The sequence below is a fragment of the Petromyzon marinus genome, chromosome 58 (assembly GCF_048934315.1).
Source record: "Petromyzon marinus isolate PM22_M1 ecotype Great Lakes invasive population chromosome 58, UKy_Petmar_22M1.pri1.0, whole genome shotgun sequence".
Taxonomy (NCBI): Eukaryota; Metazoa; Chordata; class Hyperoartia; order Petromyzontiformes; family Petromyzontidae; genus Petromyzon; species Petromyzon marinus.
The window spans coordinates 3579247-3723425 of record NC_133724.1 but is presented as its reverse complement, the minus strand read 5'-3'; the positions used below and the strand labels follow the sequence as shown (position 1 = coordinate 3723425).

General features: G+C 51.0%; 1 protein-coding gene and 2 long non-coding RNA genes across 4 annotated transcripts; 2 read left to right on the top strand and 1 right to left on the bottom strand.

Moving 5' to 3' along the window:
• Window positions 1–6390: 6390 nt before the first annotated feature.
• Window positions 6391–24869, bottom strand: LOC142905735 (uncharacterized). Its single transcript, XR_012929758.1, has 2 exons — window positions 24163–24869; window positions 6391–6762 (listed from the first exon to the last, which is right to left on the bottom strand). It is a non-coding gene; the product is annotated as an uncharacterized LOC142905735 (long non-coding RNA).
• LOC142905734 (uncharacterized) lies at window positions 20554–50736 on the top strand. Its single transcript, XR_012929757.1, has 3 exons — window positions 20554–20932; window positions 22866–23039; window positions 50295–50736. It is a non-coding gene; the product is annotated as an uncharacterized LOC142905734 (long non-coding RNA).
• A 1998-nt stretch (window positions 50737–52734) lies between these two features.
• Window positions 52735–136201, top strand: LOC116955187 (glutamate receptor ionotropic, NMDA 2C-like). Of its 2 annotated transcripts, none has more exons than XM_076052864.1 (12): window positions 52735–53354; window positions 54867–55468; window positions 62557–62671; window positions 89564–89769; window positions 108427–108595; window positions 116432–116585; window positions 121320–121445; window positions 127301–127506; window positions 130774–130934; window positions 131306–131493; window positions 133161–133402; window positions 134025–136201. In XM_076052864.1, exons 1-12 carry the CDS (start codon window positions 52794–52796, stop codon window positions 135816–135818), a joined length of 4524 nt encoding a protein of 1507 aa, XP_075908979.1. In that variant the 5' UTR covers window positions 52735–52793; the 3' UTR covers window positions 135819–136201. The 2 variants fall into 2 exon arrangements, with proteins under 2 accessions (XP_075908979.1, XP_075908977.1); XM_076052862.1 differs by having other exon boundaries at window positions 52736–53354; window positions 127301–127530.
• The last annotated feature ends 7978 nt before the right edge of the window (window positions 136202–144179 follow it).

The window sequence follows — 144179 nt, the reverse complement described above, 5'->3', positions numbered from 1 at the left end:
CGCTGAGTGCGAAGATGCTGTGTGCGGAGATGCTGTGTGTGGAGTCACTGAGTGCGAAGACGCTGTGTGCGGAGTCGCTGCGTGTGGAGTCGCAGAGTGCGAAGACGGCGAAGACGCTCTGTGCGGAGTCGCTGAGTGCGAAGATGCTGTGTGCGGAGATGCTGTGTGCGGAGTCACTGAGTGCGGAGACGCTGAGTGCGAAGACGCTGCGTGTGGAGTCGCAGAGTGCGAAGACGGCGAAGACGCTCTGTGCGGAGACGCTGAGTGCGAAGATGTTGTGTGCGGAGTCGCTGAGTGCGAAGACGCTGTGTGCGGAGTCGCTGTGTGCGGAGTCGCTGAGTGCGGAGTCGCTGAGTGCGAAGACGCTGTGTGCGGAGTTGCTGAGTGCGGAGTCGCTGTGTGTGGAGTCGTTGTGTGCGAAGACGCTGTGTGCGGAGTTGCTGAGTGCGAAGATGCTGTGTGCGGAGTCGCTGTGTGCGGAGTCGCTGAGTGCGAAGACGCTGTGTGCGGAGTCCCTGGGTGCGAAGACGCTGAGTGCGAAGACGCCGTGTGTGGAGTCGCTGTGTGCGAAGATGCTGTGTGCGGAGTCGCTGTGTGCGAAGACGCTGTGTGCGGAGCTGCTGTGTGCGGAGTCCCTGGGTGCGAAGACGCTGTGTGCGGAGTCGCTGAGAGCAGAGCTGCTGTGTGCAGGATAAGTGAGGTGCAGAATAGATAGGAGAGGGGAGAAGTTACATATATGTGACCATACAGACAGTTATAGGAGTGCATATAACTGGCGCAAAAACAGGTGAATATAGTGTAAGCAGGTGACTTGTTACAACGTGTCGGTGTGAGTAATTTTTGAAGACACTAGATTATGTTTAACTCCTTCTAGCACCGTACGTAGCCAACCGTGCTAATCGGAGGTGCGGGTAAATGACAGCAAACTAAACACAAAAAGCAGCTCTAAAAGAAATGAGTTTGTCAATCTAGACGATGATTTAAAAGTGCACCGCTCCAGTGGCTTCCTAATATCGGAAGCAAGAGCGTTCCAGACGGCCTCAGGAGCGCATCTGAAAGTGCCGCGCGATGCGGTTACCGTCTTTGTTTGCTGGCTTAGCCCAAAGCCGCCTCTGCCGCGAGGGTGACCTCTGCGCTAATGAGAGGTGAACTCTACGCATAGCGTGGGTGCCGTGTTGACTCTGAATATGTGCGGCCCGAGTTCGATCCCGGGTGGCGTAGCTCACCCTGGCCACACTGCCCCGCAGCTCCGGGTGGATCGCCCGCGGTGGGGAGAGGACGGGGTGCTGACCCACGCCATCATCCCTCCCTTCCTGGTCGATAAAGTACGTACCACCGTTTGTGGGGGAGGGGAGTGGCGGAAATCAAGCAGCGGTTATCCTGCCCCCGATGGACTCATTATCCGTCATATGAATGTGGCATTTCCACCATCACCGGAGGTTCAGGGCTGTGACCGCGATGTGAGCTCTCACCGTGGCAACGCTCACTGAGCAAAGGAATTGCCTCTCGCCTCGAGAAGCCACGAGTGCAGAGAAGCGGGGCTGCCTGCCTCCATTCTTCTGATCGCACGTCCCGAGCCCAGCACGACACAGCCTCCCCACCCAGCCCCGTACGGCCACAGCGGTGGCTAGGAGATGTTAACTACCTCGCCTGGGTACGCAGGAGGTGTTGGGGTCGATTCTGACCCTAATGCCTGCTGCTGTATATTTGGAGTTTGCACGTCTCTATCTCTTCCCCGTGGTCGCGTGGATTTTTCTCCGCAGTCCTCCGGTTTTTTCCCTCCCCCCTACAAATTTCGAAGCGGCATCGAACGCGTCCGGAGTTATTTGGGCTGCCGCTATAAGTGTCCACCAAACGCCGCCGACGACGATGAGCCCACGTCGTTGCGGCTATCATTTGTGAAGGCCGGGTCGATTCTGAAATAAATAAATAAATAGGTAAACAATTATTTACATGTTTTTTTTTACACGCTTTTATGAAATGTACTAGTAATGACAGAACTCCACAACTCTAGGAAGTGGCCCCGAAGCTTGCCACAACGTAAGGGGCCCGTGGTCAATTACAGCCAACGCCAGTTGAGCGTGGACAATTAGACCCAAGCCGAAACATAACATTGAAAAAAATTAACGTTTAAAAATGCATATATATTTTTTCAATATAGTATTGCCATCAGTATGACATAAGCATACCAAGTTTGCGGTCGATACCACATTGGGAAGTTGGCTAAAATTGAGTTTACAAGATTTGAGGATGCAACAACGACAACAACAACAACGACAAAAAGAACACCAGACAGAGCGAGTTAAAAGAAAGCGTGTAATAATACAAAAGAGAGAGAGCTGCTACAGCTCGGTGGGGGCCTTATCTGGTAAAATAAAATAATAAAATAGTTTTAATGGCATTGTGGGCGCGCGCGGTGGTGGGTGGGGGGCTATGCAGCGTGTACCAGCCGATGCATAAATAAGCGGCGGCGGTGCCGGCGTTTTAATATTTAACGCGTTGCTTGCCACGTCACGCGAGCGAAGGAATAATGTGCGGTAATTGTGTCTCAGGGCGATCAGTATAGCCGCGCGGGATCGTTCCCGCAGCATTCTCACGATAAATCTTTATTCCTCAATAATTTAAACAGCTCCCCTCTCTCGCTCTCTCTCTCTCGCTTTCTTTCTACCTGACAGCGCCCTCACCGTAATAAGTGAACCGGGCCATCACGGCTATAGAGAGGAGCGAGAGCGAGAGAGAGAGAGGGTCCGGCGGTTGTTAATTTAAAGCGAAACTTCGCGGCGAGTAGGTAAATTATCTTATTTTTGTCGGGGGGGGGGGGGGGGGGAGGGCGGCAATTATATAAAAAGTATAAGCGGCGGCGTTGAAGTGCTGAGCCGACTTCCTCCATGTGGCCTCAACTGGAAGACTTTTGCTGTTTTTTTTCCTGGATTTTTCTGTTTGCGCGTAGTCACTTTAAGATGTTTCTTGTTCATGTTTTTGTTTTGTTGCGGTTGCACCCGAGTCAAGAGCCGCATGGCTCACAGGGTTATTACCAAATAAATGAAACTGAAAAAACTGAAGAAACAAAACCTCGCTCGCCGTTCTCCCGCGGTCGAGCGAGCGACCGGTGGACGTGGCGATTTTGCCTCTGAGACTCTTAGAGTGTAAGAATGCAAATGGTATTGTATTATTGTTTTTGTTGTTGTTGCTGTTGTTGTTGTTGCAGCTGCTAGGTCGATTAACTTGTTGGTGTTGTTGTTGACGTGTTTATAAGGCCGCAGCAGACCCAACGGCGTGCTTCAGAGCGCCGTGTTACAGTATAATGTTGACGAAAACAAAAACCCCACACATCTCTAGTTTACCACACAGCAAATCATCTGGAGACAGTGAGATGTCTTTGATTAGAGAAACCAAGTGAACTGAGTTAAGTCCAGCTGAGGTCGTCTTAACCAGTGAATGGAAGCAGCGTCTCAGACAGAAATCGTGCCAGTTTGTAGGTGGGTGAGTTAATGGTGTACACGGTGGGATGGAGCAGTGTACCTTCTTTGTGGATTTTTGGAAGGCCATAAAATATGGATGGTCTAGCAGCAGAAGGTTTTAATAGAGAGCAGCTTGTTTAGTTCCATTAGAGAATTTTGATTTAAAGCTTTCGTGACTGCAGGGATTCATATTCTTGGTTCTTTCGGTAACGTCACGGAGAAGGGAAACAATAAAATAATAATAATAATAATAAAAATCAGCATGTCAATGTACGAGCTAAGAATGTCGCAGCATCGGTGACTTGCCTAGTATGTTTTTATGTTTTATATTTTTATTATTTTGTTGTTTCCCTTCTATGTGACTTTACCGAAAGAACCAAGAATATGAATATCCATTAGAGAAGTCAACTTGAACCGAGGAGATGGGTTCCAATTGAGCAATCGTTGGAAGGACGTGATTAACCAGGTAAAGTTTTGAGCCTGATGTGATGTTTCCATCCTTCATGGGATTTTTAGCTGACTCTCTGAGTTGCATTATTAGGTTGGATGTCTTTGTATTGACGGGCTGGATGTCCTTCTCGCTCAGCCACCGATGCTGCGACATACTAGGCAAGTCACCGATGCTGCGACATTCTTAGCTGATTTCTCACAATACAATAGCCACTTACACAACCTCAGGCAGACCATCTCTGGCCCTGCCCTCTTATCCTGAGGCTGCACCCATCTCAGGCCTACATAAGGCCTTGTTTCAGTGGCTTTCTCTCTCTCACCTGAAGACGGTTGCTTGTGTTGCGATCGAAACGTCGTGATCTATTAAGTTTTCTATCTACGTGACTTTACCGAAAGAGCCAAAGCGTATATCACAAACACGTGTTTAACTGTATAATTAGTATGCTTTAATTGGTTGGAAAAATCTGTTTTGTGTATATATGGTTCTTTTTTTGTGTTAGTGTGGTGTTCACATAAAGCCACCTTGGGTTTCCAAACTCACCTGGGCACCTTTTAAACTTTTTTTTTTATTTGGCACTGTTCGTCTTTCAACTTGTCTTTTTGTTGCGCGAATAATAAAATAAAAAATAAAATAATAAATATGTCCTGTCCACAATAGAGGTTTTTTTGTTTGGGTGAGATCACGTAAATATATAAATGTGTCGTTAAACCCACCACCACCCGATGCAGTCAATTAGTAAGGGTTGCGTCACGTTAACAAAACGTGCCAAATCGTTACTAGCAACAGCAACACCGGTTGTGTGTTGGAAAGTATACCCACTAAAATATTTACAATTATAGTGTAGTGTATAGTGTATCGTTTAGTGTCTAGTGCAGTGTATTGTGCAGTGTAATGTGTAGTGTATAGTGTAGTGTATCGTGTAGCGTATAGTGTAGTGTATAGTGCAGTGTATTGTGCAATGTATAGTGTAGTGTATAGTGTAGTGTATAGTGTAGTGTTATGTGTAGTGTTTAGTGTAGTGTATAGTGTAGTATACGAGTTGAGCGCACACGGGTTGTGTGTTGGAGAGTAAATCCACTAAAAATTTACAATTCGAGTACAGTAAATTACAATAACAATAACCAGCATCATCCGGCGACGGCCAGATTTGTACATATTGTACATTATGAGACTTTTTACACGCTTTTATTTTACTCACTCTGTTGTCGTTGTTGTTGTATCCTCAAATCTTGTAACTCAATTTTAACCCACTTTCCAATGTGGTATCGACTGGAAACTTGGTATACTAATGTCATACTGATATCAATACTATATTCTATAATTAAAAATATATTTTAAAACTTTATTTTTTTTTATTTTATTTTCGGCTTGGGTCTAATTGTCCACGCTCAACTCACGTTAGCTGTAATTGGCTATGGTCCCTTACGTCATGGCAAGCTTCGGGGCCACTTCCTGGAGTCGTGGAGTTTTTCCATTACTTGTACGGTACATTTCATTAAAGCGTGTTTAAAAAAAAGTTTTTTTTTAAATATTACTTATTCATGCCAGTATTAAAGTATGAAAAGCAAGAATATGTTTGAGACCCTTTCTGGCAATGCAACATGTGTTAAGATGTTCAAACACCACACAGATACCTTTTGGCAAGGCATCACGGACTGCAACACATTCTCCTGCGGAGGGAGCTGGTAGTATGAACGTTGGGTTGCTCGGTCAATGTCCAGGGTCAACGGCGGCACCACCACGTGGTGTATTCCGCAAATATGCCCGACTGTGAGGGCGGGCACAAGCCGGCGTGAGTAGGTTAAACGTTGAGTTTTATAAGGGCACCACGGGGTGACCAGCCCCTCCCCACCCAGCCCCACCCTCCCCACCCAGCCCCTCCCCACCCTCCCCACCCAGCTCCTCCCCACCCTCCCCACCCAGCCCCTCCCCACCCTCCCCTCTCCACCCAGCCCCACCCCTCCCATTTTTTGGAATGCACGATGGACGGACGGACACAATAATCCCCTGTCGGCTGGTGGTGTAACCAGGAGGCTCCTACCAGTATTAACCAGCACACATTCTTGTGGTGCACATGCAAACAAACATGGTCTGACAATAATTTACTTGCATTTTCTTTGAAACTGATTGGCCTACACCAGAGAAAGTGCATGTATGCATATACATATTTTTGTTCCCGGGTAGTAAGTGTTATTTTCTCATTGCTTCTGCCTCAAAAGTATGAAACATTGATATTACATTGAAATTTAGAAATGTACCGATTTTAAATTAGAATCCGGGGGATCTGCAGCTTCAAAAGAGGCAGTGGGCGTGCGCTGGCTCAAAATAACACGAACAAATATATATACACACACGTGTAAATAGAAACCACCATCGTCAGTGGGTGAGGGGGATGATGGTGCGATAGAGGGCAAAAACGGAGAGAAAGGGACGTAAAAAAAGAGCGAAAGAGTGAGAGCGAGAGAGAGATGGAGAGACTTTTGACTTTTAAACAACTTTTATTGCCGCCAGCAGCAACAGCACTGGAGGCGATTTCGATATGAAACACACAAAGTCACCAGCAACACAAATGAAAATAATCGCTACAAATCCACGCGCTGTGGCGCTAAAAAGCACCGCGCACAACACGAAATAACAGCCACGTGGTGGTGGTGGTCATCGCGCACGCCACGGTGACACGAGCGAGCGCTTCAGAAGGTGAACACGTGGTGGGTGCCGTCCACGCTGGTACAGAGAGGGGCTTGTCCGCCTCCCCAGCGTTCGAAGAAGACGCGTTGCACATCACCGACACGTGTGTGTGGTACGTGGCGTGCTCCTGCCGGAGCCGCGCCTTGAGCAGGCCCCTGAACACTGGAAGCAGCACAGAGCAGCCGTCAGTGTCACCTTGCAGCATCTTTTTTTCTTTTAGCGACATGGAGTAGAAAGAGAGGTGGTAGAGAGAGAGTGAGGGGGAGGGGGCAGAGAGGAGGGTAGAGAGAGAGAGGGAATGGGTAAGGAGAGCAGAGCGAGATATATTTTTGTTAAATCTTTCATTTAAAAGGGGGGGGGGGGGTTACATAAAAAAGATAAAACAAACGAAATGATGAACGAAGCAAAGTGTCGACTACACCGAGCATCTTCTTGTTTCCCCTGATCGTAAACAAAAAGAGGGAGGGAGGAGAGGGAGGGAAGGAGGTAGGGAAGGAGGAAGGGAAGGAGGGAGTGGAGGGGGGAGGGAGGGATGGTAGGAGGGGAGGAGGGAGGGATGTGATTTCGAAAAAAACATGAATTTGTAATAGATATCAAGCGGACCAATGGGGTTCGAGGCACACATCACCCGCTCGTCACCTCTGTACGGTTTTAAAATCACTCAGATACCCACAACAAAGGCAACGATCCCAGCCTGTAACGGACTGTTGGGGACAAGTGCTGTTAGCGAGTAGCAGCACCTGTGAAGCCCGGCACTGCACACGAGAGGGGGGGGGGGGGTAACCAGCACCTACGCACGGCCGCCTTTGTCTCCCTAGCGGCGATGTTTATGCACCGCACCAGGTACTAATTTGAAAACCGAGTCGAACTGGGGGAGGCCCAGGACCGGTTCAGATAATCGTCACCGGTACTGGGAGCCGTGTGCGGGAATCGAACTCGGTGCCGGCCGGGTTTCGTAGCGGTTGCTGCGCTAGGGCACCCCCACGGACAACGCGCACACGATTAGAAAATGACTCGAGCAACAAGAATAAAACGTGGCCGCACATCCCTGATGTGGCGAGACCCTTCGTGGGCTGTTTCGACTCGGCGAGCCCCTTCGCTGGCTGAGCACGTGGCGGCGGTGGCGGCGGGGGCGGCGTTGTTTCCGCCGCGCGACAGGCCCTTGGGAACGGGCCCCCCTCCCGCTGAAGCAAAACCCACGACGACTGTGGTGGTGGTGGTGGTGGTGAGGGGGAGCGAGTTGCCGTCGCGCGGTGCGAGCGGGCGGTCGGTGTTTGCCAGCAACCACGCCAGTCGGGGCCGCCCTTGTCTCACCAAGTGTCCAAAAAAAATAAGTAGAATAAAAAATGAAAACACACGCACGGCGAGTCCTCGCTCAACGCGTGGCGCTCACACGCGTCGTTATAACGCAGAACGAGTGCACTGCTGTGACGCGCCCCGTTACAACGCGGAACATTTGCGTCGCAATAACGCGGAACAGAAACTGTTAAAACGAGGAACGCGTACTGTGTGTGTGTGTGCATCATATCTGGAGTGGGTGGTTGGATGGGTGAGCCATTAAGTAGGTAGGTGAGCAGTTAGGTGGGCGAGCCGATAGACGGATAGGTAGGCATGTGGGTGGGTAGATGGGTATGTACCATTTTTACAACATGATCTCCGTTGGCTACGTACGCTGCAAAATAAGTTCAACGCACGAACGGCATCCCATTCATCACAACTTAACAACTTAACAATTCAGCAGCGGATAGATGCCAGAGATGACCCTGTGGGTAGCGCCCAACTCCACCACCGCCACAAAAGCAGCAACAATAAGAGCAAGAAGAGAGAGCGAGAGAGAAAAAAAGATGAAAATGAAATCCCAAATGATGAATGTGCGTGTACGACTCATAAATAAATACATGAGCAACCCCCCACCCCCTCCTCCGCCCCCCACGTCTCATACACGCACGCGCGGGCGCACTCGCCAACACACACACCCCGAGATGATGTCACTCATTACTTTGGAGCAATGCCATTACCAAATTACATGGAGATGCATTGCATAGCCCCAGCCGCAAGACCAACATTGGCCGCCAACCTTTCAGAGTAAGAGTCCCCCCCCCCCCCGAAAAACACTGCCGCTCCACGGAACTTGGAAGCCACAAAGTCAACAAACCCCATTCGACGCGTTCGCTGGCGGTTTGGCCCGGTGAACGTTGCGGCAACGTTGGGACGCGGTTTGAACCGCGGCGCCAACGTTGACCCAACGTTGAGCCGACGTTGGGGCCGGGACGTTGGCCCAACATTGAGTCGACGTTGAGCCGACGTTGGGGTCAGCGAGGTAGTTAACATCCCCTAGCCACCGTGATGATGATGAGAGACAAAGACACACACACAAACTCCAAATACCCAGCAGGCGTCAGGGTCGGGATCGACCCCACGACCTCCTATGTACCAGGCGAGGCGGTTAACATATCAGACACCGCATACAGAGGACCACAGACCTTGGGTAATTGTTGGTAGCGTCGGATCCTCGTAGTGGCATGGCTGTTGCTGCTGCTGCCTTCCCACTTCCTCGTACGTGGTTCCTCCTCCCGGCGCCTCTGAATCGCACAACCCCCTCACTGTTTCTCCCGGCTCGAGGGGCAATGATGGATCGGTGGCCGGAGGAACATTCGAAAGGGCGGCCCCATTGATGGCCGAGCGATTTCCACTACTATCAGGCCCGATGGACTTAAAACACACACAAATTCGTATGCGTACGTGGAGAGTTGGAGTTGGAGTTCCGCTGCTACAAAACTCCCTTGGCATCTTTGTCCACCCACGGTGTTCCACGGAGAGGCGCCGCGATTTCATGTGCGTACGATGTTGCTTTTTTTCTTGCGTTGCAACGGGTCTCGGATTGTATACCGAGTGCCCTTGCAAGTAACGATCTGGTAAATCCAGCATCATTTGTTTAACAAGGCTGGCTCAGCCGCTTCTGCAATCCAAAAGGTCAAAATAGGTCCGGAGTTTTGCTTTGCTTAAACGAATGCTGTGTGACGGCATTTGAGCCGTTTGCTGAATGTGCCCTTCGACTAGTATATAAACCTATGTTCACACACAGAGACCCATAGCCTGACATTGAGACTCATAGACTCATAGAGAAGCCTACAGAATTATATTGGAACCTATGGACTCGAACAAAGAGCAATAGATTCACGCATAGACCCGCATAGATTTGCACTGAAAGTATTCACCAATATCTGCCGTTAGATTCGCATAAATATCTCCTATACACAGATGGATACAAAGACAAAAATCCCCCGTATAACCTTCGCAGACTGTTGGGCCAAGTGCTGTTAGCGAGCACCTATGAAGTCCGGTACGGCATGCGATGTGGTGGGTGGCCAACACCACGCCCGGCCGCCCTTGTTTCCCCAGTGGCGATGTTTACACAGCGCACCAGGTGTCCATTCGAGGCTGAATAAAACAAGCGGTGGGCCCAGGACCGGTTCAGATAATTAATCGCCGCTGGTGTTGGCCGTGAGCAGGAATCGAACTCGGTTCTCCAGGGTTCGAAGCGCAGTAGACCCGCTAACCGTTGCGCCACCGCTCCCCAGCACCCAATACTTAACCTCACCTCACACACACACACCCTGCCGTCGACCATTCATTCCGCTGAGTGCGGTGATCTAAACAAGCTTGCGATCGACATAGGATCGGATCACCGACCTCTGGATTGCGAGTCCAATGGTTGTGCTGTGACCGTCACACCACCCAAGGCAGGCCTCCCTACGATAATCGACGAGCGTGACGTCGCTTCTCCGACTCCCCGAGGACCGAGGTATGGACGGAGATGCGAAAAAGGACCTCGCGGGTGAATAACACGTGGAAAAATGACAATGGCTGCACTGGGTGTTTTGGCGGTTGTTGTGATTGTTCTGAGCGAATAATATGACGGTCGGATACGCCATGTCCTTCATCGTCGGTTTGTGCCGCAACAAAAAAATATTTGTTATTTCCGCGATGAATGTTCCTCAGTATGTATATAATATATATGCATAGAAATAGAAATATTGAACGAACATTTGATTTCTTGACAAAAAAAAACAATATGTGAGCGAACAAAGCACGTCGAATGCAGTTTTAAATAAGTGGCGTTTACATTTCAAAATGCAACATCAAGTTGACGTATAAAATATATATATTTATTCCCAGAATAATTGATGGCATGGCGGTTAATTTGACTCCATCAATCACGTTCGTGGCCAGTTATTTAATTATTTCCCCGTGTCACTGACGGGATATGTGTCATTGTCATTACAGATTGCAGCGATGATAACAGGGCTCTACTTATTGGGCAGGGCTTACTTCGAACTGAACTGCAGCCCAAAAAAAAAATCTGCGAAGTTAATCTTCGTTCACAAGAAATGCTGAATGCAACGAAAACGTAATTGGTGGTGGTGGGGGGGGGGCAATCGTCTTGTCGTGAATTGATTTCGTGTCACGAAACAAAGCACACCAACGGTAGGCGACTAGTAATAAAGGCGTTCGTTTAAATGAACAGGGAAGCTCAGTGCAGTATAGGCCAACACTGACTAAAAAAGCCTTCACGAGAGCGTTGGGGGGCTGCAGACGACCCTGGCTTTTTTTCTCTCTTTAGACCACGCCTTCTTCCTCCTTAGGCCCCGCCCCTTCCTATTTAGACCCCGCCCCTTCCTATTTAGGCCCGCTAACTTCCTCTTTAGACCCTGCTCCTTCCTCTTTAGGCCTACCCATTAGTCGCTGGGATCCCTGCACCTTTCCTTATTTTTTTAGATCCCGCCTATGAGGCTTTAAAAGGCTCACCCTGCATTACTTGCGGGAACTAACACATTTATATATTCCATCAAGGACCTTAATTGAGATCTTCTGATCTACGACTAATCAGCACTCCCAGGTCCAGGCTGCGCATTATTTGTGATTGGGCTTTTGTTAGCATGACACCCAAACTATGGAACACCTTGCCAATTTAAATCAGGCAATCGGAGTCGGTAGATATATTCAAGTCTGCCATAAAAACCCACCTCTTTAAAGTGGCCTTGCCCTCCTTAGTTCGGTCGGTTGCCCTGGTTTTGTTTTTGTTTCCTGCTTTTCATGCATTGCGCATTAGGATGCATTCCACATTGGCCAACTCTGGCCACGTAAAAAAAAAAACTGCGCCGGCGGTGACGGCGGCGACACGGCCCACTGGTGAAGGCTTCGGTCGCCGCTGGTGCCAGAGGTTTGTGGTTTTTCGAATCCAGTGGCCACCCCGGTAAACATACTGCCGCCTGCAACGATCACACCACGGTGGACGTTGAAGTTCTCGCGTGCACCGTCCGCATCGCGTGCCGCCAGCGTCACGGGTCCAAATTTGGCGAGATTGAAAAAAAGAAATCCATCGCAAGAATTACTCATTTGGAATTCCAATATAGCAACCATCACGTCCCCCCCCCACGCCACCCCTACTGGCAGACTAATGCCCCATATCCTCTGATAGTTTAAAGTGCATACAATGTAAACGGGAGTTGGCCAAACATCCAAGTACTTTAAAAAAACGTAAATGCACCGCAAATGAACCATTTGGGATAACGCATAGCAACCATCGCCCCATACTGGCAGACTAATGCCCCATTGTTTCCTCCCATAGCTTAAGGCAGTGATTTTTTTAGCATTTACAGCAGCCTTGCACCATTTTGGACCCCAATCGATTAAAAAAAGGTATAATGTTAATAAATGCATAGGTTTCATGGAACAAAGTAAGTTGTACTTACCTGCCCGTGCTTATTTTTTTTCGATTATCTACCTTCTAAACAAATCTGGCCTTGTCTCGCTACACCCCCGCAGAAAGGGCATCTCGTACCCCCAGGGGGTGCGTGCACCCCAGGTTAAGAACCACTGCCTTAGATCACGTACAATGTTAACGGGATGTGGTCAAACATCCAAATGCTTGAACAAAAAACGAATTAACCTGCAAATTAATCAATCGGGATTGCACACGCACGGCAGCGCCAAATCATCTCTTGGCCCCGAGCGCGATAACAACAAACATAAAAAACAACGACTTGGCACGACGCTTTCTGGGGGTGAAAACAACCCTAAATATGTAAACCCACCCCCGTCCAAAAAATAAAAAAAACAACCAACCCCGCGCCGCCAACAGCTATGCACAAAAAGACGAACCGACTATGCAGAGGGTGGCACTGGCAGGCTTCAAAGGAAGCGGCGTGAACCTTAAAGCCACAGCGCAGCAACGTCGGCGGCGCATTGGGCGCCGATGCTCCTCGGCCAATTGCGCCCACCCCACCCACCTCACCCACCCCACCCACCCCACCCACCTCACACCACCAACCACACCCAGCCCACCCACCCACCTCACCCACCCCACCCACCCACCTCACCAACCCCACCCACCCCACCCACCTCAGCCACCCACCCCACCCCACCCACCCCACCCACCCCACCCACCTTACCCACCCCACCCACCCCACCCACCTCACCCACCTACCCCACCCCACCCACCTCACCCACCTCACCCACCCCACCCACCCCACCCACGTCACCCACCTCACCCACCCCACCCACCCCACCCACTCCACCCACCCACCTCACTAACCCCACCCACCCCACCCACCTCACCCACCCCACCCCACCCACCCCACCCACCCCACCCACGTCACCCACCTCACCCACCTCACCCACCCCACCCACTCCACCCACCCCACCCACCTCACCAACCCCAACACCCAACTCACCCACCCCACCCACCCACACCACCAACCCCACCCACCTCACCCACCCCACCCACCCCACCCACCCCACCCACCCCACCCACCTCACCAACCCCAACACCCAACTCACCCACCCCACCCACCTTACCCAGCTCACCCACCCCACCCACCCCATCCCACCCACCCCACCCACCTCACCAACCCCACCAGCCCCACCCACCCCACCCGCGTCACCCACCCCACCCACATCACTCACCCCACCCACCCACACCACGAACCCCACCCACCCACCCCACCCACCCCACCCACCCCACCCACCTCATGCACCCCACCCACCCACCCCACCCACCCCACCCACCCCACCCACCTCACCCACCTCACCCATCCCACCCACCCCACCCATCCCACCCACCTTACCCACCCCACCCACCTCCCCACCCCGCGTGCCAATGTTGTTCCGCTGCGTGAGCGTGCATGCTAATGTTGAGCCGTGAGAGGAACGGCTGGGCAGGCAGGGCGAGTTGGCCGCGAGGAGGCGGTGGTGATGGCGGTGGTGATGGCTGGGTGGCTGGGTGGCTACTGGGTGGCTGAGTGACTGGGTAGCTGGCTGGGTGGCTGAGTGACTGGCTGGGTGACTGGCTGGGTGGCTGGCTGGGTGGCTGGCTGCGTGGCTGGCTGGCTGGCTGGGTGGCTGAGTGACTGGCTGGGTGGCTGGATGGGTGGTTGGCTGGGTGGCTGGCTGGGAGGCTGGCTGGGTGGCTGGGTGGCTGGCTGGGTGGCTGGCTGGGTGGCTGGGTTGCTGGGTGGGTGGCTGGCTGGGTGGCTGGCTGGGTGGCTGAGTGACTGGGTGGGTAGCTGGCTGGCTGGCTGGGTGGCTGGCTGGGTGGCTGGCTGGGTGGTTGGGTGGCTGCCTGGGTGGCTGGCTGGGTGTGTGGCTGGCTGGCTGGCTGGGTGGCTGGCTGGGTGGCTGGCTGGGTGGCTGGGAGGCTGGCTGGGTGGTTGCCTGGGTGGCTGACTGGCTGGCTGGGTGGCTGGCTGGGTGGCTGGCTGGGTGGCTGGCTGGGTGGGGGAGAAGAGAGGTGGCGCTGCGCTTCGAAACGCCGGAGACCCGAGTTGGATTCCCGCTCACTGCCACCAACACCAGTGACAATTATTTGAACCGGTCCTGGGCCTCCGGCCTAGGTCAACTGAGCCTCAAATGGGTACCTGGGTGCGGTGCGTAAACAACGCCACTGGGGAGACAAAAGCGGCAGGGCGTGGTGAACATCGCCACCGGGGTGGAGACTAAGGCGGCCGTGCGTGGTCGCTGGGCCACCAAGCCCCTCGTGTGCCACCGTGCCGGCATTCACAGGTGCTGCTCGCTAACAGCACTTGCCCCAGCAGCCTGTCACAGGCTATACGGGGGATCTTTGTCTTTGGTGGTTGCGTGGTGGCGACGGTTGTGGCTGCAGGGAGAGAGAATAGCGGTGCCGCTATGGGTCACTGCTGCGCTGCGTTTTGAAACTCCGGAGACCCGAATTCGATTCCCGCTCACGGCCACCAACACCACTGGTGATTACATGAACCGGTTCTGGGCCTCGCCTAGGTCGACTCAGTCTCTGAAATGAGTAACCTGGGTGCGGTGGTGTGTAAGCATCGCCACTGGGGAGACAAAGGCGGCCGGGCGTGGTGCTGGCCATCTACCCCCTCGTGTTGTCGTGCCAGCCTTCATCGGTGCTACTCGCTATCAGCACTTGCCCCCGCCAGTTCGTTAAGGTTCTACGGGGTGGGATCTTTGTCTTTGTCTGCGGGAAAGCAGAGGGAATGGGAGTCCTGTGGTCGTAGCCATCCTCTTTATCACAGACTTCCATAGCTCTGGAAGTATGTGATAAAGCGCTTTACGGGTCATCGGATTCCTCCAGTTCAAATGAATATTTCGATTCTGATCGTCTACTTTTCAAGAGGGGCCCCTTCTCTGGTGCTCCCGATAGGGGGCGATGATTTTGCTCCACGTGTAATTCCCCCCCCTCCCTCCCCTCCCTCCCTCCCTCCCCCATTGAGTAATGTTGAAGGTGCAGTTTTGTGTTTGTTAGTTATTGGTGTTTGTTAATCACTGGGATGTTTGGGAGTGAGGGCAAATGCAGTCGCGTTGTACGCGCGTCCTTTAAACGGCGCGAGAAATTGCGTGGCATTATTCTGTGGCGGTCTGTGGTGACGGTTTGCGATGTGTTAACATCCCTGGCTGAGTAAATTCGTGGGCGACTTTCGCAAACATTGACGGTGAGTTGGGGGTGTCGTGTCCAGGGTATCCAGACGCGTTCTACATTTACTCACTTGAGGGAAAACAAGTTCACGTTCAGCCCGGGGTCTGAAAAAACGGATTCATTCACAACGATGAGCGTTGGTTGCTCGAAGGAAAACGGATAATGGCATGCAGCACAGAGGCTTTTATTTAAATAGGGGTTCACCTATCAAGATGCCTGCAAATCGCAGGCTTGATGTCTTGGGAAAAAAAAGGTATCTATTTGATGTTTGAACGCCTTAACAGAACTCTGTTTTATTCTGCAGAAAGGGGGTAAAAGCTGTTCTTATTTTCCATACTTTGATACTGGCATGAGAAAGGGTCCCATGATATCATCCGTCATCACCATCGCCATGATTGTAGCTGCTCACCGCGAGCTATGAATGCTCTGCTACGTGTGGCATTGCCCTTGTCCTGTTCGCATTGTGTTTTTTGTGTGTGTAGTTTGGTTGAGTTCGACGTCTCCCATCTTCTTGCTGCATTTGCCTCCGTGCAGTTTGGCGTTCTCTGTGCGCTATGCGCGTTGGTGTCCCTCTGTGTGTTCCCTCGCTGTGTGTTTCACCCCGTTTCCACCCGATGATGAGCGCTTGCGTTGCGTTCGAAAGGTCGTGATTCGTTTTAATCTAATTTTATTTCACTTATTTCAATTTTTATTTCATTCCCACGCACGTGACTTTACCGAAAAAAAAAGAAACCAATGAGTGGAGTTATTTGTGCAGTCACGAAAGCTTCAAATCTAGAATTGTCCTGGCACTGTTCGCCGTTTTGGCACGTTGCTCTCTCTTGTCTCTGACACCGCCGGTGGTGAGACTGGACCTTGAAGAAGTCTGCCGTCTCTTGGTGCAGGCCAAGCAGTGTCAGAGACGATGCAAGTCGATTAAGCAGAGCGCGCTTGTGTTTGCATGTTCGCCACAAAGTAACGAGGGTGTGCGGTTAACGCAGTAACTTGACTCCTTGCAAAGGGTTTCTCTTTGGCGTTTGGACATTGAACACAACTTCCCGGTTTTATTGCCAGACAGGGCCTTGAAAACGATTCGCATTTTTCGCAATACTTCGATGCCGATTCGCGCGACGCGACGGACATCGAAACGACGTGAATGGCAAGCGATGCATTTACACGGCGGTGGTGGTCGTAGTAGTAGAGGTGGTGGCTGGCTGGGTGGGTGGTGGAGCGCGAAGCCTAAGAGGCGACCGTTCACAAGAAATGACGGACGACGCTTTCAGCGACGTAAGTGTGGGGTCAAGGCGACAATAATCGGGCAGCGGTGTTGATGAAGCGACGCACGCGCGTATACGTAAGCACGTATCATCACGGGCGGCTGGAACCCGGATCCGCAAGAGCGCAGAAACGCGGTCACCGCATCTACGCCTCTCTATAGGGAACGAAAGAGGAGGACTTCTCCACAAAGCTGGCTATCGCCTGATTAAGCTGGTTGTCATTGTTGCTGGCACGAAACGCCGTACGCAGGATTGTCAATGTCGTGGCTTGGCTCTCCAACACACAACCGGTGTTGCTGTACTAGTATACTACAATATACACTAAACTATATACTACACTATATACTGCACTATACACTACACTATACACTACACTATATACTACACTATATACTACACTATATACTACACTATACTATACACTATACACTACACTATACACTAGTGTTGTACTAGTATACTACACTATATACTACACTATACACTAGTGTTGTACTAGTATACTACACTATACACTACACTATACGCTACACTATACATTACACTATATACTACACTATACACTACACTATACACTACACTATACACTACTATACACTACACTATACACTACACTATACACTAGTGCTGTACTAGTATAATACACTATACACTACACTATACACTACACTATACACTAGTGTTGTACTAGTATACTACACTATATACTACACTATATACTACACTATACACTACACTATACACTAGTGCTGTACTAGTATACTACACTATACACTACACTATACACTACACTATACACTACACTATACACTACACTATATACTACACTATACACTACACTATAGACTACACTATACACTAGTGCTGTACTAGTATACTACACTATACACTACACTATACACTAGTGCTGTACTAGTGACGAATTGGCCACGTTCTGTCTACGTGACAACCCTTGCTCGTTGGCTGTGTCGGGTGGTGGAGGGTTTTCACGACACACCTATATATTTACGCGATCTAAACCCAAGAAAATAATCCCCTCTATTATGGATGATAGTGATCGCGATAGCCCTGCTACGTGTAAACGGTGCGCGGTTGAGCATCATTGCTTGGGAACCAAAAGGGGGGGGGGGTGGGTGGGGGGCCGGACGTGAATGCTGTTCCACCCCCTCCCCCCCCACCGTGGTGCCCTCTGGGTGCGAGACATGGGGGGGGGGCGGGGGGGGTGGAGGACTTCATCCAGCAGTGGATTGACCACGGCCGCTGACGATGATCTTAACCGACTGTCGCGACACGCACTGTGAAGCGATCAGCAGCACTCTATGAAGTCCGGCACCGTGGCACACGCGAGGGGGGGGGGGTGGGTGGCCAGCACCACACCCGGCCGCCTTTGTCTCCCCATTGGCGAGGTTTACTACGCGCACAGCACCGGGTACTCACTTGAGGCTGAGTCGACCTAGGGGGAGGCCCAGGACCGGTTCAGATAATCGTCGTCCGATATATATCTACTGTATATAAACGAACGCAAACACACACGTACAATCAAATCGCCCAATACAGTACACATTATAGACTGTCCAATATATATATCAGTGTCGGGGAGCGAGCGCGCGTTCTGATGCGAGTGTGGAGCGGTGGCGCAGCAGTTAGCGCAATGCGCTACTAAGTGTGTGGGCTGCGCCCGTCCATAAATGACGTCACGCACCTCGGGGGGGGGGGGGGGTGGTCAGATATTTGTGACGATGTATGACGAGGGAGAGGGGGGGGGGGGGTTTGAGAAATGTGACGTCACATCAAAATGCGCAACTTTAAATAAATATAGGCGACACGTTCTACTTAATAAAATATACTTTTTAATAAATGTTTTCTCCTACAACATCAGAGTGCAGCGCCACATTAAATACGCGCTACAATGACAATAGTTTAAAGCGATTTGAAGCATGTTTTATATATATTTTTGGGGGGGGGGGGGGCAGAGCTTTGTGACGTCATATTTGAGGGGGGGTCTGACTTTTTGTGGCGCCGTGTGACGACGGGGGTGGGACCAGGAGGGGGGGGTCAAAAATCGCCCAAAATCGCGTGACGTCATTTATGGCCGGCCCCTTAAGGTTTGAATTCCCGCTCACGGATTGACGTCCAGCGGCCACGTGACGCGTCTCTATCCTTGAGCCTCGTCGACTCGGCCTCGAATGGGCGTTTAATAGCCGGATGCGTTTAAAAGGCATCGGCACGTGGGGAAGACAAAGGCGGCTGCCGGACGTGATATATCTGGCCACATCATTAGCCACCCATCCCTCACCCCCACCAACCACAACAGTTTGTTAAAGGCTACACGGGGGACCTTTATCTGTTGCGTTCGCCCAATTGCGCAATCCGCACGTGCTCGGTTAGCGTCTAGCGCGCTGCGTGGCCCCTACGAACCCGGCCACCTGAGTTCGATTCCCCGATCACGGCCACCAACACCGGCTACGATGATCTAAAACCGGTGATGGGCCCGCCCCCTAGGTCGACTCAGCCTCAAATCTGCCGCCTGGTGCGGTGTTTGGTGAACATCGCCACCCGGGTGGAGACTAAGGCGGCCGTGCGTGGTTGCTGGGCCACCCAGCCCCTCGTGTGCCGTGCCGGCCTTCACAGGTGCTGCTGCTCGCTAACAGCTCTTGCCCCTACAGTCTGTTATAGGCTATACGGGGGATCTTTGTCTTTAGTGCTGCGTGTGTGTGACGATTATACCGAACCGGTCCTGGGCCTCCCCTAGGTCGACTCAGCCTCAAATGAGTACCTGGCGCGACGTGTAGGAAACATCGCCACTAGGGAGACAAAGGCGGCCGTGCGTGGTTGCTGGGCCATCCAGCCCCTCGCGTGCCGTGCCGGCCTTCACAGGTGCTGCTGCTCGCTAACAGCTCTTGCCCCTACAGTCTGTTATAGGCTACACGGGGGATCTTTGTCTTTAGTGCTGCGTGTGTGTGACGATTATACCGAACCGGTCCTGGGCCTCCCCTAGGTCGACTCAGCCTCAAATGAGTACCTGGCACGAAGTGTAGGAAACATCGCCACTAGGGAGACAAAGGCGGCCGTGCGTGGTTGCTGGGCCACCCAGCCCCTCGCGTGCCGTGCCGGCCTTCACAGGTGCTGCTGCTCGCTAACAGCTCTTGCCCCTACAGTCTGTTATAGGCTATACGGGGGATCTTTGTCTTTAGTGCTGCGTGTGTGTGACGATTATACCGAACCGGTCCTGGGCCTCCCCTAGGTCGACTCAGCCTCAAATGAGTACCTGGCACGACGTTTGGGAAACATCGCCACTAGGGAGACAAAGGCGGCCGTGCGTGGTTGCTGGGCCACCCAGCTCCTCGCGTGCCGTGCCGGCCTTCACAGGTGCTGCTGCTCGCTAACAGCTCTTGCCCCTACAGTCTGTTATAGGCTATACGGGGGATCTTTGTCTTTAGTGCTGCGTGTGTGTGACGATTATACCGAACCGGTCCTGGGCCTCCCCTAGGTCGACTCAGCCTCAAATGAGTACCTGGCACGACGTGTAGGAAACATCGCCACTAGGGAGACAAAGGCGGCCGTGCGTGGTTGCTGGGCCACCCAGCCCCTCGCGTGCCGTGCCGGCCTTCACAGGTGCTGCTGCTCGCTAACAGCTCTAGCCTCAGCAGACTGTTACGGGCTACGATACAGGCGGAGTGGATCGTTGCGTCGTGTTCCTCGCGTCAATGCCTCGGACTGAGATTGTCTGGGCAAAGGGAGTGAGAGAGGCGAGAGAGGGAGGAGAGGGAGGAGAGGGAGAGGAGAGAGGAGACGGAAGGGAGAGAGAAGAGAGAGAATATTTTGTGAAATCTTTCATTAAAAAAAAGAGGGGGGGGGGTGGTTGTTACATTAAGCAAAGCATTGAAAAAAAAACGAAATGATGAACGAAGCAAAGTGCCGACTACACCGAGCATCTTCTTGTTTCCTCTGATCGATAAAAAATAGGAGAGAGAGAGCGAGGAGAGACGTGGGAAGAGAGAGGGGGGTGGGGGGCGCCTTGGTGGTTGTGGTGGTGGTGGTGGGGAGAGCGATCGAGAGACAAGGAGAGAGAAAAAGGCGCTCTGAATCAAGCCGGGAGCCTGCGAACGGAGGGAGAGAGGTAAGGAGAGGGTGGATGGATGCATGGAGAGCGGGTGGTGTGGGAGCGTATTGTGATGCTGGTCAATGATCGGTGTGTGTGTGTGTGTGCGTGCCGTGTGACTCACTTACGCTCACCCATCCCACAAGCAACACACACAACACAATCCATTCACACCGCGCAATCTCCATCGCTCCGTCATTGACGACACTCAATTTATACATCACACACACACACGTACACAGTACACATCACAGACACAGTACACGTCACACACGCACACACCGCGCGCACACAATACACACACACACAGTACACACAAATGAACACACAGTACACACGTACACACAAATGCACACGCGAATAATGCACACCACATATGAACACGCCGGATCTGTGTGCGTCTGTGTGCGTGTGGGGAGCGGTGGTGTAGTGGTCAGCGCTACGCTGTGCTACGAACCTGGTGACGCGGGTTCGATTCCCGCTCACGGCCAACGCCAGTGACGATTTTCTGAACCGGTCCTGGGCCTCCCCTAGGTCGACTCAGCCTGAAATGAGTACCTGGTGCGGTGTGTAGTAAACATCGCCACTGAGGAGACAAAGACGGTCGGGCGTGGTACTGGTCACCCACCCCCTCGTGTGCCGTTCCGGCCTTCATAGGTGCTCGCTAACAGCACTTGCCCCTACAGTCTGCTACAGGCTATACGGGGGATCTTTGTCTTTTCTTCTTCGTGTGAACAGCTCTTGCTCCGACAGCCTGTGTGGTAGGCTATACGGGGGATCTTTGTCTTTGAGTGTGAGAGTGTGTGTGTGTGTGAGACACACACGCATGTACACTCACACGTACACAACACACACGACCCGGTGTCTTAGTATGCGGGTATGAGCGAAAGTACAGCCGTTGTGAGGAGCGGTGTTGTAGCGGTTAGCGGTGAACACCGCTATCGATTTTCTGCAGCGGTCGTGGGCATCCCCTAGATCAACTCGACCTCAAAATGAGTACCTGGCGCGGTGTGCAAATATCGCCACTTGGGAGACGAAGGCGGTCGGGCGTGGTGCTGGCCACTCACCCCTTCGTGTGCCGGGCAGGCCTTCATAGGTGCTCGCTAACTGCACTTGCCGCAAAAACCTGTGAAGCCTATACGGGGGATACTTTGTCTTCATGTCTGTGTGTGAGTGAGAGAGAGAGAGACATAGCACTTGCCCGACAGCCTGTGAAGGCTATACGGGTGATCTTTGGGGGATCTTTGTCTTTGGGAGAGCGTGTGAGCCTCTGTGTGTGTGAGTGAGAGACGCACACACGCGTGCACACACACACACACGCGCGTGCACACACACACAGGCGTACGCACACGCCGTGGCTGCGAGTGTGCGCCTACGAGAGTGTGTGTGTGTGCTTGTGTGTGTGTGCGTGTGTGCTTGTGTGTGTGTGTGCGTGTGTGTGCGTGTGTGTGTGTGCTTGTGTGTGTGCGTGTGTGTGCGTGCGTGTGTGTGCGTGCGTGTGTGTGCTTGTGTGTGTATTTGCGTGTATGGGGAGCGGTAGTGTAACGGTTAACGCGCTGCGCTATGATCCCTGGCGACCCGGGTTCGATTACTGTTCCAGGCCATCACCAGTGACGATTATCTGAACCTGTCCTGGGCCTCCCCCTAGGTCGACTCAGCCTCAAATGAGTACCTGGTACGGTGTGTAGTAAACATCGTCACTGGGGAGACAAAGGCGGTCGGGCGTGGTGCTGGCCACCCACCCCCTCGTGTACCGCTCCGGCCTTCATAGGTGCTCGCTGACAGCACTTGCCCCTACAGTCTGCCAAAGCAACAACGGGGGATCTCTGTCTTTTGTGCGCGCGCGCGAGCGAACGCGCGCGCGTGCGCGCGTGATGGAGAGAACGGCACTTGCCCCGGACAGCCTGCGTAGGCTACACGGGGGATCTGTGTCTTTGTGCGCGTGCGAGAGACGCCACAGGTTGCGCCGTCGGAGCGACGGAGTCTGCTGCTGTCGTGTATGCGGAATTGTGACCACCACCGCACGAATCGTCCTTCCCAGACCTTCAACATTAAGCACCACCAGCAGCAGCAGCAGCACACGGTGTGATCTCGACACGAGCGGGCGAGCGTGCGAGCTCACAAGGTAAGAAACGTGGTCTAGTGAGCGATAGACGTCGTTATGATCATCGCCTCGATCCCATCGTCACCTCTACAAGCACACACACGCGGCACCTCATCATCATCATCAGCATCACCTCCACTCACATTCATTATCACATATAGACACACACACACGGCATCTCATCATTATCACCACCACTTCCACTCACATTCATTATCACCTATAGACACACACACACGGCATCTCTCATTATCATCACTCACATCATCACCACCTCCACTCACATTCATTATCACATATAGACACACACGGCATCTCATCATCATCATCACCTCCACTCACATTCATTATCACCTTCAGACACACACACGGCATCTCTCATCATCATCACTCACATCATCATCACCACCTCCACTCACATTCATCATCACATATAGACACACATACAATATCACTCTCATAATCATCATCATCACCTATAGACACACACAACATCACTCACATCATCATCACCTATAGACACACACGGTATATATCATCATCATCATCGCCTATAGACACACACAACATCACTCACATCATCATCATCACTTATAGACACACACACGGTATCTCGCATCATCATCAGCACCTTCACTCACATCATCAGCACCTATACACACACACGCCATCTCTCTCCTTATCATTATTATCACCACCTACACTCACATCACCACTCACGCCATCGCTCTTTCAGCATCACTCACGTCATCTCTCATCAACATCACCACTCACATCATCTCTCCATACCATCACCACCACCACCACCACAATCTCTCCTTCCTATCAACGTCGCCTCCGCTCGCATCTTCTCTCACCCAGCATCACCTATTCAACACACACGGCATGTGCAAATCGCGCATCATCATCATCATCATTTCTCGCGTCGCCTCGTGCTGCAGCAGTTGCGCCATTGTGCCACAGCCTTTAGCCCCATCCGTTGCCTGACTTTGTGCGCCCTGGGCTGTCGCATGTCGGACGTGACACGTGGCTGATGATGATGATGGAGATGGAGATTCTGACGATTGAATGGGCTTACTTGCGTTCAGGCACCGAGAGCCTCGCCCGTGGGTGCGTACGACGGCGAGCAGTGAGTAACCTTCACCTTAAATCGTCGGGGCGAATATCCACACGCAGCACCGGAGCCTGCCGCTACGATGTGCATCGTGAGGGTTCCACGCAGCTCCTGCGTTCATTGTGAGCGAGTGTGTGTGTGGTGCATGGGGAGCGGTGGTGGAGCGGTTAGCGCGCCAAGCTACGAACCCTCGGCAAAACACGGGTTCGGCTCCCGCTCACGGCCAACACCAGTGGACGATTGTCTGAACAGGGTGCTGGGTCTCCCCTAGGTCGACTCAGCCTCAAATGAGTACCTGGCGCGGTGTAGTAAACATCGCCACTAGGGAGACAAAGGCGGTCGGGCGTGGTGCTGGCCACCCACCCCCTCGTGTACCGTTCCGGCCTTCATAGGTGCTCGCTAATAGCACTTGTCCCTACAGTCTGTTAAGGCTATATGGGGGATCTTCGTCTTTGTGGTGCGTGGGGAGCGGTGGTGGAGCGGTTAGCGCGCCAAGCTACGAACCCTCGGCAAAACACGGGTTCGACTCCCGCTCACGGCCAACACCAGTGGACGATTGTCTGAACAGGGTGCTGGGTCTCCCCTAGGTCGACTCAGCCTCAAATGAGTACCTGGCGCGGTGTAGTAAACATCGCCACTAGGGAGACAAAGGCGGTCGGGCGTGGTGCTGGCCACCCACCCCCTCGTGTACCGTTCCGGCCTTCATAGGTGCTCGCTAATAGCACTTGTCCCTACAGTCTGTTAAGGCTATATGGGGGATCTTCGTCTTTGTGGTGCGTGGGGAGCGGTGGTGGAGCGGTTAGCGCGCCAAGCTACGAACCCCGGCAAAACACGGGTTCGACTCCCGCTCACGGCCAACACCAGTGGACGATTGTCTGAACAGATGCTGGGTCTCCCCTAGGTCGACTCAGCCTCAAATGAGTGTCTGGTGCGGTGTAGTAAACATCGCCACTCGATGAGACAAAGGCGATTGTCTGTGCCGGTGCTGGGTCTCCCCTAGGTCGACTCAGCCTCAAATGCCGTGTGTAAACATCGCCACTGGGGAGACAAAGGCGGCCGGGCGTGGTGGTGGCCACCCACCCCCTGGTGTGCCTTGCCGACCTTCACAGGTGTTCGCTAACAGCACTTGCCCCAACAGTCTGTTAAGGCCACACGGGGGATCTTTGTCTTCGTGTATGTTGTGTGTGGGGTGTATTTGGTATGTGTGTTGCATGTTTGCGTGTGCTGTGTGTAAGATTCATACGATGTGTATGTTGTATGCAGTGTGTCACCGATCGTGTATGTTGTGTGTATTCTATCTTGTGTATGTTGTATGGGCTATATGTGTACATGCTGTGTATATTTTATTGCCAGTATTGTGTTTGCTGTGTATCTGTGGGCGTTGTGTTATGATGTGTGCATTCTGTATGTTCTGTATATTGTGTGCCCTGTGTGTTGCGTATGCTGTGTCTTTATATTGTGTATTGTCAATGTTGTCAGTGTGTGTTGTGTATGTTGTGTGTATGTGCGCAGTGTGTGTGTGTGTTGTGTATCGTGCGTACATTGTGTATACTGTGCGTTGTGTATATTGTATACGGATCACCGCTATCAATGCTTTTCGGATGAAAACATACTAATAATTTTAAGAACAACCGTGATCTCAAATGTCGCCGTATCGTTCATGCATTCTTAAACAATTCACGCAATTTCACATCAGCATGATCTTCTATAAGTCTACCGACACCGCAAAGAACCGATGTTTAATTTAAACCACGTGCTTCGAGTAATTTTTCTTACACGGGCATTCCCTCCTTTGGCTGTCAATCCGTAGCTCGTCTCGACCACTGCCCACCACCACCATCATAAATCACAATCCATCCAAACCCAATGATGCCATTTTTTTTTAAATTATCAATTCAATTCGATGTTGTCTGCTATTACGCTCCGTGTCCTTTCTACCCCCCTCCTCTCTATTGTCCCTTTAATGTAATTCCAAGCATGCGTCTGTCTCTGTGTGTTTGTGTGTGTGTGTCTCTCTCTCTCTATCTCAGCCTCAAATGAGTACCAGGTGCCCGTGTGTATACCTCGCTACTCTGGGAAACAAAGGCTCGCCAGGGCGTGGTGCTGGCCACCCACTCCTCCCACCCCCCCCCCCCCCCCCCCTTCGTATGTGCCGTGCCGACATTCGCAGGTGCTAACAGCGCTAATCCGTGTAGCCTTAACAGTCTGTTAAGGCTACACGGGGGATATATGTGTGTGTGTGTATGTCTCTCTCTCTCACCACCCTTCGTCGGCGTGCTCTTCAACGTCATTTCGTCCGGTGTATTCGGAGCCAACGATATGAACCCACGGCCGCGCTCACGACACCATGCGTTTGCCAGGGTGTTCCACTTGGATCGGCAGGCACGATGCATGTTAGATCTGTTAAACAAGCCCGATGCAATCAAACGCGCGGTGGTTAAAATCCCGTGCGCTGCATAGTTGCAGCGCTGCATTAATTTACGCGAATAAGCCGAAACACAAAGGTCACCCGTATAGCCTCTACAGTGGATTGTGTTGGGGGATCGGGGGGAGGGATGGGCAAGTGCTGTTACTGGGCGGAGAGGCGATGTTGCTGGAGTAAAAAAACAAAAAAATGACCACGCCCGGCCGCCTTTGTCTTCCCAGTGCTGATTAGTTTTTTTTGTGTGTTTATTCGAATTTGCACTAATTTAAGGCCGAGTCGACCTAGGGGAGGCACAGCATGGGTTCTGATCTGACGTAATTCGCCACGTGATTTTAGAGCCGGAGTTGGAACTCGACGCAAGCCCCCCCCCCGGGTTTGCTAGCCGCACAGCGCTCACTGCAGCGTCACCTCTCCACCCGAATTGACTTTGAGGCAGTCCATAAATGACGTCACGCGATTTTGAACGATTTTTGACCCCCCCCCCTCGTCACGCGGCGTCACAAAAAGTCAGACCCTCCCCCTCAAATATGACGTCACAAAGCTCTGCCCCCCCCCCCAAAAAAAACCTATAAAACATGCTTCAAATCGCTTTAAACTGTTGTCATTTTTATTTTATTTTAAGCTTTCGTGACTGTAGGGATTCATATTCTTGGTTCTTGCGGTAAAGTCACCACGTAGAAGGGAAACAATAAAATAATAAAAATATAAAGCAAAACCACAACAAGAAAATGTGAAATTTTCTTGTTGTGGTTTTCACACCTGATGATGATTGCTTCTTGTGTTGCAGTCGAAACGTCGTGATAATTTTTATTGTTTTATATATATATTTTATTTTTTTATTGTTTCCCTTCTACGTGACTTTACCGATAGAACCAAGAATACTATTGTCATTCTAGTGCGTATTTAATGTGGCGCTGCACTCTGATGTTGTAGGAGAAAACATTATTTTAAAAAAGTCTTATTTAATTAAGCAGAACGTGTTGTCTGTATTTATTTAAAGTTGCGCATTTTTACGTGACGTCACATTTCTCAACCCCCCCCCTCCTCGTCACACATCGTCACAAATGTCTTACCCTCCACCTCCCCCCTCTAGGTGCGTGACGTCATTTATGGACGGCCCCCTTTGCAGATAAACCTAAATGCTGTTTTGCACTCTAGAGATGATGTCGCAATCACACGCATAGAGATGCATAATGCACGCACACGTAATGTTCACGGACAAAGATCCCCCGTTCAGCCTGTAACAGATTATTTTTTTGGGGCGAGTGCTGATAGCGAGCACCAATGAAGGCCCGGCGCTAGACACGAGGGAGTGGGTGGTCAGCACCGCGCCCGGCCGCATTTGTCTCCCGAGCGGCGACATTTACACACCCGCACCAGGTTACTCATTTGAGGCTGAGTCGACCTAGGGGATCGTCACCGGTGTTGGCCGTGAGCGGGAATCGAACTCGGGTCGCCGGGTTCGTAGTGCAGCGTAGCGCTAACCGCTACCGCTCCCCACAAAGAAGACTCACAAATCTCAAATACACACGCAGAGCGTTACCGAGAGAGGATGCAGAGACTATCCTATGGCTGTGTAACTGCGTGGGAACCCCGTAACTTACATCGGTGACAGCGTGGGATAATGATAACGATGATCATGATGATGATCTTCATATAGTCGGGCTATAATTCTTGCAGCGCAGGGCAAGCAATCATCGCGAAGGAAGGAACTGCTACTGCTGTGTGTCGCAGAAACAACCTGCGGTGGATGGACATCAGCTGGGTTGAGGTAGCGGGGGCGATGTTGCTGCTGCTGCTGCTGTGCGTGATCACAAGCGAAACAATTTAGCAGTGTACGTTTTTTTTTTTTGTGAACCAATTTGGCAAAAATTCAGACCGGTGACGCCAGAGGGACGCGCGATGGCCTGCACGCAACTCCTCTCGTTTCCTGCGAGCCAGATGGCACGTGGTAGTATTTGTTACGGCTGATTGCCACGTCACGCGCAGTATTAACCAGGGCGGCTTGCCGGAGCCGAACCGCGAAGCTCTGCAGGACTTCGAGGGTTCGAACCCGGACCCTGACGCCTGCTGTATATTTGGAGTTTGCGTGTCTCTTTCCTCGTGGTGGAGTGGATTTTTTTTTTTTTTATCCGGGTCCTCCGTTTCTTTACCTACACAGTTAGAAGCGTGCGTTTAGACTATTTCGAGTGTTTTGCCGCTATAAATGTCCAAATGATGGGCCACTTTCTTGAGCTATCATTCGTGGCCAGGTCGCTTTTGAACAATAAGTTAATACATTCGTGGGCTGTGTCTGGTCGGATGGGGATGGTTTCGTTTTGTGTGTGTGTGTGTGCGTTTGGGTGATTTGTTTAACTTTGTTGTACTGTGCACTCCTTTTATTGATTTTTGTTATTGTTGTTGTAACGTTCTTACCCCATGCCCGTGCGAGACATCTGTGAAAAGAGCTTCATAGCTCATCGGATTTCTCCTGCAGTGTATATATATATATGTTTTAAAAAATAAGATTTTGAAAAAAAAATATTCAGAAACGGTGAACTCACTGTAGTTGTGCCGCATCACCCCGCCAACCCCCATCGTGTCCACCAATGTGTTACCAGTCAGTACACCCATCGTTCACCCATGAGTCTCTACCGATCACCCCAGGCTCGTTTAATATGAACCGTCATTTACCCAATCGACCCGGTTAGTCTAGACCCAATCACTCACTGAGTCACTCACTCAGTCACTCACTGAGTCACTCACCCAGTCACTCACCCAGTCACTCACTCAGTCACTCACTCAGTCGCCAACTCAACCCGACTCACCCACCCAGTCACTCACCCAGCCATTCACCCAGGCACTCACCCAGTCACTCACTCAGTCACTCACTCATTCGCCAACTCAACCCGACTCACCCACCCAGTCACTCACCCAGCCATTCACCCAGGCACTAACTCAGCCCGACTCACTCATTCAGACACTCACCCAGTCACTCACTCAGTCACTCACTCAGTCACTCACTCAGTCGCTAACTCAACCCGACTCACTCACCCAGTCACTCACCCAGTCACTAACTCACCCAGCCATTCACCCAGTCACTCACCCAGTCACTAACTCAGTCGCTAACTCAACCCGACTCACTCACCCAGTCACTCACCCAGCCATTCGCCCAGTCACTAACTCAGCCCGACTCACTCATTCAGTCACTCTCTCAGTCACTCACTCAGTCGCTAACTCAACCCGACTCACTCACCCAGTCACTCACCCAGCCCGACTCACTCACTCACCCAGTCACTCACTCAGTCACTCACCCAGCCATTCACCCAGTCACTAACTCAGCCCGACTCACTCATTCAGTCACTCACCCAGTCACTCACTCAGTCCGACTCACCCAGTCACTCACTCAGTCACTCACTCAGCCACTCACTCAGTCACTCACTCAGTCGCTAACTCAACCCGACTCACTCACCCAGCCATTCACCCAGTCACTCACTCAGTCACTCACCCAGTCACTCACTCAGTCACTCACTCAGTCGCTAATTCAACCCGACTCACTCACCCAGCCATTCACCCAGTCACTCACCCAGTCACCAACTCAACCCGACTCACTCACATTCACCCAGTCAGTCACTCAGTCACTAATCCAGTCATTCACCAAGTCGCACGCTCATTCACTCACCCAGTCAGTCACTCAGTCACTCACCCAGTCACTAACTCAGCCCGACTCACTCACTCAGTCACTCACCCAGTCAGTCACTCAGTCACTCACTCAGTCACTAACTCAGCCCGACTCACCAAATCACCATCATTCACCCAGTCCACGTGACGGCTTTAATAACTGTACGCATGTTGAACTTTTTTCGCACCGTACGTAGCCAACCGTGCTATAATCGGAGTTACGGGGGGGGGGGGGGGGGGTTAAGAACAACAAACTAAACACACAAAAAGCAGTTCTAAAGAAATTAGGGTAATTTTTCAATCCGGATGATTATTTAAAAGTGCGTAAGCTCCCAGTGGCTTTCTAACATCGGAGGGAAGAACGTTCCAGACGGCCGCGGGATCGCATCTGAAAGCGCCGCGTGATGCCGCGACTACCCTCTTTGTCCGCCGGTCGGGTGGCGGAGGGTTGCGACGACGCAGCATTGGACGTGCGCGGCGTTTTCTCACCCGACCCCCACTCACACACACACACAAAAAACCACAAATAAAAATAAATCAATTAGCAGTCCGTAATAGCGCTCTCGCGAATAGGTTGCCGCTGCTGCCGCCGCACGTGTTAAACCGTACCCAGCCCTAGTGCGCCACGGGGGGGTGGGTGGGTGGGGTGAGGGCGGGGGGGGGCTCACGTGACCGGGCAGCAGAGAGCAGAGCAAGCTAAATTAGGGTTACGCAACCCAGCCACCCCAGCTGTACCCCCCCCCCCACAAAGACAAAGACGGCCCCTACCCCCACCCACCCCCCCCCAACCCTGCCCAGCACACACAACATGCAACACAAATACCAAATACATCCCGCACGCAACGTACACGAAGACAAAGGTCCCCCGTGTAGCGCCAACAGACTGTGTGGGGGCAAGTGCTGCTCGGAGCGCAGCAGCTATAAAGGCCGAGGCAAAGGCACGCGAGGCGGTGGGTGGCCCCGTGTGGAGTGGAACTTCTTTCCCAGCGTTACGCAGCCAACCGTGGGGTGGCCATCACCACGCCCGGCCGCCTTTGTCTCCCCAGTGGCGATGTTTACATATATATGGGGCCACACCTGGCGGGGGGGGGGGGGGGGGTCAGATTTTTGTGACCGCGTTTGACGAGGGAATGGGTTTTTTGAGAAATGTGACGTCACATCAAAATGCGCAACTTTAAATAAATATATAATTGTTATAACAACGCTAATTGTGTTATAACAAAAGCACTCCTACAACATCAGAGTGCAGCGCCACGTTAAACACGCACTACAATGACAATAGTTTAAAGCGATTTGAAGCATGTTTTATTTTCAAAATGGAAAGATGTTTTTTTTGGGGGGGGGGCAGAGCTTTGTGACGTCATATTTGAGGGGGGGTCTGACTTTTTGCGACGCCGTGTGACGAGTGGGGGGGGGGCGGGGTCAAAAATCGTCCAAAATCGCGTGACGTCATTTATGGACTGGCCCCTATGCAGCAGGTGGTCATTTGAGGCTGAGTCGACCTAGGCGGAGGCCCAGGACCGGTTCAGATGAAATCGTCACTTGGTGTTGGTTGCCGTGAGCGGTGAATCGATCTCGGGTCGCCGGGGATCGTAGCGCAGCGCCCTGACCACCACTGCACTACCGCTCCCACCACCACCACCATCACCATCCCCACCACCATCACCATCCCCACCACCACCACCATCCCCACCACCACCACCCCTCCCACCGCACCTCGCATGTCCCGCACGATGCTGAGGAGGCGGTAGGCCCTAATCCAGCAGCAGATTGACTAAAGGGCTTTACGCCAACTCTACGTGGACAAGACCCACGGCTTCTTCTCTCCAAGCCCATCCTTGCCTCCATCCCCACAGTAATTCCCGTACCCACTAAACCTCTCCGCCCCCCCCACCCCCATACACCATCCCTGTTCACCGAATCGCCATTCGCTACCCTAAATTGCACCACTTACAGCCGCTGTGAAGCGCCTTGGATAAGGGCTCTAAATAAATATAAGACGAGAAATACGAGTCGATTTTTTTTTATTCGCCAGATACGCTGAGTTTAATTTTAATAGTCATTCTAACGAGCTATTTTTGCTTTACTTCCTTACACCACGGACGGTCACATTCACCAAAGTAGCCATTTTGGTCACGACTACGAATGTATCGAGCAGCAAAAAAACACGAAGCAGGTTCGATATTCGCCTCCATTCCTCGTTTACCCAATCCGCATTTTATTGCCCGATCCGTGTCACGTATTCCAGTGCGTCCGTTATCACCCACCGCTTCAGGAACACACACACACACAATGACGACATTATTAAATAGCTAATAACACGCATCTTGAAAATTACAACGACGATTCAATGGCAAGCTTCACCGACATTCTGAACATCTGGGCTTGCAGGGTAGTGATGGGTGGTGGTTATTGGTGGTACAGACACTATGATCGTATTTTATATTTAAAGAGCACCTTAGCTCGAAGCGTTCCATATATCCGAGCTATGGATATACCGTTTGTCCCTTCACAGCAAAGCTATCGGTTAAACGCCTCGCCACAACGCAGGAAGCGATCCCCGTGTAGCCTTCAACAGACTTATCAGATTCTTTGGGTCTTTCGGTGAAGCCACGTAGATAGAAAAAGTACATTTACATATTTAAAAAAAATGATGAAAATAATAATAACACGACGGTTTGATCGCAACACGAGCAATCGTCATCAGGTGAAAAAAATACAGCTTCAACAGACTGTTGGGGCAAGTGCTGTTAGGGAGCGGCACCTATGAAGGCCAGAGCGGCACACGAGGGGGTTGGTGGCCAGCACCACGCCCGACCGCCTTTGTCTCTCCAGTGGCGATGTTCACACACCGCACCAGGCACTCATTTTAGGCTGAGCCGACCTAGGGGAGGCCCAGGACCGGTTCAGATAATCGTCACTGGTGGTGTTGGCCGTGAGCGGGTATCGAGTTCATAGCGCAGCGCGCTAATCGCTACACCACCGCTCCTCACACACACACACACAAAGACCCCCCATATAGCCTTAACAGACTATAGGGGCAAGTGCTGTTAGCGAGCACCTATGAAGGCCGGAACGGCACACGAGGGGGTGGGTGGCCAGCATCACGCCCGGCCGCCTTTGTCTCCCTAGTGGCGATGTTCACACACCGCACCAGGTCCTCATTTTAGGCTGAGCCGACCTAGGGGAGGCCCGGGACCGGTTCAGATAATCGTCACTGGTGTTGGCCGTGAGCGGGAATCGAACCCGGGTCGCCAGGTTCATAGCGCAGCGTAGCGCTAACCGCTACACTATCGCTCCCCACACAGACAGACACACACAGACACACACCTCACTCCTACCATCACCACCATCACCGCCGCTGCTAGCACGATGCCAACGTTCTCTCTGTTGTTGTATCAGGCCGCCCACCCACCCCACGCACAGACACGGGCGCGCTCGAATACAGGCACCGACAGCGAAAAGCGTGGTGCAGTGTGGTTGAGATGCGAATTGATGTTTCCCGTCGCAGATTAAAGGGACAGCGTCAAAACCCCGAGCTATCTGGTGTAGCTGATCCTTCATCGCGTGCTGCCCGCGGAGATTGAAGGGGGTCTCGGCTGGGGTGTCGGCTAGGGGGGAGATCTTCTTTGGTTCTTTCGGTAAAGTCACGTAGAATGAGAATAAAATAATAAATTGATAATTAGATCATTTATTATTTTATTCTCATTCTACGTGACTTTACCGAAAGAACCAAAGAAGATGAATCCTTGCAGTCACGAAAGCTTTAAATCGAAATTTAGGGGGGAGATGTTAACTGCTGGGGCTAGCGCGGATCGGAGCCTGGCACAGCTTGGCACAGGAGTAGGGGGCCGTCCATAAATGACGTCACGCACCTAGGGGGGGAGGGGGTCAGATATTTGTGACGATTTGTGACGAAGTGGGGGGGTTGGACAAATGTGACGTCACATCAAAATGCGCAACTTTAAATGAATATAGACACGACACGTTCTGCTTAATTAAATAGACTTTTCAATAAACGTTTTCTCCTACAACATCAGAGTGCAGCGCCACATTAAACACGCGCCGCAACGACGACAATAGTTTAAAGCGATTTGAAGCTTTAAAAAAAAATCGTCCCAAGATCGCGTGACGTCATTTAAAAAAATCGTCCAAAATCGCGTGACGTCATTTAAAAAAAGCGTCCAAAATCGCGTGACGTCATTTATGGACGAACCCCTTGGTTGGCGCGGCAGTTGGGGCAGGTTTCTCGGGTCCCGCCCTCAACCCGGCCATGCGCCCTCCTCCATCCACGCCAGCAGCGAGAACGTAGGCCACGGGATCCGAAGTCCACGATCGGCATGCGGGCTGAAGTGCGTGGCCACTCGTCGTGAGAGTTTCCCGCTCAGAAATCCATGAAATAAAGGGTAACAATGATTTACATTTGTAAAGTGGCGCATTTCGTCCGTAGAATCCCGGCAATGCGACAGCGCGCGAAGGAAAGGCAGGCAAATAGGCAGAACCTGACTGGGTGAATGACCAGAACTAGCGGGTGAAGGGCAGTTTACCCACTCACTCACTCACCTGCTCACTCACCCACTCACACACCCACTCACTCATCTACTCGCTCACCTACTCACTCACCCACTCACTCACCCACTCATCCACTCACTCACCCACTCACTCACCCACACACTCACCAACTCACTCACCCACTCACTCACTCACTCACCCACTCACTTACCCACTCACTCACCCATTCATCCACTCACTCACCTACTCACTCACCCACTCACACACCCACTCACTCACTCACCCACTCACCCGCTCACTGACCTACTCATTCACCCACTCAATCACCCACTCACTCATCTACTCACTCACCTACTCACTCATCACTCACTCACCCACTCATCCACTCACCCACTCACTCACCCACTCACTCACCCACTCACTCACTCACCCACTCACCCGCTCACTTACCTACTCACTCACCCACCCACTCACCTACTCACTCACCTACTCACTCACCCACCCATTTACTCACATACCCACTCACCTACTCACTCACTCACCTACTCACTCACTCACCCACTCACTCACTCACCCACTCACCTACTCAGTCACCCACTCACACACCCACCACTCACCCACCCACTCACCCACTCACTCACCTACTCATTCACCCACTCACTCACTCACCCGCTCACTCACCCACTCACCCACTCACTCACCTACTCATTCACCCACTCACTCACTCACCCACTCACTCACCCACCCACTCACCCACTCACTCACCGACTCATTCACCCACTCACTCACCTACTCATTCACCCACTCACTCACCCACCCATTTACTCACTCACTCACCCACTCACTCACCTACTCACTCATCCACTCACTCACTCACCCACTCACTCACTCACTCACCCACTCACTCACCCACCCATTTACTCACTCACTCACCCACTCACTCACCTACTCACTCACCCACTCACTCACCCACTCACTCACCCACCCACTCATTCACTCAGAACCTGCAGGGTAAAAGGCGAGAACTTGGGGGGAGGGGGGTGGGGAGTAAAGTCCAATTTAAAGATATTTCAAAACGTACTTAAACGGTCTTCTTCGGTTCTTTCGGTAAAGTCACGTAGAACGAGAATAAAATAATAAATTGATAAAATAAAATAACACAATAAAATTCTCACAGTACTTAAACAGCTTCTAGCGACTCCGATAGTCTCATGAGCCAGGGCAGCCGCGCATCCCCATCAGCGCACGAACCCTCGGGAGTCTTTATAGAAGAAAGCTCTCACAGCGATCCCGTTGGTTAAAGTCAACACGGATCTGTCCCGCCGCTTCCAGCACGGAAGAGTTGGCCAAAATCCTCCTCGGTGCGCGGCACTCTGCAACAGCCTGTGGTTCTTCACGATAACAGAATGTTTTTTTTCCTTTTACGGCAATGAAACGGTTGTGTTAAGATGTTTAAACGGGCAAACATAATCCTGTTTTTTTTTTCTCAAGGAATCCTGTCTGCATTAACCACACACAGTGTCTGCGGTGGACATGCAAACAACAACAAAAAGAACACGCTCTGACAAATGTACTCGCATTGTCTTTGAAACCGATTGGCCCACACCGGAGAAAGGATTGACTTCTGTTTTGGTATTTCAGCATCCGAACACGACTGTTTTATTGCCGATAAGGGTCAAAACTATTGTTATATTCAAACTTGATTTGACGCGTTCGTAACTGCAGGAATTTATTCTTTGGTTCTTTCGGTAAAGTCACGTAGAAACAGAAAATAATAAATTAAATTACATAATTTAATTCATATTTCGAAGTTCACTAGATTTGCCTCTCCCCCACCTGTACCTGACGATGATTGCTTGCCCCGCAATCGAAACGTCGCGTGATATTATGCAATTTAATCCATTATTTTCCATTTCTACGTGACTTTACCGAAAGAACCAAAGAACACTTTTTTTTTCCCTTTACGATGGAAAAACTGGACATGATTCCAGATGTACATCCAAGTAAAGTTGTTAGCCATGGGCAATGCAGCAAAATCCACTGCTGTACTATACTGCCAAATCTACGCTCTCAGCCTTCCCCACCGGCGCTGACCAGCGCTGTGAAGTATGCTAAAAGATCACACTCTCGCGATGGATTCCCATTGGGGCTGTACAAATGCGCAGTCAAGTTCAAGTTTCATGTATTAGGTATAGCCCTGTGAGCCATGCGGCTCCTTAGTCGGGTGCAACCGCAACAAACAAAATATGAATCTACATTGCAGAAAACTATTACACCACAACCAGACCACAATAAAGCTACAAAAACAATGTAACAACAGTAATCATAGGAACTGTGATGTTAAATTTAACAATAAACGATATACATAACACGTACGACAAAACCTGCAGCCATAGCTGGCAGCACGACACTCCCAGTGTATGATGTGTTAGTGAGTCAGCAGCAGCGTGAGTCAGTGTATGATGTGCGAGTCACTGTATGATGTGTGAGTCAGTGTATGATGTGTTAGCGCACGATGAGTGAATCAGTGTATGATGTGCGAGTGAGCCAGCACACGATGAGTGAACCTGTGTACGATGAGTGAATGGGTCAGTGGTTGTGCGAGTGTATGATGTGTGAGTGAGTAAGCGCATGATGATCGCAGTCCTGCTTGACAAACTAAATGTTTTTTTTAATGAATTAAATTGCATAATATCATGCGACGTTTCGTTTGCGGGGCAAGCAATCATCATCAGGTACAGGTGGGGGAGAGGCAAACCTAGTGAACTTAGAAATATAAATTAAATTATGTAATTAAATTTATTATTTTCTATTTCTACGTGACTTTACCGAAAGAACCAAAGAATATTGTTATGTTTTTAATACTGGCAGGAAAGGTTCGAGGGCGGGCGGGCGGGGCTGGCTACTTTCGCCGATGAAGACATCGTCAGTGCGAAGGGTCGCCACGCATTTGAAACCATTGCTGTTTGAAGGCAGCACTACGACATTGATGATGATGTTGGGGGTGGTGTTGTGACTCTTCGTGATTTGTCGGGGGGGTTCGCAAGTCAGAGGAGCGCTGCTCCGCGGAGTCTCCACGTCCCATCGGGAGGGGGTCTCGATGCGCGTGGCTGGGGAGGGTGCTGGTTTACCTCCCATGGTGAACATGAAAAATACAAAGATCCCACGTATAGCCTGTAACAGACTGTAGGGGAAAGTGCCGTTAGCGAGCACCTTATGAAGGCCGGCACGGCACACGAGGGGGTGGGTGTTCGACACCACTCCCGGCCGCCTTTGTCTTCCTAGTGGCGATGTTTACACATCTCACCGGGTACTCATTTGAGGCTGAGTCGACCTATGGGAGGCCCAGGACCGGTTCAGATCATTATCGTCACTGGGTGTTGGCCGTGAGCGGGGAATCGAACTCGGCTCGCCAGGTTCGTAGCGCAGCGTAGCGCTAAACGCCACGCCACCGCTCCCCACGTGATCGCACACTGTGACCAGCATCGACCAAAAGCATCCCACGGCTGATGAATGAACGCTGCTAATTGCTCAGCTGGGATTTACACAGAGCGGCAGCAGTCGCCCACCACCCTTCACCCCTCCACCCCCAACCACCGCGACAGCTGGGCAGGACCCTCCTGCAAAGGGGTTCTCGGGTGTCAGTGAGGATCTCCGGGATAAACGAGCGCAGAGCTAAAATTAAACTTCGTGGGACATTCTAGATTTGAAGTTTTCGTGACTGCAACGATCCATGCTCTTTGCTTCTTTCGGTAAATTCACGTAGGGTAAAAAAACAAACAAAATGAAGTTAATCAAATCACGACGTTTGGATGAGGAGGGGGAGGGAGGTCTGCGGGGGTGGTTGTGGAGATGGTGTGGGTGGCGTTGGATTAGGAGGGGGTGCGGAGGGGGGTAGGATGATGGGGGGGCGGCTTTGGATGAGGAGGAAGCTGTGGGGGATGATTGGGGAGGTGGAGGGGGGGGGGTTGGATGATGGGGGGGGGGGGTAGATGGAGGTTTGGATGAGGAGAGGGGGCAGGTGGGAAGGATTAGAGGAGGGGGGGGGTAAGGAGGTGAGAAGGAGTGGTGGAACACTCGACAATGTTCGGGAATCGTCCTCTGATCAGGGACACTGGCGGCAAGGGACGTCACGAGGGGCTCAGCGGGATGCTGGTAGTCGTAGTCGGTGTTGCTAGTAGTCGTAGTCGGTGTTGCTAGTAGTTATAGTCGGTGTTGCTAGTAGTCGGTGTTGCTAGTAGTTATAGTCGGTGTTGCTAGTAGTCAGTGTTGCTAGTAGTCATAGTCGGTGTTGCTAGTTGTCGTAGTCAGTGTTGCTAGTAGTCGTAGTCGGTGTTGCTAGTAGTCGTAGTCGGTGTTGCTAGTAGTTGTAGTCAGTGTTGCTAGTAGTCGTAGTCGGTGTTGCTAGTAGTCGTAGTTGGTGTTGCTAGTAGTCGTAGTTGGTGTTGCTAGTAGTTGTAGTCAGTGTTGCTAGTAGTCGTAGTCGGTGTTGCTAGTAGTTGTAGTCGGTGTTGCTAGTTGTCGTAGTCGGTGTTGCTAGTAGTCGTAGTCGGTGTTGCTAGTAGTCGTAGTCGGTGTTGCTAGTAGTTGTAGTCGGTGTTGCTAGTGGTCGTAGTCGGTGTTGCTAGTAGTCGTAGTCGGTGTTGCTAGTGGTCGTAGTTGGTGTTGCTAGTAGTCGTAGTCGGTGTTGCTAGTGGTCGTAGTTGGTGTTGCTAGTTGTCGTAGTCGGTGTTGCTAGTAGTCATAGTCGGTGTTGCTAGTGGTCGTTGTCGGTGTTGCTAGTAGTCGTAGTCGGTGTTGCTAGTGGTCGTAGTCGGTGTTGCTAGTTGTCGTAGTCGGTGTTGCTAGTAGTCGTAGTCGGTGTTGCTAGTCATCGTAGTCGGTGTTGCTAGTAGTAGTAGTCGGTGTTGCTAGTAGTCGTAGTCGGTGTTGCTAGTCATCTTAGTCGGTGTTGCTAGTAGTAGTAGTCGGTGTTGCTAGTAGTCAGTGTTGCTAGTAGTCATAGTCGGTGTTGCAGAGGAGGGGGGAGGCAGGGGGGGCAGAGGGGAGCAGAGGGGGGGGGGGGGTGCAGTGGGGGGGGGTGCAGAGGGAGGAAGGGGGGCACGCCGGTAAATCGGTCAGACACCGCAGTTTCGCTCCCATAGCGTGGCAGCGGTTGTTTGGTCGACAACATTTGTTGTCGTGAAAATATCAGACGTCCATCGCGAGCAGCTGGCAAATCGCTAAACGTAGAACATTTCGCAGAGCGAGAGTTTTGATGGGCCCGGATAGGAACTTTAGATTATTTTCCTTATGCTTTGAAGGCGGAATAGAACGGAGCCAAACAAAAACGAGGCAACTAAACTTCTTTAAAAAAAAAAAAACACCCTCAAAAATAGTTTTATTTCGGCAGGTCAGGCCCCGCTGAGCAGTGTAGCTCTCTCTTGTTTCAGAAGCGACTCTGGTCATCGCAAATGACAGCGCACCGAAGTGGCCTCATCGTCATCGGTATCATCATCGCGTGGAAATTCATCGCAGCCAAACATTCTAAACGCGTGTTTCCAAGTGTGGAGGGGGTGAAAAAAATAACCCCCGGAGGACCCGGAGACAATCCACGTGACCACAGGGAGAGAGAAAGAGAGACACGCAAACTCCAAATACACAGCAGGCGTCGTCGTCAGCATCAGGATCGAACCCACGACCTCCTGCATACCAGGCGAGGTAATTAACATCTCCTATCCACCGTGGTGATGATGATGAGAGACGCGCAAACTCAAAATATACAGGAGGCGTCAGGGTCAGGATCGAACCCACGACTTCCCGTATACCAGACGGGGTAGTTAACATCTCCTAGCCACCGTGGTGATGATGATGAGAGACGCGCAAACTCAAAATATACAGGAGGCGTCAGGGTCGGGTTCGAACCCACGACTTCCCGTATACCAGTCGAGGTAGTTAACATCTCCTAGCCACCGTGTTGATGATGATGAGATACGCGCAAGCTGAAAATATACAGGAGGCGTCAGGGTCGGGATCGAACCCACGACTTCCCGTATACCAAGCGAGGTAGTTAACATCTCCTAACCACCGTGTTGATGATGATGAGAGACGCGCAAGCTGAAAATATACAGGAAGCGTCAGGGTCGGGATCGAACCCACGACTTCCTGTATACAAGGCGAGGTAGTTAACATCTCCTAGCCACCGGGGCTCCCCGTAATAATCGCGTCTCAGGGATGTAGGCGACGAACAACAACGCCAGTATCCCGGGGGGAAGGGGGCCGCGGGTGGTGGGTGGTGGTGGGGGGGGGGGGGACCTTGCGTTTGCACGACGTTTCGCGACTCTGCCCTTGTTTTTATTTATCTTTTATTTCTGAGCAACTCGAGCCGAGCAAAGATTAAAAAAAAAATTAACCGAACCGGTGGAGCGGAGCGGGCCAGGGGCCCCCGGTGGCTCAGGGGGCCGCGGGGGCCACTTCCGAGGCCACAACTGCACAAATCATCTGCGCGCGACACTCCCACCGAGCAGTCGATGGCACGCGACTGCGGTATCGCGCCCGCGACACAAATCGCGACAAAAATATAAAATTTCGATTTAAAGCTTTCGTGACTGCAGGGATTCATCTTCTTGGTTCTTTCGGTAAAGTCACCACGTGGAATGGAAATGAAATGATGAAAATAAAACATGATCAAAAATGAAATGTTTTATTTTTGTTTTATTATTGTATTTCCATTCTACGTGACTTTACCGAAATAACCAAGAAGAAACGTATAAAAGTTGAAGATTTTCGTTTTGTCTTTTTCGGTGCGTGTTACTTTTCGCTCAGCCGATGGTCTTCCTGCTACCCACCACCTCTGCTACCGCCCTAGCCATTAGCACGGTTGGCTTGGTACGGCGAGAAAAATAAGTTCAACGTAAATTTTGACTTAAAACTGTCGTGACTGCAGGAATTAATATTATACGGTTATTTCGAGCAAAGTCACGTAGATAGAAAAAATAATAACAATCAAATAATAAAAATAAAGCGAATAGAAAAAATGTATTCACTTTATTTGTATGTTTATTATTTTATTGATATTATAAAAAAATAAAAATAAAGTGAATGAAAAATTATACGAAATATATATTTTTTAATTTTATTAAAATTATAATCTTAGTTTTTTCAGTAAAGTCACGTTGAAGGGAAACAACAAAATAATAAAATATATAACAATTTTTTTAATTTTATTATTTTGTTGTTTCACTTCAACGTGACTTTACCGAAAAAACTAAGAATATGAATTACTGCAGTCACGAAAGCTTTAAATCAAAATTTTATTAAAATTGTTATTATTTTATTGTTATTATTTTTTTCCATCTTCGCGACTTTACCGAAAGAACCAGAGAATACGTTCAACGTCGTGCACACACACGTTGTGCATTCTTACTCTCATCCCCACAACAGCCGTGACCATAGCGAGTATAGCGATACCTGATGTGTACACGAATCATCAAAAACAACAAAAATGGACGACGCGCGTGCTCGTCGTGATGAGTTGCACGATGCAGCCTCCCACACGTGTCTCTCTTCAGAACCGCTGTTGTTGTTGATGTTGAGTTTGTTGTTGTGTGTTAAAGGCGGTCGGCCGTGGTGCTGGCCACCCACCCCCTCGTGTACCGTTCCGGCCTTCATAGGTGCTGCTCGCTAACAGCACTTGCCCCAACGTTCTGTTAAAGCTACACAGGTAAGGCCAACAGCGCCCGAAATGAGCGCTGTTGGCTTTACGTACGGTGCGAAAGAAGTCCAACACACACACACACAGGCAACATGAAATAGGAGAATGAGGGTCAATTGCCCCGAGACAACGCTCATTATATCGTCTTCTCTTTAAGACCACAACCGTCTCATAAAATTGGCGAAACGTGTTGTATGATCATTGTTGTTGTTTATTCGAAGCTTTCGTGACTGCAGGAGTTGTCGATATCTTCTTTGGTTCTTTCGGTAAAGTCACGTAGAATGAGAATAAAATAATAAATTGATAAAATAAAATAACACAATAATATTCTCACGACGTTTCGGCCACAACACAAGCGGCCTTCATCAGGTGAAGGGACGAGACTGTCTGGTAGGACAGCGCTGGAGTGAAAAAGCCACGCTCAGATCACGACCTTTAAGCTGTGTGAGAAGAAACAAAGCGCCTTGACAAAGGAATTAGCATATAATTTAGCATTGAAATGGCTGAGTGATTAGCTTGTGACTGGTCACAGAAATGGCTATGTTAAAGTTAAAGCATACACATCCGCAGAGGCACCCCTTGACAAAGGAATTAGCATAGAATTTAGCATTGAAATAGCTAAGTTAAAGCATACACATCCGCAGAGGCACCCCTTGACAAAGGAATTAGCATAGAATTTAGCATTGAAATAGCTGAGTGATTAGCTTGTAACTGGTCACAGAAATAGCTATGTTAAAGTCAAAGCATACACATTCACCGAGGCACCTAGTACAAATCAAACAGGAGAATTTAGCATTGAAATAACTAGGCGAATTTAGCATTGAAATAACTGAGTGATTAGCTAGTGACTGGTCACAGAAATGGCTATGTTGAAGTCAAGGCCTACACATCTGAGCTATTCACAGTAACTGGGTATACAATACAATATATAATGAATACTACATAGTGAACCAATAAAAAAACTTAAATATAAATTACCTTAATGTTATAATCTTAGTTTTTTCGGTAAAGTCACGTTGAAGAGAAACAACAAAATAATAAAATATATATAAAACAATAAAAAAATTCTCACGACGTTTCGACCATAACTCAAACGGTCATCTTCAGGTGTGTTGGTTTGCATAAATGTATTTTTAAACGGCGCATTTATTTATTTATAAAAACGTTAGCGTCACGCGCAGCGATTTGGCAGTTTACCCAGGACTAGTCCATCTATATTTTGAAAAGAGGAGGGGGGAGACGAAATTTTTTTATAATGTATGCTGTCTGAAAGCCACTGTAAGCGTGAACAATCAATTAAGAACTGAAATGGTTTATCAAATCTTTCCAATGATTGCTAAGATAGAATCCATCTTCTCGGTTGAAATTGTCTCTGTGCTTGTATATGTGGATAGCCTCATGAACGAATCTCTCATGGAAGCCAGATGGCTTACAAAGAACCTCTGTCTTGGAAAAGTCAATGGCATGTGAGCCTACTGAATTAGAACAATGATCTGCTACGGCCGAGGTGTTGGTCCTACCGTGTTTAAGGTCTGCTTTATGTTCACGAATGCGGTCCGAGACATGGCGTTTGGTTTCTCCAATGTAACTACTACCACAGAGGCAACTTAGTTTGTAGACACCAGGGTATTGTATGTCCGGAATCACATCTTTTACAGACGGAACCAGATCACGGATTTTATGTAATGTGTTGAAACGGACCTGGATCTTGTGTTTATTCAAGATTTTGGAGATCTTTTTTGTGATCCCAGCAATGTAGGGTAAAGTGATGGTTTTGAAAGGCTCCTCAAGAGGGTTTTTCTTCATGGTTTGAGTGATAGCTTTGCGGATTGTATAGTCGGAGTAACCATTAGCCCTAAGAGCTTGGTGTACGTGCTTGAGTTCACTGCTTATGTGTTCCTGGTCGGATATGCATTGGGCTTTATGATACAGAGTCTTGATGAGAGAATTCTTCTGTGATGGATGGTGGTGGGAATCCGGTTTCAGATAAGCATCCGTTTCAACACATTACATAAAATCCCTGATCTGGTTCCGTCTGTAAAAGATGTGATTCCGGACATACAATACCCTGGTGTCTACAAACTAAGTTGCCTCTGTGGTAGTAGTTACATTGGAGAAACCAAACGCCATGTCTCGGACCGCATTCGTGAACATAAAGCAGACCTTAAACACGGTAGGACCAACACCTCGGCCGTAGCAGATCATTGTTCTAATTCAGTAGGCTCACATGCCATTGACTTTTCCAAGACAGAGGTTCTTTGTAAGCCATCTGGCTTCCATGAGAGATTCGTTCATGAGGCTATCCACATATACAAGCACAGAGACAATTTCAACCGAGAAGATGGATTCTATCTTAGCAATCATTGGAAAGATTTGATAAACCATTTCAGTTCTTAATTGATTGTTCACGCTTACAGTGGCTTTCAGACAGCATACATTATAAAAAAAATTTCGTCTCCCCCCTCCTCTTTTCAAAATATAGATGGACTAGTCCTGGGTAAACTGCCAAATCGCTGCGAGTGACGCTAGCGTTTTTTTATAAATAAATAAATGCGCCATTTTTAAATACATTTATGCAAACCAACACACCTGAAGATGACCGTTTGAGTTATGGTCGAAACGTCGTGAGAATTTTTTATTGTTTTATATATATTTTATTATTTTGTTGTTTCTCTTCAACGTGACTTTACCGAAAAAACTAAGAATATGAATTACTGCAGTCACGAAAGCTTTAAATCAAAATTTACCTTAATGTTATCAATCAACTCTATATTCTCCAATCAGCTAAGCTACCAACAATAAGTCGTTATATATCACAATGCTATATGGCGAAAAAATGGGTGGATTCTTACCCTCAACTTTAGCAACACGGATAGCTACGGGCCCCATTCAGACGGACGAGTTCATCCATGGTCGGAACAGAGGAGGGGGAGAGAGACAGCTGCGAGGCGCTATTATACTCCATGTTGTAAACCATACCATTAACCGTGGTGTGAGAGGTATTAAGAGTCAATGCTGGCGAAAGAGCTGCGGTCTGAAGGTCATCGTAAAATACAATTAATTAAGAACGGAAATGGTTAAAACATCTTTCCAATGGTTACTAAGCCAGAATCCATCTTCTCGGTTGAAATTGTCTCTGTGCTTGTATATGTTAATGTCCTCATGAACGAATCTCTCATGGTAGCCGTTTGGTTTGCAAAGAACCTCCGTCTTAGAGAAGTCAATGTCATGTGAGCCCACTGAATTATAACAGTGATCTGCCACGGCAGAGGAGTTCGTTCTACCGTGTTTCAAGTCTGCTTTATGTTCGCGGATGCGGTCCGAGATATGTCGTTTGGTTTCTCCAATGTAGCTACTACCACAGAGGCACTTTAGTTTGTAAACTCCCGGGTACTGTATGTCTGGAACAGCATCTTTTACAGATGGAACTAAATCACGGATTTTATGTACTGTGTTGAATCGGACCTGGATCTTGTGTTCATTCAGGATTTTGGAGATCTTTTTAGTGACCCCTGCAATGTAGGGTAAGGTGATGGTTTTGAGTGGCTCCACAAGAGGATCCTTCTTTATGACTGGAGTGATGGCTTTGCGGATTGTGTAGTCGGAGTAACCATTAGCCCTGAGAGCCTGGTGTACGTGCTTGAGTTCATTGGTAATGTGGTCCTGGTCGGAAATTCATTGGACTCTATGGTATAGAGTCTTGATGAGGGAGTTCTTCTGGGATGGATGGTGGTGGGAATCCGGTTTCAAGTAAGCATCTGTATGGGTAGCTTTCCTGTAGACAGAGTGGCTCATTGAACCATCATGTCTCCTTTTAATTAAGACATCCAAAAAGGGTAGTTTGCCATCTTTTTCGACCTCCATGGCAAATCTGATGGCTGGGTGTATGGAATTGATGTGGTCGCGGAATTGGTCTAGAGCAGGCTGGCCATGTGGCCAGATGACAAAGGTGTCATCCACGTACCTCTTCCATAAGGTCGGGCGTAGAGTGGCAGTCTGGATGGCGTCAGTTTCAAATTTTTCCATGAATACGTTGGCTACAACCGGAGATAGGGGGGAGCCCATTGGGGTGCCCTCAGTTTGTTTGTAGAAAGTTCCATTCCAGGTGAAGTATGTGTTGGTTAAGCAATGTCTCACCAGGGGGGGTACATCAGTATGCAGTCCTTGATGAACCAGGTCTTCAATGATAGCGATGGTGTCAGGTACCGGGACTTTGGTGAACAAGGACACCACATCAAAACTGACAAGCAGGTCGTCTGGGGACAGGGAAATGCCTTTGATTGTCGATACCAGGTGAGTAGAATTTAGTACTGCAGAGGTGTTTTTTCCAGTGAAAGGTCGCAGTATATCAGCAAGAAAACGTGCCATTTTATAGGTGAGGGAGTTGATAGTAGAGACGATGGGACGAAGGGGTGTATCTTCTTTGTGTATCTTTGGAAGGCCATATAATCTTGGTGGTCTGGCAGCAGAGGGTTTCAACGAGAACTGTTTGATCTTATCATTCACCAACAGCAGCAGTAGCAGCAGCAGCAGTAGTCGTAGCAATAGTAGTAGTAGCATCAGCTGTAGTAGCAGTAGTAGCAGCAACAACAGCAGTAGTAGCATCAACAGCAGCAGTAGTAGCAGCAGCAGTAGTAGGTAGCTGCAGCTGTAGTAGCGGCAGTAGTAGCTACAGCAGTATAAGCTGCAGCAGTAGTAGCTGCAGCAGTAGTAGCAGCAGTTGCAGCAGTAGTAGCAGCAGCAGTAGTAGCAGCAATAGTAGTAGCAACAGCTGTAACAGCAACAGCAGCAGAAGTAGCAGCAGAAATCACCATACAATTTACCCGCCCCTTCACCAGCTCGCCCGTCTTCCCCCACGACCGCCACTTCTCGGGCTAATCGCGCTGGGGCTGTGACACAAGACACGGCGACACGAGACACAGTCGAGTTGTTATTGCCGTAGTTCAGTCTGGTGATGAGTCCCAAGCTCAGTCTGGTGATGAGTCCGAAGCTCAGCCTGGTAATGAGTCCCAAGCTCAGTCTGGTGATGAGTCCAAAGCTCAGCCTGGTGATGAGTCCCAAGCTCAGTCTGGTGATGAGTCCGAAGCTCAGCCTGGTGATGAGTCCCAAGCTCAGTCTGTTGATGAGTCCGAAGCTCAGTCTGTTGATGAGTCCGAAGCTCAGTCTGTTGATGAGTCCGAAGCTCAGTCTGTTGATGAGTCCGAAGCTCAGTCTGTTGATGAGTCTGAAGCTCAGTCTGGTGATGAGTCCCAAGCTCAGTCTGTTGATGAGTCCGAAGCTCAGTCTGTTGATGAGTCCGAAGCTCAGTCAGATGATGAGTCCCTAGCTCAGTCTGGTGATGAGTCCGAAGCTCAGTCTGATGATGAGTCCCAAGCTCAGTCTGTTGATGAATCTCTAGCTCAGTCTGGTGATGAATCCCTAGCTCAGTCTGGTGATGAGTCCCTAGCTCAGTCTGGTGATGAGTCGGAAGCTCAGTCTGGTGATGAGTCCTTTAACTCAGTTTCGGTAATTTGCACTGCCCTCAATCCGGAGGTAAATTTGCCCCCAAAATCGATTTTTCGCTCCAGGTTAAGTGAATGTTTCCCTTCTAATTGACGGTGGCCTCTGTGTGTGTGCGATGTTCAATATCTCGAGCGTGATGCGGTGCTGTTGCTTTTGTTCCGATTTATTTTTTCATTTCATCGACTTAGTTTGTGTTTTATTATTATTATTGTGTGTGTTGCCACTTGGGTGAACCCATGCCACTATCGAGGCTAATCAGAATTTCATCCTGGTCTCTCGACTTCTCACCTGGTTACAGGAAACCGACTGGAACTCACTCATCATCTCAATCGTGTATCCACTCATCCACCATCTCACTCACCCACTCACTCATTCACCCACCATCTCACTCACTCACTCACCCATCATCTCACTCACTCACTCACCCACCCACTCACCCACCATCTCACTCACTCACCCACTTTACTCACTCACCAACTCACCCACCCACCCACTCATTCACCCACCATCTCACTCACTCACCCACTCATTCACCCACCATCTCACTCACTCACCCATCATCTCACTTAGCAACCCACTCACCCACCATCTCACTCACTCAACCATCATATCTCTCACTCACCCACCATCTCACCCAACCACCCACCCACTCATTCACCCACCATCTCACTCACCCACTCACTCACCATCTCATTCACCCACCAACTCACTCATTAACCCACCATCTCACTCACTCACCCACTCATTCACCCATCATCTCACTCACTCACCCACCATCTCACTCACTCACCCATCATCTCACTCACCCACCATCTCACCCACCACGCACTCACTCACCCACAATCTCACTCACTCATCCACCATCTCACTCACTCACCCATCATCTCACTCACCCACTCACTCATTTATCCACCATCTCACTCACCCACGCACTCATTTATCCATCATCTCACTCACTCACCATCTCACTCACCCACCCACTCATTCACCCACCCACTCATTCAACCATCATCTCACTCACTCACCCACCATCTCACTCACCCACTCATTCATACACCCACCATCTCATTCACCCACCCACCCACCATCTCACTCACTCACTCACCCACCATCTCACCCACCACGCACTCACTCACCCACAATCTCACTCACTCATCCACCATCTCACTCACCCATCATTTCACTCACCCACTCACTCATTCATCCACCATCTCACTCACCCACGCACTCATTTATCCATCATCTCATTCACTCACCATTTCACTCACCCACCCACTCATTCACCCACCCACTCATTCAACCATCATCTCACTCACTCACCCACCATCTCACTCACCCACTCATTCATTCACCCACCATCTCATTCACCCACCCACCATCTCACTCACTCACCCACCATCTGACCCACCATGCACTCACTCACCCACAATCTCACTCACTCATCCACCATCTCACTCACTCACCCATCATCTCACTCACCCACTCACTCATTCATCCACCATCTCACTCACCCACGCACTCATTCATCCATCATCTCACTCACTCACCATCTCACTCACCCACCCACTCATTCACCCACCCACTCATTCAACCATCATCTCACTCACTCACCCACCATCTCACTCATCCACTCATTAATTCACCCACCATCTCATTCACCCACCTACCCACCATCTCACTCACTCACCCACCATCTCACCCACTACGCACTCACTCACCCATAATCTCACTCACCCACTGATTCATTCACCCACCATCTCATTCACCCACCCACCCACCATCTCACTCACCCACCCACTCACTCACCCACCATCTCACTCACCCACCCACTCACTCACCCACCCACTCACTCACCCACGATCTCACTCACCCACTCATTCATTCACCCACCATCTCATTCACCCACCCATTCACCCACCATCTCACGCGATGGGACACGACCAGTGTTGCCCCCCCACCCCCCCCCCGACTTTATCGACCTCCATCGGATGATGGGCTCGAGTCAACCACCGCCCCACCCACGATTTGAACTCGCCGGCCGTGCGATTTCGAGCCCGCCCGCTCTGCCGCTTAGCCGCGGCGATTGACGAAGCGCGTCTGTTGTTGTTGGTGTTGTTGTCGGTGTTATTGGTGTTGTCGCCGCGTCTGCTTGTTAACGCGACCGTGATGCACGCGCACGAGTGAGCGCGCGCGCGAGAGAGAGAGAGAGAGCAAAGTTGGCGTGCGTTCTCGCGTGCACCGGCCGGGACCGATGAAAATCCCGACAGCTGCGTCGGGGACGCGCGGCCCCGACATTGCTCGCTCGCCGGTCCGCGTCCTTCACGTGCGCCCCCCTCCATCCCCACCCCTACCCCCCCACCCTCCCACCAGCCCCCCACTCTGCCTTCTCTCCGCGCAGAAATCTCAACCGCCGTGCGGCTCACGGCCCCCGCGCCGAGGAGAGGCGCAGCGATGAGCGAGCGCGGCGCGGATCGCCGCCGGCGGGCTCGAGGAGGAGAAGGCGCCGATCGTGCGTCCGGGCCCGCAACGGACGCACCGTGAAGAGGCCGCGCGCGCAGCCACGGGGATCTGAAGTTGTCTCGGAACGGGCGCACCAAAGTTCTGGCGTTTTTACGACGGCGGCGGTGACGATGATGATGATGGCGATGATGGCGGAGGCGAGGTCGATCGTGGCGATGGAGAATGCGGCGGTGGTGGCGGTGGTGGTGTCGTTCGACTGCTGAGCCACCAGAGCACCGCGCGTCTCTCCGCGCGTCCTCGCGGCTTCGTTAGTGCCGCAACCGGCTCGTCACCACCCCCCCCACCACCACCCCCCCCCCACCACCACCCCCCCCCCACCACCACCCCCCCCCCCCCAACCACCACCCCCAGCGGGAACTTTGTCAGCCTTGTCAACCTCTCGCTCCAGCGACCACTTCGCGGAGCGCGCGGTACCCGCCGACCCACACCCACTACCCCCTCCCCCCCCCCAGACAAACGCACCCCGGCACATGAGCCTTGAAGGCCGGGGGACAGTGGCGTTGGAGGGGCGACGTTCGTGAGCCATGAGTCACGGCGGAACGCTCTGGGGACGCTGCGCCACGACGCTCGCTCGCCTCGCGCCTGTCGAGTTTCAAGTTTGCCGGCGCGTGAAGAAGTTGACGTCGCCTGGAAGGGAACACTCGTCCCGCGGTGTTGCGTGAAGTGAGGTGTGCGTGCGTTGTTGTGTTGTGTTGTTGTGTTGGGGTGAGGGGAGCGGTGGTGAAGCGGTTAGCGCTGCGCTGCGCCATGAACCACGGCGACGCCGGTTTCGATTTCCCGCTCACGGCCAACACCAAGTGACGATTATCTGAACCGGTCCTGGGCCTCCCCTAGGTCGACTCAGCCTCAAATGAGTACCCGGTGCGGCGTGTAGTAAACATCGCCACTGGGGAGACAAAGGCGGTCGGGCGTGGTGCTGACCATCCACACCCCCTCGTGTACCGTTTGGGCCTTCATAGGTGCTGCTCGCTAACAGCACTTGCCCCTACAGTCTGTTACAGGCTATACGGGGGATCTTTGTCTTTGTTGTGTGTGTGTGGGGGGGGGTGCAAGCTAATCCGGCTGGCCCGGGGCGATTGCGGGAAGCACGCGGCACGGTCGCGTGCCAAGCCAGGGGTCTTGCGCCCACCGCAATCCCCGAATCGCTCGCTCGTTCGTTCATTCATTCGTTCGTTCGCAGATTCCGCACATCAGCATCATCATCATCTTCTTGACTTAAAGCTTTCGTGGCTGCAGGAATTCACATTCTTTGGGTCGTTGGGTACGTGACTTTACCGAAAGACCCAAAGAATACATCAAAATCATCGTCATCATCATCATCATTTCATCTTCTTCTTCTTCATCATCATTATCACCGCCGTCGTTCGATATCCGCAGCGCGTCTCCCGCACAGCGCGCGGGCATCTCGGCCAACCGCCGCGTCTCAGATCACTCCAGCAGCGGCAGAGAGGCGGTCGCGGACCGAATCTCTCTGGCCGACGTACGGACAGACGCCCGTCCGGCCGCCAGCCCGGCCGCGACTCCAACTCGCCCTGCGCCGCGCGTCCAGAGCCATCGCGCCGGGCTCGACTCGGAGCGGCCACCCTCAAACCCCAACCCCCAACACCCCATCCGCGAATGTGCGTCCGCTGCCCGCTGGTCACGTCCGACTCGCCGAAGGATCTCCATCGACGCGCGGTGACCGAAACCGCGGCTCCCACACCACCCCCACCCCTCCCCACTTCGCCCCTCTCCACCCCCACGGGACCACCCCGTGGCATGGCCATGACGGGCCGCGCGGCCCGGCGCGGTCACTCGGGGCCCACGCCGCCGCTCGAGGTCGCCTCGCCGCGATGCGCGAGGCCGCGGCAGTAGCGGGTTCAGCGCGGAGCCCTCGTCCGCTGGAGTGACCCCCCCCCACCATCACACCCCCCACTACACACCCCCCACCATACCCCCACCATACCCCCCCATCACACCCACCACTACACCCCCCCAAACACACCCCCCACCACACCCCGCACACACCCCCCACCACACCCCCATACACCTCAAACACCCCACACCACACCCACCCCACACACACACCCTCCACACACTCCCCATCACACCCCCAACCACACCCCCAACCACACACCCCACCACACACCCCACACACCCCACACACCCCCCCCACCACACCCCCCACCACACCCCACACACACACCCCCCACACACCCCCACCTTACACACCCCCCCACACACACCCCCACACCCCCCCCCCCAACAACACACACCCCCACCGCGACAAACCCACCCCCCACCCCCCCAAAAAAAAACAAATTCGGCGCGTGGCGGCTTCGTCGATCGACGATGAAGCGTGGCTGAAGGATGACGAGCGAGGCGGAGGCACCGCTACAACGCCGCCGTCACCGCCGCCACCACCACCACCACCGCCACCTCCACCTCCTCCTCGTCCTCCTCTTCCCCCGCCGCTCGCCGATCGCGATGCTCACCGCGGCCGTGACTGCGTGGGCCGTGGCCGTGGCGACTCTCCCGGCCGCGGCCGAAGCTCGCGGAGCCCCGCGTGCTCACGGCGGCGGCCGAGGGGGTGGCTCCCGGCAGGGCTACCCGGTGCTCAACATCGCCGTGATCTACGCGGGCCGCTCCTCGCAGCTGCTCGACGTGAAGCACGTGCTGAGCGGCGGGCAGTTCCTCGACATGCCCATGGACGTGAACGTGGCGGTGACGCGCACGGTGAACGGCACGAATCCGCGGGACGTGATCATCCAGATCTGCGACGTGCTGTCGAGCGTGCGGCTCCACGGGGTCGTTTTCGGCGACGAGACCGAGAGGGAGGCGCTCGCCCAGATCCTCGACTTCATCTCCTCGCAGACGCTCATCCCCATCATCGGTATCCGAGGAGGCTCGGCCGTGGTCATGACTAAAAAGGTACGAGTCCGTTCTGGCATAGATTGTTGTCGTTGTTGTTTTGATTTAAAGCTTTCGTGGCTGCAGGGATTCACATTCTTGGTTCTTTCGGTAGTCACGTGACTTTACCGAAAGAACCAAGGATGTGTTGTTGTTGTGGGTGGGGGGAGGGAGTTAGATCGCGGGTGCATATAATTGTCTCGTTAAAGCCCGCCACCACCCGACACGCAGCCACATTAGCAAGGTTGGTGCCCATGCTCTTTGCTTCTCTCGGTAAAGTCACGTAGTTAGAAAATAAATAAATACAATAAATCACGACGACCGCTTGTTTTGCGATCGAAACGTCGCGATGTGTTTTATTTTATTTTCTACCCACGTGACCTTACCGAAAGAACCAATGGGTATGGATTCCTGCAGTCACGAGAGCTTCAGATCATGATTAAGGTTGGTGGCCGTGAAGTGAATTGTTCAGCACCAGCGTGGGTGTGTTGGGAGTGTAAACTCACAGCCATGGGCGGTGTTTGGGGGGAGAGCGGGGGGAGGGGAGGGGCAACGGAGGACACTTTTATAAATTAATTTTCAGTAGTTTACAATTAAGATTAAAAATAAACTAATTATATGCACCCGCGATTCTTAATGTGCGGGACAAAGGGAAACCTCTCCCCTCTCCCTAAATATAGAAGTCAAACCCCGCCTATGCCCACAAAATTAAATCAACAACGCGAGTAACTGCGATGTTTCTCCGGTGATTTACAGCCACCAGCTTCATCAGGCGATGAGTCAGAATTAAATAGAGGAGGGTGGGGGGCGGTAGAGGAGGGTGGGGGGCGGTAGAGGGGGGGGGGTAAAGATGACGTCATCACTGCGGGGCCCTATCACGTGCGATAGGGCAATGTAGGTGCAGGATTTATGTAGAGTGCACGAGGAATCCGATGAGCTATAAAGCTCTTATTTTGTTTCACACAGACGTCCGGTCGGGGCGGGTAAGAAAGTTGTAATTGTCGTGAGGAGTCACTGTTAAGTCACAAATGCATCGGCGAATTAACCCGGCTAAGTCAGCCCCCCACTTGTGATTGAGGGGTGTGGGGTGTGGGGGGTGTGGGGGGGTGGTGGTTGGGGAGGGGGTGGAGGTTGGGGAGGGGGTGGCGGTGCAGCGAGTCGCCGCTACGGAGGAGAGTGAACTCGGAGGGACTTCAGCCTTTGCACCGTTCCCTGCTGTGTCTTTGGAATGTGCGTGTCTCTCTCGAACTCGCCTCGCCAGGTTCGTAGCGCTAGCGCAGCGCGCTAACCGCTACACCACCGCTAGCCCCCCCCCCTCCCCCCACACGCACACAGACACACGCGCGCACCCCATCACGCACGCGCGCCCCATCACGCACGTGCGCCCCATCACGCACCCCATCACGCACGCGCGCCCCATCACGCACACGTGCGCGCGCGCGCCCCATCACGCACACGCGCGCGCGTGACCTCCGCTCCGACACACTCCCCCACTCCCCACTCCACCCCCCTCACCCACACCCCCTTCGGCAGGAGGAGGAGTCGATCTTCCTGCAGTTCGGTGCCACTGTGCAGCAGCAGTCGCGCGTCATCATGCGCATCATGGAGGAATACGACTGGCACAGCTTCTCGGTGGTCACGTCACACTACACCGGGTACCAGGACTTCATCTACCACCTGCACATCACCGTGGAGAGCAGCTACGTAGGCTGGCACCTCGACCGCATCATCCCCCTCGACCTACTCGACCGCGACAGCGACGACCAGATCAAGGCGAAGCTGCGCAGCATTCAGACGCAGGTGGTCGTTCTCTACTGCTCGATGGCCGAGGCCGAGTACCTGTTCCGCGTCGCCGAGACCGTGGGACTCACTGGCTTCGGTTACGTGTGGATTGTGCCGGGACTGCGTTGGTCCGAGTCGGAGAGACGTCCCCCGGGACACTTCCCGACGGGCATGGTGACCATCTCGTACGACGACGAGCGGCGGGGGCTCGCGCATCGCGCCATGGAAGGGGTGGCCGTCGTGGCCACGGCCGCCTTCAACATGTTCGTCGAGTTCGGCTTCATCCCCGAGTCGAAGCTCAACTGCAACAACACCAACGCCTTCAACAGCTCTCTGTGGAGCACCTTCTACAGGTGCCGTGGGGGGGGGGGTGGGTGGGGGGGTGGAAGGGGGTGGTGGGAGGGGGCGTTGGGGGGGGGGGAAGGTGGGGGTTGGGGGAGGCGGTGGTGGGAGGGGGTGGTGGGGGGGCGGTGGGGGGGGGAGTCGGTGAAGGGAGGGGTAATGGGAGCGGGGTGTTGCGGGGGGAGGCGGTGGTAGGGGGTCGGCTGTGTGGGGGGCGGTCTCGGGGGTCGGTGGGAGAGAGTCGGTGGAGGGGGGCGGTGGGAGGGGGTGGTGGGGGGGGGGTGGTGGGGGCGGTGGGGGGGGGGCGGTGGGGGGGTGGTGGGGAGGGGCGGTGGGGGGCGGATGGCGGTGAAAGCTACAGCCGCAACAGCATCGCACGTCCCTGAGTGATAGCTCAACAAAGTCGCTTACCGTGTGCACATTTATCGCGACAACAACAACAAAACAATCAAAATAATCTACGCGCAAGTTTCTAAATGTGGAGGGGGTGTGGGGGGGGGGGGAGAACCCGGAGGACCCCGGAGGACCCCGGAGGACCCCGGAGAACACACCCTCCGCAGAAAAAAAAAACCGAAACATTACTCGCAACATTGCAATTGTTATTGTCTTCCCGCAGGCAGTCTTTACTTAAGTCGGCTTTCCTCGCCTGGGCTGATGAAACCAAGTTCCCGTGTCCACGTGGCCCCATTCCATCGTGGCCTCGAATACGCCCGACCGGTAGCACCATCGGACTGGGCTGGATAATGATGAGCAGGAGGAGCAGGGATGTAGGGGGGGGGGTGATGAAGGGTTTATGTCAAACTTCCAGGCGGTACACACGCACGATACAAAATAAAAATAAAAATTACCTGCAGTCGATACTTTGCCGCGATGGATCGTCGTAGTCCCGCACAACTTGAAGTTTATTTGATTTGGCACGTGGACGATGATGCTGCTGGCGGTGCAGTTCAAGCAGTCTCCCTGGCTACTTTACACATTGGAGATGCGTGGTGCTGCGTAAAGAAACAGCTGCAAGGACGAGGTCGTAGGAACTCGTGGGCATGGCTACGTGATCCCGGTGGTTCTCCGGTTCCAAACGCCGCCAAGGAGCCAAACTCATGGCATTAGAAGCGGTCCCAACATCTCTACTGCGGCAGAAGCCCCCCCCCTACCCTCCCCCCCCTCCCGCCGAGACTCTCTTGGCAGAGTAATGAGCATCGCTGTTCTTATAAAGATCCCCCCCCCATCCACCCCCATATAGCCTGAGTAGACTGTTGGGGCAAGTGCTGTTGGCGACGAGCACCTAACGAAGGCCGGAACGGCAACACAAAGAGTCTGGGTGGACCAGCACCGCACCCGGTACTCATTTGAGGCTGAGTCGAACTAGGGGAGCGGTGGTGCAGCGGTTAGCGCTACGCCGCGCTATGAACCCCGGCGACCCGGGTTCGATTCCCGCTCACGGCCAACACCCAGTGACGATTATCTGAACCGGTCCTGGGCCTCCCCCTAGGTCGACTCAGCCTCAAATGAGTACCTGGTGCGGTGTGTCGTGAACATCGCCACTGGGGAGACAAAGGCGGTCCAGGCGTGGTGCTGACCACCCACCCCCTCGTGTAACCGTTCCGGCCTTCATAGGTGCCCGCTAACAGCACTTGCCCCCTACAGTCTGTCAAGGCTGTACGGGGGGATCTTTGTCTTTGTGTCTGTGTGTGTCCTAGTGTGGAGCGGTAGTGTGGCGTGTGCCGTGCCGGCCTCCATATGTGCAGTTCGCTTAACAGCACTTGTCCCGACAGTCTGTTGCAGACTGTCGGCGGTGGTGGTGGGGGGTGGGGGGGGGGGTCTTTGTCTTGTTTGGCGTTATCTACCACTCGGCCAGTGTTTAACATTTCATTACAATTCAGGGCGCAGCCGCCAGAGACGCCGGGGTTTATGTTGACATGCCTCTAATGCAGCGTGTCGGCGTGCCCTCTTTGTATCGGGCCTAATAATTTCCACGCTTCTGGGTGCCGCGAGAAAAAGGGGGGGGGGAGGGGGGGGAGGGGGGAAACGTATTTTTTTTCCTTATTTATATTTTATATTTTTGGTGTGTGTGTGTTGTGTTACATCGCTCGCATGAAAGGCCGAAACGTCACGATTGTACGTTTGTCACGCTACAGAGAGCGAGTAGAAATAATGTTCGGCTCGGAAGTTTCACGGCGTTTCAACGTCGCGGGGCGGGGGGTGGTGTGGGATGGTGGGGGGGGGAGTACAGAGTGGGGGGGGGGGTGAGGAAAGAACAACCATGCGTGCGCATGGATTCTGAATTGTTTATCCGGGTGTTCAATGTGGGCGAGTCCCTTTAATCGCAACGCAACTTCGTAACAGAAATCTCCTTCATAATTGGCTCATCGCTGCGAGCGTCACGGGGGGGGGGGGGGGGGGTTGGGGGTGCCCTCCAGTTACGGACGGACGGAACCGATGCGTTGCAAAGATTTCCAGGCCGTAGTTGTCCCGTGACCCGATGACCTCTGGGATTGCGAGCCCAGCGCGACCGCTGACCGCTTGCACGAATTGTGGCGGCGTCGTGGTTAATGTCTCAGGTGAAAAAAAAAAGAGGAAGGACGTTCGTAATTATTGCACTTGATATTTCTGTATTGGGGTTGTTTTTTTGTTTGTTTGTTTTGTTTTGTTCACGCGTTGTGCGAACAAGACCGACAAAGTCCCTTTGAGTGGAGACAGCGAGCAGCAGCATCCACCACGTGGTTGTGTACAGGGCTGGCCATGACGTCACTTTGAGTTGAGACAGCAATTGGTTGCACCCACCACGTGGTTGTGTACAGGGCTGGCCACGACGTCACTCTGAGTTGAGACAGCGGGCGGCAGCACCACACCACGTGGTTGTGTACAGGGCTGGCCACGACGTCACTCTGAGTTGAGACAGCGAGCAGCAGCATCCACCACGTGGTTGTGTTCAGGGCTGGCCATGACGTCACTCTAAGTTGAGACAGCGAGCAGCAGCACCCACCACGTGGTTGTGTACAGGGCTGGCCACAACGTCACTTTGAGTTGAGACAGCGAGCAGCAGCACCCACCACGTGGTTGTGTACAGGGCTGGCCACGACGTCACTTTGAGTTGAGACAGCGAGCAGCAGCACCCACCACGTGGTTATGTACAGGGCTGGCCATGACGTCACTCTGAGTGGAGACAGCGAGCAGCACCACACCACGTGGTTGTGTACAGGACTGGCCATGACGTCACTTTGAGTGGAGACAGCGAGCGGCAGCACCCACCACGTGGTTGTGTACAGGGCTGGCCACGACGTCACTCTGAGTTGAGACAGTGGGAGTCGCGCCCGACTTCTCCTCCACAGATTCCCCCGACCGAGTGGATCGCGGTGGCCGCGGTACCGCGAGGGCCGTGACACAACGTACGGCTGTCTCGAGCTCCCCTCTCGATGTTCGCGGTGGCTAGGAGATGTTGACTACCTCGCCTGGTATACAGGAGGTCGTGGGTTCGATCCGAACCTTGACAACGCCTGCTGTATATTTGCTATTTGCGTGTCTCGCTCTCTCATCATCATTACGTTAGCTAAGAGATGTTAACTACCTCGCTCGGTATACAGGAGGTCGTATGGTTCGATCCCAACCCTGACAACGCCTGCTCTATATTTGGAATTTGCGTGTCTCTCTCTCTCATCATCATCACGCTGGCGAGGAGATGTTGACTATCTCGCCTGGTGTACAGAAGGGCGTGAGTTCGATCCCAACCCTGACAACGCCTGCTGCTGTATATTTGGAATTTGTGTGTCTCTCTCTCTCTCTCCGTGGTCCTCCGTTTTTTTTCCCCTCCACGTTTAGAATCAACGTCACGCCTTCAGAGTTATTTAGCTGCTATGCATTTCCACGTGATGATGATGATGAGCCACTTCGTTTGGCTATAATTTGTGATGGCCAGGTCTGAAAAAGAGGTATATAGCTGGTAAAATAAAATAAAAATAGCTGATCGTAAATATAATTGAGTTTACTTTGACTAAATCTTGACTCTAAGCTTTCGTGACTGCAGGAATTCATATTCTTTGGGTCTTTCTGTAAAGTCACGTAGATAGAACAATTACATAATATTTTTTTTATTTTATTGTTCTGTCAACGTTACTTTGAATAGTGTTTTTTTTTGCAACGTGGCGGGATATAAATGTATACGTATACAAAGGAGACATATCGTCGACTCATCTATTCCCGCGAATTTTTTTTTTAAAGTCCACCGATCAATCGCACGCTCAATATTCATCACATGAGGACGAGCGGGAGCGCCTTCCGCGGTGACTTATCGCTGTTTATCTTAAACCCCCGATCGCGTGACGCGGGGATTCGACCTTTCACACCTGGCAGTGGATTCATCTGCATTAAAAGGTCATTATCTTTGATGACATCATTAGCAATGGGGCCCAGTGGGTGTGAATTGAAGGTGGGGGGGGGGGGGGTGCGAGGGGGGGGGGTCTTTTCTCCTCCGGCAAAAGAGATCCATCGGGAATATGCGGCGCTGAAAAATGTAGACCTCCGGTAAGAGTCGTTACGCCTTCGCCATTGAACGTATGGCAGTGAGCCCTCTCTAAGGGTGGGTGGGTGGGTGGGGGGGGCGTGATGATGATTTAAACGAAACTATATTTTTTAACGAAACTGTGTTTTGATTTAAAGCTTTCGTGACTGCAGTAATTCATATTCTTAGCTCTTTCGGTAAAGTCACGTTGAAGGGAAACGATAAAATAATAAAACATATATAAAACAATAACAATTCTCACGACGTTTCGACCATAACAGACAGCATACATTAATTTTTCGTCTCCCCCCTCCTCTTCTCAGAACATAAATGGACTAGTCCTTCTAAATAAACTGCCAAATCGCTGCGCGTGGCGCTGACGTTTTTTATAAATAAATAAATGCACCGTTAAAAATAAATAAATTAATGCGGACCGGCGCACCTGATGACGACCGTTTGTGTTATGGTCGAAACGTCGTGAGAATTTTTATTGTTTTATATATATTTTATTATTTTATTGTTTCCCTTCAACGTGACTTTACCGAAAGAGCTAAGAATATGAAACTGTGTTTGTTTTGCTAGTTAAAGGTCCCACTGAGCTATTTTTCCAGGATTTTTTTTCTTCTGTTGCGTGGAGTCACTTCAAGATGTTTTCTTGTTCATGTTTTTGTTTTGTTGCGGTTGCACCCGAAGTCAACAGCCGCATGGCTCACAGGGTTATACCTAATGATGAAACCGGAAGAAAAAAAACTTTACGTATAGCTCTTATGCAGAAGAAACCCTGGGCCATCACAAATGATAGCTCAACGAAGCGGGCTTAGAGTCATCACGTGGGCATCCATAGCAGCAGCCAAATAAACTCTAAACGCATGTTTCCAAATGTGGAGGGAAAACCCGGAGGACCCGGAGAAAAAAATCGACGCGACCACGGGGGGACGGGGGGGTAGAGAGAGAGAGACACGCAAACTCCAAATGTACAGCAAGCTTCAGGGTCGGGATCGAACCCACGACCTCCTGTACACCAGGCGAGGTAGTTAACATCTCCTAGCCACCGTGTTGATGATCAGAGGGAGAGACACTCAAACTCCAAATATACAGCAAGCTTCAGGGTCGGATCGAACCCACAACCTCCTGTACACCAGGCGAGGTAGTTAACATCTTCTAGCCACCGTGATGATGATCATCAGAGGGAGAGACACGCAAACTACAAATATACAGCAAGCTTCAGGGTCGGGATCGAACCCACAACTTCCTGTACACCAGGCGAGGTAGTTAACATCTCCTAGCCACCATGATGATGATGATAATGAGAGAGAGAGAGACACGCAAACTCAAGATATACAGCAGGCGTCAGGGTCGGGATCGAACCCACAACCTCCTGTACACCAGGCGAAGTAGTTAACACCTCGAGCAATGTGAACACCGCCTTGGGATGCTTGCGACTGGGAGGGGAAATCGATGCCGAGCCTGGAGCGAGTAAAATATCACGGACGAGGCCGAGTGGCCGGCAGGCCGCGATCGTCCGCCGGGGAATGTATCCGCCTTGAGTCGCTGCTCAGACCGCTTGCATCCAAAGATGATGACGCCAACGCGTGCATACCTGTACGGCGATCCACTGCTGGATAGATGAGGGTCCCCTTCACCCCCTGCGTGAGTCGTGGGCGGTTTTTTTTTTCACCGTGGTTCAAAACCGGTCCAGGGCCCTCCCTTAGGGCGACTCAGCCGTAAGTGAGCATCTTGCATCAGTCTCGGTGCTGGGGGCAGACGAGGTCGGCCAGGCTGCGTGGTTCTGGGACTTTCCCCCTCCCCCCACCCCCCTCCACCGCCCCCCCCCCTCCCCCAACACTGCCCTCATTAAATCTTGACTTAAAGCTTTCGTGACTGCAGGAATTCATATTCTTTGGGTCTCTCGTTAAAGTCACGTCGAAATGTTTGAATTAATAAAAATTAAATGAACAAAAACCACGACTTTTTTTCTTTGGTTCTTTCGGTAAAGTCACGTAGAATGAGAATAAAATAATAAATTGATAAAATAAAATAACACAATAAAATAACACAATAATAAAAAAAACATTGTGTTATTTTATTTTATCAATTTATTATTTTATTCTCATTCTACGTGACTTTACCGAAAGAACCAAAGAAGATGAATCCTTGCAGTCACGAAAGCTTTAAATCTAAAAATAAAAACCACGACGTTTCGATCACAACACCAGCAATCATCATCATCAGGTGTGAAAACCACAGCAAAAAAAATTATTGCTGTGGTTTTCACACCAGATGATGATTGCTTGTGTTGCAATCGAAACGTCGTGAGAATTGTATTGTATTATTATTATATTATTAATTCCCTTCTATGTGGTGACTTCACCGAAAGAACCAAGAATACGAATCCCTGCAGTCACGAAAGCTCTAAAACGAAATCCATCTCCGTGACTTTACCGAAAGACCCAAAGGACACTCCCCCCCCACCCCACCCCCCCCCCCCCGATTATTGCAGCGTGGCTGCCTTCAGGGTTCTGCCTCAACAGCCCTGCGTGGCTACACAGCGCTGGCCCGGAGAGTGGCGCTCATCGTCCCACTCTTCCGTCGTCTCTGCCGTAGGTGCCTGCGGAACATCACGTGGAGAGGCAGGGACCTGTCCTTCAACAGCAACGGCTACCTGGAGAAGCCGTCGATGACGGTGATGGCCCTCAACAACGAGCGCGTATGGGAGAAGGTGAGAGAGCGACCGAGCGAGCGTTTGCGATTGAACCTTCCTTCGCACCGTGCCCAGCCAACCGTGCGTCGACCGGAGCAGCGGTGTCACGTTTTTGCGCTACGAACCCGGCGACCCGAGTTCGATTCCCGCTCACGGACAGCACCGGTGACGATTATCTGAACCAGTCCTTGGGCCTTCCGCCAGGTCGACTCAGCCTCAAATGGGTACTTAATGCGGGGTGTGTAGATATCGACACTGGGGGGGAGACAAAGGCGGCCGGGCGTGGTGCTGGCCACCCACCCCTTCGTGTGCCGTGCCGGCCTTCATAGAGTGCGAAGTGGTTGTTACCTGCAACAACCTATCAAAAGGCTGCTTAACCCAGCCCTCCCACCCACCCACGCCCCCTTACTGACTCCTCCCCCCTTCCTTAACCTGTATATGATCCCGGTTGTCTCTGAACTGTGCTCCTGACACAGATATTCTGCGTTGACTTTTCCACCTGAAGACGGACGCTTGTGTTGCCTCCGAAACGTCGTGATTTAATTATTTTATTTTGTTTTATTTTATCTACGTGACTTTACCGAATAAAACCAAAGAGTAACCACAATCATATAAACAGAAATCTATTTTATTGCAATATACTGGGGGGGGGGGGTGGGGGGATATTTTGAGCATATTTGAATATTGGGGGGGGGGGGGAATGTGTATTTGGATGGACTAGTCCTAAATAAACTGCCAAATCGCTGCGCGTGGCGCTGACGTTTTTTTATAAATCAATAAATACACCGTTTAAAAATAAATACATTTATGCAAACCGACACACCTGAAGACGACCGTTTGAGTTATGGTCGAAACGTCGTGAGAATTTTTATTGTTATATATATTTTATTATTTTGTTGTTTCCCTTCAACGTGACTTTACCGAAAGAACTAAGAATATATAAAAACAAATGTAACGTTCAAATATTGATTTGCCACTTTTTTTTCGACGGGCGCTTGTGCTGCGTCCGAAGCGTCGTGATCTATTTATTTTTCTACCTGCGTGACTTTTTAACGAAAGACCCAAATAATATAAATGTAACGTTAACACGGCCACACCTTGACTTTCGTCCACGTGACATTTCAAATTTCCACGACGTTTGTGCCACGCGTCACCGTTTTCGTTCAGTCTTTGAATAGAAGTCAGTTTCAGTGACCATCACTTATAATTTGTGTTCATTCATATATTATTATTACTGTAGCTTTTTGTTATTTTATTTCATACCCACGTGACTTTAGCGAAAGAACCAAGGAGTATGGATTCATGCAGCCGCGAAAGCTTCAAATCTAGATTGATTACTGGACTTATTTGCGTGATTATACCGTCAACAATTCATCGTTATTTTTTGTGATAACACGCTCTGCTTTGACATTCGTCCATTTTGTGACATTCGTCAATGCTCTGGTCCCCAACCGGACGAAAAAAACGAGGTATCCCTCCTGTAGCTTCAAGAAGTCAAAAAGTCTCCCACCTGTTCGCCATCATTGTCAACGCGTGCCTGGAATCTTCTCTAGGCGATCTCCGGTGCCCGCAGGCAACACATTTCTTGTGATTATTGTTGCAAGTTCTCCGAAGTGTTAACATTTTTCTGAAGCACGCCCCCCGTATTTTCCCTTAGCCAATCACCGTCCTTCGCCTTCGAACGGATCCCAACCGTCGCCTCTGGGTTCCGCTCTGTGCCCCGCCCATTCTCGTTCCAATCACTTCAAAGGCCCTACCTCCCGACCAATCCCTGTGGAGGCCTCTTTCCGCCAATCAGAAACCCTGCTATGTCACTTAGGTTTTGGCGAGCAATATCATCCATAATAGAGGGGGGTTATATATTTGGGTTAGATCGTCGTACTCAGATTGTAAATGTTGTGGCTTGGCTCTCCAACACACCGGTGTGCTGTACTAGTATACTGCACAATACACTACACTATACACTACACTACTATACACTACACAACTATACACTACACTATACACGACACTACTATACACTAGACTATACACTACACTACTTTACACTACACTACTATACACTACGGTACTATAAACTACATCATTAGAGCTCTTTTGCCAGTACCAAAATGTAATAATAGGGGTTTTCCCCTTTTTCTTCTGGCAACAAAACTGAAACCTTTTTACAAGGATTCATGTTTACTGCATTAACCACAATACCTGCAGTCAAAATGCAAACAAAAAACATACTTTGATAATATATGCATTATATTCTTGGTTCTTTCAGTAAAGTCCACGTTGAAGGGAAACAATAAAATAATTAAATAAATATATAAACAATACAATTCTCACGACGTTTCGACTGCAACACAAGCAGTCATCAAGAATATGAATCACTGCAGTCACGAAAGCTTTAAATCAAAATATATGCATTGTCCTTGAAACTGATTGGTCCACACCAAGGGACGGCTTTCTTTTGAGCCTCGACCCAATTGGTGCTCGACCAGATGACGCCAAAAGGCGTCACACAGCTCAAAGACAATGCACTATCAAAGTAATGAGGGCTCGGGGTGAGCATCTATATCATTAGACCCTATTATTATATTTTGGTACTGGCAAAGGAGGTCTAATGATGTAGATGCTCACCCCGAGCCCTCATTACTTTGATAGTGCATTGTCTTTGAGCTGTACGCCTTATTTCGTCATCTGGTTGACCGGATGACGCCTTTTGGCGTCATCCGGTCGAGCACCAATTGAGTCGAGGCTCAAAAGAAAGCTGTCCCTTGGTGTGGACCAATCAGTCTCAAGGACAATGCATAATATTATCATAGTATGTTTTTTGTTTGTATTTTGACTGACGGTATTGTGGTTAATGCAGTAACATGAATCATTGTAAAAAGGTTTCAGTTTTGTTGCCAAAAAAAGGGGGAAAACCCCTATTATAATACTATACACTACACAACTATACACTACACTATACACTACACTATACACTAGTGCTGTGCTAGTGACGAATTGGCCACGTTCTGTTTACGTGACAACCCCTTACTAGTTGGCTGTGTCGGCTGGTGGCGGGTTTTAACGACACAACATTTATACATTGACGCGATCTATCCCCCGCCCCCCCTCCAAAAAAAAAACCCGTCCATGACCGTGGTACATTTTCGAATAGCCGTTAGGCTGCACGTTGGCTTGGGGTCATTTTCGGTCATTGCATCCTGCACCGTGCACGCAACGTATGAAACCCTCGCCACGTGCCGTTGTGTTTCCATGTTCCTGGTGGCTTTTCTTGTTTTCACTTCTAAATGCCACCGTCTGCGATTCGGCCGAGCATGGCAAAATGTATGTGCAGCGAGTGCAGAAGCCAAACTTATTTTAAAAAAAAAAAATATCATTATTATTATTTATTATTAGTCTTGGATTATACATTATAACTCGCCGAGGCATTGACATTACCCCGCTGGCATTTTCTTCTCGCGAGAGGAACAGATTCGGGAAGATATGCATCTGATGATATCTGCGGAAGGCAGCGGTAATGAACGTGTTCCCGCAATTCCACCCAGCCGCTGTTCTCACGGACTGAACGCCAGGCCTAGATGCAACCCCCTATATACAATGAGGTCTGTGTTGTGTGTGTTGCGTCTGTGCGCGAGCTTGTGTGGTTTGTGTGTGCGTGTGTGTGTGTGTGCGCCGGGTGGCTAGAATGCAGCAAACTGGCACGGGAGAGACGTTACATTCCTCCCCTGGTATACAGGAGGTTGTGGGTTCGATCCCAACCCCTTGACGCCTGTATATTTGGAGTTTGCACGTTCTCCCCGTGGTCGTGTGGCTTTGTCTCTGGCTACAGCGGTCTTCCCCTCCACATTTAGAAACGCGCGCTTCCAGTATTGGGCTGCTATGAATTTCCACGTGGTAAACCACTTCATTGGGCTGTCATTTGTGACAGCCAGGTTGCTTCTAGAAAAAAAAAGAGCTGATTAACTTAGTGGTACCTTACCTGGTAAGATACAAATACGTAGAAAGAAAATAAATTAAAGAATAGAATACGTCGTTTCGATAGCAACACAAGCAATCGTCATCAGGTGGAAAACAAACCGAGTGAGCTTAGAAATGCAATACAACACAACACAGAGAGTGGGCTAACACAACAGTCAGCACCTCGCCTGGTTGATTACGTTCTTCCAAAGATTGCTAAACTTGAGAGAGAGAGAGAGAGACAAAACACAGACACGGAGACACACAGACGGACACACAAGCAGAGAGAGACAACATAGAGACACACAGAGAGAGAGAGAGACACACACACAACATAGACACGCAGAGACCCAACGTCTCTGTGTCGAGGCCTATAATAGAGAGAGAGGGGAGGGGGGCAGAGAGAGAATTTACCCGGCTTGTTGGGTCTCTCTATATCCCGGCGGCAACGGGGTGGCTTTCCACACCGCTCGCTCATTGACATGCTAATTTCTCTGCTCCAGCAGACCCCCCTCTCTCTCTGCCCACTCCCCCCCCCCCCCCCGCTCTCTGTGTGACGATGTGTGACGAGGGGAGCGGGGTTGAGAAATGTGACGTCACCTCAAAATGCGCAACTTTCAATAAATATAGACAACACGTTCTACTTAATTACATAGATTTTTTAAATCAATGTTTTCTCCTACAACGTCAGAGTGTGCAGCGCCACATTAAATACGCGCTACAATGGCGATAGTTTCAAGCTATTTAAAGCATGTTTTATTTTTTGGGGGGTGGGGGCAGAGCTTTTGTGACGTCACATTTGAGGGGGGGGGGAGGGGTCTGACTTTTTGTGACGCCGTGTGACGAGGGGTGGGTCAAAAGTCGTCCAAAATCGCGTGACGTCATTTATGGACGGCCCCCAAGGCCACACGGGGGATCTTTGCATTTGGCACTGAGGCGGATACGAAGACAAAAGGACATCCCTTGTAGGCTTCTAAGACCGCTGGGCGAAGTGCTGTTAGCGAGCACCTATTGATCGCCGAGAAAGTACATGGCGGGCAGCACCACCCACTGCCGGCCGCCTTTGTATCCCTCGCACTGATGTTTGCTACTCATCGCAGCTGGGTAGAACATTACTCATTGAAGGCCGAGTCCACCCTCGCCCGTCTGCTTGTCTGCACTCCACGTGCGCGCGTTGCGATAATTGCATCCGCGGACGTCCCTAATTAATCCTCGGCTGGTTCCGTGCACACGCACGGAACAAACACGCACGAACGAACACACACACACGCACGAACGAACACACACACACGCACGGACGAACACACACACGCACGAACGAACACACACACGCACGGAACACACACACGCACGAACACACACACGAAAGAACACACACACGAACGAACACACACACACGCACGAACGAACACACACACGCACGAACGAACACACACACGCACGAACACACACACGAAATAACACACACACGCATGAACGAACATACACACGCACGAACGAACACACACACGAACGCACGAACGAACACACGCACGCACGCACGAACGAACACACAAAGACAAAGATACCCCGTTTAGCCTTAACAGACTGTAGGGGCAAGTGCTGTTAGCGAGCGCCTATGAAGGCCGAAACGGAACACGAGGGGGTGGGTGGCCAGCACCACGCCCGACCGCCTTTGTCTCCCCAGTGGCGATGTTTACTACACACCGCATCAGGTACTCATTTGAGGCTGAGTTGACCTAGGGGAGGCCCAGGACCGGTTCAGATAATCGTCACTGGGTGTTGGCCGTGAGCGGGAATCCAACCCGGGTCGCCAGGGTTCATAGCGCAGCGTAGCGCTAACAGCTACACTACCGCTCCCCACACACGCACGAACACACACGCACGAACACACACACACGCACGAACACACACACACACACGCACGAACACACACGAACAAACACACACGCACAAACACACACACGCACGAACACACACGCACAAACACACACGCACGAACACACACACAAACACACGCGCACAAACACACGCGCACAAACACACACGCACGAACACACACACACACGCACGAACACACACGCACGAACAAACACACGCACGAACACACACGCACAAACACACACACGCACGAACACACACACACGAATACACACACGCACAAACACACACACGCACGAACACACACACACGAATACACACACGCACGAACACACACACACGCACGAACACGCACGCACAAACACACGCACGCGCACGAACACGCACGCACAAACACACGCACGCACAAACAGCGAAGAGAGAGAGAGGTGTGGGGAGGGTTGTGAGTCGGTTGAGGCGGCGGGGGAGTTGGGGGGTCTTCATGAATATTCACTGCGGATCGTTCCTCCCCTCGGCCGTGTGGGTAAATACCACGAGGCACGGCTTTGCCGTGATGAGAGAAGAGAGAGAGCGATTACTTCTTATGCCACAGGAGGAACGCCGTCAGGACGCCTGTTAGGGTCGCGATTGTTAAAGTTCTGTGTAGCCCCAGGCAATGTTCCTCGCATCAGCGGTTGTTGTTGTTGTTGCTGCTGCTGTTGATTCTCTTCCAAGCAGCGCTCGGATCTCAATTGTTAATTATCAAATCGCGTCGCAAACACCCACTCACCCTCCAGCCCCGTCTGATGATACGATGGAGATACCGTGTCTATTCTATCCAATTGTTTTATGTATGTATATATTTTTTCTTAGCAGGTAAGGCCCCAGCTGATCTATGTAGATGTGGTTTGTTTTTCTTGTCAGAAGCGACCCTATCAACGTGGAAATGTATTGCAGCCATACGACTCTCAATGGGTGCTGTTTAGAAATGTGGAGGGGGAAACCGGATGACCTGGGGAGAAAAATCCACGCGACCACGGGGAGAGAGAGAGAGACGTAAACTTCAATAAATATACAGCAGCAGGCGTCAGGGTCGGGATCGAACCCACGACCTCCTTTACACCAGGCGAGGTAGTTAACATCTCCTAGCCACCGTGATGATGATGAGAGAGAGACACGTGAACTTCATTAAATATACAGCAGCAGGCGTCAGGGTCGGGATCGAACCCACGTCCTCCTGTACACCAGGCGAGGTAGTTACACATCTCCTAGCCAACGTGATGATGATGATGAGAGAGAGAGACAGGTAAACTTCAATAAATATACTGCAGTCGTCAGGGTCGGGATCGAACCCACGACCTCCTGTACACCAAGCGAGGGAGTTAACATCTCCTAGCCAACGTGATGATGATGAGAGAGAGAGACACGCAAACACCAAATATACAGCAGCAGGCGTCGTCAAGGTTGGGATCGAACCCACGACCTCCTGTACACCAGGCGAGGGAGTTAACATTTCACCACAGCGGCGTCCGGCACACAATGACAACGGCTGTCCCCAACCCCACCGTTGTAGTCTTTTAAGAGACTGTTGGGGCTAAGCGCTGTTTTAGAGCGAGCAGCTGCTATGAAGGCCCAGCACAGCACACGAGGAGGGGATGGGTGGCCATATCTGTATAAATAAATAAAAAGTTTCGTATCTGGATCCTTGGTCAGAAACTTAACCCCATCTTCTATCATTGGTTCTGTGGTCAAAATCGGTCTCGACTTACGTCGTTTCGACTTACGTCGTTTCGACTTACGTCGTTTCGACTTACGTCGTTTCGACTTACGTCGTATCGACTTACGGGCATTTTTTTTAAGAACGTAACCTGACGTAGGTCCGAGGACCGCCTGTAAATACACAGAGACAAAGGTCACCTGTATAGCCGCAACATGCTATGGGGGCAAGTGCTGTTATAGCGGGTAGCACCTATAAAGGCCAGAATGGCAACACGAGGGGGTGGGTGGCCGGTACCACGCCCGGCCGCCTTTGTCTCCCCAGTGGCGATGGTTACACGCCGCACCAGGCACTCATTTGAGGCCGAGCCGACCTAGGGGGAGGCCCAGGACCGGTTCAGATAATCGTCACTGGTGTTGGCCCTGAGCGGGAATCGAACTCGGGCCGCAGGGTTCACAGTGCGGCGCACTAAACCGCTACAACAGCCACTAAGTGGCGGTGACGAACACCACGGCGCTTGTGCCAGGCCATGTGCACGTTGAGGCCACGTGCAGTGTCGAACGCCCGCTGGCAGGAGGTCACGGGACAGACCCAGGTGCCACGGGTCGACTGACTGAGATGAGTGGCCGATGCACCACCTGTGCCCCCCTACTATGCCAACCTGCTTCATTTTAGCCGCCCTGCGCTCCGCTCGTTGTTGTGAGCGTCGCTCCTCTGCCTTCCGTTGTTGTTGAAGGGCGACTGCCTCCAAATGCCCAGTAGCAGCGTCCTTCACGAGCCTCCTCCACAGAGGCTGATTCACACATCCACTTACTCACCCACTCACCCACTCATTCATGGTACCAACTGAGTGAACGACTAACTCGCACACCCACTCACCCACGCAGTCATTGACCCACTTGAGTCACTCACCCACTCATCCACAACACTCACCCAGAAGTACGACATGCATACGCACACTCTTGCAAATGAGATGTAACCCCTGCTGTCTGTAGCTCTCACCTTGGTTACACATACGCGACATGACCTCGTCTGTCCGTACGTGTGTATGTATGTTGCACTTCTGTCACACCGTGCGTATCCAACGGCGTTAACCTCAGAGAGGAATCTGTCTTGAGGCTGGAATCGAACTGGGGGCATGATTATCGGTGGGTGTCATGCGCTATGTGATTGATGGACGCCACGGAGGTGAGATGTTAACTACCTCGCTTGGTATGCAGGAGGTCGTGGGTTTGATCCCGACCCTGACTATGTCTGCTGTATATTTGGAGTTTGCGTGTCTCTCTCCCCGATTTCCCCCCCTCCACGTTCAGAAACATGCGCTTGGATTATTTTTACTGCTATGAAGTTTACGTGACAGACCCTTAGTAATTGGCTGTGTCGGGTGGTGGCGAGTTTACCGACGCATTCATGTTTCCGCGATCTAACCCAAACATTTATATTAATGGATGATGAGAGAAGATTTCAACAACATTGTTAAAGAATATAACATGCCAATAGCTTTTACGCTTTCTGGCAATAAAGCAGGTGTTAACATGTTAACATCCTTTGCCTGTCTCTATTGCGGACCAATCAGTTTCAAAGACAATGCAAATAATATTGTCAGAGCATGTTCTATTGTTTTCATGTTCACCAGGTTAATGCCGACAGGATTCCTTGAAAAAAAAATGATTGTTATATGTTGATGCTGGCAAGAAAGGTTCCAGAGCACAACAACGAAACACTGATTTATGAACGCGGTTTAAATTAAAATTGTTAGTGAAAATGACGATTGCAATTCTGTCCTAAATGTGCACCCCATGCCTGCTCCTACCCCTCACCCCCCCCCCCCCCCCCCGCTTCTGTTGATGTGCATGATGTGCTTATTTCAGCTGCTGCACCCTCTCTCTCTCCGGCCTCTCCCCCTCCCCCCAACTTTACTTCCTATTTAAGGCTTCTGTTCATCCCTCCGGCTCCCCTTTATCTTTCTCCTTGCTTCTCTGTCCGTCTTTCCTCCCTCCTTGCCCCTTGGTGGGCCCGTATATGTATTTCTGCTGACTTTGCACCACGTATTTGTTCACTCTGTCTATGCTGGTATGTGCAATCCAGAGGTTGAACACGAAATTTAACACTCTTCTGAAATTCGTGGTCCGCCAGGTCTAACTGTGTTGTTGGCCTGCCTGGTTGTGCTTCACGTAATTTTTTCTTAGGTTTGTTGAATTCTCGTCTCTCATCTTTTTGTTGTATTTACCTCCGTGATTTGTTCTTGACACCTGATGAAGATCGCTTGCGTTGCGATCGAAACGTCGTGAGAATTTTATTGTGTCATTTTATTTGATCAATTTATTATTTTATTCTCATTCTACGTGACTTACCGAAAGAACCAAAGAAGATGAATCCTTGCAGTCACGAAAGCTTTAGATCGAAATTTAACGTGGAAACACTTCCTTCAAAATGTGGTGGGCGCTCGTTCAATTGCAAGCGACGTCAAGCGCTGCTTAGACGAACCAAATAATTCACTTTTGCCGTTATACAATAATAATAATAATAGGCGACGTGCGAGCTTGCGAGACGTCAAATATTGGGGGACCGATTGCAAACCCCACCCGCCCTCGCGAGCTGATAATGTAGTTTACTACACCACTGATAATGTAGTTACTACACCACTGATAATGTAGTTACTACACCACTGATAATGTAGTTACTACACCACTGATGATGTAGTTACTAGGCCTCTGATAATGTAGTTACTACGCCACTGATAATGTAGTTACTAGGCCTCTGATAATGTAGTTACTACATCACTGATAATGTAGTTACTACACCACTGATAATGTAGTTACTACGCCACTGATAATGTAGTTACTACGTCACTGATAATGTAGTCCCTACGTCACTGATGATGTAGTCACTACACCACTGATAATGTAGTTACTACACCACTGATAATGTAGTTACTACACCACTGATAATGTAGTTACTACGTGACTGATAATGTAGTTACTACTCCACTCATAATGTAGTTACTAGGCCACTGATAATGTAGTTACTACGTGACTGATAATGTAGTTACTACTCCACTCATAATGTAGTTACTACGCCACTGATAATGTAGTTACTAGGCCTCTGATAATGTAGTTACTACGCCACTGAAAATGTAGTTACTGCACCACTGATAATGTAGTTACTACACCACTAATAATGTAGTTACTACACCACTGATAATGTAGTTACTACTCCACTCATAATGTAGTTACTACGCCACTGATAATGTAGTTACTACACCACTGATAATGTAGTTACTACGTCACTGATAATGTAGTCACTACATCACTGATGATGTAGTCACTACACCACTGATAATGTAGTTACTACACCACTGATAATGTAGTTACTACTCCACTCATAATGTAGTTACTACGCCACTGATAATGTAGTTACTACGTGACTGATAATGTAGTTACTACTCCACTCATAATGTAGTTACTACGCCACTGATAATGTAGTTACTACGTGACTGATAATGTAGTTACTACTCCACTCATAATGTAGTTACTACGCCACTGATAATGTAGTTACTACACCACTGATAATGTAGATACTACGTCACTGATAATGTAGTCACTACGTCACTGATAATGTAGTCACTACGCAGCTGATAATGTAGTTACTACGCCACTGATAGTGTAGTTTACTACACCACTGATAATGTAGTTACTACACCACTGATAATGTAGTTACTACGTCACTGATAATGCAGGTTACTACACCACTGATGATGTAGTCACTACACCACTGATAATGTAGTTGCTACGTCACTGATAATGTAGTTACTACACCACTGATAATGTAGTTACTGCACCACTGATAATGTAGTTACTACACCACTGATAATGTAGTTACTACACCATTGATAATGTAGTTACTACTCCACTCATAATGTATTTACTACGCCACTGATAATGTAGTTACTACACCACTGATAATGTAGTTACTACGTCACTGATAATGTAGTCACTACGTCACTGATGATGTAGTCACTACACCACTGATAATGTAGTTACTACACCACTGATAATGTAGTTACTACTCCACTCATAATGTAGTTACTACGCCACTGATAATGTAGTTACTACGTGACTGATAATGTAGTTACTACTCCACTCATAATGTAGTTACTACGCCACTGATAATGTAGTTACTACGTGACTGATAATGTAGTTACTACTCCACTCATAATGTAGTTACTACGCCACTGATAATGTAGTTACTACACCACTGATAATGTAGTTACTACGTCACTGATAATGTAGTCACTACGTCACTGATAATGTAGTCACTACGCAGCTGATAATGTAGTTACTACGCCACTGATAGTGTAGTTTACTACACCACTGATAATGTAGTTACTACACCACTGATAATGTAGTTACCACGTCACTGATAATGCAGGTTACTACACCACTGATGATGTAGTCACTACACCACTGATAATGTAGTTACTACGTCACAGATAATGTAGTTACTACACCACTGATAATGTAGCTACTACACCACTGCTAATGTAGTTACTACACCATTAATAACGTAGTCACAACACCACTGATGATGTAGTTAGTACGCCACTGATAATGTAGTTTACTACACCACTGATAATGTAGTCACTACACCACTGATAATGTAGTTACTATACCACTGATAATGTAGTAACTACACCCACTGATAATGTAGTTTACTACGCCACTGATAATGTAGTTACTACACCACTGATAATATAATTACTACACCACTGATAGTGTAGTTACTACGCCACTGATAATGTAGTTACTAGGCCACTGATAATGTAGTTACTAGGCCACTGATAATGTAGTTACTAAGCCACTGATTATGTAGTTACTACGCCACTGATAATGTAGTTACTACGCCACTGATAATGTATTTGCTAAATCACTCACAATGTAGTTACTACATCACTGACAGTGTAGTTACTACACCACTGATAATGTAGTTACTACACCACTGATAATGTAGTTACTACGCCACTGATAATGTAGTTACTACGTGACTGATAATGTAGTTACTACTCCACTCATAATGTAGTTACTACGCCACTGATAATGTAGTTACTACGTGACTGATAATGTAGTTACTACTCCACTCATAATGTAGTTACTACGCCACTGATAATGTAGTTACTACACCACTGATAATGTAGTTACTACGTCACTGATAATGTAGTCACTACGTCACTGATAATGTAGTCACTACGCAGCTGATAATGTAGTTACTACGCCACTGATAGTGTAGTTTACTACACCACTGATAATGTAGTTACTACACCACTGATAATGTAGTTACCACGTCACTGATAATGCAGGTTACTACACCACTGATGATGTAGTCACTACACCACTGATAATGTAGTTACTACGTCACAGATAATGTAGTTACTACACCACTGATAATGTAGCTACTACACCACTGCTAATGTAGTTACTACACCATTAATAACGTAGTCACAACACCACTGATGATGTAGTTAGTACGCCACTGATAATGTAGTTTACTACACCACTGATAATGTAGTCACTACACCACTGATAATGTAGTTACTATACCACTGATAATGTAGTAACTACACCCACTGATAATGTAGTTTACTACGCCACTGATAATGTAGTTACTACACCACTGATAATATAATTACTACACCACTGATAGTGTAGTTACTACGCCACTGATAATGTAGTTACTAGGCCACTGATAATGTAGTTACTAGGCCACTGATAATGTAGTTACTAAGCCACTGATTATGTAGTTACTACGCCACTGATAATGTAGTTACTACGCCACTGATAATGTATTTGCTAAATCACTCACAATGTAGTTACTACATCACTGACAGTGTAGTTACTACACCACTGATAATGTAGTTACTACACCACTGATAATGTAGTTACTACGCCACTGATAATGTAGTTACTACGTCACTGATGATGTAGTTTACTACACCACTGATGATGTAGTTAATACACCACTGATAATGTAGTTACTACGCCACTGATAATGTAGTTGCTACACCACTAATAATGTAGTTACTATATCACTGGCAGTGTAGTTACTACACCACTGATAATGTAGTTACTACACCACTGATAATGTAGTTACTACGTCACTGATAATGTAGCTTACTACACCACTGATGATGTAGTTACTACATCACTGACAGTGTAGTTACTACACCACTGATAATGTAGTTACTACGTCACTGATAATGTAGTCCCTACGTCACTGATGATGTAGTCACTACACCACTGATAATGTAGTTACTACACCACTGATAATGTAGTTACTACACCACTGATAATGTAGTTACTACGTGACTGATAATGTAGTTACTACTCCACTCATAATGTAGTTACTAGGCCACTGATAATGTAGTTACTACGTGACTGATAATGTAGTTACTACTCCACTCATAATGTAGTTACTACGCCACTGATAATGTAGTTACTAGGCCTCTGATAATGTAGTTACTACGCCACTGAAAATGTAGTTACTGCACCACTGATAATGTAGTTACTACACCACTAATAATGTAGTTACTACACCACTGATAATGTAGTTACTACTCCACTCATAATGTAGTTACTACGCCACTGATAATGTAGTTACTACACCACTGATAATGTAGTTACTACGTCACTGATAATGTAGTCACTACGTCACTGATGATGTAGTCACTACACCACTGATAATGTAGTTACTACACCACTGATAATGTAGTTACTACTCCACTCATAATGTAGTTACTACGCCACTGATAATGTAGTTACTACGTGACTGATAATGTAGTTACTACTCCACTCATAATGTAGTTACTACGCCACTGATAATGTAGTTACTACGTGACTGATAATGTAGTTACTACTCCACTCATAATGTAGTTACTACGCCACTGATAATGTAGTTACTACACCACTGATAATGTAGATACTACGTCACTGATAATGTAGTCACTACGTCACTGATAATGTAGTCACTACGCAGCTGATAATGTAGTTACTACGCCACTGATAGTGTAGTTTACTACACCACTGATAATGTAGTTACTACACCACTGATAATGTAGTTACTACGTCACTGATAATGCAGGTTACTACACCACTGATGATGTAGTCACTACACCACTGATAATGTAGTTGCTACGTCACTGATAATGTAGTTACTACACCACTGATAATGTAGTTACTGCACCACTGATAATGTAGTTACTACACCACTGATAATGTAGTTACTACACCATTGATAATGTAGTTACTACTCCACTCATAATGTATTTACTACGCCACTGATAATGTAGTTACTACACCACTGATAATGTAGTTACTACTTCACTGATAATGTAGTCACTACGTCACTGATGATGTAGTCACTACACCACTGATAATGTAGTTACTACACCACTGATAATGTAGTTACTACTCCACTCATAATGTAGTTACTACGCCACTGATAATGTAGTTACTACGTGACTGATAATGTAGTTACTACTCCACTCATAATGTAGTTACTACGCCACTGATAATGTAGTTACTACGTGACTGATAATGTAGTTACTACTCCACTCATAATGTAGTTACTACGCCACTGATAATGTAGTTACTACACCACTGATAATGTAGTTACCACGTCACTGATAATGCAGGTTACTACACCACTGATGATGTAGTCACTACACCACTGATAATGTAGTTACTACGTCACAGATAATGTAGTTACTACACCACTGATAATGTAGTTACTACACCACTGATGATGTAGTCACTACACCACTGATAATGTAGTCACTACGTCACTGATAATGTAGTCACTACGCAGCTGATAATGTAGTTACTACGCCACTGATAATGTAGTTTACTACACCACTGATAATGTAGTTACTACACCACTGATAATGTAGTTACCACGTCACTGATAATGCAGGTTACTACACCACTGATGATGTAGTCACTACACCACTGATAATGTAGTTACTACGTCACAGATAATGTAGTTACTACACCACTGATAATGTAGCTACTACACCACTGCTAATGTAGTTACTACACCATTAATAACGTAGTCACAACACCACTGATGATGTAGTTAGTACGCCACTGATAATGTAGTTTACTACACCACTGATAATGTAGTCACTACACCACTGATAATGTAGTTACTATACCACTGATAATGTAGTAACTACACCCACTGATAATGTAGTTTACTACGCCACTGATAATGTAGTTACTACACCACTGATAATATAATTACTACACCACTGATAGTGTAGTTACTACGCCACTGATAATGTAGTTACTAGGCCACTGATAATGTAGTTACTAGGCCACTGATAATGTAGTTACTAAGCCACTGATTATGTAGTTACTACGCCACTGATAATGTAGTTACTATGCCACTGATAATGTATTTGCTAAATCACTCACAATGTAGTTACTACATCACTGACAGTGTAGTTACTACACCACTGATAATGTAGTTACTACACCACTGATAATGTAGTTACTACGCCACTGATAATGTAGTTACTACGTCACTGATGATGTAGTTTACTACACCACTGATGATGTAGTTAATACACCACTGATAATGTAGTTACTACGCCACTGATAATGTAGTTGCTACACCACTAATAATGTAGTTACTATATCACTGGCAGTGTAGTTACTACACCACTGATAATGTAGTTACTACACCACTGATAATGTAGTTACTACGTCACTGATAATGTAGCTTACTACACCACTGATGATGTAGTTACTACATCACTGACAGTGTAGTTACTACACCACTGATAATGTAGTTACTACGCCACTGATAATGTAGTTTACTACACCACTGATAATGTAGTTACTATGCCACTGATAATGTAGTTACTACTCCACTGATAATGTAGTTACTACGCCACTGATAATGTAGTTACTACGTCACTGATGATGTAGTTTACTACACCACTGATGATGTAGTTACTACACCACTGATATTGTAGTTACTTCACCACTGCTAATGTCGTTACTACACCATTGATAATGTAGTTACTACACCACTGATAAATATAATCACTTTGTAACACAATTTTTGTTCCTGGGTAGTACGTTTTATTTCCTAATTGCTTATGCCTCAAAAGTATAGATATTAATATTATTCCCCATAAACTTTGATTTTGTGTCTAGGACATTTATTTTTCTAAATGTACCTATTTTCCATGAGAAAACGGGGGAAAAATCAGAAAAAATCAACATAGGAATTAAAATAAACATGTATTTATACTAAAGTAATTAAAAAAAAACTGCAAAAAATTTAGAAGTGAGTAGTTTCTGGAGATTTACGATTTTCCTGTAAATCACTTTCACGAATCAGCCCCCAAATGTAGTCTCCCATCATGTTCTCGTCATACTGTCCTTGGTAGCAGCGTTCAAAGTCCAGTACATCCTGGTGGAAGCACTCGCCTTGCTCCTCCGAGTACGCTCCCATGTTCACCTTGAATTTATCAAGATGAGCATCAAGGATATGGCCTTTGAGGGACATCCTACAGCCCATTGTGCCACAGTTCTTCACCAATTTCTCAACCAGCTCCATATAGTTTTCGACCTTGTGATTGCCCAGGAAGCCACGAACCACTGCGATAAAGCTGTTCCATGCCGCTTTCTCCTTACTAGCGAGCTTCTTGGATAGTTCATTGCACTCCAGGATCTTCTTTATCTGTGGTCCGACGAAGACACCGCCGGCTGTGACCTTTGCCTCAGACAGCTTAGGGAAGAAGTCTTGAAGGTATATGAAGGCTGCCGACTCCTTATCTACAGCTCTGATATATTGTTTCATGAGGCCCAATTTTACGTGCAGTGGTGGCATCAGCACCTTCCGGAGGTCCACCAGTGGCTCCCACTTGACGTTGTTCCTCCCCACAAAGATCTCGGTCCGCTGTGGCCAGTCCCGCCTGTGGTAGTGCACCTTGGTGTCCCTGCTGTCCCAAAGGCACAGATAGAAGGGAAACTTGGTAAAACCGCCTTGGAGACCCATCAGGAATGCCACCATTTTGAAGTCTCTGATGACCTCCCAGCCGTACTCATCATACTTCAAGGCATACAGAAATGTCTTGATGCTGTTATAATCCTCTTTGAGGTGCACCGAGTGAGCCAGGGGAAGAGACGGGTACTTGTTACCATGTTGGAGCAGCACGGCTTTGAGGCTCCTGGATGAGCCGTCAATGAAGAGGCGCCACTCATTCTGGTTACAGGCGATTTCGATTGCCTCGAACAGACAGGTCACATTGTGGCAGAAGCAGAGCCCATTTTGACGAGTGAAGAAGATGAAAAAAGGTTGGTGATGCTTCCTCTGATCTGCGACTTGCACACTTTCATCCAACAAGTTCCACTGCTTGAGCCGAGATGTCAAAAGCTCGGCAATTGGATTTGGTGAGACCAAGATCTCTGACCAAGTAGCTGAGGTCTTTTTGGTTGGGGTAATATGGGTTTCTCTCCTCAGCTCCACCTCTGAAATTGTCATCTGAATCTACAACGTCTTCCTCGCTCTCTGACTTGCAGCTCTTTTCTAAAGACGGCTGCTCTCTCTCCGGAAGAGTGGTTACGGGGAGCTTACGGCAGTGTGGCACCGGGGCGATGGATGAAGGAAGGTCCGGATACGTGATAGCAGGTGCATTCTTGCCAGTCCGACGTTTGGAAGGCTCCACCATGCAGAAGTAACAGTTGCTTGAGTGGTCAGTGGGTTCCCGCCAAATTCTTGGGATAGCGAACTTCACGGCTCTCTTTTTCCCTCTGTACCATCCCACAAAAATACATTTATTTCACCCATGACTAATGTGTAAGAGATTCTCGCAACATTTTTCATATATGACATATTTTTTCAATAACATGGAAAACTGTAAAACATTTGAAAATTATAAACTTTTACAATAAAAAAATGTTAATAAATTTCACCACGTAAAATTCCAAGTAACAATTGTCCATCCTGCCTTCCAGAGTTTTATTTTGCATTGCTCGCAGGTGAAATGAGGTGCCCAGGGTTTGTCTTGATCCCCGACAGGCATGCCGAAATATGCCTTGTAGGCCTCACACATCTTAGCAGATGCTTCCATAGAGAACTTTGTCGCTCTTGTCTTGATAAATTGGCCGCAGACATAGCAAAATGAGTCTGCCGGATGCTTGCAGCCTCTTGATGCCATCTCAGAAAAATGCAGAAATGTATCCACTTAGGCAGCTGGAACTAAACTGAACTGGTGGGATTTTAAATTTTTATTTAAAGCTTTCGTGACTGCAGTAATTCATAGTCTTAGCTCTTTCGGTAAAGTCACGTTGAAGGGAAACAATAAAATAATGTTTTATATATATTTTATTATTTTATTGTTTCCCTTCAACGTGACTTTACCGAAAGAGCTAAGAATATGAACTGGTGGGCTTAAGGCCCCTGTATTTTTACTACTATTTATATTAGTGAAAAGTTATGGAATGTTATAGAAGTTACTCCAAGTTTACTCAGCACTGAATCTATCCGGAATGTTCTGGAAAAGAGGTGAATTTTAAAAATTCCAATGTCCTGGTCACAGAAGCAAAGTTTGTGGGGAATGATAGCCAGTGTCTGTACGTTTGAGACGTACGCAATTAGGAAATAACACTTACTACCCAGCAACAACAAAAATAAAAAAATGTGTTACACAGCATAATGTAATATACTACACGCGCTGATCCACACATCTCCACGCGGTGTGGAGGGAATAGAGAGAGGTGAGCCAAAGAGAGAGAGAGATAAACGCATCTCCCCCGTGGGCAATGCGAACGATTAGCGGGTCTCGTGATCAAAGGGATCGACGTCTCGCTGTGCCCATCGCAGTCGTGGAGGGAGAAGTGGCTGGGGGGCGTAGCTGGGAGTGAGGGGGGGGTTATGGAGGGGGGCGGGCTGACGAGGGAGGGGCGGGGGCTGGTGAGGTGGTGGAGCTGGCGAGGGGGGGGGGGGGTCTGGCCAGTGTAGGGGGGCTGGCGAGGGGGGCGGGGCGCTTGTGAGGGGGGGAGGGGGGGCTGGCGAGGAGGTGGCCTGGCAGGGTGGGGGGTGATTAGGGGCGGGGATGCTGGCGAGTGTGGGGGGGCTGGCGAGGGGGGGGGGGCTGGCGAGGGGATAGAGGGGGGGCTGGCGAGGGGGAGGGATTGCGAGGGGGGGTGGCAAGGGGGTGTGGCTGGTATCGGGCAGAACAGCCCCCCTCCACCCCTCCACCCCACCTGACAAAGCCTCAGCCATGCCGCACACCCAGCTCCCGGCTCCCCACTGTGAATGCTTAGCCTCGTAATGATGGTGGTGATATCGTGATAATGATAGGATGATGATGATGACGATGGTGGCGATGATGGTGATGATGGTAATTAGCCGTGCTCGGGACGGTCTGTCGGAACAGTCTGTAACGCTGTCGAGAATGCATTTTCAGTCTGCTATCACCGCTGCGGCTGCTGTTGTTGTTGTTGTTTGCGGTGGTGTCACTTTGCCATGCCGAGCATTCGAGTCCAGCCAGACACTCACCGTGTCGTCTCATCCACCACTCTGTGTTCAACCACCACCGCCACACTGGGGGGTGAACAACAACACAACCACTCACCCACTCACCACACTGCGAGTTACACAGTCAAATACTCACTCAATCACCCACTCACTCACCGACTTACTCACCGACTCACTCACCCACTCACTCACCCACTCACCACACTGCGAGTTACACAATCAATCACTCACCCACTCACTCACCGACTCACTCACCCACTCACTCACCCACTCACCGCACTGCGAGTTACACAGTCAATCACTCACCGACTCACTCACCCACTCACTCACCCACTCACTCACCCACTCACCACACTGCGAGTTACACAGTCAATCACTCACCGACTCACTCACCCACTCACTCACCCACTCACTCACCCACTCACCACACTGCGAGTTACAGTCAATCAATCACCCACTCACTCACGCACTCACCACACTGCGAGTTACACAGTCAATCACTCACTCAATCACCGACTCACTCACCCACTCACTCACCCACTCACCGCACTGCGAGTTACACAATCACTCACCCACTCACTCACCCACTCACTCACCCACTCACTCACCCACTCACCACACTGCGAGTTACACAGTCAATCACTCACCCACTCACTCACCCACTCAACATACTGCGAGTTACACAGTCAATCACTCACCCACTCACTCACCCACTCAACATACTGCGAGTTACACAGTCAATCACTCACCCACTCACTCACCCACTCACTCACCCACTCACTTACCCACTCACTCACCCACTCACCACACTGCGAGTTACACAATCACTCACCCACTCACTCACCCACTCAACACACTGCCTCGTAATGATGGCGGTGATATCGTGATAAGGAAAGGATGATGATGACGATGGTGGCGGTGATGGTGCTGATGGTAATTAGCCGTGCTCAGGACGGTCTGTCGGAACAGTCTGTAACGCTGGCGAGAATGCATTTTCAGTCTGCTATCACCGCTGCGGCTGCTGTTGTTGTTGTTGTTTGCGGTGGTGTCACTTTTCCATGCCGAGCATTCGAGTCTAGCCAGACACTCACCGTGTCGTCTCATCCACCACTCTGTGTTCAACCACCACCGCCACACTGGGGGTGAACAACAACACAACCACTCACCCACTCATTCACCCACTCACCACACTGCGAGTTACACAGTCAATCACTCACCCACTCACTCACCGACTCACTCACCCACTTACTCACCGACTCACTCACCCACTCACTCACCCACTCACCACACTGCGAGTTACACAGTCAATCACTCACCCACTCACTCACCCACTCACTCACCCACTCACTCACCCACTCACCACACTGCGAGTTACACAATCACTCACCCACTCACTCACCCACTCAACACACTGCCTCGTAATGATGGCGGTGATATCGTGATAATCAAAGGATGATGATGACGATGGTGGCGGTGATGGTGATGATGGTAATTAGCCGTGCTCAGGACGGTTTGTCGGAACAGTCTGTAACGCTGGCGAGAATGCATTTTCAGTCTGCTATCACCGCTGCTGCTGCGGCTGCTGTTGTTGTTGTTGTTTGCGGTGGTGTCACCATGCCATGCCGAGCATTCGAGTCCAGCCAGACACTCACCGTGTCGTCTCATCCACCACTCTGTGTTCAACCACCACCACCACACTGGGGGTGAACAACAACACAACCACTCACCCACTCACCACACTGCGAGTTACACAGTCAATCACTCACCCACTCACTCACCCACTCACTCACCCACTCAACACACTGTGAGTTACACAGTCCATCACTCACCCACTCACTCACCCACTCACCACACTGCGAGTTACTCAGTCAATCACTCACCCACTCACTCACCGACTCACTCACCCACTCACCACGCCGCATATCACAACAAAAGACCCACTCACTCACCCACTCACTCACTTATCCATCCACCCACTCACTCACTCACCCACCCACCCACTCACTCACCCACTCACTCACTCATCCATCCACCCAGTCACTCACTCGCCCAGCCACTCACCCATCCATCCACCCACTCACTCACTCACCCACTCACTCATCCATCCACCCACTCTCTCACCCACCCACCCACTCACTCACTCACCCACCCACTCACTCATCCATCCCCCCAGTCACTCACTCATCCATCCACTCACTCACCCACCCACTCACTCACCCACCCACCCACTCACTCATCCATCCACCCACTCACTCACTCACCCACTCACTCACTCACCCACCCACCCACCCACTTACTCACTCACTCACCCACCCACTCACTCACTCATCCATCCACCCACTCACCCACCCACCCACCCACTCACTCGCCCACCCACTCACTCATCCATCCACCCACTCACTCACCCCCTCACTCACCCACTCACTCATCATGTCAGTCAAGTCAACCCATGGCACCTGCCGTTTCTGCCAGCGGGCGTTCGACACTTTCACGCTGCCGCCAAGCGCACCCAGCCTGGCTCCGTTGTCGTCGTGGCGACACCGCCACTCAGTGGTGAATGAAGGATGCCGTTGCTGTTGTTGATGATACTTGATGTGGGACCTACCCGCCACCCCGCAAATGATTATGATGAATGCACGGACGCAGCCACGTCTCTCACCGCCGTTCAGACGGGAACACGAGGTGGCCGTAGCTGCAGTAGCAGCAGCAGGCGGCAACAGCATCGACCGTTGCCGTGATCATGTGCGCACTTTGACTGACGTTCTTAGGTAGAGAAATTAAGTTGCGGGGGGGGGGGGGGGGGTTGGGGGGGGGGGGTCTCCGTCACTGCCATTGCAATGCGGATGCTGTTGCTGTTGTGACCCAGTTTGGTTTTTCGAAGCCGCCACCGCCACCGCCCTCCCAAGTGTCCAATGCGACAAGCGGCGTGGGGATCTCGGGGAAGAAATATCACGAGCGCATGCCACGAATTGAAATTGCTGGCCCTGTCTCTACCCTCCCACAATCAACCACGACCACCACCACCGTCTCCTCTTCCTACTCCTCCTCCTCCTCATCATCATCATCTCGTTCATCAGCCGTGGCCTGGATGGAGGGGCCTCACCCCCCCCCCCCCCCCCACACACACACACCCCCCACAAAAGCCGCCGCCGTCTCCTCCTCGTCTCGCGATCCCGCGACGCCACCAGCCACCCGAGGCGCTCCTCCGCGCAACCAGACGGGCGACTGCCCCCCTCGTCTCTGGACGTGCGCGCTCAGGACCGCCACATTCCATTCCCTGGCCCGCCGCTCCGTTGCCGCTCTCTGACCATCGACCGGCCGCTCGTAATGGGGGGGGGGGGGACATCGGAAGGTGCCCCCCCCCACCCCCCCCGCCTGTCCTCCCTTCCTACCCGTAGATTCCTAAGCAGACCTCAGGAGTCCTAGGACTCCTAAGCGGATTCATTAGTTTCCGAAGCAGCAACTAAGATTCATAAGCAGCTTTTAAGGTTCCTAAGCAGATTCCTAAGCGGACCCTAAGATCCCTAAGCGGACCCTAAGATTCCTAAGCAGATTCCTAAGCGGACCCTAAGATTCCTAAGATTCCTAAGTTTCCGAAGATTCCTAAGCAGCCCCTAATATTCCTAAGATTCCTAAGCAGATTCCTAAGCGGACCCTAAGATCCCTAAGCGGACCCTAAGATTCCTAAGCAGATTCCTAAGCGGACCCTAAGATTCCTAAGATTCCTAAGTTTCCGAAGATTCCTAAGCAGCCCCTAATATTCCTAAGATTCCTAAGCAGATTCCTAAGCGGACCCTAAGATCCCTAAGCGGACCCTAAGATTCCTAAGCAGATTCCTAAGCGGACCCTAAGATTCCTAAGATTCCTAAGTTTCCGAAGATTCCTAAGCAGCCCCTAATATTCCTAAGATTCCTAAGCAGATTCCTGAGCGGACCCTAAGATCCCTAAGCGGACCCTAAGATTCCTAAGCAGATTCCTAAGCGGACCCTAAGATCCCTAAGCGGACCCTAAGATTCCTAAGCAGATTCCTAAGTTTCCTAAGCAGCCCCCCACGCCCCCCCCCCCCCTCAAAGCTACCCGGCCGACCACACCAGGCCTGGTGGATCCAGAGCTGGTGGACGCGGGTGGAAGGAGGAGGGGGCATGGTCGAGACGTGTCGGCCAGAGTGTGTTGTCCTTCCCCCGCACCTCCGATTAGAGTAGTTGGCTACGTACGGTGCGAAAGAAGTTCAACAAACATACGTACATAGAATCACAGACAGAGACCCAGAGACTCACACAGAGACCTATAGACTCACACAGAGACCCATTGACTCACACAGAGACCCATAGACTCACACAGAGACCCATAGACTCACACAGAGACCCACAGACTCACACAGAGACCCACAGACTCACACAGGGACCCACAGTCTCACACAGGGACCCACAGACTCACACAGAGACCCATAGACACACACACAGAGACCCATAGACACACACAGACCCATAGACACACACAGAGACCCATAGACTCACACAGAGACCCATAGTTTGTCGTCCTTCCTCCTATTCAACACGGCTGGCTACATACGGTGCGATAGAAGTTCAACATACGTACGTACTATAAACTTTTTAACGCGAATTATTTGTATTTTACCAGGTAAAGGTCCCACTGAGCTATCTTGCTCTTTTTGCAGAAGTCGACCTGGCTATCACAAATGACAGCTCAACGAAGTTGCTAATCACGTGGAAATCCACAGCAGCCAAAGACCGTACTCGAAAAGCGCGATGTTGATTCTAAATGTGGAGGGCAAAAACCGGATGACCCGGACAATAATCCACGTGACCACGAGGAGAGAGAGAGAGAGGCACGAAAACTCCAAATATACAGCAGCAGCAGGCGTCAGGGTCGGGATCGAAACCTACGACCTCCTGCACACCAGGCGACGGAGTTAACACCTCCAACCCACCACGGCGGCTACACACAGAGCAAAGCGGTTGCCTTGGGGCACAGCGAGCGGCGGTAGCGGCGGCAGCGGCCACGCGTCGCGGCTCTGATGAACGGCGGCCGAGAGAGGAAGGGCGGAGGGGCGAATCGGACCATTGGCGTATGCCGACGGCGCTCGGAGGAGCTTGTCGCATTCCGGATCTAATGGCGCTCTCAGTGTCTCTCCCACTCCCTCCCTCTCTCTCTGTAATGACGCCAACGCCGCCGCCGCCGCCACTTAGCCGAATCATTCGGCGACAGAGATGGAGGCTCCTCGGGGAGGGCCGCAAGTTAGCGCGTTGGCTTCGGGGGGGGGGGGGGAACGCAGCCAGCGTCGTTACCTTCCACCACCACCCCCCTCCCTCCCCTGGGAGGGGGGTGGTGGTGGTGGAGAATGAGCGGGGGTCGGGGTCGGCAACATCGGACAGGGGACGCGGGGAGGAGACGACAACCTCGTTAAAGACGGAATTAGGGAGACGATTGTTGCCGTGTACCCACCACGCCAGCCGCCTCCGGGTCACCGTGACGGGCGCGGTTTTCCCAACGGTCCGGCGGTTGAGTGGCTGCCGATAGGGCGTTTTGGTTTGTTCGGCACCGTGTTCGACGTTTCGCGCTCTCTCTCTCTCTATCTCTCTCGCCACGTGCCGGCAATCTTTTTATCTTCTCCTAAGAAGTGAATTGCACGGCGGCTTTAGGAGCAATCGCGCAGCGTTCAAACCGGAGACACCATATGATGTATAACCCGATGTATATCCATGTACACCCATATAGTCCCACGCATTCCCATATATACACACACACACTCATGTATACTAACGCATTCCCAAATATTCCCATCCTTTCATAAAATATTCCCATGTATTTTCACGTACACCCATATAGTCCCACGCATTCCCATATATATACACACACACACTCATGTATACCCTACGCATTCCCAAATATTCCCATTCATTCCCATATTTGCCCATGCATTTTCACGTACACCCAAATATTCCCATGCATTCCCATATATACCCATATATATTTATACCCATGTATAACCATGCATTCCCATATATACCCATATATACCCATATATATTCCCATGTATAACCATGCATTCCCATATATACCCATATATACCCATATAATATATACCCATGTATAACCATGCATTCCCATATATACCCATATATACCCATATATACCCATGTATAACCATGCATTCCCATATATACCCATATATACCATATATATTCCCATGTATAACCATGCATTCCCATATATACCCATATATATTCCCATGTATAACCATGCATTCCCATATATACCCATATATATATTCCCATGTATAACCATGCATTCCCATATATACCCATATAATATATACCCATGTATAACCATGCATTCCCATATATACCCATATATATACCCATGTATAACCATGCATTCCCATATATACCCATATATATACCCATGTATAACCATGCATTCCCATATATACCCATATATATATACCCATGTATAACCATGCATTCCCATATATACCCATATATATACCCATGTATAACCATGCATTCCCATATATACCCATATATATATACCCATGTATAACCATGCATTCCCATATATACCCATATATATTCCCATGTATAACCATGCATTCCCATATATACCCATATATACCCATATATACATTCCCATGTATACCCACGAATTCCCAAATTTTCCCCACGTGTCCCCGTGCATTCCCAAATGCCCCCCCCCCACCCCCACGGTACACTGCCATCGACGTAATCACCCGCGCGTTCTCGCGTGAACGACGGGCAAAAGCCTCCACCACCCCCTCTCTCCCACCCCACCACAACCCCACCCGGAAGGTCGGCAAGTGGGAGAACGAGATGCTGGCGCTCAAGTACCCGATCTGGCCGCGGTTCGGAAAGCCTCCGTCGGGCGCCGACGATCGCCACCTGAGCGTGGCGACCCTCGAAGAGGAGCCCTTCGTCATCGTGGAAGACATCGACGCCGTCATGGGCAACTGCCTGCGCAACACCGTTCCCTGCCGCCAGCAGACGCGCAACATCGGGTGGGTTGCGACGCGCGCCCCGCCGTCGATACGCGCGTCCACACGCTAACGCATTCACCACCACCACCACCGCCACCGCCACCACCACCGCCACCACCACCACGTGCGTCCACACACTAACGCATTCAACACCACCGCCACCACCAGCACCACCACCACCACGCATCAACACCACCACCACCACCGCCACCACCACCACGTGCGTCCACACACTAACGCATTCAACACCACCGCCACCACCACCACCAGCACCACCACCACCAGCACCACCACCACCACGCACAAACACCACCACGTGCGTCCACACGCTAACGCATTCACCACTACCACCACCACCACCACCACGTGCGTCCACACACTAACGCATTCACCACCACCGCCACCACCATGCACCAACACCACCACAACCACGTGCGTCCACACACTAACGCATTCACCACCACGCACAAACACCACCACCACCATGCACCAACACTAACACCACCACGTGCGCCCACACGCTAACGAATTCACCACCACCACGCACCAACACCACCACGCACCACCACCACCACGTGCGCTCACACGCTACGCACACGCTAACGCATTCACCACCACCACACATCACCACCACCACCACCACCACGTGTACCCAGTCAACTCACTCCACTTGTGAGGGCGGCTTCAACTATAGGCAGCAGCAGCAGCAGTGACTGAGACACGGATTGGAACCCAGGCTCCCAGCGGTCTAAGCTGAGCAAGCGACTCTGACCCCTGAGCTACGCGACCTCCTCTCCCATTGCCCAGCACTGAGAAGCCCCCCCCCCCTTCGAGCCCCCCCTCCTCAGAGTCCTTCCCTCGGAGCCCCCCCCCCCCTTGGAGCACCCCCACTCTCGAAGCCACCCCCCCTTCGAAGCCACGCCCACTCATCCCCCTCGGAGCCCCTCCCCCCCGGGAGCTCAACCTCCCCCCAGAGCTCACCTTGGAGCCCTCCCTGGAGCCCCCAACCCCACCCAAGTCCCACACCCCCCCCTCCTCCTCCGCACCCCCCTCCCCTCGGAACCCACCACCCAAGCCCCCCCCCCCCCCCCCCCCCCCGTTGTGCCGCCGGCGATCGTTTCGGAGGAGTGGAGATTCGGAACGGCGACACAAAATGAATTAGCGTGGGGCGACCGCGCAATTGTGGCGATGCAGACAGTCGAAGCGAGGAGGGCAGAGCAAGTACGGGAGAATAAATAATCTGTAATGGGGGGGGGCGAGGGGGTGTAGGGGGGAGGGGAATGGTTGAATACAATACAACTCATTAAAGAATTAAGTGGTGTGCGCGCGTACGATTTGTGTGCGCATGCATAGGAACGTTTAACGAGAGAGTGTCTCTCTCTCTCTCACTCTCTTTCGGCCCTAATTAATTTAGCGCGCTGTCTCGCGTCCAGATCTTCGATCGCCCCCCTCCCCCTCCCCCGTGCGGAATTCGGTTGAAAGGAGCCACCCCCCACCACCACACCACCACCCCCATCACCTCCCCCACCACCTCCCCCCACGCTCCTTCTCAGTTGAGCTACCGAGGGTCACGCTGACCAGCAGCGTGACGCGACACCCGAAGCAACGGGGAGCGATGTGCGGTCACACAATGGAGGGATCCAATCGGCGTACCGCTGGGGAATGGAAACGAATTCCGCGACGAATCCGCGAGCGACGCGGGATCTCGTTCCGTTCCTCCCCGCGTAAAATAATAATCATCATCATAATAATAATGTCAACGTTTTTATTATTATATTCTATCAGAATCAGAGTAATCTTTGTGTGTTTTTTCGGTTAAAGTCACGTAGGTAAAAAAAAATCAATCAAATAAAATTAAAACAACTCAATTAAATCACGACGTTTCGGAGGCAACGCAAGCTTGCGTCTTCAGGTGGAAACCGTCACAGCAAAATTGCTGTATCAAGTGAAGAGAGCTCTATGATACCCGAGATTATATACAGGTTAAGGGGGGGGGGGAGGAGCCAGGAAGGGCCGTGGGGGGCGGGCGGCAGGGGGGGCTAAGTTATTGATACTGCAGGGTAGTGGTGATTCAATATATAACAACAACAAAAAAACGCTGTTCACCTCCGCCCTTGACCCGAGTGGCTCTTGACCTCAGCACAATCTCGCATGAGTCTTCGGATACTCTCAGGTCAGGTCATGCCTAGCGTTCCACCTCCACCCGCGCTGCTCACGCGTGTCTTGAGCTGGAGCGAACCAACGGGCACGCCGATTGGATCGCACTAATGTCTGACATGGCCGTTGCACCCACAATTGCACCCAATGCACAAACGAGAGGAATTCGATGAGCTTGGAGGTTGTTATTTTTTTTTCTATCACAGATGTCCAGCGAGGTGCACAGGGGGAAGAACGCTACAACCACAAACACGATAGTAGGTGCAAAGTAGAATGAAAGTAAACAAAACCGTCCCCATCCTACCAAGCGAGGCCCACTGAAGTATTCACTTAATGTTCACAAGCGACCTGGCCATAGATGATAGCTCAACAAAGTGGCTTATCGCGTGGACATTTATACCACTGACACATTCCTGCGGAGGGAGCTGGTAGTATGAACGTTGGGTTGCTCGGTCAATGGCCAGGATCAACAGCGGCACCACCACGTGGTGTATTCCGCACAATATGCCCGACTGTGAGGGCGGGCACAAGCCGGGGTGAGTAGGTTAAACGTTGAGTTTTATAAGGGCACCACGGGGTGAGCAGCCCCACCCCTCCCACCCCCCACTCAGCCCCACCCTCCCCACCCAGCCCCTCCCCTCCCTCCCCACCCAGCTCCTCCCCACCCTCCCCTCTCCACCCAGCCCCTCCCCACCCTTCCCTCCCCACCCAGCCCCACCCCTTCCATGTTTGGATGCACGACGGACGGACGGACACAACAATAATCCCCTGTGGGCTGGTGGTGTAGTAACCAGGAGGTTCCTACACAGTAAAATACAGACCTGGCAACCCATACGGTTTAGCCGTATTCCTGTACATGGAAATTGAGTAACACAAAATTGTCGATTTGTTTGTGATGGGACTTTGCGGGATGAACGTTGAGATTTGTAAGGGCAACGGGGTGACGAATGAGGTCTGAATGTTTCTGTAATAAGGGGGCCGTCCATAAATGACGTCACGCACCTGGGGGGGGGGGGGGGGGGGATCAGACATTTGTGGCGATTTGTGACGAGGGGGGATGGGGGTTGAGAAATGTGACGTCACATCAAAATGCGCAACTTTAAATAAATACAGACAACACGTTCTACTGAATTAAATAGACTTTTCGATAAATGTTTTCTCTTACAACATCAGAGTGCAGCGCCACATTAAATACGCGCTACAATGACAATAGTTTAAAGCGATTTGAAGCATTTCGATTTAAAGCTTTCGTGACTGCAAGGATTCATCTTCTTTGGTTCTCTCGGTAAAGTCACGTAGAATGAGAATAAAATAATAAATTGATAAAATAAAAAGAAAATAACACAATAATATTATATTATTGTGTTATTTTATTTTATCAATTTATTATTTTATTCTCATTCTACGTGACTTTACCGAAAGAACCAAAGAAAATTTGAAGCATGTTTTATTTTTTTTTTGGGGGGGGGGGGGGGCAGAGCTGCTTTGTGACGTCATATTTTAGGGGGGGTCTGACTTTTAGTGACGCCGCGTGACGAGGAGGAGCGGAGCGGAGGGGGTCAAAAATCGTCCAAAATCGCGTGACGTCATTTACGGACGGCCCCTAAGGTAGTGGCACTGACAAGGGGTTGACAGGCGTGACTATAATCTCAATGCACGAATTCCGCGCTCGAGTTGCCTGAAGCAGCTCGAGCGCCACCCATCCTGGCAGGCAAAGCGCCCTGCCGAGCTATTCTCGACTTGCGCGCCTGTAACGCGTCCCCATCAGCCGCCACGGCCCTCCCCCCTCTAAGCGAGCGCATCGCCGCCGCCGCCGACGACGCATCGCAAGCGTCTTGTCGAACCTCGCAAAGGCAAGACGACGACACGTGAAGTGCTCCTCCCGATGGGAAGAGGCCCCCCACCCCCCACCCCCCCCCCCCCCCCCCCCACCCACCCCCAGTTCACTTGCCGTGTGTTTGGTGAGCGAGTTGCGCCGTGATGCCGTTGCCGCTGACAGGTAACCTTATAACAAGAGGCCGGGATTGTTGTTGTTGTTGTTGCTGCTGCTGCTGTTTCGTCACCGAATGCCGAATTCGTTGCCCGAGCCTCGGTTATTAAGCACGCGCGTGCGTTTGTGGTTTGGGTTGGGGAGCGGTGGTGCAGCGCTGCGAAACCGGCGACCCCGAGTTCGATTCGCGCTCACGGCCAACAGCAAGTGACGATTGTTTGAACCGCTCCTGGGCCTCCCCTAGGTCGACTCGGCCTCAAATGAGTATCCTTGTGCGATGTGTAGAACCTGGCCACGAGGGAGACAAAGACGGCCGGGCGTGGTGCTGGCCACCCACCCCCTTCGTGTACCGTGCAGGCCTTCATAGGTGCACGCTAGCAGCACTTGCCCCAACAGTCTGTTAAGGCTATACGGGGGGTTCTTTGTTTTTGTGTGCACGCGTGTGAGTTTGTGGTTTGGTTTGGGGAGCGGTAGTGTAGTGGTTAGCGCTGCGCTGCGCTACGAACCCGGCGACCGAAGTTCAATTCCCGCTCACGGCCACCACCGTTGATGATTATCTGAACCGGTTCTGGGCCTCCCCTAGGTCGACTCAGCCCTCAAATGAGTACCTGGTGCAGTGTGTAAACATCGCCACTGGGGAGACAGACGCGGTCGGGTGTGGTGCTGGCCACCCACCCCCTCGAGTGCCGTTCGGGCCTTCATAGGTGCTCGAAAACAGCACTTGTCCCAACATTCTGTTAAGGCTCTACGGGGGGATCTTCGTCTTTGTTTTGTGTGTGGGGAGAGGCAGTGTAGCGGGTTAACGCGCTGCTGCGTCACGAACCCACCGTTCCCCGAGTTCGATTCCCGCTCACGACCAATTAAATTGGCGAATGTCAGAACCGGTCCAGGTGGGTCCTCCACTATGTCGACTCAAGACTTAAATTACTAACTGGTTATGGCGCATAAAAAAATAAGTAATACTCTTTGGTTCTATTCGGTAAAGTCACGTAAAAAAAAAACAACAAAAAATAAAAAAAATTCACGACGTTTCGGCCACAACACAAGTGGCCTTCATCAGGTGAAAAAAATAAGTAATATTTAAAAATGTTTTTTTTTAAAACACGCTTTCATGAAATGTACCCCACTAATAATGGCAGAACTCCAAGACTCCAGGGAGTGGCACTGAAGCTTGCCACAACGTTAAGGCACCGGGGCGATTTACAGCCAACGTGAGTTGAGCGTGGACAATAAGACCCAAGCCGAAGCATAAGATATTAAAAAAAACAATATTTTAAATATATTTCTATTTTTTTATGCTAGAATATAGTATTGTCATCAGTATGACGTAAGTATACCACGTTTCCAGTCGATACCACATTGGGAAGTGGGTTACAATTGAGTTACAAGATTCGAGGATACAACAACGACAGGCAGAGTGAGTTAATAAAAAAAAGCATACTCTTTGGTTCTATTCGGTAAAGTCACGTAGGTAAAAAATAAAATAACAAAAAATCACGACGTTTCAGCCACAACACAAGTGGCCTTCATCAGGTGAAGGGACTGGACTGTCCAGAGGACAGCGTGTAAAAAAAAAAAATCAGCAAAAAAATCAGCACTGCGGGAGACGCAAATGGCCGGGGCAGTGGTGCTGTCCAACCCCACACCCTTCCTCCTGGCCAACTACGGGCGATCTTTTGTCTGCGTGTATTAAAAAAAAACCCACGCGCTCTGAGTGAACACCTCCGAAGGCCGGAACGTCACGCGAGGTGGAGGAGTGGGGCGGCCGCTTCTTGCCTCCGAAGCACTGGATATGTTAACACTCCTCACCCGCGTTACTCATTCTTGGCCGAGCCTACCTAGCGGAGGGCCCACCGGCGCACAGGCTTGCGATATTCGTCACTGCTATTGCTCGTGAGCGTGGGAACGAAAACTCAGGTCGCCAGGGCTTCGTAACGCAGGAGCCCCGCTAAATCAATGCGCCCGTCTCTCCCCCGCGCAGGCAAAAGACAAAGACAAAGATCCCCCCCGTGTAGCCTGTAACAGACTGTAGGGGCAAGTGCTTGTCAGCGAGTAGCACTCTATGAAGGCCGGCACGGCGCACGACGGGGTGGCCAACCAACACCACGGCCCCGGCCGCCTTTGTCTTCCTATTGACGACGCTTACACATCGCACCGAGGCACTAATTTGAGGGCTGAGTCGATCTAGGGGAGAGGCCCAGGAACCAGTGCAGATAATCGTCGCCGGCGTTGGTCGTGAGCGGGAATCGAACCCGGTGAGAGGGTGGTGGGGAGCAGGTTCGTAGCGCAGCGTAGCGCGAACTGCTACAACTACGCACGCACGCGCGCGTGAGTGCACGCACGCACGCGCGCACGCGCGTGCACGCGAACCAATCGTCGACTCGAGCGCTCGTTGTTAAGTTCGGGCTGAGAGCCGCGGGGTGCCGGGCTTCGAGGCTTTGTTTGTTACGCGCGCGGGGCAATTAGCCCGCGGGCATGGAATTGATGCGGCGTGAACGCGTCTTGTTCACAGCGCTGCTCGAAACGGAGTTGGGCGGCGCAACAAAAAAACGGAGAGAGAGTGAGAGTGAGAGAGTGAGAGAGTGAGAGAGGGGGCTGCGCGCCGATGGAATTGTGTTAATTTAAACGACAAATGAAGAACGCGCGGCTACGTTTGTTGAGCCGCAGCTGGATGGATAACCGCTTTCCCACCCCCCCCCCCCCCGTGATATTTCATATCCGTGTCAGCCGTATGCGGAGTTCGCTTTGTCCCTCGCATTAGGAATCGCGGGTGCATTTAATTAGTAATCTTTTTTTATAAAAAAAAATAATTAAATCATTATTGTAAATGACTGAGCATGATTTGATGAAGGTGTCAAGTTTGGGAGGGGCGTTGCCACCACCCCCCCCCCCCCCCCCCCACTGGCCCCATTCTTCCCCCAGCCCCACAAAACTCCGCCCATGAATCCCCAGCTCATGACTCATTAAATTCGTGCTTTGAAGAGGAAAAGCGACGTGTTTCGGAGGAACTGACGACACAATGACTTCAAAGTCACGACGTCATAGTTTCCGGTAGGGGTGGGGGCAGCGGGGGTGGGGGGGGGACTGGATTGGTCGTGGGGCAATCTACCAGCACGCGTCATTCGTTACAAGCGTTGGAGATCGAACGCAAGGCGTATGGCGGCATTTGTGTTGAGGCGGCTAGGAGATGTTGACTACCTCGCCTTGTATACAGGAGGTCGTGGGTTCAATACCGACCCTGACTGCTGCTGTATATTCGGAGTTTGCGTGACTCTCTCTCTCATCATTATCATCATCACGGTGGCTAGGAGATGTTCACTCCCTCGCCTGGTATGCAGAAGGTCGTGGGTTCAATCCCGACCCTGACTGTTGCTGTATATTTGGAGTTTGCGAGTCTCTCTCTCTCTCTCATCATCATCATCACGGTGGCTAGGAGATGTTGACTTCCTCGCCTGGTATACAGGAGGTCGTGGGTTCAATCCCGACCCTGACTGCTGCTGTATATTTGAAGTTTGCGTGTCTCTCTCTCTCACCATCATCATCATAACGGTGGCTAGGAGATGTTGACTTCCTCGCCTGGTATGCAGGAGGTCGTGGGTTCAATCCCGACCCTGACTGCTGCTGTATATTCGGAGTTTGCGTGTCTCTCTCTCATCATCATCATCATAACGGTGGCTAGGAGATGTTCACTCCCTCGCCTGGTATACAGGAGGTCGTGGGTTCAATCCCGACCCTGCCTGCTGCTGTATATTCGGAGTTTGCATGTCTATCTCTCTCTCCTGGTGGTCGCGTGGATTTTTCTCCGGGTCCTGCGGCCTTTTTCCCCCTCCACATTTAGAGACATGCTTTGAGAGTTCTTTGGCTCCTTGTACGTTACCACGTGATGATGAAGCCACTTCGTCACGCTATCACTCGTGGCCAGCTCGCGTTTGGAAGAGAGCTGTACAGCTCAAGTGGGGCCTTACCTGGCAAAATAGAACATGGGAAATAGGACCGGTCAAAAACACTTTCGAGTACACACATATGCGTTTCGTATATATTCTCCAAAATGGATGCATGTTGAACTTCTTTCGCACTGCACTGTAGCCAACTGTGCTCATCCGAAGAATGGGAAATACACAAGGGAAGTTACGCGGTGCAAATTAGCGAACGGGAGGCGTGCGAGCCGAATGCGTCTGCCGCTTTCCACGTCAGTAACGGCGCAGAAAACCGACTACCATCACCAGGCAACGTCTGTCCGTAACGGTCGTGACGTCACTCCACATCGACCAGCCCTCCTCATTAATAATCATGAGCGGGTGACGTCACTCCACATCGAACAACCCCCCTCATTAATAATCATGAGCAGGTGACGTCCTCCAAATGGACACCCCCCACCCACCCCCCCCCACCCCTCATTAATAATCATGAGCGGGTGACGTCAATCCACATCGAACAACCCCCCTCATTAATAATCATTATAAGGTCACGTCCTCCAAATGGACACCCCCCCCCCCCATTAATAATAATTATCGGGTGACGTCACTCCACATGGGCGGGGCGAGGCGCCTCCTCCCGCCACCCCCCCCCCCCCCGCTCGGCATCAACTCACAACCCTCACTACAAAGGCAGAACCCTCATCACGTCACGTGATCTCCGTGACGCTGCTGTTGAGACATCGAAGTAAAAAGGACGTCGTGATGAACAAGGCGATTATAACCTTTCAATGACATAGCTCCGTGTCACCGCGCCCTTACAAACTGCACGCGCACGCATGCAATGAACACATCACGTCGCGCCCTGTGCTTTACGCTTTGCAAAGTTTCAGATTTACTTTGCAATACGCCCGTGCTTGGACGGGCAAAAGGCTCGTCGATAATAACGACGGTGACTCGGAAACATAGTGCGACCCGTACGTCACACACAAAACAATCGTCGCAAATGAACCACCAATACCCCATAATAGAGGGTTTTTTTTGGGGGGGGGGGGTTAGATCGCGTAAATAAATAAATAAATATATGAACAAATGCGCCGTTAAACCCACCACCACCAGAAACAGCCAATTAGTAAGGGTTGTCACGTAAACACCGGTGTGCTGTACCAGTGACGAATTGGTCACGTTCTGTTTACGTGGCAACCCTAACTAGTTGGCTGGGTCGGGTGGTGGCGGGTTTTAACGACACATTAATACATTTACGCGATCTAACATCCCCCAAAAAACCCCTATATTATGGATGATATTGGTCGCCAAAGCCTCCTCCTACCACGTGTTAAACTCACCGAAAGCCTCCTCCTACCACGTGTTAAACTCACCGAAATCCTCCTCATACCACGTGTTAAACTCACCGAAAGCCTCCTCCTACCACGTGTTAAACTCACCGAAAGCCTCCTCCTACCACGTGTTAAACTCACCGAAAGCCTCCTCCTACCACGTGTTAAACTCGCCGAAAGCCTCCTCCTACCACGTGTTAAACTCACCGAAAGCCTCCTCCTACCACGTGTTAAACTCACCGAAAGCTTCCTCCTACCACGTGTTAAACTCACCAAAAGCTTCCTCCTACCACGTGTTAAACTCACCGAAAGCTTCCTCCTACCACGTGTTAAACTTACGACAGCCTCCTCCTACCACGTGTTAAACTCACCGAAAGCCTCCTCCTACCACGTGTTAAACTCACCGAAAGCTTCCTCCTACCACGTGTTAAATTCACCGAAAGCCTCCTCCTACCACGTGTTAAACTCACCGAAATCCTCCTCCTACCACGTGTTAAACTCACCGAAAGCCTCCTCCTACCACGTGTTAAACTCACCGAAATCCTCCTTCTACCACGTGTAAAACTCACCGAAAGCCTCCTCCTACCACGTGTTAAACTCACCGAAAGCCTCCTCCTACCACGTGTTAAACTCGCCGAAAGCCTCCTCCTACCACGTGTTAAACTCACCGAAAGCTTCCTCCTACCACGTGTTAAACTCACCGAAAGCCTCCTCCTACCACGTGTTAAACTCACCGAAAGCTTCCTCCTACCACGTGTTAAACTCACCGAAAGCCTCCTCCTACCACGTGTTAAACTCACCGAAAGCCTCCTCCTACCACGTGTTAAATTCACCGAAAGCCTCCTCCTACCACGTGTTAAACTCACCGAAAGCCTCCTCCTACCACGTGTTAAACTCACCGAAAGCTTCCTTCTACCACGTGTTAAACTCACCGAAAGCTTCCTCCTACCACGTGTTAAACTCACCGAAAGCTTCCTTCTACCACGTGTTAAACTCACCGAAAGCTTCCTCCTACCACGTGTTAAACTCACCGAAAGCTTCCTCCTACCACGTGTTAAACTCACCGAAAGCCTCCTCCTACCACGTGTTAAACTCACCGAAAGTCTCCTCCTACCACGTGTTAAACTCACCGAAAGCCTCCTCCTACCACGTGTTAAACTCACCAAAAGCCTCCTCCTACCACGTGTTAAACTCACCAAAAGCCTCCTCCTACCACGTGTTAAACTCACCGAAAGCTTCCTCCTACCACGTGTTAAACTCACCAAAAGGCTCCTCCTACCACGTGTTAAACTCACCGAAAGCCTCCTCCTACCACGTGTTAAACTCACCAAAAGGCTCCTCCTACCACGTGTTAAACTCACCGAAAGCCTCCTCCTACCACGTGTTAAACTCGCCAAAAGCTTCCTCCTACCACGTGTTAAACTCACCGAAAGCCTCCTCCTACCACGTGTTAAACTCACCGAAAGCTTCCTCCTACCACGTGTTAAACTCGCCAAAAGCTTCCTCCTACCACGTGTTAAACTCACCGAAAGGTTCCTCCTACCACGTGTTAAACTCACCGAAAGCTTCCTCCTACCACGTGTTAAACTCACCGAAAGCCTCCTCCTACCACGTGTTAGACTCACCGAAAGCTTCCTCCTACCACGTGTTAGACTCACCGAAAGGCTCCTCCTACCACGTGTTAAACTCACCGAAAGCCTCCTCCTACCACGTGTTAAACTCACCGAAAGGCTCCTCCTACCACGTGTTAAACTTACCGAAAGGCTCCTCCTATCACGTGTTAGACTCACCGAAAGGCTCCTCCTATCACGTGTTAGACTCACCGAAAGCCTCCTCCTACCACGTGTTAGACTCACCGAAAGCTTCCTCCTACCACGTGTTAAACTCACCGAAAGCTTCCTCCTACCACGTGTTAAACTCACCGAAATCCTCCTCCTACCACGTGTTAGACTCACCGAAAGCCTCCTCCTACCACGTGTTAGACTCACCGATGCCGCGCTGATGTCGCCAAGGATCGACGCCAACTCCGCCCAACCTCGCAGCAGCAGCAGCGTAGGCGGCTTGTCGCTGGCCGTCGGACAAAGACGACGATCACCGCATCGCACGCGCTCTCGGATGCGCTTCTGCGGCCGTCTGGAACGCTCTTCCTTCCGACATTCGGAAGGCACTTGAGCTACGCGACTTTTACGTAATCTAGAACTGCTTTTTGTATGTTTAGTTTTGTTGTCCTCCCCCCGCACCTCCGATTAGCACGGTCGGCGACGTGCGGTGCGAAAGATGTTCAACATACACACACACATAGACTCACACAGAGACCCATAGACTCACACAGAGACCCATAGACTCACACAGAGACCCATAGACTCACACAGAGACCTATAGACTCACACAGAGACCCATAGACTCACACAGAGACCCATAGACTCACACAGAGACCCATAGACTCAGACAGATACCCATAGACTCACACAGAGACCCATAGACTCACACAGAGACCCATAGACTCACACAGAGACCCATAGACTCACACAGAGACCCATAGACTCACACAGAGACCCATAGACTCACACAGAGACCCATAGACTCACACAGAGACCCATAGACTCACACAGAGACACATAGACTCACACAGAGACCAATAGACTCGCACAGAGCCTCATAGACTCGCACAGAGACCCATAGACTCACACAGAGACCCATAGACTCACACAGAGACCCATAGACTCACACAGAGACCCATAGACTCACACAGAGACCCATAGACTCACTACAGAGACCTATAGACTCACACAGAGACCCATAGACTCAGACAGAGACCCATAGACTCACACAGAGACCAATATATTCACACAGAGACCGATAGACTCACACAGAGACCCATAGACTCACCCAGAGACCCATATACTAACACAGAGACCCATAGACTCACACAGAGACCAATAGACTCACACAGAGACCCATAGACTCACACAGAGACCAATAGACTCACACAGAGACCCATAGACTCACACAGAGACACATAGACTCACACAGAGACCCATAGACTCACACAGAGACCCATAAGCTTGATGTCCTTCCCCCGCACCTCCGATTAGCACGGCCGGCTACGTACGGTGCGAAAGACGTCCAAACCACACAGACGTACAGCCAGTGGCAGTTCCAGCGAATGCTTCCCCCTTCACGGCATCGCACGAAAGACAAATACATCGTCCGTGCTGCTCTTCATAGCCCCCCCCCTCACCCCCCCCCCCCCCCCCCCCCCCCGTTGACGCTGAACTGATGCAATAGGTAAGCACAACAGAGCTTTTAACGTGCGCGCGCGGCGACGTGATTGGACTGTCGGCCACAATTCTGCTTGGTGTAGAGTAGCAGGGGGAGGGAGAGGGGGTGGGGGCTGGGAGCGCTGGCGCAGTGGTTAGCGCGCAAAGCTGCCCCAAAGTGTCGTGGAAGCCTAAACGTCGGCGTTTGGTGAGACAAAGGCGGCCGGGTGTGGTGATGGCCACACCCGGCCGCCTCGCGGGCTACTCGCCCTTGGAATTTCTGAGCCGCTGTTGGGGCTCCCCCTAGGTCGACTCAGCCTCGAATGAGTACAAAAGTGTCGCGCGCAAAGACGTCGGCATTGGGGGAGACAAAGGCGGCCGGGTGAGGTGATGGCCACCCCCCCCCCCCCTCCTTCGTGTGCCGTGCCGGCCTTCACAAGGGCTCCTCGCTAGCAGCACTTGCCCCAACAGGACGTCAAGGCGATGCAAGGGATCTTTGTCTTTGTGCATGCACATGAATCTGCAAGTCATGTCGTTCAGCCCATTGCACCTGGGTCTGTCCCGTGGCCACCTCTCAGCAGACCTTCGGCACTTCACCTTGCCCCAAACCGCACCTAGCCTGGCACAAGCGCTGTGATACGACGCCTATTCTCCGTGGAGAGTCGTGGCTCTTGTTGTTCTGTGAGTCTCTGTGAGTTTGTGGGTCTCTATGGGAATCTGTGGGTCTCTGTACAGATCCGTAGGTGTGCGCTGTTTGGGTCTCTATGTGAGTCTGTGGGTCTCTGTTCATATCTGGAGGTGTGCGTTGTTTGGGTCTCTATGTGAGTCTGTGGGTCTCTGTGCGGGTCTATAGGTCTCTGTACAGACCTATAGGTGTGAGTTTGTGGGTCTCTATGCGAGTCTGTGAATCTCTGTTCAAATCTGTAGGTGTGAGTTTGTGGGTCTCTATATGAGTTTGGGGGTCTCTGTACAGATCTCTAGGTGTGAGTTTCTGGGTCTCTATATGAGTTTGTGGGTCTCTATGCAAGTCTGTGGGTCACTATGCGCGTATGTGGGTCTCTGTGCAGATCTCTAGGTGTGAGTTTGTGAGTCTCTATGCGAGTTTGTGGGTCTCTATGAGCGTATGTGGGTCTCGTAACAGATTGATTCACCTGGGGGGGGGGAGCGTAGCTGAGTTGGGGGGATGTTGGGGGTCACCCCCCCGCCCCGCCTTGGAGAATTGAAACGTGATCTGAGACCCCGCGACAGTGGCACGGCAGGTGAGACGCCGCGCGTGTTTTTCAAAGTTCAGCGAAGTTAAGGCGGCGCTTTGATGAATGGCTCTCTAATCACACCGTGACCTTCACCTCCCTCACTGCGACTCGCTCGCTCCATCTTTCTTTCTCTCTCTCTCTCGCGCGCGCGCTACACGCTCCCTCTCTCTGGCTACTCTCTCTCTCGCTACTCTGCCTCTCTCTTTGTCGCTCTCTCTCTCGCTACTCGGTCGCACCCTCTCGCTCGCTCGCTCCCTTTCTCTTTTTTTATTTTTCTTCTCTTTTTTTCCTTTACATTTTTTCGTATATTTTCTCTCCCTCTCTCTCACGCACACTCTCCCGCTCGCTCTTTCTCACGCTCTATATCTCCCACTCTCTCTCTCTCGCCCTTTGTCCGCCGCTCCCGTCAGCCGATGCCGCTGTCGCGACTGCCGCACTGCAAATCGAATCCCGCCCTCCAAGCCCCCACCCCCCCCCGCCGGATGTTGATTGGGGTCTGAATCAGAAGTGTCACCCGTGCAGCGAAACGTGGGCTCACCCTTCACCCGCAGCGCCAGCGGTAGCGGAACCAGCGAACCCCCACACCCCCACCGCTGCCTCCGCGATAGCACTAGACCGGTGGTGAACTTAGCACTAGAATATCGGTGGTCTTAGGTCTAGACTACTGGATTAGCACCAGACCACCGGGTCTTAGCGCTAGACCACCAGGTCTTAGGTGTAGACCACCAGGACTTAGGTGTAGACCACTGGGTTGTAGGTCTAGACCACTGGGTTGTAGGTCTGGACCACCAGATCTTAGGTCTAAACCACCGGGTCGTAGGTCTACACCACCTGGTCGTAGGTCTGGAGGACCGGGTCTTAGGTCTAGACGACCATGTCTTGGGTCTCGAGCACCGGGTCTTAGGTCTAGACCACCGGGTTGTAGGTCTAGACCACCGGGTTGTAGGTCTAGACCACCGGGTTGTAGGTCTGGATCACCGGGTCGTAGGTCTGGACCACCAGGTCGCAGGTCTAGACCACTGGGTCGTAGGTCTGGACCACCGGGTTGTAGGTCTGGACCACCGGGTCGCAGGTCTAGACCACCGGGTCGCAGGTCTAGACCACCGGGTTGTAGGTCTGGACCACCGGGTCTTAGGTCTAAACCACTGGGTCGTAGGTCTAGACCACCGGGTCGTAGGTCTGGACCACCGGGTCTTAGGTCTAAACCACTGGGTCGTAGGTCTAGACCACCGGGCCGTAGGTCTGGACCACCGGGTTGTAGGTCTAGACCACCGGGTTATGAAAGTGCTCCCCACTATCATGCATACAAAGACAAAGATTCCCCCATATAGCCTTAAGAGACAGTTGGGGCAAGTGCTATTAGCGAGTAGCATCCATGAAGGCCGGCACTGTGGCATACGAGCGGGCAGATAGCCAATTGTTAAATATTTACACACCACACCAGGCACTCGCCAAAGGCCCAGGTAAATCGTCGTGTTGTCCATGAGCGGGATTCGAACTCGGGTTTGCCGTGCACGTGGGGCGGCGCAGATAAACCGCTAACCGTCTACACTACCGCTCACCCCCACTATCATACAAATACACACGCGCACGTCCATGTGCACGCTCATGCACTAAACCCATCCCCCCCCCCCACCTCCACCGCCCCTCCAATCCAATTGATTCTCGCAAGGTTACAAAAAGACTCTTTGAAATCCGCGGAGGAGAACGGACAGTGGCATGCATCAAAATTCAGAAGACCGGCCGTCTAAGCCGTTATAATTGGTGAACCTTCCTTGAAGAAAAAAAAAATATAATTGCCCTCTCCCGAACAACGAAGCAGACCCGGCCGGTCCCCGCGGGGAAAATAAAAAATATAGATTTAAAAAAAAAAATTGGAAATCCCTCCCGTCCGCTCTGCCACGGCGCGTTCTGCCCGTTCTCCGTGGTTGTCACGGAATCCAGACGGGGACGAGCGCTCGGTGTCGAAGGTCAGGGTTCAAGGTCGCGCGTCTTATCGTTAAGGTCCCATCAGCGACTGCGATGGGGATTGATGAGTGCCGGGGGGGCAGGGGGGGGGCAGGGGGGGGGGGTTGCGTTTGCAGACGGGACAGTCTCCATCCTCCCGAAGCAGGAAACAGCTGCTGAATAACAATGCGGGGGGGGGGGGGGGGGTCTATGGATCGCATCATTAGCGCCCTCCGTGCGCCGAGTGCGGATTTCTTAAAGGATGTGCAGCGGTGGCAGGCGTGGTTGATGGTAGCGACGCTGCTGATGCTGCTGCTGCTGCTGCAGCCGCAGTAGCAGCAGTAGCAGCAGCGAGGGGTTGGTGGAGCACCACACAGATGGGGTGTGAAACTCCCTTCTACCCGTGGGTGTCGAGGGGGAGGCGTATACCCCGGCTCAGTGCACAGCAGCACCGTGGAATAATCCCCACCCGTTCCATCTGCGCGGTGCACAGCAGCACCGTGGACTAATCCCCACCCGTTCCATCTGCGCGGTGCACAGCAGCACCGTGGACTAATCCCCACCTGTTCCATCTGCGCGGTGCACAGCAGCACCGTGGACTAATCCCCACCCGTTCCATCTGCGCGGTGCACAGCAGCACTGTGGACTAATCCCCACCCGTTCCATCTGCGCGGTGCACAGCAGCACTGTGGACTAAACTCCACCCATGGTTTTTATCCGGGTGTTCTGCGGTTTCTCATCGCACGTACATCAACGTTTATTAGTTTGCCACAAAATAATACGAATACGCAGATGACCGCGGAGCTTGGGAAATTGTAAGTAGCGCCGACTCACTAAGATAGCAACATGTTAACTACCTCACCTGGTATACAGGAGGTCGTGGATTCGATCCAGACCCTAATGCCTGCGTGGTCGCCAGGATTTTTCTCGGATTTTCCCCTCCGCAATTTATAATCCACGTGCGTTTGGAGGTGTTTGGCCGCTATGAATTGGCACGCGATGGTAAGCCAGTTCGCTAGGCAATCATTTGTGGCATGGTCGCTTCTTAAACAGAGCTATAAAATATAGCTCAATTGGGGCCTTACCTGAACAATAAAAGTTGAACAGGCAGATCCTCGTTTGTGCTTCCTCTTCTTGGTGCCTCTGAGTCGTCCTCTCTCTCTCTCTCTACAAGAGTGAGGTGGGGGGGGGGCAGCGGGGGTGGGGGGGCCAGGGCAGAGTTCGAGATACAGGGACTCATCGACTTACGAACATTCGACTTACAAACTTTCAGAGATACGAACAAATCCGTCCATATGTCCAGTTGCTTGTTCGGACCGAGAGTCGTAAGTTCAACCCCCACGCAATAGATGGCGGTGGTGGCATCTACATCTACAGAGCGTGAAGAACCAGTGGCATCTACATCTGCAGAACGTGAAGAATCAGTGGCATCTACATCTGCAGAACGTGAAGAACCAGTGGCATCTACATCTGCAGAACGTGAAAAACCAGTGGCATTTACATCTGCAGAACGTGAAGAACCAGTGGCATCTACATCTGCAGAATGTGAAGAACCAGTGGCATCTACATCTACAGAACGTGAAGAACCAGTGGCATCTACATCTGCAGAACGTGAAGAACCAGTGGCATCTACATCTGCAGAACGTGAAAAACCAGAGGCATTTACATCTGCAGAACGTGAAGAACCAGTGGCATCTACATCTGCAGAACGTGAAGAACCAGTGGCATCTACATCTGCAGAACGTGAAGAACCAGTGGCATTTACATCTGCAGAACGTGAAGAACCAGTGGCATCTACATCTGCAGAACGTGAAGAACCAGTGGCATCTACATCTACAGAACGTGAAGAACCAGTGGCATCTACATCTGCAGAACGTGAAGAACCAGTGGCATCTACATCTGTAGAACGTGAAGAATCAGTGACATCTACATCTACAGAACAAAAATAACCAGTGGCATCTACATCTACAGAATATAAATAACCAGTGGCATCTACATCTACAGAACGTGAAGAACCAGTGGCATCTACATCTGCGGAACGTGAAGAACCAGTGGCATCTACATCTGTAGAATGTGAAGAACCAGTGGCATCTACATTTACAGAACGTGAAGAACCAGTGGCATCTACATCTGCAGAATGTGAAGAACCAGTGGCATTTGCATCTGTAGAATGTGCAGAACCAGTGGCATCTACATCTGCAGAATGTGAAGAACCAGTGGCATCTACATCTGTGGAACGTGAAGAACCAGTGGCATCTACATCTGCAGGAGATTATACAACTTTTAAAGCCATTCCCGGTGTTTAGTGTACACGCCGCACAGCATGTTTGGAATCGACATTGGTAAAGTTGGACTTGCGAACAATTCGACTTCCGAACTGACATCTGGAACCCAACTCGTTCGTAAGTAGAGGAGTGCCTGTTCACGCGAGAGTGGATCGCATTGCCACTCTCTCTGCATTTAAACACTCGTTTAGAGTTTCTTCAACGTTGACTGCATCGTGCCCCCCCCCCCTGCCTCGTTACTCCCCCCCCACCCACACCCTCCCCCACACCCTAAACAAAGTGACGGGCGCAGCGTTGGCAGCGCAGATGTGGGAAGTTCAGAGCTCGGCTGGGTTCTGACGACTCCAGTTTGAGCCACCGTCTAATCCGCGGGGAGCTTTGTTCCTTCGGGAGCTCTGGAGGGTGGGGGGGGGTGAAAGTCTTTGTAGATCCCCTCCCTCTCTCTCTGTGTGTCTATCAGTTTGTCCAAGTGTCCGTTTGTTAAGGCTGTACGGGGTGGGTGGGGTGTTTGTGGAACCTTTGTCTTTGTGCTCAGGAACCTGACCGACACTGGCTCCTACATCAAGCGCTGCTGCAAGGGCTTCTGCATCGACATCCTCAAGAAGCTCGCCAAGGGAGTGGGGTTCACCTTCGACCTCTACCTCGTGTCCAACGGAAAGCACGGCAAGATGGTGCAGGGCCTGTGGAACGGCATGGTCGGAGAGGTGAGCGAGAGGGAGGGAGAAGGGGGAGGGAGTGAGTGAGTGAGTGAGGGAGAGATAGGGAGAGTGAGTGAGTGAGGGAGAGATAGGGAAAGTGAGTGAGTGAGAGAGAGATAGGGAGGAAGAGAGATAGGGAGAGAGAAAGGGAACGAGAGAGGGAGGGAGATAGAGATAGACTTCACCTGACACGCTGGCGCCTCCTTCGGGAATCAGAATCTGAATATTGATTTACACTGGAGGAATCTGATGAGCTATGAAGCTCTTTTTCACAGATGTCCAGTAGGAGCGGGTCTGAACGTTACAACAACAAACAACACGATATGAGTGTAAAGTACAAGCAAGGTAAACAAGTCACCCAAACACAAATACAACAACTAAACCATCCCCATCCTACCAGGCAAAGCCCACGGAGGTATTAACTTAATTTTCAGAAGCAACCTGGCCACAGATGGTAGCTCAACAAAGTGGCTTATCACGTGGACATTTATACCACTAAAATACAGACATGTCAACCGTTACGATTTACCCGTATTCCTGTACATGGAAATTGAGTAAAAAATAAAAATTTGTGTTTCTCCCTTGTGATGGGACTTTGTAGGATGAACGTTGAGATTTATAAGGGCACCGGGTGACCAATAAGGGCTGAATTGGTCTGTAATAAGGTAGAGTACTGATAAGGGGTTGACAGGCATGTAGTGGTGAGTGTGCTAATGGGGAGTGGACGAGTCGTTATTGTCTATTTGTTTGCGTTTCTCCCTTGTGATTGGACTTTGTAGGATGAACGTTGAGATTTATAAGGGCACGGGGGTGACCAATAAGGTCTGAATTGGTCTGTGATAACGTAAAGCACTGACAGAGGGGTTTACAGCTTTGAACATAATCTCAACGCACGAATACCACGTTCAAGTGTCTGAAGCAGCTCCCCGTCAGGGCACGCGCAGCGAACCGTCGGACATCGTGCCAAACGACGCGGTGTGGGGGGGGGGGGGTGGGTGGGATTGGGTTGATTGACACGGCGAGTTCCTCGTCGGATGTGGGAAGAGGAGTAAAGTCGGGAGAAAACCCACAGCGGACGATCGCAACATCCCCGCAACCATGCCATCACCATCAGACCCGAAGTCGATTTCTAAAAACAATTATTATTATTTTTTTTTACAATTGCAGCAGCAGCCAGCCAGCCAGCAGGCATCATCGTTAGCCGAACGTTTTTGATTCAATTGCCATTGCAACTCATTTACGAATCGTAATCAGCTGGCAATTTGATTTTAATTGGATGCTGCAACCGGGGGAGGCGAATGCGATGCAGAGTTGTTGGGTGAAGTTTCAACGGGCGGGGCGCGAACGGAAGGAAGGAAGGAAGGCCCATGGCAGCTGATGTCTGTGTGAGAAAGAACGCGGCTCACATAGAGAGAGAAATATGGACTAGCATTGCCCATAGACTAGCATTGCCCAAGACAACTAGCATTGCCAATAGACTAACATTACCCATAGACTAACATTGCCCATAGACTAGCATTGCCCAAGACAACTAGCATTGCCAATAGACTAACATTACCCATAGACTAACATTGCCCATAGACTAGCATTGCCCATAGATTAGCAGTGCACATATACTACCATTGCCCATAGACTAACATTACCCATAGACTAACATTGCCATAGACTAGCATTGCACCATAGCCTAACATTACACCATATACTAACATTGCACCATAGACTAAAATTACACCATAGACTAACATTGCACCATAGACCAGCAGTGCCCATAGACTAACATTACCCATAGACTAACATTGCTCATGGACTAACATTGCACACTAGACTAACATTGCACAATAGACTAACATTGCATAATAGACTAACATTGCCCATAGACTAACATTGCACACTAGACTAACATTGCCATAGACTAACATTGCACAATAGACTAACATAGCACCATAGACTAACATTGCACCATAGACTAAAATTACACCATATACTAACATTGCACCATAGACTAGCAGTGCCCATAGACTAACATTACCCATAGACTAACATTGCCCATAGACTAACATTGCACACTAGACTAACATTGCACAATAGACTAACATTGCACACTAGACTAACATTGTCCATAGACTAACGTTGTCCATAGATTCTAGATTTGAAGCTTTCGTGACTGCAAGGATCCATACTCTTTGGTTCTATTCGGTAAAGTCACGAATAGAACGAATAGAACCAAAGAGTATTGTCCATAGACTAACATTGCACCATAGCCTAACATTGCACACTAGACTAACATTGCCCATAGACTAACATAGCACCATAGAATAACATTGCACCATAGACTAACATTGCCCATAGACTAACATTGCACCATATACTGACATTGCACAATAGACTAACATTGCACGATAAACTAGCATAACACCATAGACTAACATTGCACTATATACTAACATTGCACTATAGAATAACATTGCACTATATACTAACATTGCACAATAGACTAATATTGCACCATAGACTAACATTGCACCATAGACTAACATAGCACCATAGACTAACATTGCACTATATACTAACATTGCACTATAGAATAACATTGCACTATATACTAACATTGCACAATAGACTAATATTGCACCATAGACTAACATTGCCCATAGACTAACATTGCACCATATACTAACAATGCCCATAGACTAACATTGCCCATAGACTAACATTGCCCATAGACTAACATTGCACTATAGACTAACATTGCACTATAGATTAACATTGCACCATAGACTAACATTGCACCATAGACTAACATTGTCCATAGACTAACATTGCGCCACAGACTAACATTGCCCATAGACTAACATTGCCCATAGACTAACATTGCCCATAGACTAACATTGCCCATAGACTAACATTGCCCATAGACTAACATTGCACCATAGACTAACATAGCACCATAGACTAACATTGCACCATAGACTGACATTGCCCATAGCCTAACATTGCATCATAGACTAACATTGCACCATATACTAACATAGCCCCATAGCCTCACATTGCACCATAGATTCACATTGCACCATATACTAACATTGCCCATATACTAACATAGCACCATAGACTAACATTGCACCATAGACTAACATTGCACCATAGACTAACATTGCACCATAGACTAACATTGTCCATAGACTAACATTGCGCCACAGACTAACATTGCCCATAGACTAACATTGCCCATAGACTAACATTACACCATATACTAACATTGCCCATAGACTAACATTGCCCATAGACTAACATTGCACCATAGACTAACATAGCACCATAGACTAACATTGCACCATAGACTAATATTGTCCATAGACTAACATTGCACCATAGACTAACATTGCACCATAGACTAACATTGCCCATATACTAACATAGCACCATAGACTAACATTGCACCATAGATTCACATTGCACCATAGACTAACATTACCACAGGCCCCGCAAGTTCTCGAGCAACCATCGCGGACGGAGCCGAACGGTGAGGATAAAAAAGCTCCGCCACGTTTCATTCTCGTTTAGTGCCGGCGTCTGCGGGCACGGACACAGAGGCTCTACACGAAACCCGAACGCCCGCCGGGTTTCTGAACATAGTCGGAGAGAGGGGAGCGGGGGGGAGAGGGGATGGCCGCACGTCGCTTGCCCCCGGGCTGCCCCGCTGCCACCCCTCGGTCCGGCGAGCGCCGCGGCGGGGCAAGCAGCGTTGTTGGCGAGCAGCAGCCGGGCACCTGCGAAGAACCGGCGTGGCACACGAGGTGGTCTGGGTGGCTGCCGCCGCGCCGCGCCCGGCCAAACCTTTGTCTCCCCAAGTCGGCTTTGTTTACGCCGGAGTCGGCGTGTGCACACAGGGACGGCTGCCGCTGAGCGGTCCCCTAGGCTAGACCGCGCAGCGACAATCATCGGCCACCCGACCGGCAGACGGATGCCCGCTCGCAGGGCCAGGTGCCGGTGTCACCGCGTGCCGCACAGGAACCGCTGCCACCGGGGGTGCCTTTTCAAATGTGTCTAGGTGAGATGTGTACTCTTTGGTTCTATTCGGTAAAATCACGTAGGTAAAAAATTAAAAAAATTAAAAATAACAAAAATCACTACCTACGTGACTTTACCGAATAGAACCAAAGAGTGTGGATCCTTGCAGTCACGAAAGCTTCAAATCTAGAATAGATGAGATGTGTGAGATGGAGAGTATTTTGAGGTGCCCCGGTGTTTCGGAGGATTTCTATATCAAACCAAAATTATTAAAATCATCATCACCCAAACCCACTTCTCCAAACTGTCACCCCTGCCGTTGCAGGGTGTATCTCCTCTGTGACTCCCGTTGTTTGGTGTTCAAGCATAATAATAACAATATATATACCTATCATCACCCACACTTTACCCCACTGCGTGCAACATACTGCTAGGTGAGTGGGGAGGGGGGGTGGGGAGATGGCAGTAGCGGGGGGTGGGGGGTTCGGCTGGGAGATTTAGGAAACTTTCCCGCGTCATTTAAAATGCCACACAAGGGAAGAGATGGAATGGAACCGCCGATTTGTGGATTGCAAGTCCAGCGTGTTGACCGTTACGCCACCGTGAAAAACGGCGGCTTAGCTTACGTCGATTACAATGGACATAGTCATCGTCGTCATCGTCACCAGAATCCCCCGGTGCCTTGCGGAGCAGGTCTACTCGCACCCCCAACGATTATTCAGCCTTTGGTTATTCTCGCCTTGTTTGGGAACTGTAATTACAGGGACTCCTCTACTTCCGAACGAGTTCGGTTCCAGAGGTTTGTTCGAAAGTCGATTTGTTTGTAAATCCAACTTTACGCCTGTCGATTCCAAACATGTTGTACGGCATGTACACTGAACAATGGGAACACCTTTAAAAGTTGCATAATCTCCTGTAGACGTAGATGCCACTGGTTCTTCACGTTCTGCAGATGTAGATGCCACTGGTTCTTCACGTTCTGCAGATGTAGATGCCACTGGTTCTTCACGTTCTGCAGACGCAGATGCCACTGGTTCTTCACGTTCTGCAGATGTAGATGTCATTGGTTCTTCATGTTCTGCAGATGTAGATGCCACTGGTTCTTCACGTTCTGCAGATGTAGATGCGACTGGTTCTTCACGTTCTGCAGATGTAGATGCCACTGGTTCTTCACGTTCTGCAGATGTAGATGCCACTGGTTCTTCACGTTCTGCAGATGTAGATGCCTCTGGTTCTTCACGTTCTGCAGATGTAGATGCCACTGGTTTTTCACGTTCTGCAGATGTAGATGCCACTGGTTCTTCACGTTCTGTAGATGTAGATGCCACTGGTTCTTCACGTTCTGCAGATGTAGATGCCACTGGTTCTTCATGTTCTGCAGATGTAGATGCCACTGGTTCTTCACGTTCTGCAGACGTAGATGCCTCTGGTTCTTCACATTCTGCAGATGTAGATACCACTGGTTCTTCACGTTCTGCAGATGTAGATGCTACTGGTTCTTCATGTTCTGTAGATGTAGATCCCACTGGTTTTTCACGTTCTGCAGATGTCGATGCCACTGGTTCTTCATGTTCTGCAGATGTAGATGCCACTGGTTCTTCACGTTTTGCAGACGTAGATGCCACTGGTTCTTCACGTTCTGCAGATGTAGATGCCTCTGGTTCTTCACGTTCTGCAGATGTAGATGCCACTGGTTTTTCACGTTCTGCAGATGTAGATGCCACTGGTTCTTCATGTTCTGCAGATGTAGATGCCACTGGTTCTTCCCGTTCTGCAGACGTAGATGCCTCTGGTTCTTCACGTTCTGCAGATGTAGATGCCACTGGTTCTTCACGTATTGCAGATGTAGATGCCACTGGTTCTTCACGTTCTGCAGATGTAGATGCCACTGGTTCTTCATGTTCTGCAGATGTAGATGCCACTGGTTCTTCACGTATTGCAGATGTAGATGTCACTGGTTTTTCACGTTCTGCAAATGTAGATGCCACTGGTTTTTCACGTTCTGCAGACGTAGATGCCACTAACGCCATCTATTATGCGGCGGTTGAGCTTACTACTCTCGGTCCAATCAGGCAACTGGACATACGAACAGGTTTGTTCGTGTCCCTTTACTTGATTCATGACGCTTTTTCTGACGATCTGTCATCGGCTCGTCGAGGCGAAACGTCGGACAACCGTTCTGGAAACGAGCGCTTGGCTCGCTGCAGAGGCGTAGCCGAGCGTTTTTGGGGCCAATCTCCCCCCCCCCCCCCCCCTGTCGAGACTGTATGACCTCGGGCTCTCGTTTTCTCCATAAAAGCCCGGCTATACACGGTCTTTTTTTTTGCGTTCGTTTTGTTTGCCCGGTCAAGGTTATTCCAATTGCGAATATGTCCAGAAAGAGAAAGGAGAGAAAATGACTCATAATATTTTGATATAATAATAACAGTAATATATAAAAAATGTTGCCTGCGAGCCGAGAGCAATGATGAATTAAATTGAACATTGTGCGGGTTTATGAGCCTAGAATAGGTACATTGGTGCTTGTGCCGGTGACCCACATTAGACCCCAGAGCTCCGAAATCCCGTCGTCTGTACAGATCGCATGTACGCGCACGCACACACAAGACACGTATCCCCCCCGTATAGCCTTCACCGGCTTGGGAGGGAAAGCGCTGTTAGCGAGTAGCGGCGCCGATGATGAAGACCACCAGGGCGCACGGAGGGAGTTGGTGGCCAGAGCCACACGTGACCAGCCCCCTGACAGCACTTGCCCCAACGGTCAGTGAGAAAGGCTATACGGGGGATCTTTGTCTTGGTGGCATAGTGATGAGCGCACTGCACTTAGAACCCAGTGACCCCCGAGTTTGATTTCCACTCACGGACCAACACCGGTGACGATTGTCTGAACCGGTGCTGGGCCTCCCCTAGGTCGAATCAGCCTCAGATGAGTACCTGGTGTGGTTTGTAAACATCGCCACTGGGGGAGACAAAGGCGGTCGGGCGTGGCGTTGGCCACCCACCCGCTCGTGCGCCGTGCCAGCCTTCATAGATTGCTACTCGCTAACAGCACTTGCCCCAACAGTCTGTTCGGGCTATACGGGGGATATTTGTCTTTATTGTGGGGAGCGGTAGTGTAGCGGTTAGCGCTACGCTGCCCTACTTACCTGGCCACCCGAGTTCGATTCCCGCTCATGGCCGACGCCAGCGACGATTATTTGGGCCTCCTCCCCGTGGTCGACTCAGCCTCAAAACGAGTACCTGGATGCTGTGTGTGTAAATATGGCCGCCGGGGAGGCAAAGGCGGCCGGGCGTGGTTGCTGGCCATCAACACTTTCACATGTGGTTGTTGCAGGCCTGGATGGGTGCCGCCCGCTGTCCTGCAACTCGACCCCGACGATGTGTGGGGGTGGCGGTGATGGTCGTGGTGTCGGTGGTAGCGGTGGTGGCGGTGGTAGCGATGGTGGTGAATGTGGTCGTGGTGGTGGTGTCAAGATCGGCCTTTGTGGAGGAGGCTCGTGAAGGACGCTGCTGCTGCTGGGCAGTTTGAGGCAGTCGCCCTCCAGCAACAGCGGAGGGCAGAGGAGCGACGCTCACAACAACGAGCGGAGCGCCGGGCGGGTAGGATGCAGCAAGTTGAAACAGTAGGGGGAACAGCTGGTGCATCTGGCAGTGATCTCAGTCAGCCACCTGGGTCTATCCAATGATGTCCTGTCAGCGAGCCTTCGACACTTCACGTGGCCTCAAAGTGCACCTGGCCTGGCACAGGCACCGTGGTGACGTCTCCGTCACTTAGTGGCAAATTGCGGACTTTGGTATTGGTTGTGGATGACCTTTGTCTTTGTGGTGCAGGTGCTGTACAAACGGGCGGACATTGCCATCGGCTCGCTCACCATCAACGAGGAGCGCCAGGAGGTCATCGACTTCTCGGTGCCCTTCGTCGAGACGGGCATCAGCGTCATGGTGTCCATCTCCAATGGAACCGTGTCGCCCTCCGCCTTCCTGGGTACGGCGCAGCAGTAGTAGAAGAAGTAGCAGCAGCAGCAGCAGCAGTAGTAGAATCAACAGCAACAGTAGTAGCAGTAGCAGTCACGGTAGTAGAAGCAGATATTAATCAGGACAGCTGCTCGATCCGAACCCAGGAACCTCTCGCAAACGATGTTCAGGGGTCGAGGCCGAGTGGCGTAGTAACTACATTATCAGTGACGTAGTAACTACATTATCAGTGACGTAGTAACTACATTATCAGTGGTGTAGTAACTACATTATCAGTGACGTAGTAAACTACATTATCAGTGGCGTAGTAACAACATTATCAGTGTCGTAGTAACTACATTATCAGTGACGTAGTAAACTACATTATCAGTGACGTAGTAAACTACATTATCAGTGACGTAGTAACTACATTATCAGTGGTGTAGTAACTACATTATCAGTGGCGTAGTAACTACATTATCAGTGGTGTAGTAACTACATTATCAGTGACGTAGTAGCTACATTATCAGTGACGTAGTAACTAAATTTTCTATGACGTAGTAACTACATTATCAGTGGTGTAGTGACTACATTATCAGTGGTGTAGAGACTACATCATCAGTGGTGTAGTAAACTACATTATCAGTGACGTAGTAAACTACATTATCAGTGACGTAGTAGCTACATTATCAGTGACGTAGTAGCTACATTATCAGTGACGTAGTAACTACATTTTCTATGACGTAGTAACTACATTATCAGTGGTGTAGTGACTACATTATCAGTGGTGTAGAGACTACATCATCAGTGGTGTAGTAAACTACATTATCAGTGACGTAGTAAACTACATTATCAGTGACGTAGTAGCTACATTATCAGTGACGTAGTAACAACATTATCAGTGGTGTAGTAACTACATTATCAGTGACGTAGTAAACTACATTATCAGTGACGTAGTAGCTACATTATCAGTGACGTAGTAAACTACATTATCAGTGACGTAGTAACTACATTATCAGTGACGTAGTAACTACATTATCAGTGACGTAGTAAACTACATTATCAGTGGTGTAGTAACTACATTATCAGTGACGTAGTAACTACATTAACAGTGGCATAGTAACTACATTTTCAATGACGTAGTAACTACATTATCAGTGGTGTAGTAACTACATTATCAGTGGCGTAGTAAACTACATTATCAGTGACGTAGTAGCTACATTATCAGTGACGTAGTAACTACAACATCAGTGACGTAGTAGCTACATTATCAGTGACGTAGTAACTACATTATCAGTGGTGTAGTAACTACATTATCAGTGACGTAGTAAACTACATTATCAGTGACGTAGTAGCTACATTATCAGTGACGTAGTAACTACATTATCAGTGGCGTAGTAACAACATTATCAGTGACGTAGTAACTACATTATCAGTGACGTAGTAACTACATTATCAGTGGCGTAGTAACAACATTATCAGTGACGTAGTAACTACAACATCAGTGACGTAGTAACTACATTATCAGTGACGTAGTAAACTACATTATCAGTGACGTAGTAACTACATTATCAGTGACGTAGTAAACTACATTATCAGTGGCGTAGTAGCTACATTATCAGTGACGTAGTAAACTACATTATCAGTGACGTAGTAACTACATTATCAGTGGTGTAGTAACTACATTATCAGTGACATAGTAAACTACATTATCAGTGGCGTAGTAACAACATTATCAGTGTCGTAGTAACTACATTATCAGTGACGTAGTAAACTACATTATCAGTGACGTAGTAACTACATTATCAGTGGTGTAGTAACTACATTATCAGTGACATAGTAAACTACATTATCAGTGGCGTAGTAACAACATTATCAGTGTCGTAGTAACTACATTATCAGTGACGTAGTAAACTACATTATCAGTGACGTAGTAACTACATTATCAGTGACGTAGTAACTACATTATCAGTGGCATAGTAACTACATTATCAGTGGCGTAGTAACTACATTATCAGTGACGTAGTAACTACATTATCAGTGGCCTAGTAACTACATTATCAGTGGCCTAGTAACTACATTATCAGTGGTGTAGTAACTACATTATCAGTGACGTAGTAACTACATTAACAGTGGCATAGTAACTACATTATCAGTGGTGTAGTAACTACATTATCAGTGACGTAGTAAACTACATTATCAGTGACGTAGTAAACTACATTATCAGTGACGTAGTAAACTACATTATCAGTGACGTAGTAACTACAACATCAGTGACGTAGTAACTACATTATCAGTGGTGTAGTAACTACATTATCAGTGACGTAGTAAACTACATTATCAGTGACGTAGTAACTACAACATCAGTGACGTAGTAACTACATTATCAGTGACGTAGTAACTACATTATCAGTGACGTAGTAACTACATTATCAGTGACGTAGTAACTACATTATCAGTGACGTAGTAACTACATTATCAGTGACGTAGTAACTACATTATCAGTGACGTAGTAACTACATTATCAGCTCAGGGAGTGGTGCGGCAATAGGTCAGGTAGGGGGCCACCCCCAATTTTGTGATTCGTCTCTTAGCACGGTCACACCGAGGGGGGCTATTATTCTCTATCGCTGACTCCTCCTGCACCTGATGACATTACGTCATCACGCTCTCACGGTCTCGAACATTTAAAGCTGTCGGGGTGGCGGGCGGGTGGGCGCGCTTCCGTCTTCCAAAAGTAAACCTCGTCCTTCTTTGACACCGTTGTTGAGAACGAATCTCACGGTGGTTGTCAAGGGGGCCCCCCCCTCAACTCGTAGTTTTGGCCACCGGGGGGGGGGGGGGGCAGGGGGCGGGCAGGGGGGGGTGGGCAGGGGGTGGCAAGGCATCCCCGCCACCCACTCCCCAACGCCGGAACCCTTTAGCGAATATTTCCCGCGGCTCCGAACCCGCACGTCCGACGCGGCGAATGAAACGCGCACGCACGCGACCCGCATTGCCGTTTAAATTAACCCCACCCCCGTTTTCCGCCGCCTCGCCACTCACATACAGCTTGATTAAATTCGCACTCCGCACGCACGCACGCACGAGGCTCTCCGCTTTGTTATTCTTAAAAGAAGGCTTAGCGGGCCGAGACGGAACCTCATGATAAACATATCCTCGGGGGGCGGCCAGGCATGGGGCGGTGGAGGAGTTGGGGGGGGTGGGTGGTGGTGGCGATGTGGTTTTGGGGGGGGCGGGGGGGAGCTGCGTTCATTCAATTAACTTTAATTAATTAACCGACTGAATAAACATGACGTGACCTACAGCGGAACGCAATCGCAGCAGGAGGATCACGTGGGGGGGGGGGGCGCGGGGGTGGGGGACGCGGCCCCCCCCCCACTCCACCCTCACCGCCTCCGTGGGGTGGAGACGCAAATCTGGCAGCGGATTTGCGTCTCTCATCTCAGATCTTTTGTTACTTTGCCTTGCTGCAGGTGAGCCTAGGGGACCCCAGCCACTGTGAGGTAGCTGTCCCCCGTGCGCAGGTGAAGGTGTGCACCGGTTGCCGTAGCAACGACATCGTCGGCTCAGGAGGGAGAGGGGGGGGGGCAATAGGTTCAGGTGGGGGGGGGGTGGTGTGCCCCGATATTTGATTTCCGCAATTTAGCAGAGAACCAAAACGTTGCTTCTGCTCCAATTAAACTTAAAAGTAAAAAAAAGTGAATGAAGGAATTTTGGTGCTTTGGCACTGGTGTTGAAATCAAATCTCCCCAACTCGTAGTTTTGGCCACCAGAAGTCACTCCCCCCCCCACCCAACTCTAGTTACGCCTACTGGAACGTGCTACCATCACTCTCACGCTATTTTACTCAGCTGTTTTTATTTATTTTCGCAGGTAAGGCACGACTGAGCTGTTTGGCTCATTCACGGAAGCGACTTGACCATCGCAATTGGGAGCTCAACGCGCTGGAAATTTTACAGCAGCAGCCAAATAACTCCGAACGCGTGACGTCGATTCTGAATGCGGAGGGAAAAATCCACGCGACCACGGGGGAGAGAGAGAGAGAGACACGCAAACTCAAAATATACAGCAGCAGCAGGCGTCAGGGTCGGGATCGAACCCATGACCTCCTGTGTACCAGGCGAGATAGTCAACATTTACGAGGCACCGTGGTGATGATGATGAGAGAGAGACAGAGACATTCAAACTCCAAATATACAGCAGCAGGCGTCAGGGTCGGGATCGAACCCACGACCTCCTGCACACCAGGCGAGTTAGTTAACATCTCCTAGCCATCGTGATGATGATGATGAGAGAGACACGCAAACTCCAAATATACAGCAGCAGGCGTCAGGGTCGGGATCAAACCCATGACCTCCTGCATACCAGGCGAGGTAGTTAACATCTCCTAGCCGCTGTGTTGGTAGGTGCGCTGAGCGGTGGAGCCGTGTGGATTTCACCCAATCGAGTTGTCATGCTGTGGCGCAGTTTGTATTGGTTTGAGGCATAGCAGGAGGCTTTCGCGACCAATATTATCCATAATAGAGGTTTTTGTTGAGGGGTTAGATTGCGTGGATATGCATGTGGCATTAAACCCGCCACCACCCGACACGGCCAACCAGTGAGATTTGCCACGTAAACAACAACAACAACAGTCCCAGACCACACGAATACAACAACATTCCCAGACCACACCAAGACAACAACAGTCTTTCGACTCCACTGCACGATGGACTGTGGCCCAGCTGTGTCATCCCCTCTTCCCCCCCCCCCCCTCCGACAGAACCCTACAGTGCTGCCGTGTGGGTCATGATGTTCGTGCTGTGCCTCTCCGTCGTGGCCATCGCTGTCTTCGTGTTTGAGTACATCAGCCCCAAGAGCTACGATCGCAACTTGGCCAACGGAGCCAGTAAGGGAGACCCCACGTGACGACCCCACCCCCCACGTGATCCCATGTGAACCCGGGTGACCCCCCCTCCTCACGTGACCCCCCCCCCCCGCGTGACCTTCACATGATCCCAGCCGCGTGACCACCGCGTGACTCCCACGTCACCCTACCTGCGTGACCACCGCGTGACCCTACCCTCGTGACCACCGCATGACCCCCACGTGACCCCCACCCCGCATGCTCTCCCCCCCCCCCCGCGTGACCCCACCCACGTGACCACCGCGTGACCCCACCCACATGACCACCGCGTGGCCCCTGCTCGGTCTCCACGCTCGGACACTCCCGGAGCCAGGGGGAGACACGAGGGCGGCTTTGATTGGCCGTTGTCGTAGTCGCCGCTCGTGTTACGTCAGCGGCACGGCTCGGCTTCTGCAGTGGAAAAACAACCAGGCCACCTAATTGCCAGCTGTGAAACTGCACCTTCACATTCACTTTTAGTCTCCGGTTTGGGGCCAAGCAGGGCCAGAAGTGAGGTGGGTGGGGGAGGGGGTGAATATTTTTTTTGGCGCCCGAAAATAATTGACGTGTGACGCTGTTCGGATTCTGCGGTGGTAAAATAACTGGGCCACCTCCTGAGGTGGGCTGAGGCCAAGTTGTGCAGTGAGAAAAGCAAGACACATGTACTGTTCTGTACGTATGTTGAACTTCTTTCGTACCGCATGTAGCCAACCGTGCTAATCGGAGATGCGGGGATGGGGGGCGGAGGGTGGAAGGACACCAAACTAAACGCGAAAAATCAGCCCTGAAGAAATACGTTTGTCAATCGAGATGATTTCAAAGTGCCTCGCTCCGGCGCCTTCCTCATATCGGAAGGAAGAAGCGTTCCAGACGGACCGCAGAAGCGCGCCTGGAGAAGTGCCGCGCGATGCCGCGACCGCCTCTTAGCCAAAACCCGCCGCCGCCGCGCGGATGACCGGAGGCACCGTGGCTCATTTGCGGCAAGCCACTTTGTGTGCGACGAGTGGAGCGGCAAGCCAAGCCGGCGCCCGCTGGCAGGCGCTTGGCATCGGCGCCCGCTGGCAGGCGCCGCGGCTGCTCCGTGAGTCGTGAACCCGGCGACGAAGCGGCGTCGTGCCGTCGAAGGGCCGCGGCTTCTCCGCTGGAGCCGTTGCCGTTCGCCGCGCTTTTTTCACCGCGCGGACCCCGCGCCAAGCAGTCCCAAGCCGCCCAAACGCGTGCCAACCGCCTCCCCGAGTGCCATTAAAATTTTTATTTTTTCTACTCCCAGCCACCCGCCACCCCCCCCCACCACCATCCCCGAAAGCAAATTACTACAAAGAACATAAAGGTGGAAGCGTTGGACGAAAAACACGACGGTGCGTTCGGCTGGAACATTTGCGCCAAAGGGCATTGATTGAGGTTGGAGGAAGGGGGGTGGGTGGGGGCGGGGGAGCGGGGGGGGGAGCGGGTGGGGGGTGGAGTGTGGGGGAGCATAAGGGGCTAGTGGGATTGGCGCGCCTGGTGAATTAAAACCGGCTCAATCGTCGTCTTCGATCCTGGAAGTCGCGTTGCCACATGGGAAGGGGAGGGGGGGGCAGGGGGGGGGGGCGCGCAAGGGGGGTAGCCGTCAGCAGCTTGCTCGGATTTAATTTCTCCGCGTGCGCTTCCAGCCGGCTCCCTCTCTCTCTCTCTTCTCTGCTCCGGGTCGCATTCCATTGCCCTCGAAACGGAGATCCGAGGACCCGCAATGACGCCGAGACGATCCGTAGACTTCCGCGGAGACAGCCGACTCACTCGCGCAGAGACATTCAGACTGGCACGGAGACATTCAGACTGGCACAGAGACATTCAGACTGGCACGGAGACATTCAGACTGGCACGGAGACATTCAGACTGGCACAGAGACATTCAGATTGGCACAGAGACATTCAGACTGGCACGGAGACATTCAGACTGGCACAGAGACATTGAGATTGGCACAGAGACATTCAGACTGACACGGAGACATTCAGACTGGCACGGGAGTGTCTCGCTCTCTATCTAAGTCTAAGGGGCCTCTTAAGGCTACGGGTCGCTATTTGAGGCTATGGCCCCCTGTGTGAGTTATTGGTGACCAGGCTGAGACCATCAACTCACTGCACCTGAGAACCCGGTTTAAACTACAGACAGCAGCAGCAGCAATGTCCGAGACCCGGATGGGAACCCAGGCTCCTTGCGCTGACCTCTGAGCCACGAGGCCTCTTTCCAAACATCCACCCCTAGCATCCTCATCGCTACGCTCCCCAGCATCCTTCTCTCTTGCTTTGTGTGCTCACGTTTCTGCACCGGATGATGACGATGACGACGACGACGACGACGTTGATGATGGTGATTATTATTACTCGGCTCATTCACCCAGGAAAGCCTCTTTGAGTACCAAGACTCTTTGCCAGGAGGAGGACGAGAAGCCTGCCAAGTTTTGCCGCAGTAGCGGGGGCGATGCCACTTTGTTTAATCCCACACCCGGGTACGTTACGTACGTACGTGTGCTGGACTTCTCGCGCACCGGACGTAGCCAAACCGCGCTCATCGAAGGCGCCTCCGCTAGAGGGAGAGACTTCTCGAGAGCCCCATCTGCCGGGTATTCTTGGCCTACTCTTCCAAGCCGGGGGCCGGAACGTCTCGGTAGAAGTGCCAGTGCCCCACGTTTGTACACCGCCACCACTACTACCACACCGAACCTGCTAATTGTGTGGGGTGTTACCAAAATACAATGCTGGGTGGATAGAGACGCCGGGTGATGGGGGGGTGGTAGAGTCGGGGGCAGGGGGGATCAGGGGGGATCAAGGGTGGGTGGAGTCGAACTGACGGCATCCCCGTGATGGTTGAACCCGCTCAATATAACATCAAATCGAAAACTGCACTGACAAACAACTTAAAACATTCATACACCCACGGGGAAACCGGCTCGAATTGATATGCACTCCACATTTGCACTTACTTTTACATAACAACCGAGAAAATTGATGCTCTTCTGCCACGGTTATTTCTTCAGAACTTCCTTTTTGCATTCAGTTGCTTGGTGTCCTTCCCCCCGCAACCCCTGTAGGCCCGGTTGGCTACGTACGGTGCGAAAGAAGTTCAACATACATAATACGCACATAGACTAACACAGAGTCCCATAGACTCACACAAAGACCCACAGACTCACACAGAGACCCATTAATTCACACAGAGACCCATTGGCTCACACAGAGACACAGAGTCACACAGAGACCCACAGACTCACACAGAGACACATAGAGTCACACAGAGACCCATTGACTCACACAGAAACCCATAGACTCATACATAGACCCATAGACTCACACAGAGACCCATAGACTCACAGAAGAGACCCATAGACTCACACAGAGACCCACAGAGTCACACAGACACCCATAGACTCACAGAAGAGACCCATAGACTCACACAGAAACCCATAGACTCACATAGAGATCCACAGACTCACACAGAGACCCATAGACTCACACAGAGACCCACAGACTCACACAGAGACCCACAGAGTCACACAGAGACCCATAGACTCACAGAAGAGACCCATAGACTCACACAGAGACCCACCGACTCACACAGAGACCCATAGACTCACACAGAGACCCACAGACTCACACAGAAACCCCTACAGACTCACACAGAGACACATAGAGTCACACAGAGCCCCATAGACTCACACAGAGGCCCATTGACTCACACAGAGGCCCATTGACTCACACAGAAACCCATTGACTCACACAGAGACCTACAGACTCACACAGAGACCCATAGACTCACACAGAGACCCACAGACCCACACAGAGACCCATATACTCACACTTTGACCCACAGACTCACACAGAGACCCACAGACTCACACAGAGACCCATTAGTTATTGTCCTTCCGCGGTACCTCCGATTAGCACGGTTGGTGGGGGAGGGGCGGGGGGCAAGGGGGAGTTGCGGGACCCCTTCGAGGTAAGGATCAATGAATATGTAGTCGTCATGCATGGCACGGTTGGCTACGTACTGTGTGAAAGAAGTTCAGCATACAAACGTACATTAAAATGCATGGCTGGGAGGGGTGGGGGGGGTGTATCAAGGGGATATGCACAGTTCTCATGCAGATTAAATTAACCGCACGGCAAAGGGCGGTAGGCAGGGTGGGGTGCGGGGGATGGGAATAGGGGGGCTTGGTGGGGGGGTGTGTGGGTGCACCAAGACGTGCTGAGATGAGGAGCCCAGGGCATCCGCAGCCTCGCTCGTTAGGGTCGCGGAGCGAGGGCCAAGTAGCAGCGGACACTCGGCGAATACGAAAGTACAGATCTGCGCGTCTATCGGGAATCTGGGATTGGAGCAGGTACAGGTTGTTGATTTTCATTACGTCCGGTAGTTAGTTTCTTCCTCCCGTTCCCTCCGGACACCTTCCAAGACGTCTGTGGAGGCCCCCCCCCCATTCGCAAGTTCGCGGTTGTCCCCCAGCGCGCGCGGTGTGATTTGAGAACCGCTGAAACGGTCGATGGGACGCGGAGCGGATTAATTCGTCGTCGTCGCGCGACGACCGACCACTCGGCCGATGCGGACAAAGCGGTGCGCTGGGGCAGCGAGCTGTTTTTGTGCCGCGCGCGTGACTCTCGACGGCCCTTTCTTCAGGCTTTTAATTTGATTTTTGTTACATATAAAAAAAAACATGCTTTCGCTTAGGAAAGTAGATGCTGCCTGTTTAATAATAATTTAAAAAAAAACGTGAAACTTTCGCGAAAAAAGTAACGCTGCCCGTTTAAAAGAATACGTATGAAAAGTATTTCCTTAACGAAAGTAACGTTGGGATTTACAAGACAACAGACAAATACACGACGTTCAGCTTACAAAACTAAAGCTGGCGTTTAACAATGCTGTCATTCAAAAAAATACTAAAAACTTTCACTCACAAAAGTAACGCGGTTGGCAACGTATGGTGCAAAAGAAGTTCAACATGCTACATACATAAACAATACAAAAAAGTTTTGATTTAAAGCTTTCGTGACTGCAAGGATTCATCTTCTTGGTTCTTTCGGTAAAGTTACGTAGAATGAGAATAAATCAATAAAACAAAATAGGACAATACAATTCTCACGACGTTTCGGCCACAACACAAGTAGCCTTCTTCAGGTGAAGGAACAGAACTGTCGGGACGACAGCGCTTCAATGAACGCTGCTAAGCTTGGCAGCGTCTTTTAAGCTAGGTGGGAGAGGTAACGTGCCTTGACAAAGGAGTTTACATATCAAACAGGAGAATTTAGCATTGAAATAGCTGTGATAAAGTGTTGGATCAGCATGGTGTTAAAGTCAGAAATTAGCATGCAACTGGGAGATTAGCATGATGTTAATGTTAGGGATTAGCATGTGACTGGTCACGGAAGTAGCTATGTTAAAATCAAAGTTTACATATCCACGGAGGCATTTAGTATATGGACGCTAAAGCATTGCAACTACCCAACTAGCATACAATAAACCGATGTGAAAAACTAAGTATAAACTACATCAATATAATAAATGTACCCAATATATTCTTCAATAAGTTGAGCTACGAACATAAAGTAACTGGGTATACACTACACTATAATGAATACCATTAAAAAAAACTAAAATATAAACTACATCAATGTTATCAATAAAGAACCAAGAAGATGAATACAAAAAAAAGCTTCCGCTAACAAAAGTAACAGTGCCGTTTGAAAAATACTTAAATATTCGCTTACAAAAGTAACTCGGAATAGCGCCGTCGCCTACGTGCGGTGCGAAAGAAGTATCACCATGTAAATGTTCGCTTACACAAATAACGCTGCCGCCCCCCCCCCCCCACCGCCCCTTGTACGCAGCTCCGGGAGGACCGTCGTTCACCATCGGCAAGTGCGTGTGGCTCCTGTGGGCGCTCGTGTTCAACAACTCGGTGCCCGTGGAGAACCCGCGAGGCACCTCCAGCAAGATCATGGTGCTCGTGTGGGCCTTCTTCGCCGTGATCTTCCTCGCCAGCTACACGGCCAACCTGGCCGCCTTCATGATCCAGGAGGAGTACATCGACCAGGTGTCGGGTCTCAGTGACAAGAAGGTGGGGTCCGCGTTGCTGGGAGGGGTGGGGGGGGGGGGGGAGGGTGTAGTGGTCGGCGATCGATGTGCCGCGAACGGCTGGCGGCGGCCCGAGTTTTAATTCCCGCTCCTCGGGGGCCGGCATCGGTATTTGGGTCATTTGCTGACGTTACCCAAATAATAACACGACCCATAGACAAACATTGCCCAATATACTCACGTGACCCATGTGCTGACATTACTCAGAGAATAGCATTATCCAAAGACCAGGGGTCGGCAAACCAAAATAACAAAAGAGCCATTTTTCTTCTTTGGTTCTTTCGGTAAAGTCACGTAGAATGAGAATAAAATAATAAATTGATCATCAAAGGCATTTCCCTGTCCCCAGACGACCTGCTTGTCAGTTTTGATGTGGTGTCCTTGTTCACCAAAGTCCCGGTACCTGACACCATCGCTATCATTGAAGACCTGGTTCATCAAGGACTGCATACTGATGTACCCCCCCCTGGTGAGAAATTGCTTAACCAACACATACTTCACCTGGAATGGAATTTTCTACAAACAAACTGAGGGCACCCCAATGGGCTCCCCCCTATCTCCAGTTGTAGCCAACGTATTCATGGAAAAATTTGAAACTGACGCCATCCAGACTGCCACTCTACGCCCAACCTTATGGAAGAGGTACGTGGATGACACTTTTGTCATCTGGCCACATGGCCAGCCTGCTCTAGACCAATTCCGCGACCACATCAATTCCATACACCCAGCCATCAGATTTACCATGGAGGTCGAAAAAGATGGCAAACTACCCTTTTTGGATGTCTTATTTAAAAGGAGACATGATGGTTCAATGAGCCACTCTGTCTACAGGAAAGCTACCCATAAAGATGCTTACTTGAAACCGGATTCCCACCACCATCCATCCCAGAAGAACTCCCTCATCAAGACTCTATACAATAGAGCCCAATGCATTTCCGACCAGGAACACATTACCAGTGAACTCAAGCACGTACACCAGGCTCTCAGGGCTAATGGTTACTCCGACTACACAATCCGCAAAGCCATCACTCCAGTCATGAAGAAGGATCCTCTTGTGGAGCCACTCAAAACCATCACCTTAACCTACATTGCAGGGGTCACTAAAAAGATCTCCAAAATCCTGAATAAACACAAGATCCAGGTCCGATTCAACACAGTACATAAAATCCGTGATCTGGTTCCATCTGTAAAAGATACTGTTCCAGAGATACAGTACCCGGGCGTTTACAAACTAAAGTGCCACTGTGGTAGTAGCTACATTGGAGAAACCAAACGACATATCTCGGACCGCATCCGCGAACATGAAGCAGACTTGAAACACGGTAGAACGAACTCCTCTGCCATGGCAGATCACTGTTATAATTCAGTGGGCTCACATGACATTGACTTCTCCAAGATGGAGGTTCTTTGCAAACCAACCGGGTACCATGAGAGATTCGTTCATGAGGCCATTCACATATACAAGCGCAAAGACAATTTCAACAGAGAAGATGTATTCTGGCTTAGTAACCATTGGAAAGATGTTTTAAACCATTTCCGTTCTTAATTAATTGTATTTTACGATGACCTTCAGACCGCAGCTCTTTCGCTGGCATTGACTCTTAATACCTCTCACACCACGGTTAATGGTATGGTTTACAACATGGAGTATAACAGCGCCTCGCAGCTGTCTCTCTCCCCCTCCTCCGTTCCGACCATGGATGAACTCGTCCGTCTGAACAGGGCTCGTAGCTATCCGTGGTGCTAAAGTTGAGGGTAAGAATCCACCCATTTTTTCGCCATATAGCATTGTGATATATAACGACTTATTGTTGGTAGCTTAGCTGATTGGAGAATATATAGAGTTTATTGATAACATTGAGGTAATTTATATTTTAGTTTTCTATTGGTTTACTTTATAGTATTCATTATATAGTGTAGTGTATACCCAGTTACTGTGAATAGCTCAGATGTGTAGGCTTTGACTTTAACATAGCCATTTCTGTGACCAGTCACAAGCTAATCACTCAGTTATTTCAATGCTAAATTCTCCTGTTTAATTTGTACTAGGTGCCTCTGTGAATGTGTATGCTTTGACTTGAACATAGCCATTTCTGTGACCAGTCACAAGCTAATCACTCAGCTATTTCAATGCTAAATTCTATGCTAATTTCCTTTGTCAAGGGGTGCCTCTGTGGATGTGTATGCTTTGACTTTAACATAGCCATTTCTGTGACCAGTCACAAGCTAATCACTCAGCTATTTCAATGCTAAATTCTATGCTAATTCCTTTGTCAAGGCGCTTTGTTTCTTCTCACACAGCTTAAAGGTCGCGATCTGAGCGTGGATTTGTTCGCTCCAGCGCTGTCCTCCAGACAGTCTCGTCCCTTCACCTGATGAAGGCCGCTTGTGTTGTGGCCAAAACGTCGTGAGAATTTTAATGAGTTGTTTTATTTTATCAATTTACTATTTTATTCTCATTCTACGTGACTTACCGAAAGAACCAAAGAAGATGAATCCTTGCAGTCACGAAAGCTTTAAATCGAAATTTAGAGCCATTTTTTTTAGAATTCTGGAAAAAAATATATATTAAAAAGCCACAATGCATGTGGTGAGCACGAGACAGTGCTCCTTGGTGAACCGGACTCCCATGGTAAACTGGCCTTCCATGGTAAACTGGATTTGCATGCTAAACTGCACTCCCATGGTAAACTGGACTCCCATGGTAACTGGCCTTCTATGGTAAACTGGACTTCCATGGTAAACTGGACTTCCATGGTGAACTGGACTCCCATGGTAAACTGGATTCCCATGGTAAACTGGCCTTCTATGGTAAACTGGACTTCCATGATAAACTGGACATCCATGGTGAACTGGAATTCCATGGTAAGCTGGACTTCCAAGGTGAACTTGACACCCATGGTTGTAGTTGGCAACCAGAGCCATTTTGTCGAATTTCAAGAACTCCACTGCAGTCCCTTAAAGAGCCACTGCATGCGGCACCAGAGCCGCAGGTTTGCCGATCCTCCCACCACAGACTAACACTTCCCGCAGACTTCTATCGTCCGTAGACTGACATCGGCCCCAACGTCGTGAAATAAACGACGTTCATCTTACCCCACGAAGCGCGTTATTAGCTTGCGAAACGTCTCACGGAGCCGCGCATGGATGGAGCGGCGGAACCACGGCCGTGCCCATGGGCACCAATTCACCGGTGGGGTGGCCCCTGCCTTGCCTCCTTCCGCAGTTCCAGAAGCCCACGGAGCAGTACCCACCGCTGCGCTTCGGCACGGTGCCCAACGGCAGCACGGAGCGGAACATCCGCAACAACTACCCCGAGATGCACGCGTACATGTCGCGCTACAACCAGCGCACCGTCGAGGACGCCCTGCTCAACCTCAAGGCCAGGTGGGCAGGGTCGTGCGCGTGCCACGCAGCTAGGGGGGGCCGTGTGGCACCAACAGGCCACGCGTCACAGGCCAAAAGGGCCACGCGCTATGTGCCAAAGGGCCACGCATCACGTGCCAAAGGGCCACGTGCCACAAGCCAAAGGGCCACGTGCCACAGGCCAAGGGCCACGTGCCACGTGCCAAAGGGCCACGGGTTAAAGGGCTACGCACCAGAGGTCAACGGGCCATAAAGCAGACCATGGGCCAAATTTCGTTTGTGCATCGTTAACACCGGAGAAATCTGATGAGCTATGAACCTCTTTATCACACTTTTATCACACCCCCCCCCCCCCCCCGCCATGCCCGCCCGCCCGCCTCTTTCTCTCGCAGCAAGCTGGATGCGTTCATCTACGATGCCGCGGTGCTCAACTACATGGCGGGCAAGGATGAGGGCTGCAAGCTGGTGACCATCGGCAGCGGCAAGGTCTTCGCCACCACGGGCTATGGCATCGCGCTCCAGAAGGGCTCCAAGTGGAAGCGCAACATCGACCTCACCGTGCTGCAGTTGCTGGGTGATGGTGAGCAGTGGGGGGGGGCGGTTGCTTGCTAATTGCCATGCTGAGCCGGGATGCTGCTGGCCTCGCAAGGCATCTTAAACTGGCTCGGGGCCAAGCAGGGCCAGGGGTGGGACCAGTGACGCTTTCGTTGTGTGCGTGACGTGAGTCGGTATGTGGTGAGTACCCGGCATCACCGTATCACCCACGCGTGTCTCCGCTCGTTCACCACGAGGGACGTCAGCAGCACAGCTCCGATTCTGCAGCAGTGGAAAAACAAAACTGGAGGCCTCTAGAGCCACTCAGGTCTGGCTTGAGCATGGTCCCGACATGGCTTGGTTTTTACAGTGGAAAAGCCATACGACTGCTGAGGCAGCTCATTTCCCACGTGTACCAATTTGACTTCCCTGCCAGATGTTGCCGACACCTTCATTAAGAACAAAGCTGCACGTTTAACTTTTTACTTTTACCCCATACAAACGAAATAATGGCTTCCACACGCCGTTCTTTACTCGTGGGACAAAGCACGGGAAATTGTCTTGAACCGCCGTCTCAATGTGCAAACGTTTCAATGCGGACCGAGCCAACGTCTCGCCAGGTTTTTGCTTGGATAATCGAGGTCTCTGTTCGGCACGTTTGCATCATAGCGGGCGGCGGTTGCTGCGATGCACCGTTCTTCTCGCTCGTCGCAACTGTTACATTTTGAATGTGCGCCTCCCCCCCCCCCCACTGTGTCGCATTGTCACACGCGAGTAAAGCGATGGGAAGGAGAGAGATTGAGCGGAAGAGGTGGTGGGGGGAACGCGCGTGCGAATCCGCGCGATCGGCCTCCCCATATCGCGCGGACGTTTGATCAGTCGCGACGCGGTGAGAACGTGTAAACAAACTAGACGGTTCAAGTTGTGGAAGCTCCCGGGAAATCGGCCACTTTGGCAAGGTCTGCTGACGTTTGACATGGCTCATGGGTCAGAGAACACTGTTTGGAGCACTGTGATTGAATCCAGGCTTGAGTCACTGCCCGTGATTATGCTTAGGCTTAGGGTTCTCAAGTGTAGTGAGTTTGATGGTCATTGTCTGCCAACCAGTGAAGCACATAGAGAACCACGGACTTACAGAGAGACCCGTAGACTCACACAGATCGAGTTGTGGTTAAACGGGCTCCTCAAGTGTAGTCAATTTGATGGTCACAGCTCGGTGGCCGGAGAGTATTTGGCTGCAATAAATGTCCACGTGATCATTAGCCACTTAATTGAGCTATCATTTGTGATGGCCAGGTCGCTTCTGAAAAAGAGCTACATAACTCAGTGGGCCTTACCTTGTAAAATAAAAACATAGTTTAGTTTGAAGATAAAAAATTATTTGGTTTAGACCATGTAAAAAATCTATTTCAGAATCAGAATGTTTATTTCGCCTGGAGGAATTTGAAGAGCTGTGAAGCTCTTTTTCACAGATATCCAGTGTGGGCGGGTCAGAAAAGTTACAACAGCAATGGGCACGGCAGCAAAAATAGCGGCAAAACATCCCAGACCACGCCTAGATAACACCACACAGCGGCAGCCCCTCAATAAAATGGCATATGAACCATGAACTATCAATATTTCGCAGGTAAGGATCAAAGTCAGTTCACCGCGCTTAGATCAACCCCCTGCCCATGAACCTCTCCTTTGCTCGGTTGTCCCCTCCTTCTCCAGATGAGCTGGAGGAGCTGGAGACCATCTGGCTGGCAGGCATCTGCAAGAAGGAGAAGAACGAGGTGATGAGCAGCAAGCTAGACGTGGACAACATGGCGGGCGTTTTCTACATGCTGCTGGTGGCCATGGGCCTCAGTCTGCTCGTCTTCCTCGCCGAGCACATCTTCTACCGGCGTGTGGGCCGTGCGGGCCGCAAGGCCTCCATCAACCCCACGCCACGCATTCTGCTCGCTATTAGCAGGGTGAGTGGCTCCTTTGTTCCCTTCGCTTAGCACAGGCCCGCGGGCCCGCAGGCTCTCAGGCCTGTAGGCTCACAGGCCCGCAGGCTGTAGGCCCGCAGGATCTCAGGCCTGTAGGCTTGCAGGTCTGCAGACTTTCAGGCCTGAAGGGCCACAGGCTTTCAGTCCTGTAGGCTCGCAGGCCCATAGGTCTGTGTGCTAGCACATCCGCAGGATCGCAGGCCCGCAGGCTCTCAGACCCATAGGGGATTATAATTTTACCTTGATCTATGTTCGTGCAATATTTTCCATTTTCCCATGTGACAATGCGGTTGTTTTTGTAATGATTTCCCTTCGTGTCATTGCTGCCAGTTTATGAAAATCCACCTACCTGGTCAAACAAAATAAACTGGACAATGGCAAATGGGCGTGGCTATCTGGACAGGGTCTGGCAGTGCTAGCGATTGAGTGGGCGTGGCAGTGTTAAAATGGGCGGGTTCGACCAGCCTCCCGGAATACGTCGGCAGCTTCACGAGCACTTCAGAATCAGAATATGTATTTGTACTGGAGGAATCCGACGGGCTATCCAGAAGCACCGTCCTCCTCCCCCCCCCCACCCCACCCCCTTGCTCTCTGTCACCCGCAGGGCATCTACAGCTGCCTGTACGGCGTGGAGGTGAGCAAGGACAAGGGGCTATTTGCGCTGGCGCAGCAGGAGAGCCAGGACGAGCATGCCAACGTCAACCGCCTGCTGCGCGCCGCCCGCAGCATCGTCCGCATCGTCAACCGCAAGAAGCGCAGCGAGCAGCGGGCCAAGGCGGCCGCGGCGGCAACCGGGAGCGTCGGGGGCGGCTCCTCGCGGGGGCTCGCCGCGCCGTGCGGCTCGTGCGGCTGCTGCGAGCGCGGGCCGCTGGCAAGAGCCGCCCACGGGGGCCGCCGAGGCCCGGCCGCCATCATCCTCAAGAGGCACGGGCTCTCCGACGGCGGCCGGGCCGCGTACAGCGTTCGCGGCCCGGGCGGGGGGCCCTGCCCGTTGCACCGCGACTGCCGGCGCAGCGCCCCCAAGCCGCTGCCGCTGCCGGTACCGCTGCTGGCGCCCGATGCGGTCGGCGGGCCGCACAGCCCACGGCTCGTGGTGGCGCTGGGGCCCGATGCGTGGCCCCGCTCGCTCGGCGCTGACGGCGGTTGCTCGACCAACCACGACCGGCGCTCGCACAGCAACTGGGAGACGGACAGTGACAACTGGTTGTTTATCACACGCAGCCCACGAGGAACCGCCGCCTCCGCCGGCACGGGCGGCTTCGGCGATTCGCCGAGTTCGGCGGTCGGCGCCTCGGACGCCGCGGATGGCGCCGTCCCCGTGTGGAACTGCCCGCTGCACGGCTTCGCGATGCCGCCGCGGCCGCCCCCGTTGCCGGCGCCACCTCAGCCCCTGCCGCTGGACCCGACGCGCGGGCCGTGGGGGCCCGGCGGCGGCGGCGGCGGCTGGGGCGTCGGCCTCCCACACGCGGGCGAGTCGTTGCCGTCGCGCAGCCTGGAGGAGCTGCGCGGCGGCCCCGAGTCGCCGGGCGACGCCGACGTTGACCTCATCCCCGAGAAGGCGCGGCGGCGGCCGCTGTGCCGGCGCAAGCGGAAGAGCCGCCTACAGGGGCACAGGCGGCGAGCGCTGTCCCCGCCGTTTTGCCCGGCGGCCAAGCGAGCGAGCAGGACAGGCTGCCAAGGCGTCGGCGCCGGCGTCGGCGCCGGCGTCGGCGCCGTCGGCGCCGCGGCGGCGGCGGTGCCGTACAACCCGCGCGACAGCTCGTCGTTCGAGCGCTACGGCCGCCCGTCGGTGGAGAGTTACGACCTCGACGACGACTGCGATGACGACGAGGGCGACGAGGACGTGGAGTCGTTCTCGGAGCGCGACTCGTACACGGCGTCCGAGTCGCTGTACGGGCTGTCGCCGCCGGGCGGCGGCCACTGGTACGCCGACTCGGAGCGCAGCACGTACTGCGAGCGGCGAAGCGACACCGCGGACGACGCCCTCAGCTGCAGCCCCGCCGGGAGCGGCGGTACGGCCGGCGCCGGCTGCGGCGGCGGCGGCGGCGGCGGCGGCGGCGGCGACGGCACCGGCGGGCCGTACTGCTGTCGGCCGTCGCTCCCGCCGTGCGTCTCGACGCTGCCGGCACCCGTCACGGTGATGCAGCACCAGCACCGGCCGCCGCCGTACACCACCGTGGACGGACGTTCCTGGATGGGCTACGGGGCTGGGTTTTCGAGACGGAGGCACCCGGCGGAGGTTCAGTGCAGGGCGGCTGCGGTGGCGGCGGTGACGGCGGCGCCCTGGCATACGGCGGATCAGAGACAACACCGAACTCTGCCGCGCGATTTCCCCACGCACAAGGACAAATCGAGATCTATGCATACGACTCTGTTGGGCTACGAGTCGGAGGTGTAGGTCGTGCGACCGTTGTGACCTTTGCGACCTTTGTGACCTTCGCCCTCGCTTCACCCCCATCTTCCCCCACCTCTCAGTCCCTCCCTGTCGCGTTGCCAGATCTGGGGTAGGAGCAAAAAAAACAACCTCTCGAGAGGTTGCTCCCCAACCCGTAGGTCCGCGGAGCAACGGCGGCCCCCCGTGGTGGGGCGGAGGTGGCTGGAGGGGGGCAGAGTGGGCGTGGCCGGGGTGGGGGGGGGTAAGGGGAGCTGTCGCCGATGCCACGATGTGGAGGAGCGTGGCGTTTTTTAGTTGCTGTTAACCCTGAAAAAAAGGTTACGTTAGACGCGCACGGACGGTCCGCGAAGGTATCATTGAAGGTTCAGTGGTGGCGGTGGTGGAGAGGTCGAGGGTGGGTGGGGGGGGGGTGACGGTTAAGAGAGGTCCGGAGCTGCTGCCCTCGAGCGTCGAAGTTGAGACGTCTCCAAATGTGCAGTGATTGTGTCACGCTGTTGAGGTACGTTCCCGTCATCGTTGTACGTTAAAAGGGCACGAAGGTGGGGGGGGGGGGTTTGCACAACTCGGGGTCCCGTGGTTGACGGCCGCGACACTGCGGGCCTTCGTAGAGAACTTGAACAATGCCCGCACTGCCTAACAGCTGAAAACAATCAAAATTGATCTCATTTAAGGACGTTAACGAATCCATTTTTTTTTTACTTATTCGTTTTGAACCTCTCCCGCTCCATCCGGACCAATGCTGTCAAAGCCGCTTTCGTTTCCAGCAAGCAAACTCTGGAGCTTGTTTCGACCTTCTGGGTCTCATCGGTACACCGTTCGAAAACCGGCCCCAGAGTTAACTTGTCAATACATTTTTCTTTTAAAGGGGTTACAAAAAAATCACTCAGATCTGTCAACTCCCCTTATTTCTTTGGAGGGGTGGGGCGGTGGTTGGGGGTTTGGCGTTGGGTGGGGGGGGGGTAGAGGGCGCGTAAGAAGCTTCGTGATGTAGCTTCTACGACGGTTGTCAGAGGCCACGTGGCGGCCGTCGTTTTGGAGGGGGGCCCCGTCGATGCCTCTCTCTCGCCGTGCGGGCGGCTTTCATCACCTCCACTGGTTGGGGGGGAGGGGGGGTGGAGGGGGGGGGGGGTGGAGGGGAGGGGGGGAAGGTCACGTTGCAGCAGCAGGGTACCGACCGTGGAGCGACCGGAGGATCGCCCGGCCAACGGGGAGATGCGTCGTGTGACTCGTTTTGACTTTGTCCGTGCGTTCCGTGTCGCAGCGACGTTAGCCGGTGCTGTGTTTGTCTGTCTGTCTGCCTTCATGTGTTCGTGGTTCTATATATCGGGGGTGGTGGTGGGGCGGGGGAGTGGGGGGGGGGGAGGAGATGGTTGAGTCCAGCGGTGGCAAAGCAATGCAGCAGCAGGGTAGAGGAAGGCGGAACGGAATCTATTAAACCTAAACGTTTTGTTTACGTTTACCAGGCGATGCACACTGAGCTATGTAGCTCTTTTAAATAAACGACCTGGCCACAAAGGATAGGTCAACCAAGTGGCTTATCATCACGTGAAAACTTACAGCAGCCAAATGCTCTAAACGCGCGTCGATTCTGAATGTGGAGGGTAAAAAAAAAACGGAGGGCCCCGGAGAGACGCAAACTCCAAATAGACAGCAGGCGCCAGAGTGGGGCTCGAACCCAGGACCTCATTTGTACATGGGACAAGGGAGTTGACATCTCCTAGCCACAATAAACCGGCAGGAAGATGACACTCTCCGTCTGTCCGTATTAGAGCTGTGTTCACGGTGCTGTGTGTGTGTTCAGGTTCAATTACTGGGCAGGGTCTGGGTTGACTGGGCAGGGAGACAGGAGAGAGAGAGAGAGAGATTCCAGAAGTGGGAAATAAATTTAATTTCAGAGTGGCCGAAGAATCTCGACTGGGGGAAGCTTGCGAGAGGGTCGCATCCGTTCGCACGGACCGACCTGGCCATGGCAGTCGGGCACGCAGGCGGTGCAACTGCACCCGAGCACCAGGCGCTGGGCCTCAAAATGTTACGGGCGGAACCGGACACCCCAAGCACCCCCTCCTTCAGGACCTAGTTCCCCGCTTGCCACCAGCATTCGCACGCTCATCTGCATCTCACGAGGGCCCAAAACGTTCCCGCCACCTTCACCTCCCTCCCACCCCCCATCCCACCTCGTCGAGACAAGATGCTGAGCCACGTCGCCCGACTCGCCCTGGAGGCCCCCGCGAGGCACCCCGAGAGGCCCAGGCACCGGCGTCGGCCTACGGAGTGGAGGGAGAGGGGAAAATGTGTTTTTTTTTCGGACGGAGAGAGAGAAGGCGAAGGGGAGGGAGGGAGGGAGCGAAGATCTCACGCTGCGTTTATCACCGCAACCAGGGGGATCTGCCGCCGCGTCAGCGCCGCGCTCAGTTGTCTTACAGCTCTCGGAGAGACGGCGGTGGAAATTCCACATTCCTATGGCGGGGGGAGGGGCCGCGGAGGGGAGGGGGATTGTCCAGTCGCCCGAATAACGACAACCACCGCTCCGTCGACTGTGTTGTTGTTGTTGTTGTTTTATATTGACGACCTTGACGTGACCTACCCCCCCCCACCTCACTGACCCCCCCACCTCCCATCCACGCCGCCCCCCACCCCCGTAACCTTGATTTGAACTCGTGACCTTCCCGATGTTTTCGCCGCACCGCACCTCCCGATGGCTGCGGAGGCCCGCATCGCAATAAACGAGAGAGCGAGGAGCAGTAGGAGGGTGACGAGGGAGGATGCTGGGGGGTGGGGGGTGGGGGGGGGTGGGTGTTCGTTTGATGGATGGACGGGGGAGCGTGGCCCTGCATGCCCCGGCCCACGTGCGGACGCAGTGGTGGGGGGGGGGGGGGGAGAGGTGGGGGGGGGGGGGGTTAGGGATGCGCAGCGGGCAGAGCCGTCAGGAGCCGTGGCCCAAGCGCATCATCGTCCGTCATTCACGGCAGGGAGAGCGGCCTCCGCTCGTTTCATTGTAAATCGCCTCAATCGCTGTCCTCCACCACCCACCCCCCCCCCGTTTCACCTCTCCACCCCCCCCCTACCCACCACTTCGCCCACCCACCCCCTCCTCCTGCCGTTTAGAATATGGAACTCGGAGGGTGAGGGTGGGGTGGTTTGTCTCAGCCAATTACCAGCAGCTCAAAGTCACCATCGCTGCGCTCCCCCACCAACCCCCTCCCCCCCCGCCGCCACGTGACGCCAAAGCGAATAGAAATTAGCGGAGCTGTCGGTGTGCGTAAGTTTCAAACACCGCTCAAGACACGGACGTAGCCTTTGTGCGTCTGCAGGGCGGTGTTGGGGGTGTGGAGGGGGGAGGGGAAAAAACCTCATCGGCCTGTCCTGGACTGCCCTGTGCCGTGTCTTCGCGTGCAGAATGAACACGTGGTTCTCAGTCCATCACGTGCTTCTCAGTCCGTCACGTGGTGCTCAGTCCATCACGTGGTGCTCAGTCCATCACGTGGTGCTCAGTCCATCACGTGGTTCTCAGTCCATCACGTGCTTCTCAGTTCATCATGTGCTGCTCAGTCCGTCACGTGGTTCTCGGTCCACCACCTGCTGCTCAGTCCATCACGTGCTTCTCAGTCCATCACGTGGTGCTCATACCATCACGTGCTTCTCAGTCCATCAAGTGCTTCTCAGTCCATCACGTGGTGCTCATACCATCACGTGCTTCTCAGTCCATCACGTGGTTCTCAGTCCATCACGTGCTTCTCAGTCCATCACGTGGTTCTCAGTCCATCACGTGGTGCTCATACCATCACGTGCTTCTCAGTCCACCACGTGCTTCTCAGTCCACCACGTGCTTCTCAGTCATCACGTGCTTCTCAGTCATCACGTGCTTCTCAGTCCATCACGTGATTCTCAGTCCACCACGTTGTTCTCAGTCCATCACGTGCTTCTCAGTCCACCACGTGGCTCTCAGTCCATCACGTGCCTCTCAGTCCGTCACGTGCTTCTCAGTCCGTCACGTGCTTCTCAGTCCATCACGTGCTTCTCAGTTAATCACGTGCAAAACGTGTTGTGGGTTTACTCTCCAACACACAGGTGTGTGCTGAACTAGTGACGGATTGGCACGTTTTGTTTACGTGACACAACCTCACTGACTGGCTGCGTCGGGTAGTGGCGGGTTTAACAACACATTTATATTTACACGATCTAACCCACACAAACACACACAAAAAAACCTCTATTATGGATAATATTGGTCGCGAAAGCCTACTACTACGTGTTAAACTGAATATGACATTGGCGCTAACAACCTCTTCTCCCTGGCAGTAGGGGTGGCGATGCCACTGTTGTTGAGTGCGATCCCACAATTGAGTTATGTGCACATAAAGCATTAATCAGCACATTAGGAAGTACGTCAGCTAGTTTAATGGCCTCTTTGGATGGCTAAATTAATCAAAACCCATTAGATAATCACAAGCAATATGACCCCAGCAAGTCGGGGCTCGTGGCTAATACCGTGTGTTGTGTACACCTTGATATGCAAACATGTGTTATCGCGTCTGTATGGGTGTGTGTGTGCTGAACGGTAATGTAGTGGTTAGTGCACCGCGTTACGAACCTGGCGACCCGAGTTCGAATCCCGTTCACGGCCAACATCAGTGACGATTATCTGAACCCGGTCCTGGACCTCACCTCGGTCGACTCAGCCTCAAATGAGTACCTGGTGCGGTGTGTAAACATTGCCACTAGGGAGACAAAGGCGGTCGGGCGTGGTGCTAGCCACCCACCCCGTCGTATGCCGTGCCGGCTTTCATAGGTGCTCACAAACAACACTTGCCCCTACAGTCTGTTAACGCTACACGGGGGAGGGGGGGGGATATTTGTCTTGTGTGTGTGAATGCCATACGTATATCTTTCATTCGCTAAGCACATATCCAAAGGTCTATCATTCGAATGATGACGATGATGATGAAGACGATGATGATGATGACTTAGCAGCTCTTAAATCCACTTCCGGATTAATGCCTTCACACGCAGTGCGGGTCACGGGCGGGGGGGGGGGGGTGTTTGACCATATTTCACCAGGGTAGTCACTGCGGGCTAGTGAACGGGGGGGGGGGGGGGCGACCTTTCACGCTGTGCAACAAGATGTTAGCGTGTGGAAATTTGCGGTCCAGATTTGCATTGGTAATAAAGGTGATTGGGTTCGATCGCGTAAACATAAGTGTGTTGTTAAAATCCGCCACCACCCGACACAGCCAATTAGTGTAAGGTTTTTGGCACGTGAACAAAACGTGCCAATTTCGCTTGCTCGTTTTGTTTTAAGTGACAGACATTACTTATTGGCCGTGCCGGGTGGTGGCGAGTTTAACGAGACACATTTACGCGATCCAACCCGCGAAACGCCTCCGTTGCGGGTGACATTTGATCGCGAAAACCTCCTGCGTATACAACCAAATTTGGATCGTTATTGATCTATTTGCGTCTGCAGCAAAAGGTTAAGAACCACTTTCTCTAGAGGGTCCCGCTCACAGAGGGTGATTTTGGCCAACTCCTTCTATGCTGGTCGAACTCCCATATCTGTACTGGACACACTAAACGAAACATCTCTATACTGGGCACACTAAACAAGACATCTCTATACTGGGCACGTTTAAAGAGACATCTCTATACTGAGGGCACTAAACGAGACATCTCTATACTGAGGGCACTAAACGAGACATCTTTATACTGAGGGCACTAAACGAGACATCTCTGTCCTGAGCACACTAAACAAGACATCTCTATACTGGGCACGTTTAAAGAGACATCTCTATACTGAGGGCACTAAACGAGACATCTCTATACTGGGCACACTAAACGAGACATCTCTATACTGAGGGCACTAAACGAGACATCTCTGTCCTGGGCACACTAAACAAGACATCTCTATACTGGGCACGTTTAAAGAGACATCTCTATACTGAGGGCACTAAACGAGACATCTCTATACTGAGGGCACTAAACGAGACATCTCTATACTGGGCACACTAAACGAGACATCTCTATACTGGGCACGTTTAAAGAGACATCTCTATACTGAGGGCACTAAACGAGACATCTCTATACTGAGGGCACTAAACGAGACATCTCTGTCCTGGGCACACTAAACAAGACATCTCTATACTGGGCACGTTTAAAGAGACATCTCTATACTGAGGGCACTAAACGAGACATCTCTATACTGAGGGCACTAAACGAGACATCTCTATACTGGGCACACTAAACGAGACATCTCTATACTGGGCACACTAAACGAGACATCTCTATACTGGGCACACTAAACGAGACATCTCTATACTGAGGGCACTAAACGAGACATCTCTATACTGAGGGCACTAAACGAGACATCTCTATACTGGGCACACTAAACGAGACATCTCTATACTGAGGGCACTAAACGAGACATCTCTATACTGAGGGCACTAAACGAGACATCTCTATACTGGGCACACTAAACGAGACATCTCTATACTGAGGGCACTAAACAAGACATCTCTATACTGGGCACACTAAACGAGACATCTCTATACTGGGCACACTAAACGAGACATCTCTATACTGGGCACACTAAACGAGACATCTCTGTACTGAGGGCACTAAACGAGACATCTCTATACTGGGCACACTAAACGAGACATCTCTATACTGGGCGCACTAAACGAGACATCTCTATACTGGGCACACTAAACGAGACATCTCTGTACTGAGGGCACTAAACGAGACATCTCTATACTGGGCACACTAAACGAGACATCTCTATACTGAGGGCACTAAACGAGACATCTCTATACTGGGCACACTAAACGAGACATCTCTATACTGGGCGCACTAAACGAGACATCTCTATACTGGGCACACTAAACGAGACATCTCTGTACTGAGGGCACTAAACGAGACATCTCTATACTGGGCACACTAAACGAGACATCTCTATACTGAGGGCACTAAACGAGACATCTCTATACTGGGCACACTAAACGAGACATCTCTATACTGAGGGCACTAAACGAGACATCTCTATACTGAGGGCACTAAACGAGACATCTCTATACTGAGGGCACTAAACGAGACATCTCTGTCCTGAGCACACTAAACAAGACATCTCTATACTGGGCACGTTTAAAGAGACATCTCTATACTGAGGGCACTAAACGAGACATCTCTATACTGGGCACACTAAACGAGACATCTCTATACTGAGGGCACTAAACGAGACATCTCTGTCCTGGGCACACTAAACAAGACATCTCTATACTGGGCACGTTTAAAGAGACATCTCTATACTGAGGGCACTAAACGAGACATCTCTATACTGGGCACGTTTAAAGAGACATCTCTATACTGAGGGCACTAAACGAGACATCTCTATACTGAGGGCACTAAACGAGACATCTCTGTCCTGGGCACACTAAACAAGACATCTCTATACTGGGCACGTTTAAAGAGACATCTCTATACTGAGGGCACTAAACGAGACATCTCTATACTGAGGGCACTAAACGAGACATCTCTATACTGGGCACACTAAACGAGACATCTCTATACTGGGCACACTAAACGAGACATCTCTATACTGGGCACACTAAACGAGACATCTCTATACTGAGGGCACTAAACGAGACATCTCTATACTGGGCACACTAAACGAGACATCTCTATACTGAGGGCACTAAACGAGACATCTCTATACTGAGGGCACTAAACGAGACATCTCTATACTGAGGGCACTAAACGAGACATCTCTGTCCTGAGCACACTAAACAAGACATCTCTATACTGGGCACGTTTAAAGAGACATCTCTATACTGAGGGCACTAAACGAGACATCTCTATACTGGGCACACTAAACGAGACATCTCTATACTGAGGGCACTAAACGAGACATCTCTGTCCTGGGCACACTAAACAAGACATCTCTATACTGGGCACGTTTAAAGAGACATCTCTATACTGAGGGCACTAAACGAGACATCTCTATACTGAGGGCACTAAACGAGACATCTCTATACTGGGCACACTAAACGAGACATCTCTATACTGGGCACGTTTAAAGAGACATCTCTATACTGAGGGCACTAAACGAGACATCTCTATACTGAGGGCACTAAACGAGACATCTCTGTCCTGGGCACACTAAACAAGACATCTCTATACTGGGCACGTTTAAAGAGACATCTCTATACTGAGGGCACTAAACGAGACATCTCTATACTGAGGGCACTAAACGAGACATCTCTATACTGGGCACACTAAACGAGACATCTCTATACTGGGCACACTAAACGAGACATCTCTATACTGGGCACACTAAACGAGACATCTCTATACTGAGGGCACTAAACGAGACAT

What these genes read in the sequence shown, in the direction of transcription:
- LOC116955187 (XM_076052862.1), top strand. Translation starts at nt 52,794, where the DNA reads ATGACGAGCGAGGCGGAGGCACCGCTACAACGCCGCCGTCACCGCCGC. An exon ending in CTGTGGAGCACCTTCTACAG is followed by an intron (nt 55,469 to 62,556) that starts GTGCCGTGGGGG and finishes TCTCTGCCGTAG; the next exon opens with GTGCCTGCGGAACATCACGT. An exon ending in CTGCTCAACCTCAAGGCCAG is followed by an intron (nt 130,935 to 131,305) that starts GTGGGCAGGGTC and finishes TTTCTCTCGCAG; the next exon opens with CAAGCTGGATGCGTTCATCT.